The 144,179-nt window shown below is 39.0% G+C and overlaps 1 protein-coding gene and 1 long non-coding RNA gene across 5 annotated transcripts; one reads left to right on the forward strand and one right to left on the reverse strand.

Moving 5' to 3' along the window:
* Positions 1–14,746: 14,746 nt before the first annotated feature.
* On the reverse strand, positions 14,747–82,515 carry GPRIN3 (GPRIN family member 3). 3 transcript variants are annotated; one of them, XM_041758733.1, is made up of 2 exons: positions 82,310–82,515; positions 14,747–24,101 (listed from the first exon to the last, which is right to left on the reverse strand). In XM_041758733.1, the coding sequence occupies exon 2, from the start codon at positions 23,984–23,986 to the stop codon at positions 21,644–21,646; it is 2,343 nt and encodes a 780-aa protein (XP_041614667.1). In that variant the 5' UTR covers positions 23,987–24,101; positions 82,310–82,515; the 3' UTR covers positions 14,747–21,643. The 3 variants fall into 3 exon arrangements, with proteins under 3 accessions (XP_041614667.1, XP_041614668.1, XP_041614669.1); XM_041758734.1 differs by lacking the exon at positions 82,310–82,515 and adding an exon at positions 82,059–82,303; XM_041758735.1 differs by lacking the exon at positions 82,310–82,515 and adding an exon at positions 79,905–81,508.
* A 203-nt stretch (positions 82,516–82,718) lies between these two features.
* LOC121492484 lies at positions 82,719–88,118 on the forward strand. 2 transcript variants are annotated; one of them, XR_005988260.1, is made up of 3 exons: positions 82,719–85,520; positions 86,361–86,459; positions 87,145–88,118. It is a non-coding gene; the product is annotated as an uncharacterized LOC121492484 (long non-coding RNA). The 2 variants fall into 2 exon arrangements; XR_005988261.1 differs by having other exon boundaries at positions 82,719–83,329.
* Positions 88,119–144,179: the final 56,061 nt, after the last annotated feature.

Raw genomic sequence — 144,179 nt, forward strand, 5'->3', positions numbered from 1 at the left:
TTTCATTTTGAAGCCTCTCCAATATCCCAAGAGTGGAAATAAAGACTAAGAAAGAAAACCCAGGCCACCATAACCTTGTCTTTCTCAGTGACTCAAACGTATAAAACTCATGAGATAAGCATCAGAAGATAGACTTGCACAACACTTGACCATTTAGTTCAAGGTTAGAAAACAACTGTGATTTCTCTCAAGACTTGAAAGGACATGTTAGAGAGCTTTCAATTAATGGTATAATTTTTTATTTATTCCTATTGCTTCTTGAAAACTCATCTTGAGGGTCATCAACAGGCAAGACACAGACAGGAGCCTGTCATCTGCAAAGGCCACTAACATGCACTAGTGTCTTTTACTACATGAACACAGTCATTAAATTGCTCTTGCCTTAAATCTTCACATACCAAATTTCTGATGGCTATATGTGGACAGAAGGCATAAATGAAGAAGTCCTGTAATTCCTAGGACACATACTGAGCACCTTGGGGTAATATTATATTAAGGAACCCTAAAGGTGAGCACAATGGAAGTAAACATTCCTGTTTCACACCAATTTTGTGCTGACCCACAGGGCTTCTCCACTCAAGAACACCATGTGATTTATTCTTTCTGTATTAATAAATGTTGAACATTGGTAGGTCATTTTTTTGTAATCCTGCACTAACATCAGGCATTCTTTGTCATGCCTATGTTCCAGAGATCTCAAGCACAATAGGTAAAAGTGAAAGAAAACCATAGGGAAATAAAAGAGACTCTTAGATATTCTTTTGGGCCAGATGTGTCTTCCTTGACTACTGGCTCCAAACATGATCTAGGAGCTTTGCATAGTGCAGGTTCATCTATCTCTTTATATCATATCTCATCATATATAATTTCCTCATATTTTATATATATGCATATTTCATACAATATATAAAATACTGTTTTCCTTTTCAGTGTTCACACAATGATTTCCTATGCTACTATCATTTAAAACTATTACATCTCACCAATTAATGTGTGACAGAAAAAAGTACATTAAAATTTACCAATATGGTGACCCTATACATCTGGTGACAATCTGTGACATTTTAGTACATGATACTCTAAATACACAGTAGTGCAAATATTCACTCTAACATTCTGTGCACTGTGTTTTACTGTTTCTTTTTTTTTTTTAATCTTCTTGACTGAACACTATCAGCAGGGATTAGCAGTTCATTTTCTGAGCTCCTATAGTAACTGATAATTGCTTTTTTATGTGTGTTGGTTGTTGGTGGTGTTGTTTTTGATACTGTTGTGTTTTGTGGTTTACATATCTGGGAACCTCTGAAAGGTAAGATCCATGTGTCATTCATTTTTCTAACACCTGCATGTCACATATGTGCTTGGAATAGATGCTTAATTTATGTCTACTGAATGAAGGCACGGTTCTCTCTCTCTCCTTTTTTTTTGTAAAGATTTTATTTATTTATTTATGAGATACAGAGAGAGAGAGAGAGAGAGAGAGAGGCAGAGATACAGGCAGAGGGAAAAACAGGCTCCATGCAGGGAGCCTGATGTAGGACTCGATCCCGGGACTCCAATATCATGCCCTGAGCCATAGGAGACTCTCAACTGCTGAGCCACCCAGGCTTCCCAAGGCATGGTTCTTTTGATGTTATTTTGCTTAAATCTATTTTGGATTCTTAGATTAAGATTCTGTTTGACATTTAACTTAGTGTAGAAAAATTCTCCCAATTACAGGCAGACTTGGTATGCCTTGTAAAGTTCTCAGAAGTAGATATAATCTGTTTCTGCTTTTACAACATTGAGAATTTATCTGTGAAGTCATCTGTGTCTGTGCTATTTTTCTAGATTTCTATTATTTTCTCAGAGAGGAAGTATTAATAGATTGTGTCTGCACTTCCTTTCCTTCTTTAACCCACAAACATGTTGATGGTTTCTGTTTTATTACAATATAACTCCTCAGAAGATAAATCTAAAATCTTCTCAAAATTAAATGATTACATCACATATAAATTCATAATGACTTTAAATATCTCAGTCTGTACATTTGGCCAATGTTATAAGGATTAGTATCATTAGATGAGCATTTTACCTTAAAGGGGGAAAAAGTTAAACCAAGCTTTGATTCTTTCATGGAGGAAGCTACAATTAAACATTTATAACTTCCAAATAATTTTATTAATGATCTTGAAATATGCTCAAGGCTTAGTCATATATTTTAGGAGTTACATTTATTAAGTTCATAAAAGTTTATTAATTATTAAAGTACTTTTGAGGGTGGAAAGCAATCTCATTTCTACAAAAGATAAGAAATAACTTTCAGGGAAGTGAATTCAAGGTGGTGGTGTAGGAAGACTCTGTGCTCCTCCCACAGACACACTGAATCTATACCTCCATATGGAGCAGTTACTCCTAAGAAAGAACAAAAGCCTGGGTCAATAGCTCCTGCACAAAAAACAACAGAGAGCCCCAATGCAGCCTGTCTGGGGACCCCCTGACCTGTGCTCACTGCAGTTCCAGTTGCCTTGCCAAAGCTGCCAGGCACATGCATGCTATGCAGGGGATGAGCCTATAGAAGTCCACTCCTTCAAGACTGGTAGAGGTAGCTGTTCTGGCTAACTCATAGAAACAAATGCAGAAAGACAAAAACAATGAGGAGACAAAGGAATATGTTCCAAGCAGAAAACAAGATAAAACTCCAGAAAAAGACCACAATAAATGAAAAATATACTAGAGGAAATCAACAGAAGATTAGTTGAACAAAGGAATAAATCCATAATCTTGATGACAGAATAGTAAAAATCACCCAATTAGAACAGCAATGAGAAAAATAATAAAGTGAGGATAGTTTAAGGAACCTTTAGAACACCATTAAGTGTACTGACATTCTCGTTATAGAGGTCCCTGAAGGAGAATAGAGGGAGAAAGAAGCAGAAAACTTATTTGAACAAATAAAAGACTGAAAACTTTCCTAATCTGGAGAAGAAAATAGACATCCACATCCAGGAAGCACAAGGTTGCCAAACAAGATGATACCAAAACCAGATGAAGGTACTACAAAACCAGATGAGGTACCACAAAAAAAAAAAAAAAAAAAGGAACACTATAGGCTAATATTCCTGATGAACATAGTTGCTGAGTTGTTGAGAAATCCTCAACAAAATATTAGTGAACTCTATTCAAAACAAATTAAAAGGATCATTCACCATTATCAAGTATGATTTATTCCAAGGGTACAAGGATATTTCAGCATCTGCATATCAATCAGTGTGATACATCACATTAGCCAAACAAAGGATAAAGACAGGGATCCCACTCCTGCCACTTTTATTCAACACAGTATTGGAAGTCCTAGCCACAGAAACTGGGCAAGAAAAATAAAATGCATCCAAATTGAAATGAAAGAAGTAAAACTCTTGCTATTTGCAGATGACATGATACTATATTTAGAAAATCAAAAGATTCCACCAAGAAAGTGTTAAATCTAATAAATGAATTCAGTAAAGTTATAAGATGCAAAATTAATAAACAGAATTAATTGCATTTCTAGACACTAATTATAAGTTATCAGAAGAGAAATAAAGAGAAATCAAGAAAAAAATCCCATTTACAACTGCATAAAAAGAATAAAATACCTAGGAATAAATTTAACCAAGGAGGTGAAAGACCTATACTCTGAAAACTGTAAGACATTGATGAAAGAAATGAAATGACTCAAATAAATGGAAAGATACACCATGCTCATAGATGGGAAGAATTAATATTGTTAACATGTCCATACTACCCAATGCTTCTCTCTCCCTCTGCCCTGCCCTCTGCTTGTGGGCACTCTTTCTCAAGTCAATCAATCTTTTTTTTTTTTTTTTAAATCAATCTTTAAAAAAATAAAAGAAAAAAATCCTAAAATTTCTATGGAACCACAAAAATCCTTAAATAGCCAAAGTAATCTAGAGAAAAAACAAAACAAAAACAAATCAGGGTCCCTGAGTTCAGACAATACTACAAAACTATAGTAATCAAACCAGTATAGTACTGGTAGGAAAGCAGACACTTGGGTGAATGGAATAGAATAGAGAACCCAGAAATAAACCCATGTATAAATGGTTAAATAATCTATGACAAAGTAAGCTAGAATATATAATGGGAAAAAGATAGTATATTCAATAAATTGTGGTGAGAAAACTGGACAGTTACATGTAAAAGAACAAAACTGGATCACTATCTGACACCATACACAAAAATAAATTCAAAATGGATAAGGACTTGAATGTGAGATCTGAAACCATAAAAATTCTAGAAGAAAATAGGCAGTAATTCTGATAATATAGCTTTAACAATATATATTTTGGCTCAATCTCCTCAGGCAAGGGCAGCAAAAGCTAAAATAAATAAATGGGATTGTATGGAGTTTACTAAGTAAAAATCTTCTGAACAGTAATAGAAACCATCAACAAAATGAAAAGACAATCTATTGAATGGGAGAAGATATATTTGCAAATCATATATCCAATAAGGGGTTAATATTAAAAATATATAAAGACTTATACAATTTAAAATAAAAAAATTCAAACCTCATAAAAAATTGAAAAAATTTTTTTTAAAAATCCCTGAAACCCAATAAAAAGAAAACAAAATAATGAAAACAAAGGTTTTAATAGACATTTTCCCCAAAAACATGTACAGATGGCCTAGGCACATAAATTTTACTAATCATCCTGGAAATACAAATCAAAACCACAATGAGACATCACCTCACATTGATCAGACTGACTTTTATCAAAAAGACAAAAAATAATAGGTGTTGGCTAGAATGTTAAGGAAAGGGAACCATTGTACACCGTTGCTGGCAATGTCGTTGGTGCAGCCAGTATGGAGGTTTTCCCCAAAATTAAAACTAGAAATACCATATGATCCAGCAATTCCACTTATGAGTATTTATCTGAAGAAAATGAAAATAGTTCAAAGGGATATTTGCACCTTTATGTTTATTGCAGCATTATTTACAATAGCCAACATGTGGAAGCAACCTAAGTGTCCAAGGTAAAAGGATAAAGAAGATGTGGTGTATTTACAAGAGAATATTACTCAGCCCTAAAAGAGTGAAATCTTGTCACTTGTGACAACAGGAATGGACCTACAGGGTATTATGCTAAGTGAAATAAACCAGAGAAAGGCAAATACTCTATGATTTCACTTACATGTGGAATCTAAAAAACAAAACACACCAAATAAAAAAAAAAAAAGCAGACCCATAAACACAGAGAACAAACTAGTGGTTGCCAGAGGTTAGAAAGTGGTATGGGCAAAATGGGTAAAGGATAATGGGAGGTATAGGCTTCCAGTTACGGAATGTGTAAGTCATGGGGATGAGAAGTTCAGCATAGGGAATATAGCTATACTTGTGAACATAGCATAACTTATAGACTTGTAGAATTACTATGCTGTGCACCTGAAACTAATTCTGTGTGACCTATACTTTAAAAAATTAAAGTGATAAAGACATTATATATTGAGAAATTTAAAAATTCATTAAGATAAACTATTATAAGTGTATACGTAATAAAGCAGTCCAAAAAATGAAGAAAAATGATAAAATTGATAGACAATTCCATAGTAATATTTTAGAAACTTCAATAGTCCACTTTAAATAATGAATAGAAAAACTAGAGCAAAGATCAATAAGGAAACACAGGACTCCATAATAAAGTGGTAATTCTCACTTCCAGATTAGTATATATAATATAGCATATTATTATAAGTTTTGAACTTGAAAATATCAATTTCTAGTAAATCACAGGCTCATAACAAAGTAAGCAATATTAATTGTCTGGGACATATAATTCTGTTTATGGGTAAACATTTCTTCTTTATATGAACCTCACATTTTTCCTCTGTGAAATGGTTTAATAACATGTTGTAGATGTTGACAGATCCAATGAGTTAATTTGCAAAGTACTATCTTTATAACAAACAGTAAAATAAGTATATTATTATTAAAATAGTGGAAAGTGATGAAGCACTGCTGAGCATGCTGCAGAACTCAACAATAAAGAATATTAGCCAGTAAAACAAACAGTTCCTCCCAAATAAGAAATAGCTTTTAGTCAATTTGTGCAATAGTACTTTAGGTGACACATAAAATAATGCCTTAATACACTGAGATCTTTTTTTCTTGTCCCCTAAAAAGGGTAAGTAATTTTATAGTTTCAGTAAGTATTCTTATTTTTTTGCAGCTTTGGCATACAACTAATTGTTGTTATTGTGAATATGAGATTTTAATAGAATATGGTTATTTTGGGGTGCCTGGGTGGCTTAGTGGGTTAAGTGACTGCCTTCGGCTCAGGTCATGATCCTGCGGTCCTGGAATGACAGGCTCCCTGCTCAACGGGGAGCCTACTTCTCCTTCCCCCTCTTCCCCAGCTCATGCTCGCTCTCTCTTTCTCTCAAATAAATAAATAAAATCTTAAAAAAATGGATATTTTGATACCATAATTTGTTTTTTCTTCCTTCCTCCTATTATATACTATTTAGAGGAAATATTTTTGAGTAACCCTCATTTTCTTCTAGAAGTAATTGTTTCCCTTTTTTTATACTCTACCCTTGATTTGGAATATCTGTTACTTTATTAGTGATGCAGCAAGAAATATTCTAGTAGCAGAGTTAATAAAACTTCATAAGGGCTAATGGAAGAATGAAGAAGGTCATAATGAGAAAACCATTACATATTATTGAAGTCGCATCTGACATCCTGTCATTAGCATATCATGTACAGTAGCCATAGTGAACTAGTTAGGTAAATAGATGATGACACTAGGCTTGAGTGGGTTTCTATCATGCTGCCACAACTAGCTAGCTATATGTAATTAACCTCTCTGCATTTCAGCTTTCATTTGTAAAATGGGAAGGTAAATAATAATAATAATGCTAACATCATAGGGTTATTGTAAAGAGCAACAGATGATGTATATAAGAAACTTAGGGTAATGACTAGTATATAGGAAACAATATACTTTAGCTATTATTATTAGTAGTAACAGTCTAGAATACTGAGGTATAATTATTCATATACAAGTTTAATTGTAACAGGCAAATAATTCCAATTATCCCACTTTGTGAATGGGGAAATTGAGGTATATAATATCTTTAAATGTTTATCCTAAAAGGCTTGAAATAAGCACTAGTACCTGAAGACATCTTGTAACAACTTATTATAGCCTCTTTTATAGCAGAATGCATCTCCTTTACTGTATCTTCTAGCAAAGAAAATCTTATATGCATATGATCTACATTATTTACACCAAGAAATGTTTTTCAAATTACTACTATCTGTAAAGGTAGATGAGAATAACAAACCACTAATACTAGAAGCCAAAGGGGGCATAGCTGGAAGCAGCCAGCCAAAAGAGAGAAATTTATCTGAAATCTCATGTTTTATCATTTAAAAATGGTGAATGTGCCCTTTGACCTCTTTGTCAATCGGATTCTGGTAGGAAACACTTGCCATTTTCAAACTGGGTAATTGAGAAGAATTTTATAAAGAGATTGTGTATAAATAAAGGTGTTGGTGGGTTTTATAATTACAAAGTTGTAGTGTAGTATCACGGGTCTAGCGACAGGTTGGGGTCAGTCATAGCACTCCTAAGCCTGAGGAGTCCAGGAAAAGGAGGAGTAACCAGAACCCAGCCTCCTGGAAAGGTCTGCCTGGTAGGGGTTCTGGCTTTGCTGAACATGACACAGACAACACAAAACACCTGAACAGGGGTATCCAGGAAATAAATGTGCCAAACACTCCTCTGGACCACCCATCTCTAGCCTGCACCTCTGACAGTCTGAAAGCGATGGGTAGCGCCATGGTCAGGGGGCCTGTGGAGCCTATCTGTACAAGTCAGGCTGTAAGTGCACAGAGCAAGATGGTAAGGGTGAAGGCAGAGAGACAAGACCAAACGGAAGATATCCAGCACATCTACGTACATTTATGTTTGCTTCAACATTAAAATGACTTAAGCACTTACCCATTAAAACTACCATCTGACATTTCAGGAAAATGGATTCTTCAGGATGAAAGAGTTCGTGTGTCCTGGTTTGGGTAGCGTAGAAATAAATCTTGACTGCAAAATTGATCTTTGGCAATTTTTGAATCCCTAAGTCCTGTGTTAGTTTTCTACTGTTGTGTAACAAATTCCCAGAACTCAGTGAATTTCAGCAGTTCATATTTGTTATCTCACAATTTCTGTGTTCGGAAGTACTGGTGCGGCATTTCTGGATTCTCCAGAATCCAGACGTGGGTCTTGCCTGACAAATCAAGGTGTTGGTTAGGGGCTGCGGTTCTCACCTGAGTGTGGGGCTTCTCTTGAAGAAACCTCCCCCCTTGTAAGTAGGATCAGCCCTAATCCAGAGGCAGCCCATCCAGGTGCCTTCCTGAAATTTTAGCAACTAAAAGCATTCTGTTTACAATAAGAAAACCATTTCCCCCCACACCCTGATTGGAATGTCCCTGAATAGGTTCATGTTGACCCTCTGTGAAATCAATAACCTGAATGCTATGCGACTCCCGAGGTTCTTTTGTCTTTAAGCGGTTTTTTTTTCCTTTTGCCTTTAAAAGATGCCTGTAATTGCTAATCGGGGCTCTCTTCCTCTTCGGAGGCGGAGAGCCCGTTTGCGCAAACGTCCAATAAACCCTCTTGCTAATTGCATCTGCCTGTCTGGGGTCTGAGTCTCTGGGGCGTCCCCCGGGACACGTTGGCACCCGTGAGCCAGGGTCCAACACTCTATCCAAGCTCACTGGTTGTTGGCAGAATTTATTTCTTTGTAGTTGTAGAGTCAAGTAGCTATTTTTCTTCTGGTCATCAGCTGGAGAAGTCTCTCAGTTCCCAGAGTGTCTGCAGTTGCTTGCCATGTAGCACCCATTTGCAGTTTGCAACACAGAATGCTTGTTTTCTTACCGGCCTGTTGGAGTGTGTCTGATTTCCAGGGCCAGCTGGAGAAAACTCTCCGTTTAAAGGGCTCATGTGCTTCTGTCTGTTACATGCAGATTATCTACTTTAGGGTCAAGTGATTTGGGACCTGAATTACATTCATAATATCACCTCACAGAAGGGACTGATTGAATAACTGAGGGGAAAGTGTATGTACATCAGGGGCTGAGAATGTTGAGGACCATCCTAGGATGTTGCCTACCACAGTGGCCTGAATAAATCAAAGTGGAATCACCTGGGACCTTCCTGCCACACTCTCCACAAGATCTAAAATGTATGAGATTTGGGGATCTGCAAAGTAGCAAAAGCTGGAATGCAGATGCTTTCAGAGGCCAAAAAGACAGCATACCTCACACGAATTTCTAGGATTTTCTGTTCACACAAAGCTTCATGTCAGGTGGCAGCATCATTATTAGCAACATTATTTCAGTTTTGGGAGAGCCCCTAGATTCAGCAGATGCAGGTCGCTCAAAATTGTAAATGTAGTCTCAATTGAAATTTAAAATGCCCAGTACCATGTAATAATCCTTATTTTGCTTATAATTTAAAGTTCTCTCTCAATCAGCCCCACAGAGCCACATGAAGAAGGGGGTTGTGATTGGGATTCCTGTTTCTTTCCACCCCTTAGGGATTCTAATTTTGCCAAATCTGGTTGAAGACTAGGGAGAGGGAGAGAGAGAGAGAGAAAGAACAAGAGAAACAGCGGTTTGGGGAAAGTCATAATTTCCTTAGTGTTGCACACCCTGGGAAGTGTTTACATCTAACCTGAGCTCATGAGCTGTCCTAAGATTCTTTAGAGAACCCTCTCCCTCCGGTCTCTCCTCTTCCTTTAAATGTGCATGGGGGCTGCTCACAGGTTTGTGTGCAGGTTCACGTGCACACACGCTCCTTCCTTCCCTTCCTCACTCACATACACACCTCACCAGGGATCTTCGACTTAGTGCAGGTGAAGGACTATCTTCCAGCGCTTGGACATAAAGCTCCTAATTCAGCCCCTGTGAATTTTTAAGGTTCCTCTAACAACTTTCAGCTGTGGGCGATGGAGATTTGTTAGCACAATTGAGCATATTTTCACGTTTATGATGCTTGCTTATAGAGTTTGACAGATCTCTCTGTTGTATTGTTCATCTTTTTGTAACTGATTTGGAGATGTTCTTCCTATCTTTCTAGATTCCAATATTTCATGAGGTATATGACTTCTTTTTAAATTTGCATAAGGAATCTTAGTTATCTAAGTTTTTTTTTTTAAGGTTTTATTTATTTATTTGGCAGAGAGAGAGAGTGAGCACAAGGAAGATGAACTGCAGGCAGAGGGTGAGGGAGAAGCAGGCCCCCTGCACGGGGAGCCTGATACAGGGCTCCATCCCAGGACCTTGGGATCAGGACCTGAGCGGAAGGCAGAGGATTAACCAGCTGAGCCACCCAGGCGCCCCTAAGTTTTAAATTTTAGTGTAAATTTGCCAATTGTTTCCCTTTTCCCTCCTTTTTGGAATGGTAATATTTTTATTAGCATTTAACTTTATATTTTAAAAATCATATTTGATATGCAAAGTTAAAGTGAATCAGAAATCTTTTCCTAATTCTTAAATATCTGACAATGCTATATGTTTGAATGTATTATCATCATGCTTTAAACAAAAGGGAAATACATTTAAAGTCACAATGTAGGTATTTCATGTAATATTTAAAAACATTCTTAGTATTTATCTAGATCTATTTTAAAAATTTAGTAAATAGAAGAAAATGGCAAAATGCCAGACTTTTTACAATTGACTGATAAAGTTCAAGCAAAGAAGAAAGGGGAAGGAACTCACATTTGTTTTGCCTATGTTATTTGATCCACACAATTTCGCAAAGTATGTACTGCTATCCTCAATTTACAGATGGGTGCACTGAGCCTCAAAAAAGACTAAATGATTTGGCCAAGGAATTTAGGTTTAAAGCTGAAATTTGAAACCAGGTTTCCCTGGTTCTAAGCCTGGGTATTTACCACTATATCCCTTTGGATATCCAATTTATATGTCTCAAGTATCTACTCTGAAAAAAATTTGACTGTAAAACAGTGTGCATTTATATACAATGCCTCCCAAGAGTGAAAACATATGTGGAAATGCCCAGCAGAATGTTTGGCACATAGCTATTATTCTTTGTATTGACTTCGGGCAAAAAGAACGTAGATAACAGACAAATACTCTCCAGCCCTTTAAGAAATCTTATCTTGCTTCTAAACACCTGTAATATCTTTGACAATGACATTCTGCTTAGATTTTTTTTTTTTTTAATGGCAGGCCAAGGTGCCTGTTCAGTTTGATTGAGAGGTGTCAAGTGGCTCTACAAAAAAGATGTAGGGAAATAATCATCCCCGAGATGCCAGTACTCCCACCAGAAATCTTTCAGGCACTTTCAGCTTCCATCCTGACAATTTGAATTTCAACTATGTTAGTCCTCTATGATATATTTAGAAAAACTGGCTGTGGAACATTAAAATAGTTTTAAGGTCTAAAGATTTTAGAACCCTATACATTAGCTGACTAACAGTGCAGGATGGCATTGAGGAAAATTAAACAATGTTGGTAATCATTAAGAATGTAGTAAACTGAATGTGATCCTATGTGGTTTACAAAGCAGATTCTTCCCAGGAAACAAGAGGTATCTTAAGTTCACAATCAGTCCAACGAAGCCAGATTATGCTAAGAAGGCTGCTCTTGTGTTCACTACTCAGCATTAAAGATCTGGATGGGTGAGAACATTTGGCTGGAAATGGCATCTAATGAGACAAAACACCCGGTTGGTAGGACAGAAACAACTACAGGCATAAGACAAACTCTGCCCCCCCCCCCCCCCCCCCCCCCCCAGGACCTTTGTGTGGTCTAACTTTCCCACAGCGCTATTTACATCTTTGGAAATGCAAGAGGTTTAATTTTGGCAAGAATGAAGGTCTATGTATAAGAGTTAGATAATGGCCGCTCTATTTTAGGCCCAAATAGTGTGTATTTATACGCACAGAGTAGTTGGAGGTTTTGAAACAATCATTGTTTAAAGTTCATAGAAAATTCACTAAAGCATTTTCTGAGAGTTGGAGTTCATAAATCCTACACCTCTTCCTCTCTACAGTTCCTTGATGAAGACAGATCCAAGGAGGCACAGAGAGATTACTTAGTTTTATAATGATTAAGCTAGATTGGAGGACATGGCTGGGCTATCTTCTTCTAGGAACTTGGACTTCAGGACCCTAACCTAATTACCCAGGAATAAGCAGACGGGCTGCACCTACACAGCACACACCTGGATGGCTCTGGGCAAGAGGCCGCTAAGCCTAGATGTGAAATAATATCAGCTTGGATATAGGTGTTCCATGCTGCCAAAAGTGCAGATGTGCTCTGTACCCCCACCCACTCTTGTATTTCCATCAATGTCGAGCTCTCATCACTTTCACCTACAAAAGTATCTATACACACACACTCACATGTGTGCTATGTCAACAGCAGGAAAAATCAGATTCTGATGACTTGCATGTGTTTGTTGATTCTATTTTAATTAAAGAAAAAAAAAAGCCTTTCATTGTAAATACTTTCAGTTCCACCGCAGATTTTTAGCAGAAGTGTGTCACGTTGAAAATCAATTATTCTAAACATCTAAAGCTAAAAGAATATTTTCAACAGCAGTGGCAAAAACAATAAAAACCCCAAAGTCAGTAAATTTTAATCTATATAAGGTTTATTATGGAAAACGAAATGCAAAAAATCATACTTAAAATTTTTTGAGGGTAAAACTAAGTCATCCATTGAATTTCCTTCCTTCCTTCATTAAAAAATAAAGTCCAAAAATGAGAGTGGAACTGTATATAATTCCAAAATCTTGATCTAATATAAATTGTAACATTCCATCTTTTTTCTAGAAAATGAAAAAATTGGTAGGTCAATTTCTGGAGGATGGGGCTTTCTTGAATAAACCATTTTATGACTTTCATATATAGACATCATGAAAAGACATTTAGATTCTAATATTGGTACATTCATAAATAGAATCATTTTGAATATTACTGTTTCTTCAGAGATTTAACATTACACTACACTTTTGGTCTTTCTCAGCTGAGCATTTACACACATAAATAAATGATTTTCACATTGACAGCTATAGTTTTTCTGGCTGGCATTTAAATTAATAAACATCTTCCAAAGTAATTACATGAACTTATCTTTTAAGCAACTTAAGTAAATATTGACAAACATCATAATTCCAGGTATCCTGCTCTTAGAAACAATTATGTTTTTATTAGTTAAATAAACACAGCCAGCTATAGTTATAATTGTAGTGTTCTTATGATTGGTTAACCTTTTATTTTTATCTAAGACATAAAGATGGCACATTCATTCTCTAAAACATAAATATGTATTAAATATTATTAACTTTTTACTGAGAAGTGGTTATATTTTCACTTTGCCACACCAAATTCTCTATTAATGGGCACTCTCGCATTTCCATTTATATCTTCAACCTGATACTTAGCCAATATACTTTGCAGTGTCAGGGAGCCAGGGTCAAATTATAGTAGATTTTAGGAACCAGATCAGACTTTCTGATCACTAATAGAAAACATGAGAGAACCTCAAGCAACATCAGTTCAATGATTGGAATTGGGTTAAATTGACAAATGTTGTCCAGTGTCAACATTTGCTGGCTAATGTCTTCATCTTGTTATCTAGTTATCCACACAGCATTACCTTGTTATCAATAATAGTAATTACGTGGGCGCATTTTAAGGAGCTCCCGAATACTCATATCCCATTATCCTACCAAAATCAGTTGTTAATTTTTTTTTAATTTACTCTTTGACTTCTTTGGTGTTGCTAAACATTGTTTTGCCCATCTCAAGAGAATGCCTACAATCATTTTCCACTTTGATTATACACTATTTTGAAATCTAGAGATACATCTCTTAAAAAAGGTAAAGCTTTTATCAGCCTGTGCAAATAAACACACTAATAAATGTACAAGTGAAGCCTACAAAACATAATTGATTTTCCCCAGTGTTTGTCATTACCAGATATAAAATTAGGTGCTTAAACAACAGCATGAAACCTCTGAAGCTGCTCAGGTACCAGTCTATGCCTGAGTAAGACACTAACTAGATTTTCATAGTGAGGCTGGGCTTTCCTAAGCACCAAATCTGCTACCAAGGAGAATAACATCATTTAATGGGGAGCATTTGACTCAATATCAATGTATGTGAAACAGAACAGTCATGGAAAGATGCAGTTTTCAGTTAGTTGTTTTAATTTGTGACTTATTTAAATATTAACATGAATAAAATGCATTTGTGTGTGTGTATATATATACGTGAATAAGCTATTTACAGTTATGCCATGTATACATTTTTATGTGTAGAAAATGAAAATACTCATTGATTAGCCCTTTTGAGGCTTTTGAACAACTGTTTCTTCTTCCTGCTTTCCTACAACTTTTTGAGGATTTAGATAATTCATACAAGGTATGTACACAATCACACCCATAGTATGTACATCCTAGTCACACACTTAACACGGAGAGGATGTGTGAGGAATGTAAATCATCCTGGTGGTCAAAGAACTGACCTTACCTGTGACTAATGGCATGGTTAACTAACCTGGCATATTTAGTAAGATGCCAATGTACTGCCAATGTATCCAGCCTTTGTGATAATTAGTTATCTACTCTCATAGATGACTAAAAACAAAAACAAAAACAAAAACAAAAAACCCAGCCCTTTCTGACTTTCAAAAATTAAAAGGACAAATTCTGTTACTGAATACATATGCACACATCTGTTAGCTTTATTCATTTTGTACATGTGCCTACCTGATGACGGAACTTGGTTTTGAAATGGGACACAGCATGTTATTTTTTTTCTACACATAAAAATAGAAAACCAACCACTCACAGACTGTACACTTACAAAATGTATTGACATACCACAACCAGCTACAGTATTATGCACAACATATTGTTCACACATTAGTACAGCAGAGATAAATACATCTAGAAATTTAGTAATTATTATTTTATATTTCTTTCTTGAGCTTCAGGCCCTGTTAACCTTTCTCAGCTCAGGAAAAGCTATCTCCAGACGTCCTTAAAACAAAAATTAGTCTCTCCTCTAGGGATTGAGGAGCATGACTCTAATCCTGCAATCTTCTGATTTACCAACATTGTTTTAAGATGTGATGGAAAACATGAAAAATAATTTGCTCAAAGGTGTGGCCTAAAATAAATGCTAAAAAATCTCAAATCATTAAGAGAGTCTGATAAACATGGATAAGCCCCTTCTACCTATTTAACAGATTGCTCTATACATAGTCTTCACATATTAAAGCAAAGATATGAATCAGAAAAAGTTGTTTATCTGCTTAAAAGTTTTGTTAAAGAATAGACAATTTAATTTTCTAAACAAAGAGTAATGCTAGCTGCAATGTCAAAAAGCAAGCGATAATTTTTGCCCTGCAAATAAATGGGTGACATCTCCACATCATAAGACATTAGGAAAGAAGTTAGCATTTCTCTCCCAATTATTACTCCTAAACACAAATCACTAGGGTATTTCTCATCATAATTATCACCATGCTGGTTGGTTATCAGTATCTTTTTTGAAGTGTAAAGTATGTGACTTATTCCTACCGTTTTGCAGCCGATTCTGAACTTGAACTGAAAAAGGACTCGATGAAGGATCAGTGTTTAGAAACACCCATCTGGAATATAATTTTCTGTAAGGCATTATTTGAGGCCCCTTTTGAAATGAGTACTCATGTTTTAGTTATTTTATATTTGGAACCCATTTTTCATAGCTAAGGCTGGTAATCCTCTAGGCAGAGTTAACTGAATTGCTTTTCCACACGCAAGTGTCCGGGAAGAGTAATTACTGTATGTTTAACCCCTTCATTTCAACAAAGTTTCTGGTTGTAGCCATCTTGAATTCTAAGCTAGCAAGACTTTTTGACTCCTTTTTTTGTCTTGGCTATAATTAAGACAGAGATGTCAACCATATCCCTAACAACACTCACCGATGCTATACCTCTTTATAGAGCGCCTAAACAAGTTTTTCTAGCAAGAAAAATATGCCTTTGCTTATTTTATCCTGTGGGTTACAGTCTTCATGGAGCAAACCATATTATATAATGGTGTACCCATATAGATGCACTTGCTGGTATAACTGCCTCTTTGGGCACATTATTGCTTGGCTTTAATTTCATTTTCAACAGTCTTTATTCTCATGATGAGTATCTGAGATATCTGGGTCTTAAAAAAAAACAAACAAAAAACCAAACTTGTGAATAACATCTTGTTGCACCATTCTGGCCTCCATGGTCATTTCACCAAGGCCCACAGTTATTTAAATGTTCTTTATAATTATCATCACCTTGATTTAACTAATAGTCAACAGTAATTTTTCAGGATTTTTTCTCGTTTCTATCTACATATATATATATACAGATGTATTGGATCTACTTTGAGAGAGGTTATTTGGTTGTGGCAAGTGAGTAGTTTAGCTGGTGAGTGTTCACAGTTAAAAGTAGCTGTAATGACCTCTGACAGATGTCACTGATTACTTGTGAGACAGAATTTTTCCACCTCAATCCATCTTCATTATTGTCCTTGGTCATTGCAAATCAAGTTTATCTGATTTCTGTAGCCAAGGAGATTTTTTTCCCCCAAGAGTAGGATAAAGTTCATGGAAATGTTTCAGTATTTACAAGACTATTTTTCCCCTTTTGCAAAAATGTCTAAAATTTTGTAGACATCCTTAAGCCCATGTGTCTGCAGAGATGACGCTTATAATTACTCAGCCAGTTGCAGAATTTCATGAAGAAGGATATTGTTACAAGAATGGACAGGAGATTTAGCATATCACCTGTTACTTGCCAGGTGGCAGCAGCTGACCCACATTTGGAGAGATGCAACCAAAAGGGCCACACACGGCATCAAAGAACATCGCTAACAGAAAACAAAATGCTCAGATATCAATATAAAATAGCAAACACTGAAGCAGACATGGACAAGCCTTCTGATTCACTGTGTAGACAAAACAGGGGCGGGGACAAGATGGTCAGTTCATTTATCCAAGATACTGCTGAGTTCACCACGTTATTATCACAAAGGGAAATTCACAGGCCTCATTTCTCAAATACCATTTAGGACAAAGCAGGAGAGAGTAAACAGCGTCATCTCCATGGCAGCATTGTAGACAACGAGTAAATCAGACAGGTAGAGGCCTACACAAGGCTACAAGGGCCCAGTTTTCAGTAAAAACACATATACATATATGCAAACCTTACCCTAAGGTATTGTTTTTCTTTATAATGATTCTTAAAAGTAGACAGGGGATGTAGTGAATTATATGGTACTAGAAATGAACAAATTTTTTTAACACTTGCACAATATGTAGGAAGAATAGAAGATATTTTCTCACATTTTGGCAGCAAAACAGTAACAGCAGATACAGCAAGGCCAAACAATTTACATTAACAGCATACTCATATATATCCTCTGTAAACAAATTTTAAAGTCACATTATATTATATTCTTCATGTGGTATATATAAGTACTCCCAGAATGATAGGAACTCCCAGAAATGAGAGGAATAATATTAGAATAAGCTAGGAACAATAAAACCACAATACTCTGGGATGCAACCAAAAGTCATTTTCTTCTTCTGTTTTCTACTTTAAAATGGCAAGCTCCTATTGAGGATTTGGTTCTAAAATTCAACCTCTAGGGTATATGTTATACATGCTTATTTACTTCAGTCTATTTAAAATTTGATATGTAAGCTATAGCATGAAGAATACTGGTATCCAAAATAACAATTATCAGACAATTCTAAAGATTAAGAAATCATCAAAAATCAAACTATATTCAATATAGCTGAACTTGTCAAGGTAGGAAAACATACCAATATATTTTATAAATACTTCATTTTGGATGCAAACAAAAAGGTTTCTTTGATCTAATAAAATGTTTGACTTATGCCTTTGGTCCAAAACACAAATGTAAATAAGAATTTTACTGTATGTAAAGCAGTTGGTCTGTGGCATCAAAGCCAAAAATCTAGAAAGAGATAATTAGGAAAGCACTGAAGATAAACATGTGACAGCTGAAGCAATGACATTTTTCTTGTGGTCATTAAAATAGAAAAATCAATATTTAAATTCTAGTATTCACTTAGTAAGCTGTATAGCATCTGAACATTTTAAATGTCTCATTATCTTCCAGACACTGTGTTCTAATTCATCTCTCTCACACTACTGGGTTAAGAAACATTTTATGTGTGTTTACTCAATAAAATATTTCCTCCATATATTTCAATGACTAAACAGCATTTAAAAGGAACAAAACATCTAAAAGAAATTAAGGACAAAACCAACTTTCAACCTGGTATCTGTCATGCAGGGAAGCTAAGGAATTGCCAAACAAGTTCAAAGAGTCTGCCGCCCACTTTTATGTGTTGAATGAACCTCAGAAGTCATGAATCATGTATTGAATGTCAATGCTGTGTCACAGATTGAAGGGAAGGAGGGACGCCTGAGTGGCTCAGTGGTTGAGCATCTCTGCCTTTGGCTCAGGTCATGATGTGGGATTGAGTCCCACATCGGGCTCCCCACTGCTCCCCACAGGGAGCCTGCTTCTCCCTCTGCCTATGTCTCTGCTTCTCTGTCTCCCATGAGTAAATAAATAAAATCTTAAAAAAAAAATGGTGGGGGGGGGGAGGAAGGAAAATTTCAAATCAATTTTTTATGGTGGGAGTACTTAGGGTATCATAAAGCAAATGCATGGCTGGTCTTTAATGGGCTCTTTCTTTATCTGTTTGAAGATCTATTTCATACCTGTTCTGAAAAGCTGTCCCTTCTTTAAGGTTCAATAAACAACCAAACAAGAAAGGTTTTGTACTATTTTGTGACAATTTCTGGAGTGTGGTAGGAGTAAAGATGAAGTACAAAACAATTAAAGATTAAGAAGGAAAAAAAAAAAAAAAAAAGAAGGAAAGGCCAGTTCCAGTACCAAAGAAAACAAGTTAAAGTTCCTCCATCAAACACGAAGTTTTACATTGAAGGGCACAACCACAGCACTAAATTTAGTTTTAAGTAATTCAATGTAATTTTCTTAATTTGTTTATTTAATGTGCAACAAATGACGACAACTCTCTTAGGCCTCTGCTTCATTTTTAACTTGAACTACTTATAATTTATGAATTTTATAACTTACAAATTTATAGCTACAAATTTGTAATTTAACTTCAGCTCTTTATCATTCACGTGGTTACTCCAGACTCATGAAGATAAATATTATTACCAGATGCTAAATTATTCTTTCTTCCCCTCTTTTAATGCAGTAACAGCCTATTCCAGTAACTTCACAGCAGAGGATTACCTGGGGCCCACCCATCTGGAGCGGATACTGTTGCCAGCTGCTACTGTGTACACAGGGTGTTCTCTGTGTATACACAGCGTGTGTGCCAATGTGTGAGGGAGTCAGGCAGTGAGGCAAGGGTAGGAGTGAGATTACATCCTGGCAAAGACATCTCCAACAAAAGCTACATGAACACTCCTACAAATGGGTATTCAAGGCCAAAAGAGAATTTTAGACAAAATTTCTAACCATTAATAGTAATTTGATTGCTAATTTCATGGCAATTTCTACTTCAGGTAGTATTCTTAATAGAGTCCAATTGGTAAGAAACAGAAAAACGCACCTCATTACAAAATTCATTACAGATTCCAAGTATAACAACTGCAATTTTACCATTCTCAGGCTCTGAGAGTACTATGACTGGAGTCTATTTATGAGATCTTCATATATAGTCCAATTGCTTTGAAAGAAACCAGTGGCTATATACTAATTTAGGCTGTGCCTTGTTTAGCATCTGGTATTAAAGTTTAGGTATGATTTTCCCCTATATTTTCAGAATCTGCAAAAGAGAATTAAAAAAAAAAAAAAGCCAAAACGGAAATTGTCAACTTACTGCACAAATGACATTTATGAGTCTCCAGAGAGAGAGAGAGAGAGAGAGAGAGAGAGAGAGAATAATAGCCAGACACCCTTTTCTGGCTCGCCAAGGAGAACAATCTCAGAGAAGGCAACCAGCGAGCACCCCACCCACCATGTTTAACAATCTGATTTTCTAAATGCAAAGTGGAAACAGTGATCTCCCTACAATGAATCTAGCGAGGGGGACACTTTTCTAGTGTCCTATCTCATTTCCATCTTCCAGACTCCCCCCAAATCTCAAGCCAATGCTCATCATCCCAGCTCAGTGCCCTGCAATACACTCACGGGTACGAAGGACACACTCCTTTTCCGGAGACAGGTGAGTGCTGAGCTCAAACAGGTGTCTATGTTCTCAAAAACTATAGCCCACCTGAAGCTCAAACCATGTTTTAGTAAAGGCCTCTTTTATTGGGTTTGAAGTATGAGATATGATGGTATTTCTCTTAAAGTCAGTAAGTCTACACAGGCTACCTTTTTACTACAGATTAGAAACTTAAGCAATTAGATGATATTAGTCTACATACAAAAACTGTGAGGAGGCTTCTGTTCTATTTGGTGTTGACTACATTTTCTATTGGAAGCTACTGGACAAGCAAGTCAAAAGAAAAATATAAACTATCTCATTTACAGGAATCAAAATTAAATATATTGCTTTTGTTACTTCTTTTTCTTCAACACAGAAAAGAGAGTGTTTGGTAAACTGGCTATTTATAATTCCTTACCAAAATCTTAACACTCTCAGTTGAATGTTTTTGGAGAACACCTGTACAACACAAACCTTAGTATTATTAATAATTCGATGACTCCTTCTAAGAATTCAGTTGCATTGTAGGGAGATCACTGTTTCCACTTTTGCACTTTCTCCAGAGTAAAGAAATACGAATTTAGTCAGAAGCATAGTGTTGTTCCTCCCTTCTAGTGCAGGGAAATCCATCTATATAAATTCATGTTTTATGTGGGCACTATTCATATTCAATAGCTTAGTTAACTTTCCTAACATAACTTTCTTAATATTTGATAATGGTGTAACAAGGTTTACAGAAACAATGGCCTGCTGATGTTTACAAATATTAATTCATGTTTGGTATTTTATGCTTTTAAATGCTTTTACTTAATGTCACCTGGCCTAAGAGTGAGTCAAATCTGTTTTCACATTTTTATTATAGTTCTTATCACCTGTTTAAATTTTGTGTGGTCATAGCATTCTCATTGCAATATGACTAGAACGACCTAACAGTGTTTTTGCTAGTAGTGGTTTTGCTATTTTTAATATTAAGCGGGGATTTTATTGGCAATACCACAGGGTGATAAATTGAGGCAGTCATACAGAACGACCTACATGTAACAATAATGCTAGTTCCAGAAGCAACATCGTAATAACAATAATAATAATAATAAACCCAGTGAATATTATCTCCTCTTAATTAAGGTCGTTAACCTTCATTGAAGCTTTCTCCTTTCCTCCTGTTCTTTCTTTCAACTATTTCTATTTATGGAGCCCCAATCAAAGGACCCAACAGTTCTTAAGAGCAACTTCCGGCCGTTAATACTTGCTTCCTCTTTCTGGTCTCTCGGAAAAAGAAAACGAAAGAGAAGCCTCGGTCAGCCTGGACCCCCGAGCCCCCGGGAGTACCACGGACGCGCAGACTAGGCCGGACGCGCTCGCCTCAGTCCAGCACGGAAGAGGGGGCGGGGCGGACGCAGCAGTTGGGGCGGCGGAAGGTCTGCAGCACCGACTGCAACACGCTGTGCTGCCTTCCTTTGAGCTTCTTATTTGAAGAAGTATCTGAGGAAATGGATCTCCGGGCCTGGCTGCTTTGCGCCTTGATTAATTTCTCGTGTTCCCTGATCTGTCTCTGCAGGTGGTTCTGGATGGCGATGCCCAGGGACTCCGGGTCCAGGGAGGCCCCGTACACTTCCCAGGTCATGCCCTGCTCATCCCACACCACGTCCCTGACGCGCTTGGACTGCTTCAGCTGCAGCTTGGAGTCGGGGCCGAGCTGCTTCTTCTTCTCTCCCGGGGTGAGCCCCACCTGCGCGGCGGCCGCCGTCACGTTGAGCTTTTGCTCCCTGAGGAACTCGCTGACGCGGCTGGCGCGGCGCGGGCTGGCTTTGGCCAAGCGAGAGGGGGTCCTCTTGCCGGAACCCGGACTGGAGTCGCCCACGGCGGCGTCGCACGGCAGGCTCAGGCTGGCGGCGGCCTTGGGCGGGCGGCTTTCCTCCGACGCCGCCTCCTGGCTCCGCCTCACGGGGGACGGCGTAGCACCGGCAGCGGGCGCGGGGCCTCCACCTTCCCGAGACTTCGGGTTGAGCAGCAGCGTTTTGGCGTCCGCCCGCGCCCCGCCGTCCAGGCTCTCGGTGCCCCGACGCGCTGGCCGGTTTCCCGCCTGAGGAGAGGCAGCCTGCTGGTCCCCCGCGGCTCCTCCTCCGTCAGCCGGGCCCCAGCTCTCAGGGCCGCACGAGTCCGGGAGCCGGCAGTCTGCGTCTGTTCGGGGACCGTCTGCGCTTTTCACCGCGACCTCAGCCGGCTTGGTTTCAGAGCCCCCCAACTGGTGGCTTGTTTCAGGGTGACTTCCCGCGCTGACAGAAATCTGGTCGGTGGCGCTGGCTTTTGGGGAGCCAGACTTCACACTCGAGGGCTGTTTGCAGCTGGGCGCCTCCCTAGTTGGGGTCATTCCTGCTGACCTCCCGGCTTCCCGACACATACTCTGAGCATTACCCGCTGCCGCCGCGGCCGGTGACACGGTAAGGACCTCCCCTGGTAGCCTCACCAAGTTACCTTCTCCTTGGAAAGCCGTGGAAACGGCAGTAGGCGCCTGGCCGCGCGCCTCCGGTGTGATGCCTGGGCACTGACCTGGCTCCTGGGGGCCCAGGAGCTTGTCAGACAGCTCCACGGTGTGGCTCCCACTGCCACCCCCATGGCAGACGACACGAAGCTGCTCCTGTGGTTCCAAACGCTCAGGAACGGGCATTTCCTTTAAGAATGCTGTGAGGATGCTGGGGCTGGTGGAGACGGATCTGCTCTCGACACTTGCCACTGCCTGCACCTCGGCGTCTTGCTGAGCCCTGCTGGGAACTTCCCTGACCTCACCCGCAGCTTGGTTGGTCATTGTACTTGCTTCTTTGAACCTTAACACCTGGTGCTGCGCTGGCAGCGGCACCTTTCCCAGATCCGGAGGAAACGTGGAGCCTTGACTAGTGAGGTGGGATAGTTGAGTTGTCACGGGGGTCACACTCTGGCTGTCCGAGGTGGTGGCAGGGGGCTGTTTGTTCCCAGAGCATCCATCTTCTCTTGCTGGAGGTTCACAGGACCTTGTCCGGGGGTCACACATAGCTCCTGGCCTTTCCGCTTCAGGTCCGCCTACAGGAGAGGAGGTGTGAATGAACACCCTGGCTGCCATATTTGCAGTTTGTACCATTTCCTGGATTGTTTCTGGAGAAGGAAAATCACAGGGCACTTGAGCTTCGCTGTTGCCCCGGGTGCTGCCCGCCGGACAGCTTGACGTTTCAGCTTGCTCTCCTTCTGAGGAAGTTCTCTGTGTTTTCAGCAGTGTATCTTCAGGTCCTGATGAGGGGCTGGCCTTGAGCTGGGCACCTGGGATGGCCTGGTAGGCATGCTGACTGGCTGGCATGGTCAATGCTTCGTCTAGATCCTTTCCTGCTGTAGAACACGGGGCTGGTGCTGTGGGCTCGCAGCTTCCTGGCAGCTGGGTACGGCCAGGAGAGTTGCACGCGGAAGACACTTTTTCCACCTCATTGAAGATACCAGGAGAAGACATGTCCGGCTGGGTGGTCTCATGCTCATAGGCCTGCATCAGGGCCTCAGCAGCTGCCCTGGGGCTGAGGACTGGCTCTTCAGGAGGTCCAGAGAGGCCATTGGTGTTCTTACACAGGAGGGCTGGTGGAGGCCGAGGTGAGGCAGGCGGCACTTCTCCTAGATCCTCCTCTTTTCCAGCAGCTGTGATCAAGGAAGTTTTAGCAGATCTCAAAGGGTCAGGTACAGTCCCCATGGAATTTTTCTTAAGAAAAATCTCAGAGCTCTCTGGTGCAGTGCTCCCTCAGGGAAGCAGTCTTAGCTCAGTGTGAAGACTCAGTCAGGGATGATGACCTTTCTGAAGGGTCAATCTGCGAATAAAGGAGACGGTATCATTAATACACTACAGCATTTAAGGACTGAAAATACACCAAACTGTCATTTGTAGATCTTATGAGCAGGGCGCCTGGGTGGCTCAGTTAATTAAGCATCTGCCTTCAGCTCAGGTCGTGACCCCACGATCCTGAGATCCAGCCCCACATTGGGCTCCCTGCTCAGTGAGGAGCCTGCTTCTCTCTCTCCTGGGGCCCTTCCCCCTTGGGCTCTCTTTTGCTCTCTGTCTCTCAAATAAATAAATGAATAAATAAATAAAATCTTAAAAAAAAAAAACTTACAAGCACATTAAACCTTTTTCTCCTACATCTGTTGCTATAAAAATAGATCTTAGGAAGAAAGATTTTGAAGAAAATAGTTTAATTATACAAGTATTATTTTGGTATAGTAGCCTCTGCTTGCATCCCGCTGCTGTCTAGTAAATACGTTTTAAATGTATTTTACCTGAGCAGATGATAACTACCCAAAAGTCATTTGTGTAGTCTGATTTACCAGATATCAGAAAATCCTATAAAGCTACTATAATCAAATCAGTAAGTTGAAATAGGCCTAAACAAATATGTGAAATAGAGTATCTAGAAATAGATCCAGATATAAATGAAGATTTAATATATGACAAGGGAGGCAGTTCAATTTAGGGGCAAAATGATGGATTACTTAATATATGGAGCTGGCAAACTGTTAATACATCTGGAAGAAAATTAGATCTTTATCTTACACCAACTCCAAAAATAAATCCTAGATGGATTTATATGGATTAAAGGTTAAAATGTAAAATAAATAAATAAAAAAAAATCCTGTAAGAAAACCTAGGAAACATAAATATAATCCAGGGGCAGAAAGAATAGGCTTCTTTTGGCAAGGGAGAAAATACAGAAACTATAAGAAAAACTAAATATAAGTGATCAAATAAAACCCAAAAGTTTTGTATGGCAAAAGATACTATAAAAAATACAAGTGATTTGAAAAACAAATGTTTAAAACTGTAGAGAACAGGTAAAAATATCTACACTATAGCAGATTTTTTTTTTAATTTTATTTATTTGTCCATCAGAGAGAGAGAGAGAGAGAGAGGCAGAAACATAGGCAGAGGGAGAAGCAGGCTCCATGTAGGGAGCCTGACGTGGGACTCGATCCTGAATCTCCAGGATCAGGCTCTGGGTTGAAGGCAGTGCTAAACTGCTGAGCCACCCGGGCTGCCCCTATAGCAGAAGATCTTAAAAGTTTATAGGAGTTGAGGCACCTGGGTGGCTCAGTTAGTTAAGCATCTGTGTCTTGATTTTAACTCAGGTCATGATCTCCAGGTCATGAGACTGAACCCCATGTGGGCTCACACCTAGTGTGGAACCTGCTTAAGATTCTCTCAGTCTCCCTCTGTCCCTTCCCCCGCCCCTGCTTGGTGCATGGGCTCTCTCTCTCTCTCTCAAAAAAAAATAAATTTATAGGGAGACAAAGTTCATTGGAAAAATGGACACAGAACACAAAAATGCAACTTAAAAGATAGGAAACCCAACAAGCTCGTGGAAAGAAGATCAAATTCATTTGTAGTCAAAGAAGTGCAAGTAAAGTAACTGAGATTTTACATCAATAGCACTTGCAAAATCTTAAAAAAAAAAAAAAAAAGAGCATTATGACCTGGCAGTTTTTTCATTAATTGTAGGTACAAACTGTGTACTCTTAACAGTTTTCTTTAGGAAGCAGTTTAGTTTTTTTTTTTTTTTTTTTAGATTTTATTTATTTATTCATGAGAGACACAGAGAGAGAGAGAGAGCACGGCAGAGACATAGGCAGAGGGAGAAGCATGCTCCATGCAGGGAGCCCAACGTGGGCCTCAATCCCAGGTCTCTGGGATCACACCCTGGGCTGTAGGCGGCGCTAAACCGCTGAGCCACCCAGGCTGCCCATCAGTTTAGTTTTTAAAAGGAAAAACACACATGTCCTTGACCCAGAGACCCCAACTCTATCAACAGAAATAAAATACCAGCATATCTAGATAGAGATACCAGTATGCTTATTGAGGTACTATTTGTAGGAGCAAAAAAACTGGAAGCCAACTGATCTCCATGAATAGGAGGAATACGGGAACAGATCACAAAATATATCTGTACTGTGGAGTGTTATGCAACCATTAAAAGAACCAGCTAATTGGGCTGTAAGTGTTCACTTGGGAGGGATTTCCCCAAGGTATGGCTGAGAGAGAAAAGCAAGGTAAGGAAAAGAATATATACATTTTCATTTTTGTGAAACAATGACCTCAAACACTACACTAAAACACACACTGACCTAAATCATGCCCTGTGGGTGTGTGTGCAGACATGGTTGTATGTGATTACATAAATTCTAAAGATATTTAGAATGAGACATGTTACGTCTTAATGGAGGGAGTGTGATGAGTTGAAGACAGAAAATGAGAGATGGAGAGACTGAAAGGTGGGAAAAGACTAGATTCTGAAAAGTATATCTGAATTTTAATGTATATTCAGTTTATTTTCTCCTCCAAACCAGCTCTTACAAGTAACGTCATCACTCATATTGATGGGTTGAATATTTTCCCATCCTTGGTCTGTCTTGACTACTCTCTGCTCACTCAAACCCTTTCCATGTCTTCCTTATTGGAGATTTCTGTTGCAATGGCTGGGCCCCAACCCCCTCTTACCTTCTCTCCTCACCTGCCTTTATTGTGCCTTTCCTCCCGCTCTCTGCTATCCTCCTCAGAAAGCCTACCTGTTCTTCAAGGCTCCACTTAAATCTCATTTTCTTTCTGAAGGCCTCTGATGCTTTCAAGTCATAAAGTCTCCTCTTAAAATCATACAGCTATAGTTATCTGGGTCCTTCTTATGCACTGTTTTTGTACCGTTGTACTTGTATAAATGTTGTATTTCTCCAAAGGTACTTCAAGTTCCAGGAGGGAAGAAGACAAGCTTATTGATTTTTTTCTGTTCACTCCACAGGAGACAGTGCCAAGTCTTGTGCATAAAAAGGTGTTAATTGATCCCATTTCCCTCCAAAATGGCCATTATTAAAGCCCTGCCAAACTTCAAAATAATAGGAAATTTCAACCCATGATGTATTAATCAAAACGCAATTTAAAAAAAGAGTGCTATTTTTGAAAGAAAATGGTTGTATCTTATTTATGAAACTTTATCTGTAATTCCATGTTAGACAATTAAAAACAAGTCCAGTGGACATCTGCTACAAAAGCTGGAAGGTTTCATAAAGCCAGAAGGACAGAACATCGCCTATGTTATATAGCGGGAGCAAAGAAACCTGGTTTGCTAAAGAGAACTGTGAAATATAAACAGCTCAAGGTTCAGCAACTGAAGTTCGAAGACTCAGAAAAACATGATGGATTTCAGAAAAACTCTCAGAATTCACTACATTAACTTCCATTTTTTACAGATAGCTAGCTGCTGATACTAGATTAACTGTGAAAGGGTGTTTTGTTTATTTATTAATAGAGGTAAAACTATTCATCAACTTAAGAATCAAAAAGAAATACCAGATTGCTTGGCTAATACCTGTAATTTGAAATCTTTTGATTCATGGGGAGATAAGAAATCAACACTTCTCTCAAACATGTCTGCTAAAGTAATTGTCACAGCATCTTCATGCACCCAGAAAAAAACCATCTCCCCTTTCCAACCAAAAGCAGAAATCTATAGTCTCTAATAGGTTAGACAAATAGGACATTTTAAAAGTGTAATTACTTGGTGGCTTAGAGTGAGGAGTGCATATCTTTTAAACCAAGCCGAGTCCATTAATGTAAGATTTAATAACCTCTAAAAATGAAATTACAAACAGGTAGCCTGCAGCTGAATGAATCTCTGCTGCAGGTGTGTATGTGTGTGTGTGTGAGAGAGCGAGAGAACGCAAATGCACATGGTACAAGGGCAGGAGGCAGGGTGTATATACTGCATGGTTTCCCCTTTTCTTCCCTTTCTTCCCACCTTCTGTCTCTTTTCCCCTCTCCCCTTCTCTTTCTCTCCCCCCCCCCCCCATTGAAGAGATCTTTCATAAAAGATTTCTTGAGGCACCTGGGTGGCTCAGTGTTGAGTGTCTGCTTTTGGCTCAGGTTATGATCCCGGGGTCCTGGTATGGAGTCCCACATCGGGCTCCTTGCAGGGAATCTGCTTCTCCCTCTGCCTATGTCTCTGTCTCTCTCTTTGTGTCTCTCATGAATAAATAAATAAAATCTTTTTAAAAAAAGTCAGATTCTGGGATCCCTGGGTGGCGCAGCGGTTTGGCGCCTGCCTTTGGCCCAGGGCACGATCCTGGAGACCCGGGATTGAATCCCACATCAGGCTCCCGGTGCATGGAGCCTGCTTCTCCCTCCGCCTGTGTCTCTGCCTCTCTCTCTCTCTGTGACTATCATAAATAAATAAAAAAATTAAAAAAAAAAAAAAAAAAGTCAGATTCTCTTTTCGCTAGTCTTTAAAAACTCAGAAGGTATACATTTCTAGACAGCAACCACTAGGTGGTGACAATGAGGACTGGTCACCTTGACCAGCATGGACCTTCCAGGTGGTGTATTCCCCACAGGCCTTGCTTTCCTAGTTGATAGTACTTACCCTGGACTTGTGAGGGCAGCTAAATTTGAGAACTTTGTTCTAAGAACACTGACAGAGTCGCCTTCCCAACCTAAGTTTTAGTCCTTGGGGGGCAGTTTGGTATTCTGTTTAAGAATATGAACCCTGGGGCCAGAACTCCTGGATTAGAGTATCAGTTCCACTAGCTAGCTCCAGCTCTGAGTGTTTGGGCAAGTAAGTTAACCTCTGGAGGAACTCCTTTAATCTGTAAATTAAGGATAATAATAATAGTACTGACTGGGACAGTTGTGAGGAATAGATTTTGGCATTTAGAGCAAACAGCATCTTGGCACATATTAAACACCTATTGAGCATCAGCTTCTTTGGAAAACCACGATATTTAGGCTTTGATCTGTGTTAAAGAAAAAAATTGTTCTGACACTTGTGAAGATGGTAAGGAGGACTTTATTCAGGACTACTGGGCTAGGTGTCAAGATCATTGCATAAGGAGAGACAGATCAAGTTCAACTCCAAATACGATGGCAAAGCTAAGTAGGATTTATAACTAAGAAGCAGATAAGGAGGGTGGCAGCGGATGCAAAATTACTAAAAGGAGACATTAAAGGTAGGGAGATTCTTGCTGAATGCAGACCAGGTGATCAGCTCAGGGATGGTAGGAGGATGAGAAATTTGATCTGTTATTGAGGATATCAGATATCCTCAATAGACAGATTCTCTCTAAAGAGAATCTCTAGAGATCCCTAGAAGGATTCTCTCTAAACTGGCTTAGCAGGATTCTTGCTAAAACTGGGTGCTTTAAGGACAGGCATGAAAGCCCAAGACGGAGGCCTAGTCAAGAAGAGGGCTCAGAGGAGGCTGACTACAGTTTATTCAAGTGGGAGTCCTTGTCATCTTTGTCATCTGCACTGGTGAATATGGATTTTCTTATGAGACACTTTGCAGCAAAATGAATTCCTTCCGAATTGGCCACACATCACACAGGAGCTAATGGCCCCTCTGAGTTTGTCTTTAAGTTTGATGGGTACTAAACTATTAACAGCATGTCCCTTTGGTCCTTCTGCCCTTAAAATCATGAGCAAGGATTTAAGGCCTCATTGCAACAATGGAGTAAGCCTGCAAGGTACTATTCACCTTATACAGGGAGGGAAACTGAGATCCAGAGGTTAAGTAACTCACTCAAAGCTGAATACCTGTAATTTCTATTGAACTGAATTTTACCGATGCAAATGCCTGAGCTCCTGTACTGCTGCCGTATTATCTGTAACTCTGGAAAGAAAATGGAAAGAAAGGGAAAAAAAAAAATATATATATATAATCTCCAGAGGAGAGAGAGACTTCTGTTTTTGCAAGTGGCTTGCAACTCAGGGGCAGCCTGGATGGCATTAACACAGACTACAATGACATTCCTAACTGGTCACTTTATGAAATACCCACTCTGTTGAAGGCTGCCACTGCCACCATTCATCCTGAAAATAGTGGGTTCCACTACTATGCCACGCTGCCTATTTTCATAACAGACACCCACGCTTAATAAGACAAACAGCAGGGAAACTCAGTCCTTTGTGATTTGCTCCAAAATTGCTCTGGTGGAAAGAGCATTAGAGAACCAGAGGGAGGGTTGGCAGTCTCAGACCAGCAGGATGCTGATATGCTGCAGGTCACGGTGATAATCCTGTGGGCGGCAGTTACCCTTGCCCGCTTCAGAACTGCCACATTGCTAGAACAAGGGCTTCAGGATGTCATCGCATCTCTTTAGCGACATTTTGAGGCAAGTGTTACAGGGATCTTGGTGATCCCTCTATCCCCAGATAACTGACAGCAGCTTTTGGCCTTCATGTGGATATGCAAAGACCTTTGAAGAACAAGTGAGGTTAAGAGGTAAGGGACTATTAATCCTTAAGAAAAGGATTAAAAAAAATGTCATCTGGCATCCTATTCAACCCGATTTTTTTTCTCCCTTTTATTGAGAACCTTTGCCTAGATATTTGCATTCTGAGCCTAGCAGATCCTGTCGGTGCGCAGTTTGAAGGAGACGTGATTCAATCCCAAGAAACACCCACAAGCTAGGAAAAGCAGCTAGTTTTTTCTTTAAAAATTCATACCTTCACACTAACAGCTGCCTCAAATGCACTTCAAAGATCTAGCTGAAAAACTGGTTCTTCCCTTGGAACCGCGTCTAAAGCAAATCAGAACGGCTGAAGAGACAAGAAGGTCGCTTTGCTGAGTGCCTCTCACAGTGCCAGGCAGACCCTCAGCCCTACTGGGTACTTTAATGAAGGCACAGGACAAACAAGTTACATCCCTCTCCCTGTTTGGCTCTTTTGTTCAACCCTCTTCTAGGAAAACAAACGCATAGCTTATTATTATCTCATTGAATTCCACTGTAAGCAGGGCTAGATGAAGACTAAGAAGGAAAAAAAAGGGCTTTAAGAAGCATGAAGACCCCACATATATCCCCGCTGTTTTGTCAAACACAAAACCTGAACAGGAGGCTTCTAAATTCACAACAGAATCACAGAGCCTGGCAGGTGCTTCCTTATTTGCTCTCTTATTTGTATTCCTGACACTGTTCTCTAGAAGAAGGTGTTTCATCCTCAGAATAACTCTCTGAGGATGGACCTACTCTGAGTTCCACTTTGCAAGTGAGTAAGGGATAGGCAGGGCTACGCAGGGAGAGATAGGTAGGGGGCTTTGTGATCAGACTCACGGAAATCCCCAAAATGCTGAGGTATAAGGAAACCAGAGAGAAGGGAACAAACCTGATCACCTTGCCCTAGATGTGTGTGTGTGGGGGGGGGGGGGGGGGGGGTGGGGGGATGGGTGTGGTGGTGGTGGTGGTATCTTTTTTATGACAGTCACCTGTGACCAACAAAGAATAACCAGACCTAAGAAAGAAGCCCTTAAAGATGTTATCACCACCAGTCCTTACTCAAGCCAAAACATCACAAGAGTGATAAGGCCACAAGCTCCCTAGTCAGTTCTAAATTAAAGACTGTCAGTGGAAGCCCAGGTTAGCAACCCTGTCCAGACTCTTCACTCCTAAGACCTCTCTCTGTATCCTCAGTTAATAAAACTCTATCACTGTACTTGCTCTCCTGTGTGTCCGGGAGATTCCTTCTTCCACTCTGTGAGACAGAACCTAGGTCTTCCACTTCACAGATCTGGAAACTGAAGCAGGACAACACAAGCGATAAATGTTGGAGACCAGATTTAAATCCAGACCCTCTGCCTCCAGAGTCTGTGTTGTTAACCAGTTTCACACAGCAGGGAATAGGGCACTTTTCATGGAGGCAAGCTCTAGGAGCCAGGAAGGAAGCATCATCAGACAATAAAGGGAGCAATAGAAAATTCAGAAAACATAGCCTTGAAACTGATGAGGGAGCAGAAGACAAGCTGAAGACAAGTACAAACTGACGCCCTGTAATCGCCCCTTCCAGGTGGGATGTGTGTGACATTCCTCAGGCATCCCTGGCTGCCCTAAAGCTAAGGGGAGGAAAAACAAGTGGCCACTTGACAGAGATCACAATCCTGCATGACAAGATTCTCCCTCAGTCTACAAATGTTTTAGTGATTTACAAGAAAAAAAGGTTATTGATAAGAATGACCTAACTTCCAGGAGGAAATGTAGATAAAATTAAAGGTCCTTATAATCTGCAGCCAATTGACAAATACTTGAGGCAGCAGAGTATAATGTTCCTCCAGGAAGCTCCCAGTGTCTTCATGTTAATATGCTTTGCTAGAGGGAAAAACAACCTTAACTTGACATTGGCAAGGCCTCCAGTATCTTGTAGGTCCTATTTAGCAAAAGAAAGTTCTTTGACACCTGGGTGGCTCAGAGGTTGGGCATCTGCCTTCCGCTCAGCGTGTGATCCCATGGTCCTCAGATGGAGTCCCACATCAGGCTCCCTGCATGGAACCTGCTTCTCCCTCTGCCTATGTCTCTGCCTGCCTCTCTCTCTCTGTCTCTCATGAATAAATAAATAAAATCTTAAAAAAAAAAAAAAAGAAAAAAGTTCTTTGAAAACCTTCCTTTTTCCTTACCTCCCCCAACTCCCAAGTATATCATCAGCCACCCCTTATAACCCTGGGGCAGCAGCTCTTCCTGCCCCCGGGTCCTTTCCCCAGGTTTTAATAAAACCACCATTTTGCACCAAAGACATCTCAAGAATTCCTTCTTGGCCTTAGGCTCTGGACCTCACCTACATTCAAAACTACATCATTCTCACTCCTGAGAGCTTTTTCTGTATTCTCACTTAATAAAACTCTACTGCGGTACTCACTTTCCTTTGTCGGAGAGGTTCATTCTTCGATTCTGTGAGACAAGAACCTTGCTCTCCTGCTTCAAAACCCTCCTACTAATTCAAACAAATAGAAGTAAACTGGACAACACAAAAATTCCTGCTCTTCGTAATGATTAACCCAATTTGGACATTTTAAGGGCCACAGGCTTTTCGAGAAGCTGATGAAAATAGGACCCCTCTAGAAAAAAAGATGTGCACACACACACATTTGCAGATAATTTTAAAGGGTTCATCCCTGGAAACCTTCCCCAGACTATCCATTAATATCCTTTTATTTAAGGAAAATTTGATGAAATTAGTTTACCTGCCTCACATTGCTGTTGTGGCATTTAAAGGAAATAAATACTAAGCATAGTTTTGGGAAGATAACAGATGCATAATCATGAATTTTTATTATTTTTAAAAGTTATTATCTTGGCATCATTTACCTAAGAAGGCAGGAACTGTGCAATATATTTTATAGTCTGTTTTAAATGGTCCAGTGGAAATGTTTACTTTTTATATTCTCCCAAGCCCCTGTCTAAAGACTATCATTTGAAGAGGACACTTTTAGCTAATTCAAAAATAAACACAATAACGAGGTCTATTCTTTTTAGATCATGTGTGAGACATGAACTTTTGGGTTCTTTCTCAACAAAATCAAGACTCAGGTTTTAATAACCTGAGTTCTTAAAAAATTAGCTCAATAGCTCCATTTTCCTACCTGTGGAGATAAGTCAGAGCTAAGTATCAAAGCTGCTGTTTAAAAATGCCTAAATAAGTTTTTTTTCCCCCATTGGAAAAATGATTAGAATATTTGTGTTGTTATTGTCTCCCTTCTCTAATCAAGCTGGCTCTTCTCATTTACTTGGTCTGCCTGATAGATATTCAAATCTGTTTCCCTCTTCTTTTGCAGCTCCAGCTTTGAAGGACTTCAATTGCGAGCCTATTTTAATTGCAAAGAGAATGCCATAGGATCTCGGGGCTAACGGTTAAACAACAGGCTATTAGCAATAAACTAAGCAGCTCTGCATTTGCATTTTAAAATCCTGCGTGAGATATGATCAAAGCTGCCCTGCATCCCAATTTTCTCAGGATATATTTAGCACCACACAGCCTTACAAACAAGTATTGTTGTCCTTGCTTCGTTCCTCCCCGACCTTGCCTTTTTCCTTGGCTGCTGCACCCCCCCCCCCCACACACACCGTGGCGATCTCATCCGACCCGGCCTCGGTCCCCCTGCTTCCCCCTGGCAAAGGCAGCTCCGGTGCGCGGAGTGGGAGCCTGGGCGGGGGCCTCCTTACCCAGCTGCGGGCCGAAAGCTTATTAGTGATTTCTGCTTTTAGCTGCGGTCAGACCACGGCCAGGAGTCTCTCCTCCCACACTCGGGTCTTTAATCATGTTGAACGATGGGGAACATGCCTGGTGGCCCTACTTGCGGTGAAGGAAATAGATGTGAAAAAAGCTGGGCACGGAGCTGGTCAGCTGGGGTTCCTGTGCTCCTGTAGACAGAGAAACCAGGGAGAGGGCAACGTGTGAAGTGGGCAGATTCCTCGGGGCTTCAAGTCTGGTGGACCTTCTGCGGTGGGTGCTGCCTTTTTAGTGTTTGCAAGGACCTGAGTTGTGGAGTGAGAGTGTTCTGCTCTTGAGAATGAGCAGTTTCTTTGCTGAGGTCAGAATCTTCTTTGGGTTTGGTCTGTGAGATGTGATTAAAAAGAATAGGAAGAAGAAGAGGAAGAGGGAAGAAGAGGAGGAAGAGGAAGAAGAAGAATCATCAAACAACCTGTCACTCTCCTGCTTTCCAGTCTATGAAAGGTTATGTTCGGCACCCTGAGGTCCGTACAAGTTTTGAGTTTTGCCCTTAAGGACATCTCAATCCACTGAGGAGATAAGACAAATTCAGTCAGAAGTTATAAATGAACAAGATGGGATATAATTAAGTGACTAACGCTGTGGTAATAAACTCGACAGTAGTTCAAATCAGGGGAAAGGCCACTACTTTTGATTCAATTGACATTTCCTGGTACAATGTTTTCGTAGGCTAGAAAAAATTGCCTCTGTAGTCTACAGAAAAATGGGTGGGTGAAATTAAAAGAAAGGTGAAGCAAGTGATAGTAACAAAGAACAGTCTTTGATTAATAAGAAAATAATCCCTTAAATCACAGGGGGACAAACAGGAAGTACTGTTAAATCCAGTCATTCTCTTAATAAGCCAAGTGCCTTCTTTGTGCCAGATATTCAGGATACAAATATAAATAAGATATATTCACATTTTTGAGGAGCCTAAAGTTCCTACACATCATTAATTTCAATACAATATAAATGTTGTAACAGAAACAAAAAAAATTTTAAAAAGGTACCATGGAAGCACTTCATTTTATTTGGCATATATCTTAGATTAGAGAGAGAGTGAAGAATCCTAAGGTTGAAAAGATGTATTTAATGTGATGGAGAGGAGGCAGATGTTTATCTAGCTCAGAGTTTCTCATGTCTGCACCACTGACATTTTGGACCAGGTACCTTTGTGAGGAGGGAAAGAGGGATAGACTGTCTAGTGTGCTGTAAGTGTTTCACAGCATCTCTGGCCTCTACCCACAAGATGCCAGCAGCATCACCACCCTCCCATTTGTGACAATCAAACGTGTCTCTAGACATTGCCAAATGGCTACTGGGAGGCAAAACTGTTGGCAGGTGAGAACCACTGATTTAGAATGTGAGTGTATTCACCTTTGATAATAAGGAACATCCTTAGAATAAAGACCTGTGAGTTGATGTAAGAGACTCTGAACTTACTCCAGCTAGGTAGGAATTAATGATACAACTTTCTTCTCTCCCGTTAAAGATAGTGTTCTTTGTAGTCCACCTGTGAGAATGCAAATTAGCACAACTTCTAGAGAGAACAATGTGCTAATACTTGTCAAAAAGACAAGGTCACATACACATTGACTCAGCGATTCCACATTAGGCGCTAACCTTAGGAGTAAAATAAATAAATTTACTTATTGATATACATACAAGGTTATTCATTGCATGAAATAAAAGATTAGAAGCAGTCTAAAAGTCCATTAATAGGGAGAGGGTCAGTTATAAAAATTATGGTGCTTCCATATAATGGTATACTAAGCACCTATATTTAATAAGGAAAAACTCTTTGGGTACTGATACAAAACAATCTCCAAGATATATTAGGTAAAACAGCAATTAAACAACAAAAACTTAGTGATTACTAAAAAAACACAAAAAAACCTTAAGATACAGAGCAGTATGTTTAATATGCATTTGTATAAAAGGGGAAAAAGAATATCTTTTACTTGTATATACATCAAATATCTCTGTAAGGGTAAATAAGAAATTGCTGTCAGAGGAGGGAAACTGGGTACCTGGGGGACAGGATGCATGGAAGACTTTTCACTCTATAGCCCTTTGTACCTTTTGAATTTTAAACTATATACATGTATTGCCTATTCAAAAATAATAAAAAAAATTAAAATTTGGTCCTCCTCAACTAGGCAACACTGAACATTCACATGTGCTAAAGCTTTTCTATCAGCGATGATGGATTTATACTGGTCTGTCCTTCCCTGCTCTTTCCATCTGCTCTTTGCTATGCAAGCAGGTTAGCCTGGCCATGAAACTGGTTAAAGGAAACAATAATTTCCTTATCTATCCTGGTTATCTACAAGCTCCAAGCTAGGCAATGTAATTATTTTTCAAAGTAAACAGCTGAAAAATGCTTTTTTAAAGTGATGCCTGTCCGGCCACTGAAAAAAAAAAAGTTTACTTAAGTTTCTTTTCCCAGACTCTCTGACTCCTGTATATCAGTTGATTTCTTTTTCTCCCTCTTTCCTATTGCTAGTAGCTCTAGCAGCTGGTTCTCAAATTATACATATCCTTCAAACAATAAATCCAAGAATGGCCTAAAGCCAAATTCTATGAAATTGGGTAAAAAGATCAATGAAAATGATTAATTTACTTATTTTGTCTCTCTATATATATTTTAAAAATACTTTGTCTATATAATGAGATCTGACTAGATAGAAAGATATAAAATTTAGAATACATACTTTAATTGCCACTTATCAAGTCCACCTCTTTAAACGCTACCAGGTTTTCCTGAATGGATTGTATCTCAGCATAATGCAGTAACATGCTACTTTACCTGCTCTTGATTCATCAGTTCCAAAAACTTACCCTCCACTTGATGCTAATGTTATCTTTCTAAAACAAACAGATATGACACTTATCAGTGCAAAACAATTTAATGGTTCCCCATTACCTATAAATAAGATACAGTCTCCTTAGCACAGTTTAAAAAACTGTCCTTCAGTATCTGATTCATTTCCCTTTCAAGACTGGTGTCTCCTCTCATTATTGCTTGCCAGACCTCGTATGTTACTCTGCTTACGACAAACTTCAAAGAGGTTTATCTTCATTTTTACAGAGGAGAAAACTGAGGCTCAGAAAAATCCAGCTCACCCAAGTTGTATGTTTAAGAAATGGAAGAGTCAGAATTTAAAACCAAGTGAGTCGGATTCCCAAATTCTACTGCCTCCAAGAGAATGGGAACAAGAGGTCAAAATGAACTCATGATATATGCAGATAAAAGAAAAGATAGCAAGTGAGTACATCTGAAAAGCATTTTTGAAAGATAATTCCCCCACCCCCGCCCGAGACCTTCCCTGCCAACATCAACCAAAAGCAACTGTCCAGTCTCTCATCTCCTGTAGCAGCTTGTTTATTGTTTTACCGACCTCATGGCCTCATTCTTGGTTCTCTAGGTAGAAGGCACAGCCCATGAAAAGGCAGAAGCTGTGGGGAAGCGTGAAGAGTGTAACCTGACAGCTGGAGCTGTGTAGGAGGGGAGGTTAGAGAACTAGGTTGGAGGGATCACACAGGGCTTCCTTACGTCTTTCCACACCTGTCACTCTCTCACGAAAGTCCTCCTAGCTGAAGCTACTGTTAAATCTCAAGTCTTCTTCTTCTTTTTTTTAAACAATATTTTATTTATTTATTTATGAGAGACACACAGAGAGAGGGAGAGACATAGAGGGAGAAGCAGGCTCCCCTTGGGAGCCCGATGTGGGACTCCCATCCCAGGACCCCGGGATCATGACCTGAGCCAAGGCAGACGCTCAACACTGAGCCACTCAGGTGCCCCAATCACAAGTCTTTTGACTTCCACTCTCTCTCACTTTGAAAGTTCTACTATATTTACTTACCGCCTTTTTTTTCTCCATAGTACTAATCACTTTTTAAAACACTGAAACATTTACCCACTTATTGTATCATATATTGACTGTCTTCCCCTGCTAGAATGCAAGCTGTAAGAGGATAGCACTTTTATCTACTGTTGCTTATTTATATTCCCCAAGTGCTTTGTGAAATGAATGGCCCATAATAAGCTCTCAAACATGTGTTGAATGAGTTGAATATTGCCTTTTGCATTTTAGCCTAACTTCATCGTATGCCATAGTTTCTACGATTTTCATTTAGTTTCTACTAGCATTTGAAGATAGATTTTAACTGGAAGACATACATATACAGCCAAGGTAACCATATATTCTTGATGTTTTGGGGGATGAGTGTAGTTAAAAATACTGAGTTCTATTGCCACCGTTACATACTTTACAAGTATGTACATACTTTACATACTTTTAAAGTACATACTTTACCATATTTAAGATGTGGTCTTAACAAAAAGGGACACACACACACACACACACAATATGTATATATATATATATATATACATATCTTCTGTTCTTTTTTCCTGTTGGCTAATTTAGACAACAAATTCTATTCCTCCAAAGACATCTACTGTGTATGGAGATGGGCATCTTCTTATTTCATCTCTAGATGGGGTATGTCTTATTTGGGAGATTGTAAGTAACCGATTACAATGTCTCTTTTTGCTTAAAATATCAAGGAGAGCATGTAATGTATAAATAAATTCATAGAAAAATACTAAGCATTAAACATAATTGTTTCCAACCTAGGGAATACTTATATTTGCTCTTCAGATCTTTTTTGGAACATTTAAAACATTTTAAAACTTTGTGATGAATTCACTAAGGTCATAGTGGCTAGAAACATATGCTAACACCAAAATCCCAGATTACTATGATTTGGTACAAATTTAAATGTTAAAATGTTGTTTGATTTCCAGTAACATTTCAGCTGATGCTTATTTACTATACTCTCGTTGGACCAACCTTCCTTCTTTCCCTTTTTCCCTCCTCTTCTCCCCTCCCACTTTTTTTTTTAAGTTGGTATAAGTCTAATATAATTTATTTGCCAATACTTTATAGTACATTATAAAGCAATAAAATAAATTAATATGCTGCTTTTTATTAAAATAAATTAATAAGATGCTTTTATAACCATATTATACACTCTGTAGCCAAAATTATAAGACAGGAAATTTTTTTGAAGATTTTGTTTATTTATTCATGAGAGACACACAGAGAGAGGCAGAGACACAGGCAGAGAGAGAAGCAGGCTCCTCCATGCAGGGAGGCCTATGTGGGACTTGATCCCAGTATTCTAGGATCATGCCCTGGGCTGAAGGCAGATGTGCAATGGCTGAGCCACCCAGGCATCCCAAGATAGGAAAATTTTTAAGAAGGTGAAGCTGACAAGTCTACAGAGTCAAGAACTACCATATTATATCATAACATCTTCAGGTATATCAACACAAAACACCATATTTGCTTAATTGGCAAAGATTAAAAATAATGTTCAATATTTGCAAGCGTGGGGTGAGAATGACATTTTCGGACATGTTTAGGTGCACAAATTGATGGAGAACATTGCAAATACCTATACTCTTTGAACCAATAAGTCTACCAGGAATTGAGCCTAAGAAAAGCTAACAAAATAACTGGTAAGGGTTTATGACCAGTGGGTTTCATTGTAGGGTAGTACGTAGAAGCTCTCTAAATAACCTCCACCTAGTTGATGAGCTTTCTACACCCAGTGTAAGATTTATGGATGGAGTCCATGACTCATGGAACCTTGGCAGCTAGTGAACCTGCCTTGTTCTGCTCCTATTACTCATGCTGTATGAAAACCAAGAGTTAGTGGCTCTTCTTGAACTGTTCATACCAGTTGTTTTTGTTGTCACCATATAATTTGAATATATTATATATAAAAAGATGAAACTAGAGTACAAAAGTGTTTTTGTTTCTTTGAAACTAAGTTGAATACTTGGATAAAAACCTGGCAAAGGTAGGTTCCTAAAAAAATGTAGTTATTGAATTAGGACTGAGACAGCTGTAAGAGAGGAAAATAAGTATAAACACTTAATAGTCTTATTAATTAAGAATATTTTGCTTAAAAAAAATAAAAAATAAAATAAAATGAAAGAATATTTTGCTTCACTGTAACAAAACTGAACAGAGAAATATTGAGGAGCCAGCATGTATTTAATTATGAAAGAGGATACAAAACTCCAACCAGTGGTTCCATTCTCAAAGAAAACATCTGCCCTGTGTCCAAAGGCTAGTGAATAATGCAAATTCAAATGTTGTAAGTTGGAATAAAAATCTTAAGAATATATGTATTATTTTTATAATTCCACATTTTCTCTAATTGTTGATCACTTGCATCAACAAAGTATGATGCTCTAGGCTGCAAGAAGTATACATCTAATATAATATGTAGAAAATACATATGTAGAAAAAATATTAGAAGGAAATATACTAAAATATATGGGGTCAATTTATGGTGGGATTATGGGTGATCTTAAAACTTTATTCTTTAATTAGGTGTATTTTTAAAACCTTGTAAACATAGCCTTATTTCAAGTGTAAAATGTAGCAAAAAATGTAAAGAGTAAGAATGGAGAAACAAGATTCCTGGCCAAAATGGTTTCCCATTTTATAATCCTATTAAATCTCTGAGCTTCCCCTTGCTAAGAATATTCACAGTGCAAAAAGTGGGAAGATTGTTCCTCCTTGAAGCTCCACTTCTAGATCTTATTTTATCTCAATGCTCTCTTTCTCAGTTTTCAGATATTACACCAGCTCTTTGCTTAAACCAAGGGAGTCCCAAGCACATAATCAGACTCCACTAGGTATGTGGGAAGAAATCTGGAGTTAAGCTTGCTCGATTGAGGTAGTCCTACATGTTGCTGCTTTAGAGTACTCACTCACCCAGCATTAGAAGGTCAACAATCACCCTGACCTAGAGGCACGTGATGGCTCTGATTCAAGAGCATTAACAAGCCTTTGCTGGGAGTTGCTTATCACTGCTTCTCATTGGTCCTTGACATTCTTTCCTATCGGGCCCCAGTCAGTCTCTGGCATCTGGTTTAAGGCATTTAGATGCCACAGTTATTTCTTTTCTACTTCTGGCTTTAAGAAGTATTATCTTCTTTTTCTGCTTTTAATGTCTATAAGTGATACATGCTTTCACCTTGAATGGGAATATTTGAGCTGCACAGGAGGAAGGAAAACTCACAAGGAGAAAGTTGCAGATATGGGGAGAATATACCATTCATTCAGGGAAGGGTGGGTTGTCCTGGAAGTTTAAACACTGTACTCATAAGCAGGGGTATCACTGAAAATATTTATCAGCTAGTACACACCTGGATGAGCCTGACTTATCAGTTTGGATGCTATTCATAAAACAACTGATACTGGTACGTAGTTACATAACAGTGGCTACTCAGAACTAAAAGTTGCGATGCTAGACTGGCTGAGACCAGAAAGCCTTGATGGCATTGTTAACAAATTTGGGCTTTTCAGTAGGCAGTAGGAAACTACTACGTGATTTCCAACAGGCCAGTGAAGCAATTAGAAGTTTATAAAGGGAGCAGGTTTTAATTTGTATCGACTAGCAGGGAAGAGTCCACAGGTAGGGAGATCAATTATGAGGCTATTACTACATAAGAGGTCAGGAGGAATCCATTGACATTGCTCCAATAAAGTATTAAAGAAAAAAGGTATATGAAAACTATGGCTGAGGTGGCACTGGAGTGTCTAATGAAGCAAGGCTGGGGAAAAAAAAAATCAAGGATGATTCCAAGATTTCAAATCAGAGTGATTAGGAGAATGTCGAGGGAGGCTGCCAAGATGACTTAAAACAGGAAAGAAAGCTGGACTACATTCCTAATGGGTAGCTGTGCCCACAGTGGATGAATGGCATGCAAGGGGAGCTTCAGCCATTCTCTATCTCCAACTCACTCCTAATAAACATATAATCCAATAACGATAGTTCACTTAATATGCAGCCTCCATTTCCTGTTATGTTGGTCCTGCAATTCCCTTTTATATAAAAATTCTGGAGCCATTACTAAGATGCATGAGCAGTGAAGGATGGATATTGTAGGCTTATAGCCAAAGTGTGCTGGAGCTGGCTCACACAACTAGTTGTATTCATCTCTTCCCTACTCTGTCATCAGGAACATCATATAGGTAGCCTGAAATTGGCCATGGCGGGAATATTTACACCACAGCAGTTGGCCAACTCTGCAAATCTGGATATTTTTCTCCCAGAGGGCCTGATGTTGAATATTTATACCTCTCTTGAGCAATCAGCTATGAAAAAAATTTTTTAAAGGTTTTATTTATTCATGAGACACAGAGAGAGAGAGAGAGAGAGAGAGAGAGAGAGGCATAGGCAGAGGGGAGAAGCAGGCTCCACGCGGGGAGCCCGATGTGGGACTTGATCCCGGATCCCAGGATCATGCCCTGAGCCGAAGGCAGACACTCAACCGCTGAGCCACCCAGGTGTCCCTGAAAATTTTTTAAAAAGTGAAATTTTATAAAAGTTCTTGAATGATCATAAGGCAATCCTTAAAATACCAGTTGGAAGGAGAAGAAGGAGCAGCACATATGATTTTGAGGTCAGGTATAGCCATCTTGCTATACACGGCTATCAAGGTTCATGAAAGGTGGGATGGTGGGATTTACTGTCACCCAGAGGGATCTCTGAACATTTCTAAGTTAGAAATGGTTCCCTGAGGAAAAAAATTCTTCTGACTATTCAAACCATATTTAATACTTTGGCATAAATTATGTTTTTCAAGGATGACCACTGTGGGTGGTTCCTGCTCTCGTGCTCCCTATTGCAATGATCTTACTGGATTTCCTCTACAAATTTGGTTAACAATTCAACTGAGCAATAATGAATTTTTTCAGCAGGCAAGCATGCTGAATATGTGAAACAGTTATTAAAGAGCAAATCACCTCAATACTGTATACCACTAAACTTTTTCAGGGTGCCTTTCTGGAACTAGGTCTATGTTAAAATGTCTACCCCACCCCAATACAATCTCATTTGCTTGATCTTCTCCTCCCACCTCCAAAAGGCTATTGTAGGTCGTATTCACTCTTATTACAACAAATCGTTTCTAAGGCCTAAACCCTCAGCTGTGAAATTTATTATAGAAATTGTTAACTAGAGCAGGAGGGATACAAGAGGTGATTATGCCTGGATGACCTTTTGGTTGGATTAAGGTTAAGATACGCATTATTTAGAACTATATTCTCCTACACAGGGCTAAATGCAGTTCTTCAAGCATACTGAAGTATTTGAAAAAAACAATAGATTGTGCAAGGGATTCCCATTTATTCTCAAGGAAATTATTAGGTGCTACAAAAGAATCCAGTCTCTTGCTAAGTGACTTCATACAAAACTGGGGCTCAAAAATGTTTCTGAAAATAAAGGAATATTTTTCTGTAGCAGTAGGGTTCCACTGCACTAAGCTTTAAACAAATATTTAAGGAACCAAGGGAATAAACATCCCTTTCACCTGAAGTAGTATTTTAGAACTGTCAGATAAATTTAATCAATAGCATGGAAATCTTGAGCATTTGTTCATTCTCTTAGTCATCTTGAGTATCTTTATTTCTCATTTGAGGAGAAAGTATTTCACAAGATTGGCTGATTAATTATCATTTTAAAATTACCAAAATAGAACAGATAGTGACATTAAAAAGTATAAAGGAAGGGAAGGAGGGTAGGTGGTAAATTTATTCACCATAAAAAGGACAAAGGAGTGGGAGAAAAGGGATAAAAGGGCTTCTCTTTATCTGGTGGTGATAGTATAGCTTGCTTCCCAGGGATGAAGAAGGTGTATTAACACTGATGACTTCTGAGATCTATATAAAATCTGGTAACTAGATAAGCCTCCCTGTGATTTGCTTTTATACTAAGGAAACAAGGGTGAGTTAACTAAAATCAAATAACTTACCAAAATTACCAGACAAATGTGGTAACTCACTGACTTTAGAAATACAAATGGGGGATCCCTGGGTGGCACAGCGGTTTGGCGCCTGCCTTTGGCCCAGGGCGCAATCCTGGAGACAAGGGATGGAATCTCACGTCGGGCTCCCAGTGCATGGAGCCTGCTTCTCCCTCTGCCTGTGTCTTTGCCTCTCTCTCTCTCTCTCTCTCTGTATAACTATCATAAATAAATTTTAAAAAAGAAAATAAAAGAAAAGAGAAGAAAAGAAATACAAATGGTTGGGCAGCCCAGGTGGCTCCATGGTTTAGTGCCTGCCTTCGGCCCAGGGCCTGGTCCTGGAGACCTGGGATCGAGTCCCATATCGGGCTCCCTGCATGGAGCCTGCTTCTCCCTCTGCCTGTGTCTCTGCCTCTCTCTCTCTCTGTCTCTCATGAATGAATAAATAAAATCTTAAAAAAAAAAAAAGAAATACAAACGGTTTATCTATTCCTATTCTTGTAAACACTTTGTTTTTCCTGTATGTTTCTCATCATATTTGGCATTTTAAATGTTTGCTTACCATGGCAATCCCCCTACAAATCTCATGCACAATGATACACATAGGAGAAATAATAACTAATCACATATATTACTAATGGCCAAATGAATGGAACAAAACATGAAGTATGATGCAGAAGGTGGAGGTAGGTGCAGCTGAGAAAGATGTGTGCATTGGCAATGGAGGGAGAAACATTTCAGAGGTGCAATGCTCAGGGTTAGGTATTGTGGTCAGTCTGTGAATAAGAGGATTTTATTAATATGTATTGTATACTTATACAATATTGTATATTTATACAATATATCAGAGTAAGGCAGGTTGAAATATTGTCTTGAAGAGTATATACTCCATTATATAGATTAGTGTTGTGTTATGATGTGGAAACATATTTTATTGAGCACTTACTATGCTCCAGGTTTTCTCATGTCCTAAAGACTTCATAAGCATTATCTCATTTAAAACTTACAATAATATTATGAGGTAGTACTCATTTAATGCACATTTTATAGTTGATGAAGCTCAGGAAATTTAATTAACTTACCCAAGGTCAATAGCTAGTAAGCAATACCACCAACTTCAGAGTTCAAATTCTCTCAGCTTATGGAAATGAATAAGAAAGATAAGAAATGAAACACACAGGATAAGAATGGCAGCATGAAGGCTAAGAAATGAAACACACAGATTAAGAATGGCAGCATGAAGACCAGTTGGCAGTACAGGGGAAACATGGGATATTTTAGGGGCTATGAGTAAAGATAATGGACAAGTGGTTAAAACAATGGTCTGGGCAAACAGTGAGAACAGAAGTGGAAAGAGAAAAACATGGATGCAGCATATCTTCTGAAGGAAGAATTACTAGGAGTTGAACTCTTACTGGCTAGGGAGGATCATGGAGAAAACAAGGACCTGGAGTCTGGACCTCGATATTGTTGGGAAGGCTGTAGAAATAGTTTTTAAATAGACTGCAGGAAGTGGATGGAAAGGGGAAGGCAGCAGAGTCACAAAATAGCAATTGCTGGTGTTGGGTGTTGAGATGGGTCATGCTATACCACACCACATACATCTCTGCTAGCCCCATAAGGAATTTTTTTTTTTTCAGTTTTTATGGTCAGCCATACCATTATGGTCATGATAATGATAGCATTAAAATTTTAAGATTTACAAACATGAAATGTTCTTTTCACATTCTCAATTGTTTCTGGGGTACTTAACTCAAACTTTCATTTCTCCTGATTTTGTTTGGTACTTTTCTGATGGCATGTTTCTAATTATTTAAAAATGATTGTAGTTAATGGGAATTTTGCTTCAATGGAATATTTAGGATATCACAAACTTTTTTGTTTTTTCTGTAAATATATCAGCTATACCAGTGGATTTCAAACTTTTTGGACACAATCCAATATATAAAAAATTATATCACAACCCAGTACACACATTAATATCCAAATGCTTAGTCTACTAAAATAAAATGTTACTAAAAACAGTACTTACCTTCTGATATTTTCTATTCAGTTTCATTCCATTTAACAATGCCGACTAAAACCTACCAAACTGATATCCATAGTGAGCCACAGACAGAAAAGCAGGGAGCTTAACTCAGAGCTCCATATAAGAGATAGCCATGTGTTTCATTTGGGCCTCTGGTGCCTAGCACAGAATCTAACACATAGAGCTTTTGAAATGATGAAAACAAGAAAGAGGGAGGGAATCACAATTTTGGGGGGTAGGTCATTTATTTTTCTTAATTTAAAAAAGATTTGGTAAATCCATTATATGGCAATTTTACTCAGTTTACTTCATCTGCAAATTTAGTAAGTTTGTTCCCAAGTCCTACACTCAAGTTAATGGATAATCCCAATTATAGCATCAGTCTGAAAGTTACCACAAATTGAGATTTAAATCTTGAGAAGGTCATGGACAGGCATGGGAGCTACGGATGTGGCTATAGGAGCTATAGCCTCTTGGGTAAGCACTATGTCCTGGTGACTTCTACATTTCCCAGTAGTGTGTGTGTGTGTGTGTGTGTGTGTATGTGTGTGTGTACACGCCTGTGCATGTGTGTGTGCATGCCCACACATGGAGCTACAGGGGTAGGGGTAGAAGGCAACTAATCTAAGAGCCATTGTCTAAGAAGAGAGCTTGAATACAAGATAGGGTTGGTCCTCTGATTTAAGTAATAGAACAGAAGCTGAATACCTAATTTTACATTTTTACCAATGATGTCTACATTTTACTGTTCAAGATATTATAATTAATAACAAAATAATAACATCCTGCCTAAAGCCAGCAGCTGCTTAACGCTAGAGGGAATTAGCACATTCTTTGACCTTTGGTTGTATTTGAGTATCTTGGAATCAGTAGAAAAAAGGACTCAAAACAGAGATAAAAGGCTAAAGGATAACTTTCCTCTTCCTTCTTCAGAACAGGTTCCCTGACAGTTGGATATGATTTGCTCTAGCAGTTTTCTGCCTCAGCCAACATGATAAGAATTGCATCCATTTTTGGAGGCGGAGCAGAAGGCAGCCCTCCTTCCGCCTCACTCCTTTTGGTATCAGCTCTGCAAACAGAAGAAATGACTATGCGACCCCTTCATTGCTTGTTATTTATATCTTGCTTAATTAAATAGACCTTTGTTTGCCTCCTTGTCCACGTCACCAGTAATGACGAACTGTAACACCATCACTGTAATGCAATCTGGGATCCTAATCAGACTGGTTAATATTTGCAGATACATTTCGCCAATAAACAAGAAAAACAACCCCAATCTATCTAACTGATCTTAACAGTGGGCCAGTTCTATGTAGAGCTCAGTTCCATAATGAATAATGTCTACAATTAACCTAGGCCTGGCAGACAATTTCAAGGGAAAGTTCTGTGAGCCTTACCTGCCTCAGGAGAATTGAATTCCAGGAAATTCTTGCTTAAATTAGTAGAACAGGGATAAACAGTGTAACCTGTCTTGATGCCTAGAACTATCATCTTCCTGGGCCACACAGAAAATAACATAGAGTATTTTTTGATACTTGAAAATACATAGAGTATTTTTTGAACACACCAATCATTCTTTCACAAATATTTACTGGTCACCTAATTATGAATCAGGTATGATCATGTATAGTTATAGGTTATACAACTTTTACTCTTATTTATTCTATGCATTGTCTATACTCTGATCTTTAGATCTCTTTTGAAATATTTATTTTAATTCCATTATTATAGTTTTTGCTAATGGTAATCTGATTCATATTTTAATGCAATCTTTCATAATTGTAGATCTCCTTCATTAATTACTATTGCACTAGGGATGCCTGGGTGGCTCAGTGGTTGAGCATCTGCCTTTGGCTAAGGTCGTGTTCCCGGGGTCCTGGAATTGAGTCCCACATCAGGCTTCTTGCAGGGAGCCTGCTTCTCGCTCTGCCTATGTCTCTGCCTCTCTCTCTCTCTCTGTGTGTGTCCCTCATGAATAAATAATAAAATACTAAAAAAAAAAAAAAAAACCAAAATCTTAAAAAAATTACTATTGCACCAGCCACTTGTATTATTACGTAGAATTTGGATTTTCCTTCTCCCTATTATTTATGTTTGGAAAGAGACTAGATAAAAAAGATGCCATCAGCAGTTAGTTCCTTTTTAAACATATTTTACAAAGAAGTAAATATATTTGATATGATATCCATTTTCCAAAAATGGAAAGATGGGCCATAGGGACCCATGAGGAAAGGGACAGAAGTGAGATAGAAGGATAAGGAGAAATTATTTAATTAACTAAACAAAGAGGGATCTTTATAAGGCAGAGCTTATAAACTGAGTTAAAAAATATGATTATTTACAACCATCAGCAATTTGAGGGGAAGGTGTAGAGATTTCCCATATACGCCTGCCCTACATATGCACTGCCTCCCCCACTATCAACATTCCCCACCAGAGTGGTACATTTGTTACAACTGATGAACCTAAATTGACACATCATAATTACTCAATGAGAATAGTTAACATTAGGGTTCATTCTTGGTATTGTACATTTTATGGGTTTGGACAAATATATAACGACATACATCCATCATCGTGGCACATACAGGGTATCTTTACTGCCCTAAAAATCTTCCATGCTATACCTATTCATCCCTTTCTTCACCTCTCCCCTGCCTACCAACTCCTGGAGAATAATCGATCTTTTTACTGCCTTCCATTATTTTATTTTTCCAAAATGTCAGATAGCCAGCATCCTGTAATATGTAGCCTTTTCAAACTGGCTTCTTTCACTTAGTAATATGTATTTAAAATTCCTCTGACTTTTCATGGGATTTCATTTCTTCTTAGCTCCAAATAATACTCTATTGTCGGATGTACTATAGTTTATTCATTTACCTACTGAAAGACATCTTGGCTTCTTCCAAGTTTTGGTAATTATGAATAAAACTTCTATAAACACCCATGTGCAGGTTTTTGTGTGAATATATATTTTCAGCTCCTTTGGGTAAATACTGAACAGTGCAACTGCTGGATTGTATGCTAAAATCTGCCAAATGGTCTTTCAATGCGGCTGTATCACTTTGCATTCCCAGCAGCAATGAATAAGTTCCCATTCCTCCATATTCTTGTCAGTATTTAGTGTTGTCATTGTTTTGGATTTTAGCCATTCTAATTAGTGTATGGTGGAATCTCATTTTTGTTTAAACTTGCATTTTCCTGATGGCATACAATGTGAAGCATCTTCTCATAAGCTGGACCTATCTGTAGGTCTTCTTTGTCCATTAAGCTCTTTGGCCCATTTTTCTGGTTGTTTGTTTTCTTATTGTTGAGTTTTAAGAGTTCTTGGTATATTTTGAATAACTATTTTATCAGATGTATCTTTGCAAATATTTGCAATAATGTCTCTTAACAAATGTCAGTCTGTGTCTTGTCTTCTAATTTCTTTGACATTATCTTTTGCATAGCAGAAGTTTTTTATTTTAATGAGTTTCAGCTTATCAATTCTTTCATGGATGATGCCTTTGGTATTGTATCTAAAATGTCATTGTTATACCCAAGATCATCTAGGTTTTCTTCTAGGAATATTGTAGTTTTGCATTTAGCATTTAGGTCTATGACTTATTTTGAGTTAATTTTTGTAAAGGGTGTGGGGTCTGTGTATGGGTTCATTTTCCTTTCTTTTCTTCTTTTTTTAAAATTTTTGCACATGGACATCCAGTTGTTCCAGCACCATTTGTTGAAAGGATTATTTTTGCTCCATTGTATTGCCTTTGTTCTTTTGTCAAAGATCAGCTGACTACATTTATGTGAGCCTATTGCTAGACTCTGACAACATAACTATATTTCATTGGTCTATTTGTCTATTTTTTTTTCCACCAATATCAGACTATCTTACTGTAGCTTTATAGTAAGTAAGTCTTGAATTTGAGTAGAGTTAGTCCTCCAACTTTGTTCTCTTTCCTCTCCATATAAACTCTGGAATCAGTTTATCAATATACATAAAATAACTTGCTGGGATTTTGACTGGGATGGCATTGAATCTATCGATCAATTGAGAACTGTATCTTGACAATGTTGAGTCTCCCTATCCATGAGTACGGAATATCTTTCCATTTACTTGGTTCTTTGATTTTGTTCACCAAGTTGTTAGTTTTCCACATATAGATCTGGTACATATTTTGTTAGATTTACAGCTAAATATTTCACTTATTTAGGGTGCTAATACAAATGGCAGTAATTTCTTTTAAAAAGCTAGATATCGGGATCCCTGGGTGGTGCAGCAGTTTGGCACCTGCCTTTGGCCCAGGGCGCGATCCTGGAGACCCGGGATCGAATCCCACGTCGGGCTCCCGGTGCATGGAGCCTGCTTCTCCCTCTGCCTATGTCTCTGCCTCTCTCTCTCTCTCTCTCTGTGTGACTATCATAAATAAATAAATAAAAAATAAAAAAATAAATAAAAAGCTAGATATCTCTCTCTTGTTCCTCTATAGAAATCACAGTAATCTGTTAACACGAGAAATATATCCTCCCTTCACCCATCCTAAAGCCTTTAAGGATAAAAGTAAAGAAACATAAATGCATTAAAAGATAATGTGAATGCACTGCCAAGTGTAAAGACATGAAGAAACAAGGTATAGATTATTATTGTCAAGCATATTGACATAGTGCAGTGTTTTCCAGCCTCTTCCCTGTTGCTCTCATGATGGGAGTTCAAAAATGAAGGTATCATTTTTCCTACCCTCATTTGTGGAGTGGGTATGTTGTTTGGATAGAGCTCCGCTTGCTGAAAATCCAGCAGAGAAGATGGGCTCCTGCAGCTCTAGATGGAACCCATAACTAATATTCTTTGGTGGAAGTGTTTGGGTGGCTTAGTTGGTTAAGCATCTAACTCCTGACTTTGGCTCCGGTCAGTCTTGGGGCCATGGGATCGAGCCCTGTGTTGGCCTCCATAATGAGTGTGGAGCTTCCTTAGAATTTTCTCTCTCAGGATCCCTGGGTGGCGCAGCGGTTTGGCGCCTGCCTTTGGCCCGGGGCACGATCCTGGAGACCCGGGATCGAATCCCATGTCAGGCTCCCTGCATGGAGCCTGCTTCTCCCTCTGCCTGTGTCTCTGCCTCTCTGTCTCTAAAAAAAAAAAAAAAAAAAAGAATTCTCTCTCTCTCTCTCTCTCTCTCTGCCCCTTCTTCATCCCACCCCCACTGTGTACCTACGCACATGTGCGTTCTCTCTCTCAAATAAAGAGAACCTCCCATGGTGGGGGGGTGGGAGAATATGTTTATGAAATGATAGCTCATAAGGATATGTGTCAAGTATTCTTGTTTAGATGAACCAAAATATAAATTTTTTCCATTGTTACATTTTTAAGGTCTTTTTGTTGTTCAACAATTCATTCTGATACATAAGCTTCTCACATATCTGGAGAGGGGACTTCAGCTCAAAGAAAGAAAAATTTTTCTCCTAGAACCATTAAACTTAGTGTGGTTTTGCAGTCTCAGAAGAGTCCCTTCTCCTTTACAGTGGCTTTTCAGGCCAAAGCTGGGTTCTCAGAATGGGTCAGGAATTTTAGATCCCAGCCCAAATGGTGACTAAGGTGGCCAGTGTTCCCTTTGTGTGTGTGTGTGTGTGTGTGTGTGTGTGTGTGTGTGTGTCTGTGAGCTAACCCCCTAGGAGAAGCAGCAGATTCTGTGCTTATGGGGCCTATGTCTGGGTGAGGGATTGTCTCTTAGGATGATCCTAAGGGAAGGCAGGTGAGACATGCAAGAGCAGAACACCCATCACCATGGGTAAGTCTACAGTCTACAAACTGAAAACGCCAGGGGAGAGACCAGGACTCACAGAAAAAGCAGTACTGGACTCTTTCCTGCCTCAGAAACTTTTATGCTTTCCTTATGCTGACCCGGCTGTCACTCCATGTGGCTGCCTACCTAATATCACTCCCACAATCAGATCTATAGTTTAGCTATGCCCCCTTATCATGAAACCTTGTAGAGGTGGTCAACAATCTCTTGTCTGCAAAAAAATTGCCATGTCTGCTCAGTCCACTGACTCCCAGGCCACCTAACATAGACATCTTGGTCATTCCAAATTCCTTTTTTCCACTGCCTGCCCTTGAGTATATCATTTTGTCACCAGTTGCCCATTATTTGAGTCACCCAATCTTCATACTGGATTCCTCCCAGCATTGCACACTGTGACCATTGGTAATCTTGATGTGAATGGATCCAAAAGACATTCTGCTTTTATCTTAGTTGACTTCTTGGCCATATTCAACATATGCCTCCTTTCTTCTTTGAAATACATGCCTTTCATGGTTTCCATAACCCACAGCCTATTTGGTTTTTTTTTCTTTCTGTGTTGTCTATCTTGGGTAGCTTTTTGTCTTCACTCTGAATGCCCGAGTTTGGCACATTTATTCCTTGGCCTTTTTCACTACCCTCTTTCCTCCCTGGATGATCATACCTAATCCCATAGCTTTATAATCCACCTCATCAGTTACCTGTTGCTGCAATATTGCTATGTAACAAACTACTCTGAAACTCAGCGTCAGAGAGCAGTGAGTATTTTCAGAGTGAGAAAATTGAGGCTTGATTAGCTTCGGGACAGAAGTGACACAGGCCTCTAAACCTGATTCCCAGGTTACTGAATTTTCTACTGTCTTAAGAGAACTTAGAAAGAAGGGAGCCATCATAGTCACCTCATTTCTCTCAACAGCCATTGTGGAGCAATCACATTTCAAAATAATTTCTCAAAACTCTCCTATATTTTAGTTCTCCAAAATTCCGTACAAGCATGCCTTTAGTGTCTCTTGTTAATCATCTGTATTTGATTCTTAAATGAGAACTTTCATCTATTTGTCACTATAATATATTCAAATTTTCCTTCTCTCTTCAAACTGATAAATGGCCAATCTCTATGGAATTATTTATTAGATCTACATTTTCAAGTTTGGTATAATAAAATATACTTTATATATAAACTCATTTGGAATAAAGGAGGTATCCATTAGGATTCTTTAGTGGCACATAGCAGCAAATGATCCTGGCTAACTCTAGAGAAGAGAACTTTGTTGTAATAGTAATAACAAATACCTGTCTCATTTACTCTGCTTATCCCCTGTTCTAAGCACTGGGCTCGTTAATTCCTAGAAAACCCTATACATAGCCACTACTCCACTTTACAGATGTGGATACTAAGACACAGAGAAATTAAGTAACTTGTTCTACATCACGCAGTTAGGATGTGGCCAAACCTGGATGTGAATCCAAGCTGTGTGGCTCCAGACTCTTAAGATACTACAGTCTATCCAAGACTATGAGGAAGTCATAGAACTGAAGGAAAGGCTACAAAAGCAGGTTCAGAAGAGGCTAGGAACCAGGGTATAACCCTCATCAGGGATAAATGAACTCTAATTCCCCCCAAACACCTGTGTCAGTTAAAGGCTCAAAAGTCCTGGGAGAGAGGCCTGATTCATCCTTACATAGGAGAGAGCAGGGCACCTTAGATGTCAGTTCTACTAAGGCTGTATGAAAAGGAGAAGAATCAATTCTCCAAGAGGAAATGAGAGTGTTGTTATAAACAGAAGGGGATTTGGAAGGAGTGGCAGCAAAAAATGCCCATTACATGGGCATGAAGGAAAGAAGATTTTTATTCATATCAACAAAAAGTTCACAGTGGCATCTGTGTGAGAGATCACTCAATTCCTTTAAGAACATGTCCTCAGAAGACAACTTTATTTGGAAGAGCTATCTGTACTCCTTTGCTGCTACTACCCCTGCTCCAAGCCCACTCTGTAGATCCATGTTTTCCCACTTGAGCTGGATCACAACATGCTTGAGTATCTATCATCACTGAAACACTCTTCCCTAACTGCAGGCAGTTATTGATTCCTATACAATTCCTATATAGCTCTGCTTCCCTCACAGTCCAACTTCTTGAAAAGACAGTCTACAGCCCCTATATTCCCCTTCCTGGACAGTTCCTCCTCAATCTACCATCATCATGATTCATTCTCGATGGCAGAACAAATAAACACAATATTCTTCTTATCTTGACTTCTCTGCACACAGCATTTGACATTCTGAGCACTCTGTTCTTGTAGAAGCTCTCTTATCTGTGATATGCTCACTTGCTTTTCCTCTTTTCTCTCCAGAAGTCCTTCTTCATGCTGCTCTTTGGTTCTTTTTTCCTCAGTTCATTTCCTAATGTTGGCATTTCCTAGATCTTCTGTTCTTCTCACTTTATACAGTCAGCCTGGGGGACACAGCTACTTATATATTCATCAATCTTAAATTCATCTCCAGCCAGAACTAGAGACCTCACCAAATTTCCACAAAAGCAGCTCTCCACTTAGAAGTGTTATTGATACCTCAAATTAGGTATGTCCAAAAACCCATCCACTCTTCTCTCTAAGCATATTCCTTCTTAATTATCTCAGCCAATGTTACCTCCATCTTCTCACTTGAGCCAGGAACTTCAAAACCACTCTTGCCTTTCTCTTCTCCTTTCTCACATCTCACTCATCACCAAGTATTATAGATCCTTCTTTTTAAATATCTCCTCTATCTACCATCTCTTCTCTAGTTCCTTACTGCTGGTATAATGTAGGCACTTATCATTTCTTGCCAGAATTGTTTCAAGGACTTCCTATATAATCTCTCTGCCTTCAATCTCTACCTTCTTCAGTTTTCCACACTGCTGCCAGAGAGATTTTCCTAAAATGCAAATATGATTATGGAGCTTCCAGTACTAAGGTCGTTCAATGATAGCCACATATTCCATGAGGATGTTCAAATACCTGAGTTTAGCATATAGGTTCTTTGTGATGAGACTCCTAATACCTCTTAAGATTCATAACTTGGTATGATCCAGAGTGTTTCAATACAACCATTAAGAAGAATCTATGGTTGCCCAAATATGTCAAAGTCTCCCCACCTTCATCCACATGGCTTCCTTTTTCTTGACTACCTTTTCTACTGGGTTGAATACTGTCTCCTAAAGCTTAGGTCCACCTGGAACCTGTGAATGTGATCTGACCTATAAATAGAGTCTTTGTCTGTATCAGCCAGTGAAGAGGAAGTCCTCCTTGGTTAGGGTCGGTGACTGCTGTCACAAGAAAGAGGAAATGTGGACACAGACACACAGGGGATAAGGTCCTATGAAAACGCAAGCAGAGGCTGGAGTGATAGATCTACAAATCAAGGAACACTGAGGATTGTTAAAAACCATCAGAAGGAAAGGGAGGGACGTGGAGCAGTTTCTCCCTCAGAACCATTAGGAAAAGCCAACCTTGCTGACATCTTGATCTCAGCCATCTAGCTTACAAAGCAGTGAGAGAACAAACTCCTGTTGTTTTAGGCCACATTGTTTGTGGTATTTCACTATGGTGGCCTTGGGAGACTAACACACCTGCCCTACTCTTTCTCCTTTGCTGACCTCAACTCAGCTTAGCATCTCTCTGGCAAGCCTTCCTTGTGCTTTCTCACCCGTGAGCCTTGGATGCGTTTCTTCGGTTTTCCCATTGCATCTGTGAGTATCTCTGTTACAATGCATTGCAATGCTGTCATCGTTAGGTTTTTGTGTTTTGTGGGTTTTTTTTTTTTTTTTTTTGTTAGGTGATAAGCTCCAAGAGAGGTGAAAGGCTGCCCACCTGGCGGCCCCAGGATCCTGCAGGGTACTGGCAAGAAAAAAAAGAGGTGTGCTGTTAACATCTAGTGAATGTTAACATGCCTTAAAAGAAGTATGATTTTATTTCCTTCCAATGGAATATTACAAATCATCAAGGAGAGAGGATATAAGCAAATGGGAAAAATAAGATCTCACATTAGGCCAACAATGTGCAATGCATTGATGATGAAATTACTTTAACCTGACAGAAGAACTGTTTGTACTGCTGAAGTTAATTTTCTTCACTAGTATTGATGAGAATTGTGTCCTTGCTATCTCAAAATATGTTTTGCTTTGCATTTTTTTCTAGAAGTTTTGACTAGCAGTAAATAAATAGCATCTGAGTGTCTAAGTATAACTATCCTTCATGAACAATAAAATAACTGGAAGTCAGGAAACCTTACATTATGCCTGACGATAGGGCAGCTGTGAGATCTCTCACTTGCTTCAGTGGTGTGCAGTCTTTATTGGGTAAACCCATAGGGGTACAGGAGCTCTTTAGGGAAGGATCCATCCAAAGTGTGTAGGATGTTAGGTTGAGACTCACTTATCAGAAGTGTCGGCACTTTATTCACTACAAATGACCTCTTCATGGCCTGAAATGGCTTAGTGGGCTTTTTTGCCAGTTCATTATTACAGGAATTATAATTCAGTCTCAGCATTTATGTTAAAGACTTCACAAATATGTGGAAATTTGCCTAATAAAGATATGAAAAGCTGGAATCGTTTACTTTTAAGAATTCATTAATCTATTATTTGCCATACATACAATTATATTTCCCTCAGGCGGTAATGCAGGTCATTTTTTTCTAAAAGCGATAAGAACATCAGCCACATCTATTCTGGTCTCAGAAGACCACCTGTTATTAAAATTAACAAAGGTTGCCAAGAGCTTTAGTATTTTGATTGCAGAAGATCTTGCCTAACTGAGGGCTATCCGATGAGATTAAAAGCAGGGCCTTCACAATAATTATTTTTCTTATTCACTCAACTGTTATGCAACTAAACAGAGAGCCCAAAGCACCATGAAACACGTTATGTATTTTGATTCTACCAAATTGTTTAACATAGGCGACTGTTGGGCCTACTGGTGTGGTAGGCACCTGAGAGCCACAAAGATGAGCAAGACCCAATCCCCTGCCCTCAGGGGCGGGCATCTGCTGGGGGAAAAGGCAATTTCAGTGCCAGAGATCTCAACAGTAACGTAAGAAGAGAATGACTCCTTCCACCTTGTGCAGTCACGGAACACTTTCAGGGGAGCCTGGGGAGATCTGTGCCAATACTGAGAAGGAAAAAGCACCCGAAACAGTGCAAATAATCCCACTGTCACAGGACACGCAAGATGGACTTTGAGAGCAGCTGCAAGCTTAATTAAGAGTGAGGAGGAGGGAGAAATAGTAAGGCTCGGGCCTGAAAGGTGGAAATAATGTTATTTAGATGTATTTATACATGTGATGCTTAAACACGTATACTAACTCACTAACTCACTCATCAAACATTTATTGAGTAGTTGCAGTGTCCCAGGCCCTGAGGATATAATGCTAACTATACCAGTTTTCCCTTTCAGGAAGTTCTCATCTAGTGGGGGAGGCAGAAATATAAAGGACTGATTGGAAACAAGGTAGTGAGCCCCTTGAAGGGGGTGGGAGAAGGGTGTTATGAGAGCACAGCGTTAGTGCATCTGATGAAGGAGCCACCCAGGGCCTCGGAGTGTAAACGACAGCAAAGCTGCCTTGCAAGTCCAGCAGGCATCTGCCAAGCAGGAAGGACAAGGCATTTCAGGTGCACATGAACAGCAATGTGTGAGCAGATGTACAGAAGCAAGAGACGGCCTGTCGGGAGGAGTGGCAGAGGGTGAGGTGGGGTTGGAACAATAAGTAAGTGAACATTGCTAGAGCTCCAGATGCAAGGCTGATGGCATAAAGCAGCCATCTGGCAAGAGATGGGGCCAAGGGCAGCAACCACGTGAGGCTATGCTGGGCGGGTATGTCTTTACCCAGGTCACAGGCAGCCACTAAGGGCTTGATGGGGCAGGTACATAAGGACCAGAGGGAGAGGGACGTGTGGGAAGGCTACTGCATGGAGGTACTGGGAGAACGAGGGCAGTGATCACAGGAATAGAGAGGAAGGGATGGATCTAGAAATACCGAGAAGGTCAAATCACCTGTGCACTGTGAGTTACTGAACGTGAAGGAGGAGACAGTGCAAATATCCATGGCTTCAAGATGAGGCAAGAAGGTAACAGGATGCTATCTATGGTCAGTTGCAATAGATGTACTCACAGAGTACCCCTCATAAGTCTGTGAGGGAAGGGGCCCAGTCTACCTTGAAGAGAGTTCTGGAAAGCTTTACTGAGCAAAATGATCTGAGATCTGAAGGATGTAGAATAATCCATGAGAAGGAGGGTTGATGAAAGGAGGCTGCCCAAGGCAAAGGAAACAGCCAAGAGCAGAGGGAGTTGATGGAATAAAACAATTCATTAGAGGATGGTCAGCAGTTCTGAAGTCCTATGTCCCTTGCCTTCTGGAAACATTCTCTGTGTGAGAGGCTGTATTGACAGGGTGGTTAAGAGTGTGCTTCTAGGATCAGATGGTTTGGATTCGCACTTAGCTTGCCACTTACCAGCTGTGTGGCCTTGGGGAAACTCCTTAACTCCCCAGTGACTAAGGCTTGGAACACTTGCAACACAGAAAACAGCATCTACTTCCTAGGCTTGTCGTATGCTCTCAGAAGAAAGCTTGTGCTCAGTGTCTTCTGGCAGGCAGCAGCAGTGTTGGTGAGAGTGGCAGCAGAATTACTTGGGTTTTCTTACCAATACAAACTTACTACCAGGTCTACCTTGCAAGTCTACTGTCCCTGCTTTACCCTTTTCATCCAAATCACTCCATAGCCATGGAATAACCAAAGGATCATGGCCCGTAACTTGAAATTTTAACTTAAAAAAAAATGTGTTGGAAACCTCGGGCTGCATGGCAAAACTCTCAATTCTCTACTCTCATACAATTCCTTTTATTTTTCTCAGATCTTACTACTCCTTTCTCCATAGATGTTCCTAAAGCAAATCACTCGATTGTCCTGTGTGCAAACTGAAATTGACACTGATGGGAAAGAGGCAGCTTAAGTGCGTCGGTGTACCCCAGAGGAGCAATGCAGGACTGGGTGTTTGGGCGGGTGTCGTTACAGACAAGCAGCTTGTCAGCATGTCCACTCCTTGCCTATGCCTGCAACTCTGCTGTCTCCACTGCTTAGTCTATCTTCAGTGGAAGAAGAAGCAGTAGACTAGTTTTTCACTTACTCATTTTCTAACTTGATTTCATCAGTTGCTCATCCTCCCTCTCTCCCTTTTTCTTTTGCAGAACATATTTTTTTCCCTTTTTTACATTTTCCTTTTCCTAGAGGTTGCTCAACCCCACTAATCTTTTCTCAGATATAAGGAGTATGTTTTCCTTGTGCACATAGACATAAAAATTGAGAGAACACGATGCTTGAGGAATTGTATTCTCTGAAGCTTTTAACAAGAGCAATAAGAGGAAGGAGAAGTTAGGCAGAACTCTAATTTGCAAAATATAAAAATGTTCACTTTGCAAACCCAACCTGCTGCAACCAAACTATGGTCTTTGCTTCTTGTTGGAGTTGTACAGATGATAGTGTCAGGTGGGTTATGCTCATTATTATCATTATTTTTTTAAAGATTTATTTATTAACTTTAGAGACAGAAAGAGAGCACAGTCGAGGGGGGGACGGGGCTTGGGCAGAGGGAGAGAGAGAATCCTGAAGCAGACTCCTTGCTGAGCCTCGGGGCTTGATCCCAGGACACTGAAATCAGGAGTCAGACGCTCAACGGACTAAGCCACCCAGGCGCCTCAGGTGATGCTCATTATAACCACTGTATAATAATAATCCCCCAAATCATGTACTCGACTTTATTTCTTATTCTCTGTCTGCAGCTTGCTTCAGAACAGCTTTGCTATTTCCTTTTCAGCCAAATTCACCTTTCAGAGATGCTTTCCTATATTCTGTTTTTATCACATCAGATATGCTTTGTTTTCATCTGAGAATCGACCTCATATTCAGAAAGCTTACTTTAAAAATACTATAGTTCTTTTGTCTTTTTTTGTGTGTTTTTAAAGTGTGACTCCAATTTCAATTTATTTCCATCTCCTATGTACATCTTCTCTTATACATTAATTTCCTGTCTTTCTTGTATTTTTTGTCATTGGTTCCAGAAGCTTCTTAACTTTCAGGATGATTTGAAAATAAAAATCTCAAAGAAGAAAAGTCACCAAGAAGTGACAGGAAAACTATGTGTTTTCTCTCATTATATTACATCTAATAAATACCTTAGATACAATAAAGACAGTAAAAAAAATCCAACTGTTAACTTTACAAGGATTTGGAAGGTGGTAGCATACAAATGCATTTAAAGCAAATTATTTAAGAAATCTCTTACTCCAGCCTCAAATTCTTAAAGAATTCAATACTGAACCCAATGGACAATTGAACTGAATTCAATAAACATTTATTGAGGATTCCCATGTACTGGGCATTGTGCTAATTTTTTTTTCATTGTGCTAATTTTTGTGGGGGCTATGCAAATATATATATAAAAGTGTATAAAAGCTGCCCGATATGTTTCAAAGTTGAATATTTTAGAGATGCCCCTTAAGAATAACTTGTATTAAATATAAAGTGCTGTGGGGATGCTGGATTCAATTAACACCAGAGTGAACATAAAAGGATTTTTGTAGGTGTTGGTAAGGACTTTTTAAGATATATACATATACTTTTATTTCCTTAAGCCATTGAAATTTGGGGTTTATATGTCATTAGAAATTATGTTACTGTCGTTACTACAGTAAAGTCCAATCAAACTGGACTGTGTACTGTTTCCTAGCCCAGGGTAAAGATTTGAGTTAGGTCTTAAAAACCGAGCATTTGGGATCCCTGGGTGGCTCAGTGGTTTAGCGCCTGCCTTCCACCCAGGGTGTGATCCTGGAGTCCTGGGGCCGAGTCTCACATTGGGCTCCCCGCATGAAGCCTGCTTCTTCCTCTGCCTGTGTATCTGCCCCCCCATATGTCTCTAATAAATAAATATATTTTAAAAGAAAACAAAAACGAGCATTCGGGGCGGAGGGGAAGAGCCCAAGCAAAGATTCAGAGACAGGAAATCATAGGCTTACTGTGGTCCATTGTGGTGGGCCACGATCATTATGCCTGGAGCTTATGGGCATATGGAGGAGGAAAGCTGAGAAGGGGTGTAAGTGAGGTTTGTATTGAGATACTCTTCGGGAAACATAGCTCTAGGCCCAAGTCTATGATGTACAGACTTCAATACCAGGTTAGGAAATTTAATTTTATTTGAGAAATTGTTTCAAAGTTCTATTCAAAGTTCTAAATGAGTGAAAAATGAACGATTCCATTAACTAGAATGTAGAATCAAAGAGGAAGAAGAAATGTGTGTTTAGAAGTGTTTTGGAATATTAGGAAAATCATAATAAGGCCTGAAGTTAAGGAAGATTTGATAGGTTGATTCCTGCTACTTTTCCTTCTTAGTAATTACTGCAAATATAGAAGAAAATCTGCTCTGGTTGCAGTGTTGGACCAGCAAACATGCCAACTGATGGGGGGGGGGGAAGTTTTATCAATTTCCTTGGGAATTCACACACTTTTGATTAATGATTTGAACATGTGGAATGACATGCCATCGAATTGCAGAGCCATACTGATCCTTAAGACAGAATCCTGCTCGTTGCCTTGGATAGGTTTCCCCAGAGTAACAGCAATGGTGCCTGGCCTTTCCTGCTTTCTCACTTGTGTGTCCCTAACTGCATACATTTTCAAGGGAGCTGATGTGAGGTGAGACACATGGTGTGATTCTGGAAGGGTTTTTTTCCTCTCTCTCTCTCTCTTTTTTTTTTTTTTTTACAAAGCAAACTGGTTCTTACATGAATCAAAGCACAGAAGGTCAGCCTCTTAAATAAAAAAAAATTAAAAATAACACAGAGTTGATAACTGTTCTATGCTGTCTTGGTCTCTTATTCCTAAGATAATGTAAAAGTGTGTCTATCAAACCAATACTTTTTCCCCCTTCCTTAAAGATTTTCTGGGCCAACAAGGTTTTCAGTGCCACGTTCATGACTGAAATTTAGCATTAATTCCATACAAAAGATACATTCCTCATTAGGAAAGAAAGAAGCAGATGAACAAGTTCTTCTTACCCTGTGTAACTTGCTATTATTCAGCATTGGCCTGGATCAGAGAATTTTGTTTTTCCATGCAGGGCACCCTAATGAGAGTTACTGAGAAACAATATGCTCTTGTCAGAACGGTATGGAGCTCTTCTAAAACTGGGATGGAGCTACGTTTTACCCTTTAAAGGTCAAGAGATGTTATTATGCAGCAAATTTAGCCTATGATTTATCTTTTAGAAAGGCAACATCCCACACATTCAAAACCCACAAGGTTTGGGTTACATTTTTAAAAATTCCTAAAGGATATTGAAAATGAGAATGAATTTCCATAAGAGTACTAATAATAGCTCCAATTTTTAAGCCTACTATTGATAAGATATTAGACGAAGTAATGCCCCTTATTTACTCTCCACAATGCACCACCAGCACAGAGGGTATTATTTTCTCCATTTTAAGATGAGGAAGCTCAATTTTATTTCTCATCCCCCTTGAACTCTGGCTTTGTTTCCACCACTGATCCCCTTTTCCTGACACTCTCCTTTCTTTTCCTGCCCTTGGGAATCTTTTTCACACTTGGGATATCTAATGGTGCTGATCTAATAGCTGTAATTCCTGGCATTACCGTCTCCGCTATGTTCCCATCCTCCTCCACTTTAATACCTGCAGGCCTGATATCTGACATGCATGTTGTGCCAGGTTCCCAAACAAGGTCCCACCCAGGATTCGAGATCACTCTGCCAAAATGAACTTTTCCTCCTGACATCTCTATTTCTGTTAATGGCACCAACGTTCTCCCAGTCAGGTCTGGCTTAGAATCCTGGAGTCATTTTGACAGCTCTGACTCCCTCACCCCTGATGTTTATGCATCCCAATTCCTATTACATCTCTGCTAGAAATATTTGCAACTTTCTTTCCAATAACTGGGGCTCAAAGAACATACTTCTCACATTATAGAGCTTTTGAAAATATCCAGAAACTTCTGTGATTTGCCCCACAGTTTAGAAGCGGAGTCAGGACGCGGTCCCAGGGCTTCTGACTCCTGTTTTCCAGGTGGATATTGCAACAACTGCCTTCTCCAAGTCCTGCTTGAGCTGGTACCAGTGCCTCAGGCACGGTCTCTCTCCTTGGCTCCGATACAGCTTATACAATCACTAATAGTCACTGTCTCATAATCACTGACAAATGACCTCATTTAAAAACAGAGATCTGATCACCTCCTGCTCAGCTCAAAATCCTTCAGTGCCTTCCTCTGCTGAAAAATGTTCCAATTGCTTAACCTGGCACCACAGAGGGCTCCGGTCTGATTTCAGCACGGTTCTGGAACACAGCTTCCCACAACCCCCTACACCCTGCCCAGTGGAACTCCTCTCAGGGTCTTGCCTGCATCCCTCTGCTCAGGCTATGGTCTTGGAACGGGTTCTTGGCCTTTGAAAATGCTGCCTCTTCTTTCTTTCATGAATTCTGAAAACACTGAGGGATCAACAGTGTAACAGGGATGCTGCTAGGCATGGGGGTAACTGGTGAATAAGACGAAGGATCCATTTCTCAGGGATCTTAGAATCTACTGAGTTCTATATATTTCTTTAGAAAAGATTTTTATTTATTTATTGGACAGAAAGAGAACACAAGCAGGGGGAACATGAGAGAGAGAGAGGGAAAAGCAGATTCCCCTGTGAATGGAGGGCCAGATGTAGAGCTTGACCCCAGGACCCTGAGATCATGACCTAAGCCCAAAAGACGCTTAAACTACAGAGCCATCCAGGTGCCCCATACCAGGTCCTGAAAGTTCAGGACAAATGCCACACTCTTTGCAAACTAAGTCCTTCCTGGTAACCTGTGGCAGGAAGTGATGACTTCTCCTACCAACAGCCCTAGTACAGTGAGAAAACCCAATGCAGGATTTATCATAATCTGATTGAATCAAGTTACTGAGTCTTATCTGTCAACCTAGGTTATAAACTCCATTTTTAATGGAGACTCTAAGTAGCTTGATATTTAGCCCTCATAGCACTCTGAATAGAATAAAACTTCAATAAATGATATTGGGATAAATAATTTCTTTCAAGAGTCTGTGAATATGAGATTGGGGGAGAGAGCAGCACACTGCATTCATGCACGGTCAGTAGGGGACACAGAAAACTCACACTCCTGTCGCACACCCTCACCAGATGGTTAACATAACATTATTTTAGGCAACAGAACTGTCAGCTGATATCCAGGGTCCCATGATACTTGCCGTCCTCCATTTAAAGAGAGATTTGAGACCGAAACTAACCCAAGATCTCTGGACATCCGAGCACAGATCTGTTCAGTCTGCACATTTTTCTGTGTCAATAAGCAGGAAATAGGATTAGCATCTTCTCCATATGGTCTGTTTTTCTGACTCCAGAATAAGGAGGATGCTAAACTCTGGGCCACGATTCTAGGCTGAATTTGATTTGTAAGAATTACAAATAATCACGTGCACTTATATTTACTCCTTTTGGTTTACAGTTCTATAAGTTTTACAAATGCATGGTTGTATGACCACCACCACAATCAAGATACAGAACAGTCCCATCACCCCCTTGAGAAACGCCCCTTGACTATTCCTTTGTAGTGAGCGCTCCTCCTCTCTTAACCACTCATCTCTTCTCCACTCCTACAGTTTTGCCTTCTACAGAATGTCATATAAATATAAAAGTACATAATTGTTTCAGTCTAGCTTCCTTGATTAGCATAACATATTAGCAATTCATCCGTGTTGTTGTCAGTATCAATAGTCTGTTCTTTTTATTGCTGAGTAGTATTCCATTGCACAAATCTGCCACCGTTTGCTTATTCATTCCCTAACTGAGGGACATTTGGGTGATCTTCTGATTTTGGTGATTATGAATAATCACGAAGAAGTTACCATAGGTTTTTTGAGTTATGATAGGTTTTCACATCACTTAGGTAAGTAGGAGTGAAATTGCCAGGTCGCATGGTTAAGTGAATGTTTACTTTTATAAGAAACTGACAAAATACTGTATGAGTGAGAGTTCTAGTCACTTCACATCCTTGCCAGTGCGTGGTATTGCCAAGGCTTTGTTGTTGTTGTTTTGTTCTGTTTTTGTTTTTGTTTTTGCCTTTCTGGTTCTGTAATGTGAGACAGAATTTTAAGACTTCATCTTTTTTGGAACCATGATATTTCCATTTCCACATTGAGGCCACACTCAATACTTCTCCTCCCTTTACTTGGACTTTGTATTGTCCCTCTCATTAGATTACGGATTCCTTCGTGGATAAAGAACAAGTTTTAGCCACCTTTGTACGTAGGATGTGCTGCAATACCACCCCAAGTGTATAGATTTGCAATAGTAGGAAATAACACATGCTACTTAAATAAATGCTTCTATATGATCAGATTAGAGGAACACATAATGACATGATTAATGTACCCAAAACATAATCTCATTTGCTCAATTTTATCACTTGTTTTATAACCCAGAAATTTTAATAAAACTAAGCACTTTTCTCCCTTTTCAGGGATATTAGATATTTTCATTTGTTTTTGTGAATACTTATCTAAATGATAGATTTCTGTTTTCGTGCTTTATTAAGGTGTAAATTAGAAAAAACAAGATTTTTTTTTTACTAGTTCCTAAGAGATTATGATCAGTTTATTTTACAAATTATATCACTTGCTTGTATTTTTCAAAAAATGGGCTATAATGTGTCATTATAATCATTTCAGATGTACAACATAATGATTTGATATCTGTATGTATCCCTAGGACCAATTTATTTCATAACTGGAAGTTTGTGCCTTTTGGCCCCCCCTTCACTCATTTTCCTCCTCCTCCCACCTATGGCAACTACAGTCTGTTCTCTGTACCAATGGGCTCATTTTTGCTGTTATTATTCTTTTGTTTTGTTTTATTAGATTCCACATATAAGTGAGATCTTGTGGCATTTGTCTTTGTCAGACTTATTTCACTTAACATAACGCCCTCAAGGTCTATCCATGTTGTTGCAAATGACAAGATTTCTTTTTTAATGGCTGAATAATATCCCTCTGTGTGTGTGTGTGTGTGTGTGTGTAATCACATTTTCTTTATGCCATCCATCAATGACACTTAAGTTGCTTAACTTGACTACTGCAAATAATGCTGTAGTGAAGACAGCAGCACAGATATCTTTTCAAGTTAGTGTTTTCATTTCCTTCAGATAAATACCCAGAAGTAGAATTGTTGGATCATATGATTCTTCTATTTTTAATTTAATTTTTTGAGGAACCTCCATACTGTTTCCCACAGTGGCTGCACCAGTTTGCATTCACACCAATGCTGCATGAAGGGTTTCCTTTTCTCTATATCCTCTCCAATGTTTGTTATTTCTTGTCTTTCTTGAGAATAGCCATTTTAACAGGTGTGAGGTGATCTCGTTGTGGTTTTGAATTTGTATTTCCTTGATGATTAGTGATGTTGAGTACCTGTTAGTCATCTGTATGCCTTCTTTGGAAAAATGCCTATTCAGATCCTCTGCCCATTTTTCAAAAATTGGGTTGATTGTTTTTTTTTTTTTTTTTGGTGAGAGAGAAAAAGTTAGAATTAGAGGGGGGATCCTGTCTGTAAATATCATTTATCTAGTGAGTTGGAGCAAGAAAAGAGGTCGAGAGTCACTGATAGAGACTCAAAGAATCTCAAAAATGGATGTGTCTTGGAAGTGCCATAGGCTAATCTCTCAGTATTTACAGGAATCCTGACTACAGCATCTGATCGAACAGTTCCATCATTGGTATGCTCACCTCTTCATATGGCACCACTGCATACATCCTTACAGCCAAGAGTTTCAAAACAAAACAAAAAAATAAACACTGGGAAGGCAGCTTCTGTTTTTCTGTAACATTATATTACATTAACCGTCTGTAGCACCTATGGAAATCTAAAAATGGAGTTTGGAGTCTATTGTGGCAGAAAAGATGTTCATCCTTGCATCATCCAGCCACGAGCAGAGTTAATTTCATTAACTTTAACATTGTAAAATGATACATATTTTGAGGAGATGAGCTCAGTTGCTTAAATGACATGAATCTTGGAACTTTCTTTTTTATAGATAACTCTTTCTGAAATTTTAGTTTTTGAATGGGAGTAAACTAACAACTTAGAGTTGTACCCAGAAGAAAATTTGTATAAGTTTTTAGAAGAAAATGTCTTAAATATAATCTACAAGCAGACCGGACTCTGAGTCCTTTAGTGGAAAGGATTCTTGCAGAACTTGAAAACAAGGGACTTTCTAACCTTAGACAATTCTCTTTCTTTGTTGTTGAAAAACATTTTATTTATCTATTCATGAGAGACACAGAAAGAAGGCAGAGACACAGGCAGAGGAAGAAGCAGGCTGCCCGCAGGGAGCCCAATGTGGGATTCAATCCCAGGATCTGGGATCATGCCCTGAACCGAAGGCAGACGCTTAACCACTGAGCCACCTCAGCGTCCCAACATTTCTCTTTCTACTGGCTAGTTTCTGGGGTGGTTTTGTACTCAGTGTCCACTTAGCTGGGATGAAAATCCATTCCCAGGATTCTCTTCCCTAAATAGTTCTTTAAGATAGCTGGCTACAAGGGAAAATTATGTGTGATTTGGAGGCGGAAGTAGGGCAGCAGCATTATTATGCTTGGAAGGACGGTGTGGTGCAACAGGCGGCTGCACCCTCATCTTCCAGCTCACCTTGGTGACATCAGGCAACAGCCAGGCTGCAGGTCCTAGCGTTCCACCACATGCTCTTTCTTAGCCTTTGCCCTGGGGGTCCATGAACAGCCCTACGGTGAAAAGGGCCAGCTCCTTCTATGGTTCCCCCAGGTCGCTGAGGTTGGAAGAGAGAGGAGTCCAACACTGATTCTGTTTTGTTTTCATGTGTCCCAGTCCCAGCGCTTTGTAGGTTTCAGTTTGTCCTTACTGGGCTCCACTTCATATCCAGCTTTTTTTTTTTTTTTTTTTTTTTTACCACTCCCAGCACTGCTAACCTATGATGACTTCAGAACCAATACCAGATGCTTCCCACAGATTAAAAAAACTTTTTTTTTTTTTTTAAGAATTTCTTTATTTGAGAGAGAGAGCAAGAGAGCACAAGCAGGGGAAGTAGCAGAAGGAGAGGGAGAAGCAGGCTCCCCGCTGAGCAAAAGCCCAACGTGGGGCTCGATCCCACTCGGATCATGATCTGAGCCAAGGCAGATGCTTAACCAACTAAGTCATCCGGGTGCCCCCCCACAGACTTTTTTTTATAAGCTCCCATGATTGTGTAAGATCTAAAATTCATAATAAATCCATGATTCCACATCCACTATAGTGGTCCTGCTTTCCTACTGATATGGCTTCCATTAAGTTGTTTCTATTTCGAATAGGTACTTGGTTACAAATATATTTATTTTTTTAAAAGATTTTATTTAAAATAAAAATAAAAAATAAAAGATTTTATTTATTTATTCATGAGGCATCCTGACATCCTGGTTACAAATATTCTTTTTGTGTATGGCTTTCTTTTTAAGAAAAAGTATGGTAGTATCAAATGCAATAGTACTGATTTATTTAGCCTAAGCATGTCATTTGATTCTACTTTGTTTTTAAGAGACTGTGAATATGCTCTTTGCTCAATTCTCCTCAAAACTACTGGGCTGGGGAACTGGGAGTCTTGTCCATGAGCAGAGAACAGAGGAAAACTAACAAACTAATTTGAGTTGCAGTTACTAGAGTTAAAAACCACCTGGCTAACTAACTGTTTCTTCAAAACTAACTTGTTTTACTCACGATAAAACATAAACATTAAAAATTTGAAAACAGGGACGCCTGGGTGGCTCAGTGGTTGAGGATCTGTCTTCAGCTCAGGCGTGATCCTGTGGTCCTGGGATCCAGTTCTGCACTGGGCTCCCTGTGGGGAGTCGCTTCTTTCTCCCTTTGCCTATGTCTCTGCCTCTCTCTCTGTGTGTCTCTCATGAATAAATAAAATCTTTAAAAAAAAATTGAAAACAATTCCAAGTAACCAATTTTTATCACAATGTATGTACATTGAGAGTACATATGTACCATCACTGGTACTTTAATCTCTTTAATATTTCTTAATATTAAGATTTTATGGTCTGTAAAGATAGAGAAGCATCTCTTCATCCTTACATCCTTACATATTAGCACATAGACAAGACTGTATTAAACATCGATTGATCTAAGTAAAGAGCAAATTTCAGCTTCCTGTTTTTTACAAAAAAGAAAAGAGCAGCAGTGCATGAGCAAACAACCACAACCAACTGCATCCTCTGATGCTTTTCTCACTATTATGTAGAAACTCCAGCAGGAAACCACAGCTATATCCTTTTCACCAGTATAGAAAAATCTTATGAATTGCTGGGAAGCATAAAACAGCTCTATTGATATTACATAGATAGTTGTGACAATTTATATTCACCACATCCAGGTGCTTTACAGTTTCACAATGTTTCTCAAGGACAAATTCCTCAGAAAAAGTCATAGTAATACTTATGCCATAACCACTTGTTTGGGGGTAAACTACATAGAAAAATAATGCCACTGAAACTCAACTCCTCTCTCAATGTAGTTTATTTTTTTAAAAAAACTGATAAATGCTAAACTTTCGCATTTCACTCCAACTTGTAAAAATTTCTAATTGACCGAAGATACATTATTTTGTACTCAAAAATCATGACAGTACTAATTGTCACCTTTGTATTCAAAATAGCCCAAGAATTAGACCTTTTTATGTATGAGATGTACAAACCCCTTTCTTTTCTCATGCATAATCTCATTCAGGATTTGCACTGCACATGTTTTTAAACTTGTAATATGAGCCTTGACAATGTGTTTTATCAATGAAGGGTCTTTCCAATGAAGATCTCTTAGTCGTTTAGGAAGTACAAAGAAAAGATTATGGCAGAAGTCCAGGGCTTCAACAACTTTAATGGGAATCACAGACATGTAGACTCATTTCACACAGAAGTCAAAGAGTACAGACCTTGAGCTCTCTAGCATGTCTACAACACCAACTACAGAAATTCTCCGCAGGCTGTTTGTTCCATGAATGTGCATGAAAATAAATGAATGCATAAATTCTTGGCGGTGATGGAGTGGGAGGATAACAAGGGCACCTCCAAGTTCCAGAAAAGGCTAAGGAGACCTCAAATTCAGAAAACAGGCCCAAGATAGAAAAAAAAAAAAAAAAGAAAGATCATTTCTTTTTTTGGACATAAAAACTCGAATTTTTCTTAACAATTTCTGGACCAAACTGTTCATTTCTAGGAAGAACCTGATGTGCCTTGGGCAATGACATGACTTCAAGTACCACTTTCACAGATTGTGACATTTGTGTGCCACTTTCAAGGTTTTTGCCTATGGTGCTTTTTATTGAAACTATTTTTTACTTAAATTTTGTATTCAAGGGCAGCCTTAGTGGCTCAGCGGTTTAGCGCCGCCTTCAGGCCAGGGCCTGATCCTGGAGAACCAGGATCGAGTCCCACGTCAGGCTCCCTACATAGGGCCTGCTTCTCCCTCTGCCTGTGTCTCTGCCTCTCTCTCTCTCTCTGTGTCTCTCATGAATAAATAAAATCTTTAAAAAAAATTTGTATTCAATTGACTTTAACTGGTCCACTGGTTGAAAATATTTGCCTAGTCTTAAGAAGTGGTAAAACCACATGTTTCATGTGCTAGTAATATATTTTTAAAATAGCACATAGTATATTTATATAAGACATATTTTTAAAATATAGCATATTTTAAAAATATACTTCTAAATTTATTCTTAATATATTTACATTAAAACAAATTCAATAACTATTAAAATAAAAAGTAAATCTGTATACCATCTAAGATCATCTTACAGGACACTGGTCAAAATCTCTTGCGTTTTGAAATTAGTGCCCTTTACCATGCCATCCCCCTGGAACAAAGCATTCAGATTTTGAAACCACACAAAGTGGTAAAGACATTCCAGACTGATGACAAGAATCCAGTAATAAGAGCAATGCCTGTAGGTGACTTCTGCCTGTTTTTTTTTTTTTTAACTAGAAAAAAATCAACTGCCTATTAAGGAACTAAAAATAAATGAAGGCAGAAGTCATGGCTTTAAAAACAATTAGTGGATTTTCATTTTCAAAATGACAGAGATAACATATATTCATCCTCCCACCAACTCTCATTAATTATTAGAAATATAGTTCTAAGAAAGACCTTGTCTCAAATGAGCCTTCTGTACATAAACTGCCTTTTTCTCAGCCTTTAATTTGCAACTGGAACACTTAGTGCAAGCTATAATGAGGAATTGCTCAACTTTCATAAGTAAATGAGTATCTGTGATTAAAACATCAATCACGGAAACACTAGTTCTATAAATAGTGTCTGAGTCCAAAGTCCATAGGTAGGGCTAAACACAGGCACATGCTTTGCTTTTCTTGTTAGATGTGTGTATGCGCACGTGTGTATGCACGTGACTATCTGATGTGTATTTGGTTCTTTTGAGAAGCAAAGAAGCTCTGTTTGCTGAACATATGTGTCACCTGGATATTTTGATAAAAATTTTTGTTTTCCAATTTAAACCACCTATATGATGATTTGTAAAGTTTTAACCTAAAGTGTTTGTCCTTGAACTCACTCTGCTTAAAACCCGACTTATCTCTGATTTAGAGGCTTTCAATTTGGCTTTTCAGCAACACAAAATGAAACCTGACATAGGAGAAATCAGTCTATAAAATACAACCTATTCTTTTTATTTTGACCCAGTGGTAATAATAATTAATAATGTTGACACACTGCAGTGTGGCGCAGTTGCAAAGCCTGTGACCTTTGAAGCTGGATGACTGAATGTGCACACAGCTCAGTTATTATCTGAGGGACCATGGGCTAGTTTAAGTTTTTAATCTGTTTCCTCATCTCTAAAATGTGGGGAAGCCCAAGGCAGCTGCTTAACTGACTGAGCCACCCAGGTGCTCCTATACTTCATCTCCTAAATAAATTCCTATTTCCAGTTTGAGGAATGCTTTTATTTCATTTGCATTGTACAAACCTCATAGATTGGTCTAAATGAGAAATGGGTTTCGCATGTCACTAACAGAAAAGCCTAAAGAATGCAGTTCTATACAGATCTGTAGTCTCTCCATCTCCTGTTTCCTTATAGTGGGAAGTAGGTGGATGAAGAGAAATGAATTAGGATTCTCTTATGTCCTAGGACCAAGATGGCAAAAGTGCCCTGAGTGGTTCCCTTAGGCTCTTGCTCCCCCTTTACCCTGCTTTATTTCTTTTTCCTTATGTGTTTGGCTGGGCTTTCATTCTCGTCTACTTATCATCATTGGTTCTAAAGTCTAGGTACTGTCCTCTTCTCTTATTTCCCCTGTGTCATTACCTTCTAGGGGAAGGCAAGAAAGGTCTCTTCTCAGCAGGGGTGAATACACGAGATGGAATCACTCACCAGGCATTCCAGAGACATAAAATTACCACTTGAACTTCCAGGGTCTTCACCCTGGAGAAGACGACTAGGGAAGAGGGGAAAAAAGCATAGCAAAGGACATGGGGTTTTTCATGGAGCAACTATGAAAACACCCAAGTGTTTTCAGTACCTCAAAAGGGGCACATTACCCAATAATGGTCTGATTCCAGATCATCTTCCAAAGTGATGGATTAAGGAGGCGATCCTTGAGAGTCTAGGCAATAATCCAAAACAGTGGCCTTTAACTTGTCTTCAAATACAGTAGTGTATTACAAATCATTTATGGTAAAGTACCACTGAAAGCAAGTGATCTATTAAAAGACTAACTTAGAGCAGTTTTCTCTAATGTCATTTACACTAATCTCAATGATAAAATAATTTCTGTAATAATGTTACTCTCATTTATCTCACTTGCATTTGTAGATGTTTTCTTGAATAGAAGAAAAAGGGAAGGAATGAAGTTATATTGAGGTTCTGGTATACTCATGGAGATTTCCTATAGCATATAAACTAGCTGCCAGTAGAAACTTAGATGATTTCTTAATCTGACACCTGCCCCATATTGGTCACATCTGCTACCCTCTGTTTCTTAGTTGTTTTTAGCAGAATGAAGTTGAAAATACACATGTCGACATTTTTATTTTTGCTGACATTAAGGAAGTATAGTGTGGGAAAGGCTTCCCTCTCGTTTTCACATTGGTCTGGCTGGGAAGAAAGGAACCCAGGTGTGGTGAGCAGGTGGTGGAGCTGAGAGGGGGAATGGAAAGTTAGTGAACTGCCAGGGCCTAAAGGAAGAAAGAGAGGGGTTCAGGGGTGTCTGTTTGGGACAGAAAAAGAATCCTGGTTGTTAGGCTGCCAAGGGAATTCCCAAGGATCCTCACCAGGAAAAGAGCCCACTCTAACTCTGCTGAGCCATATTTATTAAAATGTTTCTGTAGGCCAGAAGTCTGGGAATTATTTGACAGTTCAGAGTATGTTTTATTCATTTTTGAAGGCCGAGCACATAGTGCAAGGCCTAACATATACATCAAGTACTTGATACAAATGTATTAAGTGATCCAAGCACCATCTTCCTTAAATCAGAGCTTCGGCCAGCCCCTATACTTCATCTCTTTTCTTTAAAAAAAAAAAAAAAAAAAAAAAAGATTTTACTTATTTGAGAGAGAGAGAAAGCACACACTCACAAGTGGTGGGCCAGGGAGGGGGGCGAGAGGGGCAGAGGGAGAGGGAGAAGCAGACTCCCCGCTGAGCAGGGAGCCTGATGCAGAGCTGCATCCCAAGACCCTGGGATCATGACCTGAGCCCAAGGCAGCTGCTTAACTGACTGAGCCACCCAGGTGCTCCTATACTTCATCTCCTAAATAAATTCCTATTTCCAATTTGAGGAATGCTTTTATTTCATTTGCAAAGCAGAAGTAACTGAAACAGCCCCAATCCATCAAGTTCACATTATTAACTTTTATCATCCCTCCCCGAGAGTTAGACTCACTACTCAAAAGCCACAAACCCCAGAGGGATGATCTTTAAAAACTCATCATTACAATTTTAAACATTGAAATAACCACCAGGGGAAATAGGAGGAGAGTTCTTCCTAAGAGCATGGACGTTCTGGTGTGACTAAATTTACGTTATTTAAAAATCGCTAAGAAAAATTATCTTTAACCCTAAAGGATTGTAACACCTATGGTATTTTATATAGTATCAATAGATTTGAGGTGATATGAGGCCTAATACTTACAGACTTGGACATCAGCCTACAAGGACACGCACTCTGCCCGAGGAAAGCATAGAGTCGAGGTAGCACTGTGTCCTCTGTTGGCTTCTACGCTGCTATTCCCAGCACTGTCTCCTTGGAGCGAAGCTGCCAAAGTGCCGGTGCTCTGGGATTAATAATTTGAAGTGAGGATGTTTTTAGAAGCGAGGTAGGAGGCACGATGTGGGGGTGGTATGCACCGAAGTGTGCCCGAGGTAGGAAAGGAGCAGCAGTAGTTGAGGAAGAATGAGATTTCAGAGAGCTATTAGTGAAGAGCTTTCTCTCCTTTTGAGATCTGCCGAGTGTTTCCTCTTAGTATCTCCAAAGGGCATCTGTCTTTATTTCCAAAATGAATAGATCAACTCCACCCGTCAGCTCACTGCTGGCCATAGGAACGGACCAGTCCCACAGGAGCCAGTGGCCAGACTGGGCTGGGATCTGAGCGATGGGTGGACAGCACGGCCACTGCCATGGTCCGATGAGCATTTCTCGGCTGTACAGACAGAGCCACAAACTGGGATAGGAGTTCATACTCCTTCTGACAGTTTGTTCTCAACAGAGTGCACCACGACTTGAAGGACTGAGATAGGCTTTGGGCTTCCGGGAGGCTATGTGAATCTGGTAGATATCTAAAGACTTGTACATAACATAAAGATATGGGGCATTTGGAAATACCTAAAGCCATCTGATGTAAAACTGTAGTTATTGGTTAAGTTAAAGAGTAAATACATTGTTGTTTAGATGGTTTATTTTGTTTGCTTGTTGCCAAATGTGGAATAGTGAAAAACAAACAAGCAAGCAAACAATTCACTATTCTCTTACTAAGAGACAAAGTCAACTCAGTTTGTACTCATTAACTTTTCACAGAATCTACGTATTTTCATGATGAAAACTTTATAGACTCTCATTAGGGTTTACTGGGAGTTCGCTACCTTCATACGACGATCTCTCTACTTTGTAGAGTCGTGTCAATTTCATGAGGACTCGATGATACTTAGAAAACACCTAGTCCAAACTTCCCAGACTCGATTCCTATTAAACACAGTTGTTGAGTACAAGCGACTTATATGAAGCCTCAGTGTCAGAGAAACAGTAGGGAGTAGTGGGGGCTAGCGTGAAATAAAGAGACAGCACATACTGTTATTTAGCTCCTACCCAGAGAATAACCATCAGTGTTTCATTTTGTATAATAGATCTCTTGATTTTTAAATATTGGCTTACTTAAAAAAGAAATACCTGCAAGCCAAATAAAACATGATCTTCCTGCTGGACCCAGAAACTGCCAGTTTTTAATTTTTAATCTGGTGCATACATCTTCGAACCTGAGGTCGGGACAGGTCAAGTGAAGTGCACCAGGTGTCTCAGATGCTTGCCGCCAAGGATTCTTCTGCTCTGAGAATCTATATGTATAGACATGAAATCATCCCCACATGAAAGGAGATTGCATAGGCATTTCCATTCACTTAATGAGAGCTCAGCCCCTGACCCTGACATAGACAGATTTCTGTTCTCTGACAGCTTTCAGAACATGCTCAACATGAAAACAAGACCAAATCTCCACACCCATTTGTCATAAGCAATTTTTACTCATTCAAGGATGCAAGGGGAAATGTACATCCATTTATTAACCTTTGAGCTGATTAAAATTCTTATTAGCATTAAAATTCTAGTTGCTTCATTTTTACCTGAATTTTTTAAGGAGAAATAATTTGTAGGATTCAAAGAAAGCCATGCTTAGGAAACAAAGTAACTAAGTATAAATTAAAAATTCATGCTATGTAGAAGAAAATAGTTAGGGACAGGGCATAAGAATCATGGAGGGTTTTCTGAAATAACTGATCTTTAAATCATTATTTTGAGGGGCTTGAGAAGCTAATTTAGGATGAGGGACCGAGCCTTCCAAAATGATGTAATGGCAAAGGCAATGCCAAAGTCCAATGAAGTGGAATCCACGATGAATCAAATATCTTTTGCATTTTTGAACAACAGATTTTAAAAAGTGTATCAGGAGAAAGCAAATTCATATCACAGTAAAAAAGAAGAAAAACAATTAAAAATTTCTAGCTTGTATTCAGCGCCCCTGTCCTACACAGCCATAATTCAGAATAAAAATCTGGAGCTGATGCAAAATTCTGAATCCTGATGATATCTGCCATATTGTACTTATTAAGGCAGATGCATAGGCACAGACTATCACATTTTAGATAAACTGTCAACAGGAATTGAAGCAAAAAAGATGCTCTGATGACTGAGAATATAGGGAACACAAATGCTTAACTCCCTCAAGCGTTTAATTTACCCAAAGTTGTACATTATAAAGAAAGAGAAGAGTCTCCCATAGACATAATATGGTTGTTTTAATTTTAGGTTATTTAGGAATCAAGATCCTAAAAAAACCACCAAGAGTCTATTCCCATAAAACATCTTGATTGTCCCCCCTAAACCAGATCTCCCACTTTGCTGGACCATTTGCAATTCAGGCTTAAAAAAGGATCCTCTGCAACTCCTTTTCTCCAGAAAATTAGTAGATGCAAATGTGATTTTTTTAAAGGAGCTCTGGAGCTCTCTGTCCAGCTGTTACTGAATTAGCCAGAGCTCCAAGGTCCCTGGAGGTGCCTGTGACTTTGGGACTTTTTACTCTCTAGCCTTGAGTTTTTTTCAGGGTTTGCTTGGTTCTTCGGCAAGTATCACAAGCTGTGACTATTGACTAAAGCAATCTTCCCAGGGCTGGCTTGGGTATCCATTGGGTTTAAGACACAAGAATTAACATTTTTAAATTGAATCTGGTGTGTAAGGCCAAGAAAGCACCGTGCCTCAGATCACACAGCTGGTGCCCACAATTTTTCTGCCACATCAGTCCCCTGGGACAGAGATCACTGCACTGTCACTTAGAAAGGCTCACTGCATTGACACTCAATTTGGGAGGAAGGGCTGCAGGAATAATTAAATTCCCTTCCCCCCACCACTCTGGAGCCATTCAAATCCTCTCTTCAGACCCTATTCTATTCCTTCTCCCCCTAGCAGAGAATCAGTAAAGAATTAGAGAGCAGAGATCTAGATTTTAGCCCCAGCTCCAACAATGATTAGGACCAGCTACTCACTCGTTTGGGACTCACCTGGAATCTTTTTATTTCCCGGTATGTATTAAATGCAGGACCAAGCAGTGGTGTTCAAACCTGACTACTGAAATCACTTTAGGACCATCACAAAATAATAGGTTTCTAAGCCCTGCCTCCAGATTCAGATTCAGATTCAATGGGTCATATTTAACCTTCCAGTTAAGGGTAAGTTATTACTGCCTAGTAATAATAATTCAGCCCCCCAATTATGCTGCTAGCTTTAAAATAAAACCGACAAGCTAATTACAGACATGAAAAATTAGAAATCTGTTATTGTGTTGCCAACTCCAATAAGCCCAGATAAAAAGCTGTGAACATTTTTCTTACTGGCATTCAAGACAGTAAGTAATCTAAATTGTAAGTGCATTTACATCCACCCCCCCATGAAATTCAATAATGTCTTTTCAATTCAAATGCAGCCTCTAAATGTTTTTACTATTCCAGACTTGAGTCTCGGGCAAAAAAAAAAAAAAAAAAAAAAAAAACACAGGTACAGAGGTGATCACTAATCTGAACATTCTGATGTGGCAAGAAGGAGATGAAAAGAATCCAAGACATCTTTCTAAAAAAGTGGATCTCCATATTGGACCGAACTCCAAATCATCTCAAGGCACCTGAGTATTTCAACTGATGCTGTTCTTCTGGTTAAAGGTATAATTTTATTCAAATAAAACAGAACAGATCACTGTTTCATTCCGTGGGAAAGAGCAAGAGCTGAAAGAAGCTCACCAAACATTTTAAAAAATACAAGTGAAGACTTTCTCATTGGATTTTATCTCCTCAAGATAGCCATCAGGATGCAGCAAAACACACAGAGGTTAATGTCTCAAAATGAATACAAACCTATTTAAATATTTAACCAAAGTGATGAACAAGTCATAGAGCAACTGAAGAATAAAATCTGGCAGGTTCTGGCCTTCCTTTTGGGGTTGTGAGCACCAAGTGGTCTGTTTCATCTTCATGAAGCTGCGGGTTTCCAGAAAGCATGGGGCTTTCTACCCATGAGGCACACAGGAAAGGAGACTTAGAGAAGAGAAAGGTTTGCTGGACTTGTGACAGTCACTTGATCACCCCTGTCCCTCTGTGCCAGTGATTGTCCTTGTGTTCTGAGAAATCAAATGCTCATACTACAATGTGGTGTATCATGTGATTTCAATTGTTTATTAAATTCGATCGAAACAAGGCCTAGCCAGTAAATTGTTGCAAAAGAGACTTTCGTAAAGGCAGGAAATGACAGATTTATGATGTTATGGCCATTTTGCCTAGAGTTTAAGAAACCAGTAGTATTAGGAAAAGAAATCTTAGGTATAAAATAAATAGCAACTTGCGAGTGGGATTTTAGTCTAAACAGAAATTCTGCTACAATTCTCTCCCCCAACTCAATGTTCATTTTTTTTCTTTCCTAAATGATTCTTAAAAAAAATCTCACATTACCCACCTCATTCTTTGCTTCCTCCCTCTATAACATTGTCCCTTTCTCACTGCCCATCCAGATCCATTCATCTTTCTTAGACTAGCTCACCTTCCACCTCCTCCTTGAAGCCTTTCCAGATTAATGCAGTCTGCAAGGTCTCCTCACATGACTACACTGCTGTGAATCAATGGCAAGTCATGATGTCTTGCCGTTCTCAGGGCAGCTTGGCTATTCAGAATACTGTGTAAATGCTTATGTATCAGATCTCCCCAACTGCCTCTTGGGATCTTGCAAACTGGAAGCATCTCTTCTTTGTCACTTAAAACAGTAGCTTCTGGACTTTTTGGAACATGATGCATAGTAAGATATACATTCTACATCATAGTCCTATGTGTATATATACCTACGAATATATATTTGATTAAAAAGTTCCATGAACTATACTTACTTATCCTTTTATTCTGTTTTACTCTATTTTATTTTTAAAAAAAATAAAAATAAAAATGCCATCGGACCCAGTAAACTGACTTCACAATGGGTTGTGACCATTCTAGAGGGGCATTTACTGATTACTATGGGACTACTGTACATATTTCTCTCACTTAAAACATAATGTAAAAATTGTATGAGACCTTTTGGTTCTCTTTAGCACGTGTTTCTGAGTACTTTTTTTTTTTTTCATTCTGTTTTTCAGACCATCATACCTGTGCCTCTTGGAGTCATCTGGGACAGTTAAATCCTTACATAGACAGTCTTTTCTGTCTTTTTGCCCTGAGCACTGTTACCATACAAATAAGATTATCTGCGCTTCTATAAAACTCCCATTTGCTCATTCCCTTTCATTTTCACCATACGCAAAGTAGGTAGTAGACATTTTGTGGATGAAGAAATTGAGGCACAGAGAATTATGACTTTCTCAAGGGCATGTCTCCGTTTTAATCAGGTTATTACAGGTTCATAAATAGAGTTTCTAGACATTTGAAGATTATAAAGTTGGGTGACACGAACAACATAGTGCCTCCATATAAATGACGTCCCTATTTACCCAGGGAACCAGTTTCCGGACCAGAGGAGTTAGCGGCTCTATGGGATTTCAGTTCGAGGCTAGATTCGCTTCCTTTCAACCTCCTCTTTCCATCTTTGTCTACTCACAGTGTTTCACCCACCTAGAGCTACTTGTTATTCCTGGGCCTCTTCATTCCTTGGTCCTTGTACCAGGACGGCTCCTCTCTCTTCTCTTTACCAGACGAGTTCCTCTGGTCCTCCAGGTCTCTGGGCACCTCCTTGTCCTCTCTACCTCCACAACCTGGATTCCCAGCTCCCTGTGCAGGCCCTGTCACAGCACTTAACCAGCTGGTACTTCCTGACTCCCAAGTTTGGCCCGCAGAGGCTGTGTCTCACTCACTCTTCTATTCCACAGTCTAGGGCCATGGTGAGTTCCGGGTAGACAAATATTGAATGCATGAATGAATCAATGAATGAATACATCGAGGGCAGAAACTGTTACCACTGAAGAAACTCAGGTGTGAGCTAGGGCTGGAATTGTGTGTCTTGAATCTCTGAGGCCAGTCTTTTAGGATTTTGGATTCTGTGACTGCTATCTTAATGCTTCCCCATAAGCTGTAGAGTTTCTGACTGAAAATTCTTCTAGTGAAGGAGAGCTGTATCTAATATATTCCTTTACATATATTTGAGGCACAATCAAGAAAATTTCGCAGGGTCAAATAATTAAGGCAAGTGTACTGAGGCGATTAAAAAAACACTCAAATTTCAAAACACCTTGTTGGACCCCACCCGGACCTCCAACTGAGATTGATCTGATTCAGGTCATGCTTCAGGACTCGACCTCCCATACCAAGCTCAGCGCTTATGATTTTGTCCTCATCATTTCCATAAAAGTCCAGTTAGTGACGAGGTGAAGCTTCACTACCACACAACATACTCTGCACGGATTTCCATGACTTCCTCTGCTCTGTTTCCAAAATAAATCCCAGTGATATAACATCTAGACTCGCAGGGGCTATTACTACCTTTTTTTTCTGTTTATGAATCAACAACCGATTTCCTCCCCTGCCCCTCACCAACACATAAAAACTTGGAAAGTGCCCTTTGTGATTCTATTTAAAAAACATTCTCTAATAAAACTGTCGTTCACAGATAGCGAGACAGAGCAGATTTTCTTCTTTATGCTGTGACTCATGTGTCTTTATACCCAGACTTAGGGCAGGCCAATGGTGAACACAATGGAAAAGAAAGAATAGTTTATAACTAGAAAATAAGCACATTCGAGAGAAGTACACTCAAAGCATTATCGAAGTAAAATATGCAGCAGTGCCAACAAGAGCAAACAAAAGCCCACGCAAGAGATGTGTAAATATTTCATGAAGCTAAGCCTTAATCAACTCTCTCTCCAAATCTTGCTGGTGTTGTAAACACTTCAGTTTCTTTCAGTCCCATCATGACCCAGATTCCTCGCAAAAATAAAATGAAAACATGGTTCTTTAACAAACGTGTCGTGAAAAATATTCAGGTGGGTCATACCCAGGTATTGCTTTAACAGGAAGGAGATACCTTAATGAAAGGCAGTTGCTCCTTGGTGACTCTGAGCTGCTTTCTCCCTTCCTCCTCCCTTGCCTTTTCCCCCACAGCCTCTGCTGCTTTCTGGGCATTCACATCATCTTAACCTTGAACTGCCTACACCCCAAGCAGAGATCTCTCCCAGTGCTTTTTCTGGAGGCCCTTTAAATCCGACAGTGGTTTGCCGCCTTCCCACCACCCAAAATTCACTTCCCAGTGTCCAAGTACCTCCCTTCCCCTGCAACCCCCCCTTTCATTGTCCATTGTTGCGTCTGAAATTTTGCGTATAACCCTTTAGATCTGCCTGGATAGGATGAAAATCTGTTGTGTGTATTAGCCGGCACTGTTCTTCAGATGTTTTCTAAAATCCATCTCCCAAGAACCATTTATAGCCCTTAGTCTCTACCTTGATTTAATGTGGTTCCAAAGTTCACCTCTAGATACTGAACAGGTCCCTACAATGCTTTCCCTTTATCAACCTCTGCCGGCCCTCCTTCTCTCTCCACCTATTTCAAGAAAAAAAACAATATATATATGTACATGTGTGCGTGTATTAATGCATATACACACACAACTATAGTGTTTCGACTCTAAAGAGAATAAGCATGGGAAAACGAGAAAAATGCAAGTATAGTATTACCACGCGCGCGCACACACACACCTCCGTGGACTGCACAGTGTGCAGACCCGATTGATTTTACCCCCGCCCGAGAACGAGGACACCAGGCACCTCTTCCCTTTACCTTCGAAGCCAGAGTCTCAGGGAGCAATGACCTTGCAGAGAAATTCATCACCTGCGAGAAAGACTGGCCCCTCCTGGGGCGCAGGATGGGATGGGGACGAGAGCAACAGGCAAGGGGTCACCGGGCACAAGCTGGGGCCCAGTCCACCCGCGGCAGTCCCGGGCACCCCGCAGAGCTGCGGCGGCGCGGGCGGGACGCGGGGCAGGGGCGCGGGGGGCGGTCCCCCCCCCCCCCGGCCGCCGCTCGCCTACCTGCTCTCCCCGGCTCTGCCCGGCTCTGCCCGGCTCTCCCCGGCTCTGCCCGGCGCCGCGGGGCCGCTGCCTGCGCTGCGGCGGGGATTCCCCGTCGCATATCCCAAGCACGGCTCTCGGCGCCTCGCGGGTGGCCCCGGCGGGCTCCGGGGCGCGGTCCCGTTTAGACCCGTTCCGGGAGCGAGCCGGGCGCTCGCAGGAGCTGGAATCACTGTGCAGGGAGCAGAGGCGGCGCGCAGCAGCGGGCGGGGCCGCGGGGCCGCGGGGCCGCGGGGCCGCCCCCACCGCGGGGCCGGGGCCGCAGCCGCCGCCGGGCGCCGAGCCAGCGGGAGGCGCGAGTGCACGCGCCCGACCGCGCCTCCGTCAGGCCCGGGGCGCCCACCCGGCCGGGCGGCGGGGGCGCTGCGGCTTCGCGGCGGGGGCGGCGGCGGCGAGGGCGGCGGGACGCCGAGCTCCGCCCCCGCCGCGCCCCGGCCCAGCCTGCCAGGTCCCGGGAAGGGTTCGCCGCGGGGCAGGCTGCGCCCCCGGGCCCGGGCCGGTGGTAGCGGGTGCGGGCAGGGGGGCGAGGGCTGCTCTGCAGGGCGACCGGGAAGTTAGGAAGGAGCCGGAGGTGCAGGAGAGGGGCGGAGGGCGCTCAGCAGGCGGTCCGGCCCTTGCTCCTCCCGCAGGTCACCGGCCTCCATGTCTGTGTCCAGACTCCAGCAGGCGGGTTCTGATGGAGCCACGCGCGGTGCAGATCTGAAAGCAAGGACCCCCCCCCCCCCCCGCCCCACCGCCACCACCGCCACCACCGCCGACGTTTAGTATGTGTTGCAAAACGTACGGAATCCTGCGCATTTGGAGCTGGCGCTGCGGACAGTGTTCCTGTCTTTCCCCACTCCCCCGCCCCCATCCGTGGGCGTGGATGGCTTTGAAAAGCGTCCCTGCCGAGCGGCTTCAGTGATGCTAAGTGGACATGTAGTACGGTGAGCGGCTGACCGCGGAGGGTGCAAACGGTACAGTGCAAAGAACTATTATTAAGTGAGTATTGTTGGCAGGCGCTGTGCAAAAAATGCTTCCTGTGTGCCTTCTCTGATTCCCACAACTCGGTGAGGTGGGTATTGTTCTCCACTGTTCTGGCAAGAAAACAGGTTTCCATGATTTAGACAACCGGAGGTGTGCTTGAGGTCACACCGCAGTAACCTGCACCAGTGGGATGCAAACCACTCCAGAGTATGTCCTCTCAACCGGTGCACAAGGACTCACCCAAGGATCTTGTTGAAATGATTGGTTCTGATTCAGTAGGTCTGGTGTGGGCCTGGGGATCTGCATTCCTAAAGGGCTCATGGTTTTGTCCATGCTGCTGGCCAAAGGACCAAACTTTCTAAACTAGTAGGCCAGGGTTTTGAAGTAAACTATTTCATGCCAGCTCTAGTTGATTGAGGCAACTTTCTGAAGTTGGGTTAAGAAGGACACTAAGGCTGTGTCTTAGCTCTGGGTCAAACAATGCAGTAATCAATTCATCATGTTCACTTTGGCTGATGGAGAGAAGGTTATCACACATGTGCTGGGTGGCCCTCCCTGTGGTCAGCCCCTTTCAAAACAACAAGGGCAGTTACGTTTTTACGGTGGTTATGTTTTTGTTTTTTTTCTTCATTTAAGGCATCGGTGCACCAACCTCAGATGTCTTTCTTCTAGTTCTCACCTTCATTAAGAAAAGCTCGGGCGAAGTTTTACGCCTAAAGTTTGTGTAGAATGAAACACTTTACAAAGTGCTCACATAAATGATTTTCTCTGTCTTCATAACAACACTGTAAGGCAGCAATAATTCCATGTTACAGGAAAGAAGAACTGAGGTGGAGTGATTTTTCTTGAGACTAACAATTAATATGCAGGCAGTAGGGGCTAGACTGTGACAGGTTTCTATTTCAGGGGTTGTTTTTACTAAACTACTGTATTAGTTCCTGCTGCCACTGTAACAAATTACTACAAATGTAGTGGCTTAATACAACACGAATGTATTATCTTACAGTTCTGGAAGTCTAAAGCCTGAAAATAAGTCTTATAGGGCTAAAATCAAAGGATCAGCAGGGCTATGCATTCCTTTTGGAGGCTCTGAGGGGATAATCTTTTCCTTCCTTATTGTTCCTACCTAGCTTCTAGTGACAGGCTACATTCCTTGGCTTGTGACTACATCACTCAGATCAGATTTCTATTGCCTTATCTCCTTTTATTCCAATATTCCTGCACCCCTTTAAAGATTTTACTTATTTATTCATGAGAGAAGCAGAAAGAGAGGCAGAGACATAGGCAGATAGAGAAGCAAGCTCCCTGTGGGGAGCCCGATAGGGGAATTGGTCCAGGGACCCCGGTTACAGCCTGAGCCCAAGGCAGACGCTCAACGACTGGGCCACCCAGGCGTCCCTCCTGCAGCCCTTTAATAAACATCATTGTGATTACTTTGGGTCAACCCAGATAATTCAGAATAATCTCTCCCATCTCAAGATCCTTAATTTACACATCTACAAAGACCCTTTTGTCATGTCTGGTAACATATTCATAGGTCCCAGGGATTAAGATGTAGAGATATTTTTGGAGGATCATTATTATGCCTCCCTAAACCTCACTTAGTACTTATCCTATAGTACTTATACTATACCTTACTCATCCCTCTCTTCTGCTTGATTTCTGACTGCTGGGACGGTCTTTCAATGGAAAAATTCACTTGAAAGTCATGCAAGAGACTATAACAAATGTGCAGTGGCAAGAAACACCCCAAGAACATCAAAAGGCCATGAAGATCTGTAAGAATATGGTCGTGAAAAGGACATAAGGGATTAGAGGCTGCCTGTTGGTCTGAATGACACTAAGATAAACCTTAGGGGAAGTCCTAACCACCATTAAAGGCCGCCTTTAGCTATCAGAATGTTTCAAAATTCTGCTTCTCAAAGAGTACACTGTTCCAGGATAAATAATGCAAGTCAAAACTCATGCAAAAAGAATATAACATCAAATTCCAAACCGAGTGATGGTTTTCAAAGTGATGAGAAACATTAAACCAGCATGTCAAATGAAATCAATACAAATTATTGAACATCTTTTATGCTCAAGGCATTTATAGAAACATTCTGCTATAGAGAAGTTTATCATTTCGTTGGCACACAGAATTTACGAAAAATGGAATAATAAAGGATTTCAACAGAAGAAATGATTGGAGAAGCAACAGGAGATGGTACGTGATTCATCACCAAGTGAATTAGATAAATTGGGAAGTTAGGTTTATACAGGAGAGTGGATATAAAACTGGAAAGGTAGGTTGGAAGGTTACGTTGCTCACGATCTTAAATGTCAAACTAAGGAGTTCAGACTCCCCTGCAATAAGAACAACGATAATAACATCTTATGCTTTATATCGCCCGATTATTTACCAAGCACTTCTTACATATTTTCAGTCATTTGACTTCCACCCCTAAGCCCCCAGAAAAGCAGGCCTGAGCATGCATGTGCCTCCCTCCCCCTACACAGACGCACGCGTGCAAACACACACAGAGAAGGAAATGAAAGCCTCTTGTCAAAGAGGTGTTCTAGACCGTTCTATGTAAAAATTCAGCTCCCACCCCGCTTATCCGCTTTTCTTTTTTCCTTCTCACCCTGCCAGCTTTATGTTTTTCCACGGGGCTTACTACTGCATCTTGATAGAGTTTATTGATATCTATTACCTATGAGGGCAGGGACTTTGTCTCTAGTTTGTTTCTATATCCTTATCACCTAAAATAGTTTCCAACACTTAGTAAGTGCTCAGGAAATATCTGTTGAATGGATCATCATCTCCAGTTTACAAACCAGGAATCCAAATCATCATGAACTCACCTTCATGATGTCTGACAGCTAAAAGTACCTTTCCCAAGACGGAGTCCCGATGTCTAGCCCCTGCTTATCTGATAGTATATTTTCTATCTGAGTGAAAGCTGTTAGTAGTGCTTAACCAGGGGCCGCAATGTATTTGAAAAAGATAAGAATTTGAGAGTGGAATCTTCTCTAAATGTCACATCTTTCCTAAAAACTTCTTCAGCTTAGCTGGATTGGCAAGAAGCATTGGCAGGAGGAGTTACCAACAGTAGATCCTGGAGGGCTGCCATCACTCCTACGTTAGTTGGCACTGAGGAATACTGTAAGTTGCTTTGTAATTGTTCCCTGGTAATGCACGTGGGCATGTCTTGACACTCGCGGTTATAGGCTTTTTGGTCTCAGGGACCATAACTACTATGTCCTTTATATCCCCACATTCAGCCCAGTACTGGCCTCTAAACAGACTTATCACTGCGTGGCTACAAGAAGGCTGCCATCACTACAAAAATTCTATCATTACAAACTACATTCAAAACAATGTAGGGGATCCGAATGTGCCACCGCAAAATATGCCGCTTTGGCAATAAGCATTATTTTGAGCTGGAGGCAAATGGGAACCAACAGATGCAGAACAAAGCCTTCTTGGAGCTTTCCTTATCTGACAAAAAAACAAACTTTTGAGAAATGAGGATGGCCATAAACCCCCTTTCCTGGGGAAGTTTTATGGCCATGAAGAAGACAGAGTCCATCCCAAGATCGATCTCCAAACAGATCTTACTAAAATAGCCCTTGTCTTTCATTCATTAGGTTCCCCTCATATATTTACCTTCCCACAGTTTGCTGTCCCTAAAAGCGTGTACCTTTCTACAAACATTCTTTGTTAAGATCAGCCCACTGGTTTGAGTTATGCACCACTGAGTTTCCACTGCATCTAGGCAGGGTGCGTGTGTAAATCAACTCTGTTTCCTTTTCCCTCCTTAATTTATCTTTGTCTGTCTAATTTGTAGGGCCTCAGCTGGAGAAGCTAGGAGGATAGAGGGAAAAGATTTCTGTGCTCCTCTCCAACAGGAAGAAAAGAATTCCTGTGGAAAAAGAAACCTCTAATTTTTTTTCATGCAAGAAAAATTATTTTCCAGAACCCACTCTCCTAGTCTCAAGTATTTGGTCAGAATTCAGTCACCACCACGTCACCCAGGGAGGCTCTGAAAATGAGCACCTAGCAAGGAGGAGTGGACTTGCCTAGATTTTTTTTTTAAGCTAGACATCCTGGTGCCCCAGTCAAAACTGAGGTTCTGTCAGTAAGGGAGAAGGAAGGTCAGCTTCTTCTGGGATCTTAGCTGCATCTTTCACAGAGAATCAGTATAGAAACACCGAAGATTCACATTCAGGCCCGTTTTGATGTTACCTGAGTGCATTTGGTTTTCTGGAAGACCATAGCAAGCCATATAGGACAGGTTCCTACTTATTTTCCTCCTCCCCTCCCTCTTTCCTCTCTTCCTCTATCCCTCCCTCCCTTCCTGCCCAACCACCTCTTCCTGTCCCTTCTCTTCTGATACAAAATAGCCTTCTGCAGCGTCATTTTTTGTATACTTACTTTTCCATTGTATAATCAATTTCCTATTTAATGATTAGATTATCTCTATCTGGAATATTCTTAAACTAGTCTTATTCAATTAATCAGATAAAGAGAAACTCAAATCACTGGCATCATCTCTTGCTGCTCCCTAACTCACATTTTCTATTCCTGTGATAGTTTTTAGAACATGTTAGTATATTGTTCTACAACACGAGGACTTTGCTTTTATTTGTTCCCCCCCTCCCCTCCCCCTGAAATGCCCTTTCTTCATAGCCACTTACCAAATTCCTAGTTGCCTTTCAAAATTCGATTTAGCTTTCACCGCCTCCAGGAACACTTGCCAAAACCACCCATTCTCATATTTAATTACTTCCTCCTCTGGGATATGCCTGAATCAAGTATCAGTCTTTGTTGTAGTTAATAAAATACTGTACTCTAATTTGTATTTTTTCTGTCTCCTTAATGAACTCAGTGTTCCATGAGGACCAAGCCCTTGAATTATACTATTTTCTTTTTTTAATGTTTGTTTGTTTATTTATTTATTTTTAGCAATCTCTACCCTCAATGTGGAGCTCAAACTCACTACCCTGAGATCGAGGTAGTATTGCACTTTCTCCGACTGAGCCAGCCAGGCGCCCCTGCGTTATGCCATTGTCTATTATCAAACTTAGCCTATTGATTGTTCACATTTGTGGAATTTAAGGCAAACCATTTTTTATTTTTATTTTTTTAAAGACTTTATTTATTTACTCATGAGAGAGAGAGAGAGAGAGAGAGGCAGAGACACACACAGGCAGAGGGAGAAGCAGGTTCCATGCAGGGAGCCGGATGCAGGAGCCGATCCTGCGACCCCTGGGCCAAAGGCGGGTACTCAACCGCTGAGCCACCCAGGCATCCCAGGCAAACAATTTTTTAAAGAACTGATTATGCTCCAGCTGTTGTGCTAGGCATTTTTAAATCAATTACTCTAATTACAGTGAGAGAAGACAGTAATCATTTCATAACAAAAGGTTTCTAGCTAAACTCTAAGACAAAGGAGTCCTACATGGCTTTAGGTTCTGAAAACCGGGGTTGTGTCTACACTGTTGTCATGAGTATGCAATGTGGAAGCATTTGGTTTTTACCTTTGGGCATTTTAGCCATTTATACTTGCAGATAACCATCACTTTCTACTTAAAAACTGCCTGTCATACATGTGAACCTATATTTCATACAGGACCACTTTTCAAATGATGATTTTTGCTAGGTACTTTTAAGGCTACAAGGAGCAGAAATCATGCTCAGTTCCCCTCAACTGCTGAACACTTGTTTAAAGGGAAATAAGGGTGTCCTGAGAACTGTCTAGGGAAGACACCTGCTGCTTCCATCCTCTCAGCTTCCATTCTCCCCTTGCCAACCACTGCATCTCAGTTTTCCATTGAAGAGCCACATACCTCAGTCCATGTGATTAGGTGGAGCTGACCCTGACCCAGGGGGAAAAATATAATGTAGGATAGAGCAAGAGGAGAACCACCTGTCCCTGGCCACAGTGATTGGTTCATGGATGGGTGCAAGACCCAAACCATGGCTGGAACTCTTGGGAAAGATGGGGTCCCCTGGCTAGTAAAGTGTAAAACTGGAGCTGCTAACAGGGACCATTTGCAGACAGGCTGTGTAAAGGAAACAGGAAGACAAAGGAAAGAAAAGCGGGGCTGGGAGATGGAGTGAAAGTGAAACAGTTCTTTTTCTGGTGATATGATTTTAAACCATTACATTCAGTCATCCTTGAATTTATGGTCTGCCACTGAATTTTACACTGGTTAATCATTTTCAAATTGTATTTGTCTCCCACAACTGAAGAGTTCTTATAGGCTCTTATAATAGCTGCATGGAAAAACTTAATGTATTTCTCAGGATACAGTAGCAGACCCATGATGGACTGTGATACTTATGGTCCAGTGAGAAATTCTCTGGTGACTTGGTCACACTGTTCCTTTAGAAGCAGCCATCTGCTGTTGCTTCTTCTTTTCTGAACAATCTTCTAGATACTTTTTTTTCTGCTTCTCTCTTTATACTACTACCTAAACCTTTCTTTTTTTCTGTGCAGATTGCATTCAAACTTTCCAGGAAAGAGAATCTGATTGACTGCTTGATACATTCTATTGAGTGCTTCATATACCTTAAATGTATTGAGTGCTTTCTTGCAAGTTGTTCCCTCTGGCATGATTTACCACTCCATATCTACCCCCTCATCACTTCATTTGGCTCATACCTGTTTAACTTTCAAGTCTCAGGTAAAGCCATTTCCTCTGCAAAGGCTATTTGAGTCTGTGGGATTGAGTTAAGTATTTCTACTTTGTGTTCATAAAGCACCTATCTGTTCATCACTGGGTATTTCATTGCTTATTTACTCATTTGCCTCTTTACCATCACCCTTAGACTGTAATTTCTTTGTGGATAGGAATTTTTTCGCTGGTTTATGTTTAGCACCTGGCACAGTGCCTAACATACAGTAGATACAAAAAAACAATATTAGTTAAGTGCTGAATAAAATATTTGCCAATATCCTAAGTCTCTGTTAAAAATTTCTTTGACCAGGGGCTCCTGGGTGACTCAGTTGGTTAAGTATCTACTTTCTGCTCAGGTTTCTGGGATAGAGCCCCGCGTCAGGCTCCCTGCTTATGGGGAGCCTGCTTCTTCTTCTCCTCCCTGTTTGTGTTTTCTCTCTCTCTCTCATAAACAAAATCTTAAAAAAATAAAAATAAAAATTTCATTGACCAAAATATCAATGGGTCTCCAGAGTCAATTCTCTTAATCTAACTGGAGTGTAGCATCAGGAAAAGAGATTAGAGTATAACTGATGCAATGAAAGCCCTAGAGTGCCAAAAGTTCATACACACATTTAGCTAATGTCAATATAAATGCATAATATTGGGGAGAGGTAGTGGGAGAAATACAGAAATAACAATGCATAGAGTATGCATCTGGCATTACATTTCACCATTTTGCATTTGACCTGGGAGCCAAAAGCCTGCTATTCCCCAGGGGTGGGGGTGGGGGCTCTCATAATGGGGTCTTTTTAGCAGGCTGGGGATGATTCTGGTATTTAAAGGAATTTTTTTTTCATACAATATGACCCCTAATCACAAAAGAACCGTTTCATTTGGTATTAGATCAAAGGCTCACAAATCTGTTCTAATGCTGGAAGAAAGTGTCCAAAGGAGGAGTTAGAACTTTCTTCTAATGAAAAAAAAAACAAAACAAAACCCCAAAAAAACTCAGATGTTAGATAGACGGACAGATAAGCTAGTATCAGATATATATTTTGGCTGGAGAGGTTTGGATGTCCTTGCCTTTCTCTTGCTCTGTGTTACCTCAGGATTTTCCCTACCTGTCCTCAAGCTTTTGAGTCCCAAACCCAGCTCTGACCAAGGCAGGCAGTAGACTCACAGCATGCAGCTGGTGGCCTATGGAAATCATCTCATTGAATTTCCATATTTGACATGGAATGACTGAGATGGGCCACAAGCCACCATATCTGCGATGATGATCCATCTTTCCTCTCTGTTCTCCACTGTATTCTCTTGGCTCATATGGTCCTAATTCTGCTTGCTACCTCAGTAAAGCTTCATTTGCTGGTACTCCAACGTGTTTGTCTGAGACCCTAACCCTTCTTAGCTCATTTTTCTCCAATGGCAGTGGGCTAATGGTACCTAGGTACAACCTTTTCTGGTAATTTGGTGGAGTTCAGCTCTAAACTGGATGAACCTCCTGAAAAGAGAATGCAACTAGCATGTGACTTCAGATATAACCACTATCTGGAGACTGACTTCCCTGCCTCATTCACTTTGAAGTCTACTCTACCCTTTTCCTATCTTAAAGATGTTAGCTCTATGTAATAAAATTTGCCCATTCTTTCAAACACTATTACTTTTTTTCTGAGTCAGGCTCTTAAATTGAGTTAGTTTCTCTAGTCCAATTTTTCCCCCTTCTCCATCTGCTGAGATCACCAACATTCTCTAATAAAAACATAATTATTTAATGGTACTCATCAGCTGATGAATGGATCTATATAGTGTGGTATATCCATACCATGTAATATTACTTGTCAATAAAAATCTTTTATATGTTCCATTCAAAAAACAGGAAAAAGATCTGAATAGACATTTCTCCAAAGAAATACAAATGGTCAATAGGCACATGAAAAGATGTTCAAGGGATGCCTGGGTGGCTCAGTGGTTGAGCATCTGGCTTCCACTCAGGGTGCCACCCCAGGGTCCTGGGATCAAGTCCCACATTGGGCTCCCCAAAGGGAGCCTGTTTCTCCCTCTGCCTATGTCTCTGTCTTTCTTTGTGTGTCTCTCTGATAAATAAATAAACAAAATCTTTTAAAAAGAGAAAAGACATTCAGTATCATTAGCCATAAGGGAAATGCAAATTAAAACCACAATGAGATACTACCTCATATCCATTTAGATGTCTACTGTCATACAACAGAATATAACAAATCCTGGCAAGTATGTGGAGAGATCAGAATGTTCATAGTTGTGAAAGGGAATTAAAGATGGTGCAGCTCTGTTGGAAAGTAGTTTGGCATGTTCCCAAAAGGTTAAACATAGAGTTACCATATGACCTGGCAATTACATCCTCAGTATATATCCAAGAGAAATTAAAATACATGTTCACACAAAGACTTGTATTCAGATGTTTATAATAGTATTATTCATATCAGCTTAAAAGGAGAAACAACCCAAATACCCATCAACTATAGTACCTATATCCATAAAATAGAATATTATTTGGAAATAAAAAAAATATTAATACAGGCTACAGCATGATAAGCTCTGAAAACATGCAAAATGAAAGAAGTCAGCCACAAAAATCACGTATTAAAAGATCCCACTGATAGCCAATCTATCCAGAATACACAAATCTATAGAGTTGGAGAGCAGATTAGTGGTTTCCTAGGGATGTACAGCAGGGGAAAGGAGAAAATGGGGAGTGACTGCTAATGGGTATGGGTTTTCTTTTTGGGGTGATGAAAATGTTCTAAAATTAGATAGGAGTGATGATTGCATAACACTGTGAATATACCAAAAATATTGTACAATTTAAAAGGGTGAATTGTACACTATGTGAATTATATCTTTAAAAAGCTATTTAAAATATCATTCTAATAGCTAGTTTAGCCCAATAGAATACTTTTTAAAATTTCTTAACTTCTCTTATCCTAAGGTTGAGCTCACAACCTTTTCATCTCTAACTCAGTTTCCTTAGTGCATTATTCTGATCATTGATACATATCCTGCCAAATATATCAACCTACACAAATAAATTCATACTTTGGTTTGCCTATCCATGTCTTGTTGAGTTTTTTTAGTCCAAATACTTTCTCCAGAGTTTGATCACACTTGGGGTGAACAGAGAGAATTGATTTTAGCAAACTGCAAAGCTAAACTCCTGGCCTGTATTAGCCTCAGACAGGTACTAGAGCCCCAGGAGACCCTGTCTAAAATAGCCAATCAGTCAGCCAGCTGGTCTCTTGCTCTTTCTTTTTGACAGCTCTAACCTACAATATATTGGATGGAATATTATTTTTCAATATAGAACCACAAGGATTCCTGATGGAAATGTGCAGTATTGCATCACAAAAGAAAAATAAAACAAATAAATTCAAAATAAGATATAGTCCCTGATTTTGTTTTCTATATTGGATATGAAGCCCTTGCAAGAATAAACAGTCACTTGGTATTTAGCATCACCACTACATCAGTCGTTAACAAGGACTGAATTAACGAATGAATAAATTCGAGTTATAATCACATTGTTTGTGGATCTTAAGTTGATCTAGTAATGAAATTGCACAACTCAAGGAATATAACTTGTATTCTATATAAATGATGCCTTCTGGATTTGTGCAGAATGGAAAATCTGATGTACCTAACAGCTCTTCTAGAACGGCAGTGGAACCTGGAAACTCGAAGGCAAAATGGGTCTTCATATCCTGTCTTTCCGCATACCTTACCTAAAGGTAGAATTGTAACAGGTATCTCACTTTATTTCCTGAAACCTGAAGTCACTACAATACTCATTAGTGACAATGCAATTGGGTTGATACCTATTCAAGATCCCAGAGAAATTTAGGCTATACTTGGCTCTTATGAATTTATAGACTCATATTCATTGATTAATGAGTTTAACATTGTAATACCCAGTTGCCTTAATTTTCTATGGCTGGTATTCATCATGATGTAGTAGCTTAGACATTACTAATTTTTTGATGAGGATCTAAATAGAATCCATTTTATAGCTTCACATCCAGTTCGGTTGCTATGTCTTTAACCTGCTCTTTTGGCATGGATAAATGTAGAACCAACATCTAATCAGTCTGTAAGTGCAAATAATATGGTGGAACAGAACTTCTAAAAGTCATGATTCCCTTTCCTAGGAGACATGGTTATTGACCACGGTAAATATGAAGAGAGTTTATACACATATCCAGAGTTATTTTATATATATATATACAGTGTTATATATACTGTATGTGTGTAGATATGAATATATGTATATATCACAGAAAATATATACATATATATGTATGTTCCATAAAGCCTAGATATATAAATAGTTTTATTTTTTATAGATTGAAAATATGTCTGATAAGATTACATCCTTCTAAATGTTACCAGAAATTTTGGAATCTTTTTATACACATGAAAGACAAATGCAGGGGATCCCTGGGTGGCTCAGTGGTTTAGCACCTGCCTTCAGCCCAGGACGTGACCCTGGAGCCCTGATTGAGTCCCACATCCGGCTTCATGCATGGAGCCTGTATCTCCCCTGCCTGTGTCTCTGCCTCTCTCTCTCTCTCTGTGTGTCTCTCATGAATAAACAAAATCTTAAAAAAAAAAAAAGACAAATGTTAAAAGGACTTCTCTATTTTAGAAAAATATTTGATTTTCTAATCACTGAATGGTTTATTGTTTCTTTATGTAATTTCCAGGATGGCTTATCTCCCTAATTATTCATTTACTATAAGGAATCTCTCTGTATCTCGCTATATAAGACAGTTCGAGAAATTATATCAGATAGTATATTAGTAATGGTATAGTATATTAGTATATTAGAAGTGGATCTTTTTTCCTTATAGCAATGATGCTACTATTAGGCCTGATTTCTCTGATCATGAATTGAACAACAAAATGATTCAAAGTAAAAAACTAACAAATACTAAAATCTCTATAATCATTTAGAATAAGATTATGTTCTAAATTCTATAAAATGACATAAATAGGATGTGGGGTACATGAACCCTGATGTTTATAGCTGTATTGTCAACAATAGCCAAAATACAGAAAATAAATAATCCAGCTCTAATAACCATTGCAATAATTATACACGATTCAAGGAATAATTTCGTTTGTGTTCTTACAGTTCTGAAGGAGTTGGGAGGAATAATGTTTTGGCAAATTCTTACTAAAACTGCTTAGGGAAGTTTGAGTGGATATTCTCTTTTTCTTTAGGTAAGTTTTCCTGAAGCAAGAAGTCTTCCAAATCATTGGACAGTCTTGACAAGCAGATATTCGCTGATTCTACCATATGCCAGACACTATACTAAGCAATGAGGACACACAGTTGAATAATACACAGCCCAGGCCAGGAGAAATTCACAGTCCTGTGGGGAGACAGATGCATAAACAGTTGATTTCCATACAGGCATGAGCTACACAGGAGGCACTATGGAACACGGGACAGCTGGCGTTTTGAGAAAAGAGAAGATCCCTGAAATGAGTCTTAAATTCAAGATGGAGAGCAGGTAGTGGGATGAGAAAGTGGAATGTATGAGAGATATTTAAGAAACAGGGTATCCTGGCCTGTGCTCAGAAAGGGCCAGTAGAAGATAGAGCCCCTGCAGTGTTTACATATTTGAAGTCCTTTTTAAGAAACAGTTCATTCAATAAAATGCATACTTGGTGTTTTATTATGCATTGGGCAATGTTCTAGATGCTCCAAATACAGCAATGAACAAAACAGACAAAGTCTCTGACTTTTTAGGAGCTTACACGCTCATGGAGGAAACAGATAAAAATTGAATAAACAAATATATGTTATAATGTCAGATAGTGATGATAGTGATGAATGTCCTCAAGGGGGAAAACCCAGTAAGAGACTGGAGTGACAGGATGCTTGTTTAGATGGGTGGAGGTGGTCAGGGAAATCCTCCTGAGACGTGGTTTTGAGCAGAGTGAAGTTAGGGAGCACACTGTGTGCATATCTAGTGAATAGTTAGATAGCTTTTCAGATACAAAGGCTCTGAGGCAGGACTTTGGCTGGGTATATTTGAAGATCAGCAAGAAGGCCAAAATGGTTGGAACACACTAAACAAAGGAAAGAATAACAGGAAATGAGTTGGTGGCAGTAGCCAGAGGCCAGCCTATATAGAGCCTCTATCTTTATCAAATCTGTTTTGTCCACCTCCCAGTTACATAGCTGTCCTGTGTACCCCAGAATTCCTTGCAGTTAGAAGCATGTAGCCATATGAAAGAGCTCTGACTCCTGGCTTATGGTGGAAGTGCTCTCTACTGCTTCCAGACTTAACGTAAATGTTCTGCATGCTTTTCTCTCTTCTATTGATCTCATGGAAGACTACAAGGCCCTGGGAAGTCCTGGGTCTCTGATTAACCACACAGAAGACTGACCACTGATTAGGAACATTTATTTTGGATTTTTTTTATATGTTAACACAAAATTCAGTTAACTATGCTAAGCCACCAAGATTTGGGAGTTTGTTACAGCAGCCATTGACTCTCACTAACAATGCTTTGTGGCTGGTGGGGTTTGAGAAAAAGGCAACTATTGAATTTGATATTTGAGTTCATTTCTTCATTCTTTATCTTATATCCACTACCTCTCAAATTAGAAAAGTTTAAAGAAGCAAAGTGGCCATAGAAGATCAGTCTGATGGGGCTTTAAAAAAAAAAGATTTTATGATCTATGAGAGAAAGTGACAGAGAGCACAAACCAGGTGGTGGGAGTAGGGGAGGTGCAGAGGGAGAGGGAAAAGCAAACTCTCCACTGAGCAGGGAGCCTCCCCACACCAAGGGGCTCCATCCAAGGACCCTGAGATCATGATCTGATCCAAAGGCAGACACTTAACCAAGTGAGCCACCAGGTGCCCCCAGAGGCTTTTGTTTTTAGGAGAGGGGAGATAGGCCCCCTTCTTTGCCATAGTAATGCTGAGGGATGTGGACATGAACTTGAAGGCTTGTAGGAATCATCAGGTTCAGACTTCTCACATCAACCCCTAAATGATTCCTGAATTTTTTCCCTGTTCAGTTACAAGAGGAATAGCAGAAGTGATCAGAAGTATAGACAAAGAAAAACATAGTTATTTATTTAAAAAACTGAAGTTTAGACCCCCTCACTTGTAACTAACAAAAGAATATATGAGAAAAGGACTGTGTATTGGGGAATTTGACTCAATAATTAATTTACCTTTAAATTTATATAATAATTCTTCTGCATCTTCACCTTTCAGGTGTAAACATGTGGCTAAGACATCGCTATTTTTATAGTTCCCAATAGCATTTAAGTTTTTTTTTTTTCTCCCTGTAGGAACATTCCTCTAGTTTTTAAACTCTCCTATCTTTCTGAAGTATCATGATACTACTATGACATTTATTGTTTCTCTGTTTTTGAATTGAGCATATACTCTGCTTCTGGCATTCCAGGGGCTAGGAATATAAAATTTCTCTCCTGGAGTTTGGGGGAAAAAATAAAATTTGATCACAGTATAACTTAGGTTGGTTTTACTTCTTGTATTAATTAGTTTCTATAGTTTTTATGTTAAGAAATTCTCACAAATTTAACTTAAAACCACACAAATTTATCTTATAGTTTAGGAACTTAGAATTCTAAAATGAGACTTAGAGGGCTAAAATCAAGGCACTGGCAAGGCTAGTTCCTTCAGGGCCCTGGGAGAGAATCTGTTCCTTGTCTTTTCAGCTTCTGGAGGTTGCTAGCATTCCTAGTTTGGCTGCCAAATCATCCCAACTTCTGTTTCTGTCATCACAGCACCTTATTCTAGTTATGACCTCCCCAGGTCCCTCTTAGAAGGACCCTTGTTATTTTATTGGGCCTACCAGGATTATCTCACCATCATAAGATCATTAATTTAATCACATCAGAAAGTTCCATTGCCATGCAAGAATCCATAGGCTCTAGGGATTAGGGTGTGGATATCTTTGAGAGGGGGCATACTTTTCAGACTACAACACTTTCTCAGTATTTAAAACCAAAGAACTTATTTCCTTTGTCATTGTGCACTAGCAACTTTTCCAGCTTGCCCTTCTCAGCCCAGCTCACTGAACCATGAGTGTATTTGTAAACTGTGATTTGAATGAGGCACTTTATTGAGCTCACATATATGGCTTGCTTATTTCAGGACACAATACTTCCCTAAAGCTGTGATTCCATGTCATGATTATCCATTGTATGATAGACGGTGAGTTCCTTGAGAGCAGAGCTCATATTTTATCCATTTACTTATACCTTATGCCTAATATTACACAGTAAGTGTTTGGGAAATATTTGTCATATTAAATCAAATATTTATTAATGCCAAAGTCTTTTTTTTTTCCCATGAAACCCACATTTCTTTCTATTTCTTTCTCTATTAATTGTATCACTCTCTAAACACATATCCAAGTTTGAAACCGTGATAATTTATATCAGGGGTCAACAAACTATGGCCCTTAGGCCAAGTCTAGTTGATGCCTGTTCCTGAAGCTTAATTGGAACATTGCTGAGTTGAATAGTTGTGACAAAGACTATTGGATGGCAAAGCCTAAAATATTTACTAGTGTGCCCTTCACAAAAAATGTTTGCTAACTGTTGAGTTTCATGATAATTAATGCACAACAAGTTATCACCCGGGTTGGGAAAAATTTTTATACACATCACTTTCTTAAGTATGACCTCTTCTCACTGATTCTTCCCCAACTCATCCTCAATCCTCACTTATACTAACTGCCACCTTGTTGTTGACCTGCTCATAAGTCAAGAGTAATAGCTGTGATCTTGGGAGGGCAGGAATTATAGTTGTCTTTCTTCCTTAGCTGTACTCAGTAACTGTTGGTTATGTGCAGTGTGTTCTTCTCCAAGTATCTGACTTATTGTTTATGATCTTCTTTGGCTTTCTTTTTTTTTTAAGATTTTATTTATTTATTCATGAGAGACACATAGAGAGAGGCAGACACACAGGCAGAGGGAGAAGCAGGCTCCCTCGGGGGAGCCCAATGCGGGACCTGATCCCAGGATCCCAGGACCATGATCTGAGGTGAAGGCAGAAGCTAAACCACTGAGCCACCCAGGCATCTCTTCTCTAGGCTTTCTTATAGGTATTTCATGTAGAGAGTGAAGTTCTTTGGACAATACTTACCTGCATCTTACTGTAGCTTCTGCACAAATAGATGTTTCAGGGCTCATTAAAGGAGAGCCTCCAAATGGGCAAAAAGCCCCAGTATGGCATTGTGGAAAAACAGAGAAAATTATGCAAAGGGGTAAGAATAAAATGTTTACTGATTTTCTATTGTGCTTTTAGTGATTTTAAAGTGTATTGCCTAACAACAAAATAATCAATGATAAGAAAAAGAAAGCTGGGACATCAAAATGGCTCAGTCAGTTAAGCTCTGCTTTCAGCTCAGGTCATGATCTCAGGGTCCTGGGAGTTGGGCTTCCCTGCTCAGTGAGAACTCTGTTTCTCCCTCTACCTCTGCCTCTCCCTGCCCGCCCCCCATGCTCTTGCCCATGTGCACGGGCTTTCTCTCTTTCTCCCCTCAAACAAGTAAAATCTTAAAAAAGAAAAAAAAAAAAGGAAAGGAAAATCTATGTAGCATAAAGTGCATAAAGTGGTACCTTATGTTTCATCTTGTATCTAAAATATAAAAAATATGTATAAACCGCAAATATAACAATGAGAACAGCAAACCTTGCTTGGTAATGGTAAGAAAGACATGTCTTATTCTGGACTCATTGAGTGTATTACTAACCACAGAGGTCAAGATGAATGAGATTAAAGTGTTTAACATGTTTCTCTTTTTGAAGCTTCCCCAGATTCTAACTGGAAGGGTTAGTCTTCTCATCTTCTATATTGTCATTGGAGGAAGACAGAAAACCGATGAACCTATTTCCTCAGATATTCTACTGACCTGATGACAAAACAATCTAAGCTTTCACAGGACTTCCTGAAGTGGAAAGACAACTCTTGATGTTTAATTTTAGAACTTTATGTGGGCAAAAAACCTTGGCACACATTTCTGTCACCCACTGGCAAAAAAAAAAAACAGCATTAAAAACTATCAGATGCATCTAGAAAAATGAGCTGCTCCCAAACCTGAGCTAATAACCACATGAGGGGTGAGAAGACAACAAAAGTTACCTCAAGGTGGGAATGGTCTGTTGGGGAGACAGGAGGCAAAGGTAATAGTTTTCGTGGGGCTTTTGGAAAAGGGTTATTTTTTCTCTGATTGTAGCAACACAGATTAATTTTGTAACTTTAAGATGTTTTAATACCACCTGCCCCAAAGATCACAAATAGTCATATATGAGCCTGGGAATAGGTATTTAAAAATTCTGAAGTCTAGAAATATTTCAGTTAACCAAAATTTGAAAAAAATGATAGAGTATACATGCATCACACTGAGATACTTAAAGACACATGCATATGTTTGCCCACATCTATCAATATTCTCTATCTAGATATTGATCATCTACTTACCTACCTATGTATTGTTCTATAGCAAATGGCCAGAGCAGTTGTTGCCAAAAATGCATAGTTTTTAACATACAATTACAATAATAATGATGTCTGTAAAAGATAGGGTGAATAGTAATGATATTTTCTCTTAAATGTCGCTTCATAGCTGAGTCCTGGAAAACAGAAATACTGCATTTTTTACTTACAGATCACAATTTATAGACTCCTCATATTTTTTTTTTTCCCATCATGACCCACTACAGCCTTTGAGTATAAATGTGCCACTCTGACTAGGGTTAAGATGAGTGTTTAGTTTGTCACTATAATAGGAAAAAGATACTGGATTCGGAAGACTATTTTTACACAAATTTCATATACACGCCAACTCAATCAATAGTCTTACCCAAAACATAAAGCCTAATTCCTTTTGGGTGATATTTCAATGTTACAAGATTGTCGAACAATCATGGACAAGATTTAACTTCCATGTTAATATGAAGGATAGGTCACTTTTTATTGCTGAAAGAGTCAACATAATTACGTAATATTTTATAGAAGTTAAGAAACAGTGACAAATCTCTGATCTTTTAAGTCTCTGTCTATACCTTGTTTTAACCTAGAAACTATTCCTCTGACAGCTCATGTTTAAATCTTATTAGGTATACACTTAAAATTATGCCAAAACTCCACCCCTGCCAACCACACTATCACCCTCATCACCTCCTACATTCCTTCTATCTTACTTAGTATTTCTAAAATCTTTTTAATCTTATTGTTTCCTTCTCCCACTCTATCCCATAGTTAGTACTTATTTTTGCTCCACTTTTTGGATTTGAATATTATTCTGATTAAGAAGTGTCAAGATTCAATCTCCAAATTTTCCTTTGCTCAAACATCTCCTTAAACCCACTCAAATGCTTATCTCACCAGGGTCCCCAAATGCCCTGTTGAGTTTGAGAGTCTAGTAATGTGGATTTCACTATTTTTCTTATTGAAAATGTAGACTATAGGTTAAGTAAAAAGCAAAACTAAAAACAAGTCTCACCTTGACCTTCTCCAATTCTTCTTTATTATTGAGGCTCTAACAATGGGAAGTGAGCAAACCATCTCCACTGTCAGAGCAGGGGCAGTACAGCCTCTCTGAGGTTTGGCATTATTTCCAAACCTCATTTAGATGTATTATAGTAAGAGGATGGGGTTGTAAAGTGGAGTAGGATCAGAGTAGAAGAGGAATCTGTGGAGATCACCTGGCTCTGTTGAAAGGCAAGGGGAAGCAATCTCTGTCCTTAACTTACCTGTTAAGTTACCTGTTGTTGACTTACTTATTTAACTGACCTGTTAGGCAATTTCTGAGCTTCTCAGACTCATCATCTGTAAAGGGAGCTCATGAGATCCATCTTGTATGACACTGGGCATAATGTATTTAAGGCACATAGCACAGTACTTAACACACAAGTGAAACTTATTTAATGGCAGTTTGTGTTAATTTGTTTTTACTTCAAAGAAATCAGATCCCAGGTTATAAATGAATTAAGAAAGAGTTAAATTTTTCAGAGATGCTGTGGCAAACACATCTTTATCCTGGAGCATCAAGTGAATGTGAGGGGGAGTTTTAAGGGTTTGGCTGTGACAAGATTTGTTTTCAGCACACAGTTGGAAAGCCATCACCATCACACCCACTCAATGCTTTTCTCACCAACGTCTCCAAATGCCCTCACATCTGAGAGTCTACTAATACAGATTTCACAGTTCTTTCTATTGAAAACGTAGAGTTCATGTACCTTAGTTTGGGTTGCTACAATAAATACCAGAGACTAGGTGCCTTAAACAACAAACATTTGTTTCTTACAGTTCTGGAGGCTGGGAAATCCAAGATCAAGATGCCAGGTGATTCAATGTCTGATGAGGGCTTGTTTCCTGGTTCCCAGACAGCTATCTTCCTGCTGTATCCTGACACAGTGGAGAAGGCAAGAAAATTCTTAGGGGTCCCTTGTATAAGGGCGTTAATCCCATTTGCAAGATGCCTGCATGACCCAATTGTCTTCCAAGGGTACCATCTCTTAATACCATTATATTGGGGGTGTGATTTCAGTATTTGAATTTTAGGGGAAACAAACATTCAGTCCATTCCAAATAGGTTAAATAAAAAGTACAACTAAAAGCAATGGTTCATTTCTCTTGATCCATTAAGCACTGCTTGCTTCTCCCCTAGGACATATTTTCTTTTTTAGCTAAAAAAAGAAATATTAGAGCTATGTGCCAATGGCACCTGATAACCTCTATTTTCAGTAGGAGTATCTAGAATGTAATTATGACATTCAACCACAAATTAAGGCAGAATATGGCTCTGTTCCTTATGTACCACAAGAAGGGAGAAGTGAGAGTTAGGTTAGTGTGTTTTCTCTAAAAGGCCAATTATTTATTTGGCTATTATTTACTCAAGGAATTTAGGAATGTCTTGAGGATCTTCATTTTGAAATAGTTATACACACTACATTTGGAGAAAGTTATTTACATAGAACTCATCTGTGAGAAACAAAGAGATAAAAGAGCCATAGAGCTCCTGGTTGGCCTTACTTCCCCATGTCCTATTACAGACAGCCTGTTGACTTCTGATGACAGTGGGGGTGAGGGAGCAACACCACTGGGTTCTGCTTTTCCTCTGACAATGCATATGACCCCAGACAATTCAAAATCTCTCTGGGTCTCATATTTTTCATCTAGAAAATATGGGAGTTGGACTAGATGACTACATTCCTTCTAGCCCTAACATTAGATCTACATCATTATTTGAATTTTTGTTCTGACCCTTCACATCCTCCAGGGACTCTGGGTGCAGGAAATGAAAACTGGACAGGAAGTTAGGAGTCCTGCTTGCTTACCCGATAGTGAAGTGATAATGGTCACCACTCTCTGGACCTCAACTTTCTTTTCTGAAATGGGGTCCAGTGGAGAGCAAAGCAGGCATCTTTCTTGCCCACAGAACAGGGCTGAAGGGTGTGGGGAAGGGAGTAAAGAGCAGATGATGTCAAGATTCTTTACATCTCTTAAATTCTTTGAGGTATCTTAGACATTTTGTCTATCATTACTTAAGCAAAGCTAACATGAGAGGATTTTATGGAATCTCAACTCCTGTTTTTTGTTATGTTAGTTTTTTTTTTTTTTTAAAGATTGACTAGTAAGAAGAACACAATTCCTAAAAATATTTTAAAAATCCAGTATCCTGATAATATGGATTTCTTATAAACCTAGGAATCAAAGTGGATTATAGGAAAACAGGATTTAGCCACAAAATTATTTTCTTTTTCAACTGTATTGAGTGTGCGAGTTTAATGAGCAACACTTAGTTAATATTACTTCAAATCCTTGCCCTTACTTATTAAGAACAATAAAGGACAGAAAAATGCACATTGTGTTACTGTATATTATTAATTTTACAGATTGCTATTTCTGAGAATTGCAAAGAAAAATTAATCTTAATGATTCAGGAAAAGCAGTGCATTGCTCTTTACCATGGAGTAATTTGTATGAGTGCAATTAACTGTCCTTCCCAACACAGAAAATCCTAGAGGTTAGAAAGGACATGCCATTGTTTTCTGTTTAGTAGATGCAGATTGGTAAATTAAGCAGCAAGGAAGATAAACAAATAAAACTAAATATAGCTTTATACAAAACAAAACAAAAAAACAACCACTTTCCAATTGCCTTCTTTAAAATTTCCCAAGCTCAAAGTACTGTAAGAAATATGAACTGGAATGCTTTCTTCCAAATTGTGTATCAAGAGGTCACTAGCCCTCATTTTATAGATTATCTGGGATCAGCTCAACTGAGTCATTAATGGACAAAGACATATCTATACATGAGTAAATAAACAAAAGAATACATGCATAAAATCTCTAGGCTATGACCTTTTAAAATATGGTATTTATTCATTATGAGTTCCTTACGATTCATCAGCATATAGCAAGCACTGGCCTAATGAATTCTTGTTGCTATCACCATTGTTAATTTCTCTGTTGTTTTGTTCTTGGCCCATTAACATCAAAGTCCAAATAGCTAGAAGTGTCTTTAAGTAGGGTCCTAATATTTTTAAAAAATTAAATGAATTATTCAAAATTCTTAGGATTTTTCAAATACAGCATAGTTTTCATATAACATAACCATTCATTTTAGGAGTACATTACAAAAAGGGAACAAAATAAAATCGTGATTTACCTAAGAGAGAAAGCTGACTTGGATGCTTTAGCATTAAAAGCTATTTTTCTTGAATGAAGAAAATATTGCTTAAGGTCTCCACTTTAAAAACTTTGTGTCTGGGATCCCTGGGTGGCACAGCGGTTTGGCGCCTGCCTTTGGCCCAGGGCGCGATCCTGGAGACCCGGGATCAAGTCCCACATCAGGCTCCCGGTGCATGGAGCCTGCTTCTCCCTCCGCCTGTGTCTCTGCCTCTCTCTCTCACTCTCTCTGTGACTATCATAAATAAATTAAAAAAACAAAACAAAACAAAAAAACTTTGTGTCTTTTTTGCCAGTACTTTCTTCAGAGATTTAGAACTAAATAACACCCTGATAAATTCTCTACAGAAGACATCTGAAGCCAGGTAAACTAAGAGCAGAGAAACATCCTGTCAGAAGTGGCTAGGTCTTCTCATTGTGTCAACTCAGCACAAATGTGTCATAAGCTGGAAAGCTGCCTGTCTTGACCTTGTAGCATAAAACCATTATTAACAGAGCCTTGAATGATGGACCTTGAGAGGTCCTCCCAAGACGTCATCCTGAAGGCAAGGGTATCATTGAAAAACAAAAAGGGCATGAGCTCATTTAGATTATTCTGAGAAGATTCTGTAAATATAAACTAGTGTGTGTGTAAACCCATATACAGCTGGGCTGGGGGGTTTGGAGGACACTGAGGACTTATATAATAATTTCAGTTATTATTCCTTGATTTCACTGCTCCTCTTCAGAATTCTCAGTGGAACTCTGACTCTCTCCTTTCTTTCCACCCTGACTTAAGGGTTCTGAGGATTTCATGTTCTTCCCTAGTGGCTGCTATAACTTTGCTGCTACAGAAGCCCAGATCATTCTAGAGCCTGTCAGTGTTACTGCTCCTGTGGTTCTCATTCAGCATTTCTATTGCTTTCCCTTCCTGTCACCACTCTCCCTTGCTGTCAGAACCTCCGCCATGTGTACTAACAATGATGGAGAGAAGTTTCTCCATCATGGATTATTGCTTCCTAGGTCTCCAAGGCTCAACCTTGTTGCTTTTTCCTTACTAATGCTGAATTAGGAATTTTGAACATGATTGCCAGAGCCCAAGGGTAGCACAGCAAATGTGCTCCATATCAATGATGGTTTAGTGACACAAAATGAGGCACATGTTTTATCAGCCTGGTATCTCTGCCTTCTCTTATGCTGTATTTCTCTCCTCCTATCCTCCCTCTTTGTGTGGGTGTGCTAATATAATTACCCTGAAGATGAGGCCCACAGTTTCCTCTCCTAATGTCCAGGGGATCCTGCTAATAGAACTTTTGGTGGTATGGTCTGATTCCCAGATTCTCCAAGGCAAATAAGAGTGATCGAATCTGTATTAGTCCTATTGCTGTTGTAACAAATTACCACAAATGTAGTGACTTAAGACAACACAAATTTATTACCTTATAGCTCATAGGTCAGGAGTCTGGAATGGATATTTATCAAGGTGCCAGCAGGTTAAATTTCTTTTCGGAGGCTCTCAGGGAGAACATGTTTTCTATTCAGACTGTCGGCAGAACACAGTTCCTTGTAGTGGGAGGGATGAGTTTCATCTTTTCTTGCTTCCTGCTGTGGATCATTTCTAGCTTCTAGATGGCACCACATTTTTTAGATCAAAGCCTATTACATCCATGTTCCAAGCTAATAACAGATGTGACTCTTCTTCATGCTTAGAATCTTTCCTCATTCTTCTTCCATTCCATTTCATGACCTCTTTGCCTCCCTTTTCTACTTTTAAGGACTTATGTGATTAGACGGGGCCTTCTAATCTGAAAGTCTTTATCCTTAATCACATCTGCAAGAATCTTTCTTTCATGTAAAATAACATATTCTCAGGTTCTAGGGATTAAAATGTGCACATCTTTGGGGGAGGTCATTATTGTGACCACCACAGAATCTTCTCAGTGATTCTCATTGTCTTGTTGTTTCCAAAACCTTGATTAGTGTCTCATAGAAAGTTATAGACTCATATTATGCTCTGTACGAGAAGCCTTTTTGGTTGAATTAAAAAACTGAGATAAATGGAAAGAAAGATACTCATTAGATTATTAAATGGAGTAGGCCAAATGGCTTCAGATACAGATAGATCCAGCGATTGGCTTTTCTTCATCATGTGATACATCATTCCTCTGCTAGTTACAAATTCAGGCAAGTTGTTTCTTTGTCTCTAAGCTTTTGCTCTATCATTCTACCAATGTAGTAGAAAGGAAAGTTCTCAAGAGTTCCGACAAAACTTTGGGAGATAATTTTCATTCACTCTATTTGGTCATATGACCAGTCCAAGATTGGAACCAGTTACACTATAGTCAGGATGATGCAGTGCTTTATTGGCTAAGTATGGGGTCAGGCCCACTGTAATCCCATGGACTGAGAATGGATGAAGGTACTAACGCTCAAAGGGCATGTGAATGCTGGGCAGGCAAAAACAACAGATGTCTACCATTTTTTTCTAGGAATTTTGGGGAAATACTACATAGAGATTTAAAATCTAAAGATTAAAATAGAAGTTGCAGGAGAAAGAAACAACAGAGTAGGTGGTCTTTTTTTTTTTTTAGTAGATGGTCTTTATATGATGTACATTATAGAATATTCATGTGAATAAATCAGAAGCTTAACTTTCATGTAAATATTGCATATTTATGTGCACCCTTCCATATATCATCTGTGTGATTCTATACAAATTACTCAATCTCCTTTCTCATATGTAAAATAAATAAATAGTTTCCCCCTTTCAGCCTGCGAAAGACCCACCACAGTGTCCGGCATCTTGTTGATGTTCAATGAATGGCAGATATCCCTACTGTCATCATCATTTTAATAAACCTCAGCCTTTCTCACTGTCAGAAGAACGGTTTAAGTTACAGCACTTCTACATTTAAGTCTTCCTTGAGGGCAAGTCAGCTACTTGCAATGCTCTGCTTTAAATGTCAGACTTTAAATGAAATTTTGTTCAATTTGTTCTGAAGCCATTAGACCTTCTTATTGATTCAGCTCTGAGGAAAACCCCAATAGTTTTAAATATATTGATGCTAGTTGAAGTAAATTTTAATTTAACATAAACCAAAGGCAAAGTTAGGTCAGACTAGTGATTTTGTCAACATGAAGTTTGCACCCTTCTAAGATTCCTTTCACTGCTTCTCTACATTAAATCACGTTTCATTTTATTAGCCAGGATGGATAGGATCCTGAACCTGCATGACTCTCTTCCCAAACCCTTTTTTTCTTACAGAGGGACATTTCCTACTGATAAATAGGATTGTCTGTAAGTTTTTTTAACGGCATGAGGTATTTCTCATTCTCTGTTTTGGCACTGTTTTGCAGTCCAGTGCTGAGTCTACAATTATCTGCTAAGAATTTTTGGATACTGGTTTAGAAGTAAGGTTGTGGAATATACACATATGTGTTTGTATGTGGTTTGATTACAAAGTTGGGGTAAGTATAACTGAATTGGAGTGGGAGAAAAATGAAGAAAAAAGTAGAGAATGATAATAAAAAGGAAAACAATTTTAAATTAACAATTAGAGATCAACTTGGAGTCCAAAGCCAGATTCAGGGGTGCTGTTGAACCTTCTGACATCCTCTGCAAAATTTCAAGCATATGTTTGTATGCGTGTCTTCTGGCAGAGGATTTTCATAAGCAGATAAGCTATCCAGGACATCTTTTCTTCTTTTTTTTTCTTTTCTTTTTAAATTTATCCAGTGTTATTGGGCAGGGTGCAAGGATCTTATGTCATAGAATCATCTTAGCAAATGCACTTCAAATGATTTATATTGTTTTTCAGATTTTTTTTTAAAGGCTTGAAGGACAGAGGAAATTCTCCTGCACACCAACAACCCTCCTCCTCCTAGAGGATTCCTAAAGTGATAGATAAATCCATTGTTCCCTAAGGCTTGTTGAGATGTCCTAGCACTTGCTATAATAAAAAAATGTGATGAGGTCAAGAGTTTGCACTTCGCCAGTCAAATCCTTAGCTCAAAGGTTTTAAATTTGGGAATTCATATCACTTCTGTTGTCTGGGGCTAGCCTTGTTAATGAGGAGCTGGAGAAGCATGCTACCTAAATAAATGTGATGTGTGGGTGGCCAGTGTGAACACAGGTGTTGAAAAGATAGAAACTGGGCCTGGCCTCGCTGAGTCAGAATCTAATGAGGGTAGAGAGTGAGAGAACTACTAACCTGATCCTATATGCTGCACCTAGGAGGAGGAGTTTGCTGGTGAGAGATACTCCACATGGACATAAGGAGGGGTGGGTAAGTAAGAGGAAACATTTTAAGGGGCGGGTAATAATAACAGCTAACATTTGGTGCAAGCTTATTACGTGTTGTACGCAGTTGTAAACATTTTATATGTATTTTCTCATTTAATCCTTCCAAATCTTTGTCAGGTAGATTCTATAATACCCCTATATTTTGCAGTCAGGAAGCTGAGGCCAGAGAGATTAAATAACTTGCTCAAAGTCTCACAGTGAGTAAGCAGCATAGTAGAGTTTGAAGCCAGGCAGAGGGGCTCCATTGCCTGCCCTCATCACCACTACACAATATACTTCCTTATCCACCCAGTCCTCTTCTAGCCCTTTCTTTTGACCAGCACAAACTGGCCAAGCACTAAAAGCTTCAGCCCCTCTTGAGCTCCATGTCAATGAAAACAGCACTGAAAGTTCAAGGGGACACTTCTTTCTTTCATGTACTTGAAATCTTACAAAGTTTCCTGCCCACTCAATCCCCCTCCCCTGGGTCACATTGGAAGAACTGAGTTTACCTGGGTTCCCAGGTAAGCATAGGGCTGCAGCCTCACCTTGCTCCAGGTCCTATTGTAGATGGTGTCCCTGCTGCTTCCTCTTTTGCCTTTGTTCTTTGCTGTCCTGGACTCTTTCCCCATTAACTGGGGCCCTAAAACTCTCAACTTCTCTTCATTTAGCTTTTTAAAGCTTCCTTACCCTAGGAAGTGATAACTGCTGACGGTGTTAACTTGTGTAGAATTGAAACAAAACTGCCCAAGACCTCACCGCACTGCTGGATAGAAGTCTCTGCCAATGTTCTGGGTTAGATTGAGCTGGCTCAAGTCCCAGCTGTGTAATGTTAGGCAAAGTAATTATGTTCCTGAATCCTCAGTTTCCTCATTTGTAAAATGAGGCTAAGAAAATACCCCTCATTGACATTGCCGTGAAATTTAAATAAGATGATACAGGTAAAGTTCCTTGCTTAAATTGAGCACCCAAAGAAATGTTAGCTATTAATTATGTCCTTCCTCCAGACCAAACCGTGAGAAGTTCAACTTTGTGGCTTGTGATGTTGAATCTTTCCTAAAAGGATTTAGCTTCTTGGTTCATCTTCATTCAGAGCCTACTTTACGCCAGTACGGGGCCCTCCTTTGCAGTGTGCTTTGTGGCTAGGTTTACACAACTTATGGCGGTCGTGGTTCTGGAAGCTGGGGGCCTTGGTCAAGGTAGGACCAATGAAGGTCAAGATAGCTCAGTGTTTACAAGAGGGCCATGTGGCTTAGGGGAGGAAGAAGGAGTGGGTGGGCAGTGCTGTGGATCTAAAGACTATAAAATCACAGGGTTTCTCTCCAGTGAGCCTTTTAATGAGTCACAGTGGGGGCACGATTTAATTCATGTTCCAGCAGAGAGTGGAACTGAGAGTCTTCGTACTTTTCCTGGCCTTTATATGTCGTTTTCAGGACCAGGAAAGGGGTCAGGCTTGCAGGGGGATCTTGCGGCATACGAGTATTAGTTTTCTATTACTGCTGTAACAAATTGCCACAAATTTATAGCTGAAAACAGGATAAATTTATTAGTTTACAGTTCAGGAGGTCAGAAGTCTAAAATAAGTCTGCAGGGCTGTGTTCCTTTCAAGCGCTTTATGTGAAAATCCATCTCTGCCATTTCCAACTGTGTTCTTGGGCTTGTAGCTTCTCCCTCCATTTTCAAAGTTCATGATGTAGTATTTTCAAGTCTCTGTCTCTCTCTCTGACCTCTGTTTTCCTGGTCATATCTCTTAGTCTCCTGCCTCCCTCTTTCACTTGTGATCACATCAGACTACCTGATAATCCAGGCTAATTTCCCTCTCTCAAGATTCTTAATCACCTCTACAAAGTTCCTTTTACCATGTTCAATAACATATTCACAGGTCCCGGGGATGAGGATGTGGGCCCCTTTGGGAGGGCATTCCTCCGTGCTTTGTGGAGCAGGACAAGCTCATGCAAGGGAAATACAGCAGGCTCTGGCCTTGTAGTTTCTTTTTTCCAGTGACAATCTTCATTGTTGCCATGTAGAACCACGGTCCTACTAACTGTGCTTAAGTTATAACTTTCTACTAGATAAGGAGACGTTGTGTTATGCAAAAGCTTGCAAAATATGGGATTTAGGATGTTTAAAATATGTGCCCATTCTCAAATGCTGACAACTCTTTTTGCCTATAAAATGAAGTGTTGATATTTTACATAAAACACACAATACCATACATTTTTTTTAACAAATTGAAGAAAACCCACATCAAATATAGGTTCAGAAATTTACTTCAAAGATAAAGATATTAAATTCCCAGAAAGGAAAAAGGATGATACTTTCATAGAAATAGTCACTAGTCCCTGGGATCCACAGTGTGTGTTTAAGATACCTAAAAGCAGCAGACACCCAATATAGGTCCTATTGCAACATCAGTTTTTAGGACATTTTCTTCCCTTAAAATGGCTCACCAGTGCCCAGAGGGATTGGTAGATATGAGAAAAAAATTTGGTAGAGATGGTAGGTAGAGGTATGAAACTATTTTCAAAAACTTTTGTGAATATCATGGTCATCTATAAGCATAAAGGGTGCCCTCTAGTCTATCCAGACCCTAGTGGGGGTTGTGTTAGTTTGCTGGTGCTGCCACACTGGGTGGCTTAAGCAACAAAAATTTATTTTCTTACAGGTAGGGTTAATTTTTTCTTTTTCTTTTTTTAAAATTTTATTTATTTATTCATGAGAGACACAGAGAGAGAGGCAGAGACATAGGCAGAGGAGAAGCAGGCTCCCTGCAGGGTGCCTGATGTGGGACTCTATCCCAGGACCTTGGGATCATGATCTGAGCCTAAGCCTGATCCAGCTGGAGGCTCAACCACTGAGCCACCCAGGCATCCCAGGGTTAATTTTTTCTGAGGCCTCTCTCCTTGGCTCACAGACAGCTGACTTATCACTGTGTCCTCACATGGTCTTCCCTCTATGGTTTCCTGTCAATCTCCTCTTTTTATAAGAACACCAGCCATATTGAATTAGGACCTACTCCTATGTCCTCATTTTAACCTAATTACCTATTTAAAAGCTCCATCTCCAAATACAGTGACCTTCTGATATACTGGTGGTTAGGACCTCAAACTATAAATTTTGGAGGAATACAAGTAGGCCCATAATAGGGACTGACTGAATTTATTCTTTTACATTATTTTTTGGTGGTGTAATTTGTTCCAGCTGTGTCCATCACCCTTCCGGGTGAAAGAAGGGTAAATTTAGAAATAACAGGCCTTGCCAGTCACTAAGTGGTATTTTCAACCAGGATCAACCTACCAGTTAGCATCACACTGAAACCAAGACAAGATAAACCCATTCTGGGTCCATGTCTCTGTCAGAATTATTCAAAACCATGGGGACTTAGAGGTTACCACAGAAAGTTATTTAAAGCTATCCAAGCTATTATGTGTTGCTTATTTTAGCATTTCATATTAACTCACAATCCTTTTAGGACATGGGGTTAAATTCTTTGGCTTTTCTCTATTTCAGTCATTTTCTTCTCTTACATCCTAGGGTTTATATTTAAAGTCACTGCTTAGAAATGCAGAAATGTAATTTCATTTTCTGTGATGGAACTCTACTTGCCCATGAGCTTCCCAGTCTGGTCGGGAAATGAGACTTTAAGTTGTCCCTTCTTGTTTTCTTAGCCTCTTTCACTTCAAATTTTCCTCTTTCCTAGGGTAAGTCAGTGTCACTTCTCCCTTTTCTGCCCCTAGATGGGATCTAGATCCCCAGGGAAGGCCACTGGTTCCTGCTTTGATATCCTGTATCCCTTGGTGTTGCTTGAGGCATTGGATTTATCATACAGTGTTCATGAAGCTTGAACTTTAGGGTTTCTCATTTGCAGAGCTTCTTCTGAGCCCTTGGAAGAGGATACAGGGATAGATTTGCATGGTCATCGATTTTGTAACATTTGCAGAAGTAAAATGTTTTAATAGCACTTAAGTCCACTGTTGCTTGCCACTTGATTTCCACTCCACCAAACTTTCCCTCTGATAAAGTAGCTTTGGAGTGGCTATAGGAACTTTGTGAATCTGACCAAGGGAAAGCTGAGATGAGGGTACATTTGGTTTGTATTTCGTGTAATATATTCATGTGGTTTACAGTCACTTCCATGAATAGTTAAATTATATGCTGGTCAATCTTGGGTAGAAACGGCTTCTAGAAATATTCCTATCATCTGCTGTACCAGCTCAAAATCACTCAGGGCTGAGGTGGTATCATGCAGTACCCAGCACTAGAATTGTATGGGGAGTGGAGGAAAAAAAGACTTGGGAAAAAGCCTATGGAAGATTCTTCTGGTAACTGAAGGGGTAAAATTGTAAGCGGAGGATTTAATTCTCTTTGACAACTCGACATAGAAATTTTCCAGTTCAGAAATACACACTGTAATGCAGCATATACAATGATAAATATGACATATATATATATTTTGTTTTATTATGAAAATAATGCAAACTAGAACTTAGAATTCCTGTGTTTGTAAGGTACAGGCACAAACAGGAGGCACAACTGTGTGTGAGGCCACAGGATTTATGCTTTCCCACTATCACTTATTAAAAAAATTCAATTGACTATCCTTGATGAAAGCCTGAATTGTCTCTCTTTTCATTTTCTCTAATAGAAAATATTGTAAAATAATTATCATATGCAGAAGTGACCAAAGAGTATGCACCACATAATTTATGTGAAATATCTTGCTGAGGTATTAACAAATAATTTTTAAAAATTGTTATATCAAGATTTTATGATACTTGTATTTGTTTGCTTTCATACACTTGTTTTGTTTCCCAAATACTTAAAAAAATCTTTGCTTTCATTCTTAGCATTGTATTTATTGTCTTGGATTGTTTTCCCTCATAGGCCCCCCAAATCCGATAAGCTTCAGGGTTCCCTATAAATCTCATCTGACTGTCCTTATGTTCCTTGAGTGGTAAACATTAAATGCTGTATGCCGACATGATGGGAACCCAGGACTGCAACTCTGTATTCTGCTTGCCTAGACCCCAGCTCTTTCCAGAACAGTGTTCCTTGAGTATGTATATTTCAATGCATCTCCTCCCATTTCTGAATTTCAGGAACACCTGACATGAATGGGAATTTAGGATGTGGGAAGCAGAGGTGCCCTGCATGCTACTACAATCCATCCTTCCTTCCTTTCTCCCTTCCCTTCCCTTCCCTTCCCTTCCCTTCCCTTCCCTTCCCTTCTTCCCTTTCCTTTCCTTCCCTTCCCTTCCCAAAAGTTTTATTTCTGAGGTTTGTATAATTTCAAGTTACTTACCCAAAATATTAAGTATAATAAGGGATAGACCATGATTCTAGCTGACATTTTGCTTCCAAAAACGTACTCTTTCCAATCATTGCTCTTGACGCTCCATCCCCTGTTCCCTAAAATTTAATTCTCTGAAATGAAAACATGACTAGAAAAGAACATTTTTATGTAAAGAATAGGTCTCTATCATCAGCAGATGCTTGTCAATTGTGGGTAACATCTTCAAGAAATCTATCTATCTGCAAACTTGACATCTATTATGAAAGTATATCTCAGTGTGATTGTGCATTCAATTCTAATTGACTCACCTCTCCCAGTAAATTCTGCCAATACATTGATTCTATTTTAAAAATTCAAGCTGTCCTTGTGGAAAAACCTCATTCCATCTCCCTCAATTATTTGTCACTTGGACTCTAAGCATCATCTTTATTCTTGTGACAAATTCCTCAGAAAAACTCTCCATCCCATTCCCAAAATGAATTGTACGGATCATGTCTAAGGTCGTGACAATAAAATTTTGCTCTTACTTCAAAGTAGGAATAGAGAGATCAAATATGTGAACTCATCACTCTGGCTAACATTTAAAATTAACACCAAACAGGGATCCCTGGGTGGCGCAGCGGTTTAGCGCCTGCTTTTTGGCCCAGGGCGCGATCCTGGAGACCTGGGATCCAGTCCCACGTCGGGCTCCCAGTGTATGGGGCCTGCTTCTCCCTCTGCCTGTGTCTCTGCCTCTCTCTCTCTCTCTCTCTGTGACTATCATAAATAAATAAATAAAAATTAAAGAAAATAAAATTAGCACCAAACAATATGCCTTTTGTGTTTCAAGCTTGATCTCAGGTGAAATCATGAGAAAGACAAAATTTGTTTTATATAATCTGCTCTCTCCTTTCTCGGCACCTGCCGCCTTGCCTTTGTATCTCATTCACAACACTATATCTAATGTTCCCATTCATTTTTCGCTTCTGTCTCTCAGGATCTGGTTTCATACTCATTTCATACGAACATTACCAGACCATACTTTCCCCCCGTACCTTCCTTCTCAGTTTCCCATATGGAGATTCATGAAAATGCTTGTTTCCTTCCTACCTTCCATTCTTTCCTTAGGGTTATTTGTCTTCTGGTTTTCAATTTAAGTTATAAGTGAGTTAGGAACTGTTTAAATTATTTCCATTTTGCCACATGGAAGGGCTTAAAAATAGATAATTCTGCCCACAATCACATTATCATCTAACAATGTTCTGTAAGTTCTGGTTATTGTAATAAGATTGAACTAGAAATAAATTGGACATACATTTTGGAAAAGTGAAGGGAACATAATTGTTTGCATATGTGAAGATATACCTAGAAAATGTATGTGGCTAGACTCAAAAAAGTATTGCAAATGTTAAAAAGTTCAGTAAAAAGGCACATATGAAAAACATTTAACAATAACTGTGATGTTCAGCAATTCTCATTTTGGAAATATAATGAAAGAAATTTTCATTAATGGTATTAGCAAAATATACAAACTAAGTTAGAAATACCCTTATCAAGAACTGCAGGGATTATGTGAAGTAAACTATTTTTTTTAAATAAACAGATAGATAATATGCCTTTGGAATATTTGGAGACACATGCCTTACTCTAATTATAAGGGGATTGAGTATCATGATGATATTTTCTTTCAATTACAAATGCAAAAATAATTCTAATGAAAATTCAAATGAGATTGAAAAATCAACAACTTTACAAATGTTTTCAAGGTTTTTGTTTTATTTTGTTTTGACTGAAATATAGTTAACACATATATTTTCAAGGTTTTTCTGGAAAAATTGACAAAACGAACTACACTTATTGCTAATGAAACTTAGTTGGATTATTAAAACTTTAAATAAAATATTGTATACAAAGATTTTGGGATTCATTAGAATTTCGATAAATTACAGTTTTATACATGAGCATTTATTGCTTATGTGTTCTAGAATTCCCACAGATCTCACCAGCATGTGAAAATGAAGTCTTAATTTCCAAATTACAATGACTTAGGCTCTATCTTTGATACTGAAGGATGTCTTCAGGTCCCTGTCAAAGTCACCCCTATTTATTTTTGGAATGTCAGGGTATGTTGTATCCAGGAGAAAGTGGCTCAAGTTCTTCATGAAACACATTACCACAATCTCTGCTGCCTATGTTTTCTGTGAGAAAGTCCCAAGGTTGTTCCTCTGAGCCCTCAGGCTGCCTGCTCCTCAGTGGTCCATGGCAAAGTTGGGGAGAAATGTTAACCTAGACCTAGAGTGGTAACATTTGTGCCCATGACCTCAAGTGGCCTTTATACACACATCTTCTAAACTGTCTGTCCTTAATCCCTCTCATCAGCAGGACTAAAACCCTGAGCTCAATCCAGAAAGAGGTAGATCTAAGCCATCCCTTGTCATACCCAGCCCTGTTCTCCTCATCTTTCTTCTTAGGCCTTCAAACTTCTCTATTCTATCTCAACCCCAAAGAAGAGCCCTGTGCATTATCAAATTATATGAATAGACTAGACAATCAGGTCATCAAACAGCCAGATTCTGAGTACAAGTCCATGCTCAGCAGAGACATTCTGCTGTATAGGAATCCCCCTAACTCTATTATAAGTCATTCATTAACAGTGATTTATTATGGTGTGTTAGGTACCAAGCATAGCACATAGTTAAAAAGTCATGGTTTCTGTCCTCAGAGAAACTTGCTGTCTGGACACAGCTCCTATTCATTGGGGTATCATGAGAGAGCTTACCAAATGCATTTCTAAAATATATAAACTACATTTTCCTACTTACCAAAGCTAAGTAGGCTACAAAAGAGCAATTGAATTTAGTGTCATGACTTGTTCTCAGTTAATTGATACTGACTCTTAGGATTCTTTATCCTATTTTAAAAGTGTTTTTAAAATCCATTTGATGATATTTCTGGGAATCCAATAAAATTCACCAGAATGTAGGGAAAAATCAAAAGAACATTAACCTACTGCCAGTATTTCAGCAGCTTTCTGTAGATGTGCAATACAGATTCACTGTCCTTCACATTCAGTTAGTTCCTCTCCATTCTAAAACAGAATGTCTGAACTCTATAAATAATCATGTGGTTTCTCACAGTAACTCTACGCACATTATAGATTGACATGACATAATTATTAAGTTAACATTTATTGAACGTAAACTCTTAACTGTCAGCTGTGTTAGGTATAGAGAAAAAAATGGCAAACAAAACATGATCTTGTTCAAAGATGCTCCTTGTTCAGTGAAGAAGACAAGTTTATAAAGAAATGATAATGGTAATAATGCTGATGATAATGAGGAGAAGGATTTTTTTTTTTTAAAGTAGTGCTGGGTTAGTGGTTATCTAATTGACCATGTCACAACATACTAAAAAAAAAATCAATTCCAGATGGATTGTAGTTTTAAATGTGAAAATTAAAGCAGTGACTTCTAGAAAACAACATAGAGAATATTTTCATTAACTTGGGTAGAAAAGAATTTTATAAACCAGATGACAAAAGCATTAGCCAAAAAGGAGAAGATTGATATATTGGATTTCACTAAAATTAAGAACATCTGTTCACTAAAAGATACCAGAAAGGGAGCAAACCACAGAGCAGGAGAATATATTTATAATACATATATCTGGCAAAGAATTATATTCACAGTATTTATATCAATAAGAAAAATACTCCAGAAAACATGATTATAAATGGGCAAAACACATGAATAGGCATTTCACAAAAAAGGTAACATTGATAAATGTAATCACCATTTCTATGGTGACTACCATGGAAATGCATATTCAAATAACAGTAAGATACCTACACAAGAAAACTAAAGCAAAAACTGAAATACCAAGTGTTAGTGAAGACATAGTTTGGAAAATTGGCAGTTGCTAAAGCTGATCATACAATCCCCAATGCCCCTGCAATTCTACTTCTAGCAAGAGAAATATATATATATATACATATATATATATGTATATATATATATATTTACCAAAAAACTATATATATATATATATATTTACCAAAAAACTTGTACAAGAATGTTAATCTTAATACTCTTTATAATCACCACTATCAAAAAAACAAAAAAAACCCCAAACAGCCAAAAAACAAGCAAACAACAACAACAACAAAAATATCCAAACCAGAAACAACAGCTAGATATGAGCCAACTGTCAACTAACAGTAGTAGAATGAAGAACTCAACAGGGGCAAAGGATGTTCTCTTCAACAAATGGTGCTTGGAAAACTGGATGTCCACATGGAAAAGAATGAAACTGGGCCATATCTAAAAGCAACTCAAAATGAATTAAAGACTTAAATGTAAGCTTTAAGCTAAAAAAAAAAAAAAAAGACTTAAATGTAAGACCTGTAAAAGTAAGAAATTGTAAACTTACCAGAAGAAAATATAGGAGAAAAGGTTCATAAAACTGGATTTGGCAATGATTTCCTGGATATGACTCCAAAAGTATAAGCAACAAAAGTAAAAATGAACTAAAAAGTTTTGCACAGAAAAAAAGAAATAACCAAAAATGAGAAGGTGACATACAGAATAAAAGAAAATAGTTGCAAATTACCTATCTAATGATAAAGGGTTGATACAATATATAAGGAAAACAAACAAATAACCCAATTAAAAAGTGAACAAAAGAACCTAAATAGATGTCTTTCCATAGAAGACTTACAAATAGACAGCAAGTATATGAAAAGGTGCTTAGTGTCACTAATCATTAGGAAATGCAAATCAAAACTACAATGAGATATCACCTCATGCTTGTTAGGATGACCATTATTAAAAACAAACAAAAAGTTGTTAGTGTTGGCAAAGATTTAGAGAAATTAAAACTCTTGTGCATTGTTGTTGAGAATAGAAAATGGCCACTGTGAAAAACAGTAGGAAGTTTCCTCACAAAAATTAAGAAATAGAACACAATCCGTGTGCTCCAGAAGTCCCACTTCTGGGTATTTCTCCAATGCTTATTGCACTGCCATGTTTATTGCAGCACTATTCACACACAATAGGCTAGATGTGAAAGCAACCTAAGAGTCCATCAATAGATGAATGGATAAAGAAAATGTGGTATATACACATAAGGGAATATTGCTATTCTTAAAAAAAGAAGGAAATCCTGTCATATGTGACAATATGGATGAATCTTAAGGACATTAGGCTAAAAGAAATCGGTCACAGAAAGACAATACTGCATGATTCCATTTATAGGAGATATCTGAAATAGTCAATCTCATAGAAACAAAAAGTAAATGGTGGTTGCCAGGGACTGAGGTTTGAGGGAAGGGGAAATTGCTGTCCAATGTGTACAGATTTAAGTTGTACGAAATAAAAAAGTTCTAGAGATCTGCTATACAATAGTGTGCTTAAGTCAACAATAATATATACTTAAAAATCTGTTAAGATGGTAGATCTCATGTTATGTGTTTTGCTTTGTTACTGCACACACACACACACAACTCTATTGAATAAATGATAAGGTTGAAGGTGTATTCAGATAACAGAATATCACACATTGGTCTACAGTAATGAAAATGAATGGATTATTGCTACCTGGTATGTATCAAGATCATACAAGTACACAATGTTGAGTGAATTAAGCCAGACACAGAATTACATATTATATCATACTGTTTGTATGGGGAAAATGAAACAAAACGAACCCATGCTGGTTGAAGTCAGAATTGTGGTGATCTTGAAGGGATGGGTAATGACCGAGGGGCCACAAAGGAGGTTTTTATTTTTAATATTTTAAAGATTTTATTTATTTATTCATAAGAGACACACACAGAGAGGCAGAGACATAGGCAGAGGGAGAAGCAGGCTCCCTCTGGGGAGCCTGATGTGGGACTCGATCCCAGGATCCTGGAATCACACCCTGAGCCAAAGGCAGACCCTCAACCACTGAACGACCCAGATGCTCCCACAAAGGAGGTTTTCAGAGTGCTGGTGAAGTCTGTTTCTTACTTTTTATCTGAGTGGATATACAGGTGTGTTTAACTGTGAGAAAATTTATCAAGTTGTACACTTAAGAATTGTATACTTCATGCCTATTATGTCTCAATATAAAGTATACTTAGTAATAATAATAGACATCATTTATTGAACATATTAGGTATCAGGCACTTTCCATGTATTGGCTCATTTAACCTTCCCAACTATTTTCTGCAATAGGTATTGTATTATCCTTGTTTCCTAAGTGAGGAAACTGGGACAAAAAGCAGTTAGGTAACTTGCCCAGGGTCATCCAGCTTACACAGTGAGTGGTAACTAGGAATTCTATTGCAAGCAGTTTGGTTTTCCAGCTGGCTTCTGAACTACTGTGCACAATGTAGTACATCAGGAGTGAGCCAAGACCTATGCTTTCAGTGATTAAATTTTTCCAGGCAGACAAATTCATAGACATCTTCCAGGGATAGCTAATGCTTAACCAACCTTGAAAGGGAGACGAGGTGTCTCCCAGGTACAAAAGGAGAAGAAATATCTCAGGTAAGATGAATAGCATGTGCAGAAGTAGGAAGCACTGAACTTTCAAATTCCAGTAGTTTGGTGTGGCTTGTAAAAAGTGTGAGTGAAGGATCCTCAAGAGCCTGTGCATCGACAGATCTGACTTTTATGCCTGATGAGGATGAAACTATTTTAGGAAGGATAATTATATGATTAAATTTACATTTTAGAAATAGCATCCTGTTGGCAATCTGGAAGATAGACCTGAGGGGAGAAATCAGAGTCAGTATGACCAACTGGGAGATGAGGCACCAGTAACCATGAGGATAGAAGACACTGGGACAATGTATATTTCAAACAGTACATTCTTGGATATCGCCGCTAAATCCTTGTTTGGAAGGAAAAATATTCCTCTCTCCTTAGGATTATAAAGGAAAAAAATTCTTCCTTCAAATCTATTCAATCACTATTTACTTAAGTACCTTCTCTGTGTGAGGCACTGTGTAGAACATTCTTACAGGTAGGCTACCCTCAGGCCTACTTGCCTGCCTGCAAGTGGAGTAGGACAGAAAATTGTGTAATTTTGGTCACTAAAATTCTGCAAGAGGCGTAGACACTTGTTTTTAAAGAGAGAATTAAGGGGCACCTGGGTGGCTCAGTGGTTGAGCATCTGTCTTTGACTCAGGAAGTCATCCCGGTGTCCTGGGATTGAGTCCCACATAAGGGTCCCTGACAGGAGCCTGCTTCTCCCTCTCCCTCTGCCTGTGTCTCTGGCTCTCTCTCTGTGTCTCTCATGAATAAATAAAGTCTTAAACAAACAAACAAATAAATAAAAAGAGAATTAGCTTTCAAATGGTGAAACTGGAGTAAACATGCAGATAATTTTATTCAAATTCCTATTAAAAACATGTATGACTATTACAGTAACAATAATTTAAATGATTTTAATAGTTATGGCTCACCTAGTTCTATCCCATCTCTTTGTACCCTCAGGACAAAGAGGTTGGATGGCCTGGGAACATAAAGAAAACTATTCTATTTATACCTAGAAAGTGAAGCAGCCAGGTTGGAAAGTATGTATAAAAAAATGGGTCTATGAATCATTCTCAGTGCTACCATTGAATCAGTAGCCTGGGTTTATTCTTCAAGTATGGCAATTCCAGACCATCAGCACTGGATATTCTAACTTCCTTTCTCTGATGAAGGTATCAAGTTTAGGGGTGAAGAAGTGAAGCGATGGGCAAGGACAGTTCCTTCTCTCCAGGCAAGGCTGAGCTGTCAACTCAGATATGTAAGAGGCCCCCAGTAGATACAGTAGGGATGGTAGCTTCTCTGAGCCCCATCCTACCCCACTTCTCAGGTCCTATGCTTTTTTGGCTGTGGGCAACAAATTTTCTGTTTGTACCAGCTCCTTTTTAAAATTTGGTGGGGGGTGCTTGGATCCTTGACCCGACTGCTATTAAGATATGCTCTTGCCTTGTCTGCCCCACAGGTAAGGATAATATGCCACAGTTTGGCCTGGCTATCTGCCATGGGTATCCAGGAAACTTGCCAAACTTCTCTTGATGCCATATGCTCAGGCAATATTCTTTTAGATCATATCTCATGAGAGAGTGTGGAATTCTGCAGTGAATATGTTCAGCCCTCTATTTTTAGGGGGAGAGCAGAAAGCCAGGTTGAATTTCTTGCCACCACAGTTGTGGAATGAAATGGGTACAGTTTTAGAGGCAAGTAGTCTGTTACTGTATGTGCAAATTTTTGGATCTCCCCTCATTTATAGAAAGATCAGAGAAGTCAGCTTAAGTATTATCTGAGGATGAACCAGGGGGAATTGGGATACTCATTATCCACTGTAGCTTTTTTCGTATGTTGCTGAAAGAAAGATGCTTGACGGGATGAGCGCTGGGTGTTTTTCTGTATGTTGGTAAATTGAACACCAATAAAAATTAATTAAAAAAAAAAAAAGAAAGATGCAAAAACCAGAATCAAAGACTTGTAACCATGAGAAACAGGACTTGTGATGATTCAAGGAAGAGAAGCAAGAGCTTAATGGGCTCTGAAGACTATAATTACAGATGTGAAGAGAATCAGGACAAGGATTGAAGTATGGAAGGCATGGGGGCAGGTTAGGAAACTGAGTCATTGACTAAATGTGGTGCTTTAATGTGATGCCCTGCTAAAGCTTTGGGTCAAGCTGAACCCAAGCACTGATCATATATCCTTTATGTTCATACATTCTGTCTCTTTCTTTTAAAGGAGCATCAGAAAATTTTCGTCAGAGATGCAATTGTAGTCAAGGGTCCAGTTGTTTTCTGTACCTTCACCTGATTCCTGCTATTTTTCTCTAATGATGAGCTGGGTTGGTCACCCTAATGAATCATTAACTCTTTTCTTTTTTACTCAAAATGATTAGTGAATCAAAGTGATCTGTAGGCCACTTGAATCTGAATCATCTCAAGTAATTTTTATACAGCAAGCTCCTGGTTCCACTCAAATCCCCTGAATCAGTATTTCTTAGGAATAAGTTCTAGGAATCTGTATTTTAAACAAGCACTCTTGGTGATCCTTAAGAATTATAAACTAGTAGAGAACTCTAAATGTCCTTTCTCAGTACTTCTTTTCTTCTGGGCCTGGACCTTGTTTCTTTGTGCCTCTAGAGCTAAAGATACAGCACCAATAGGAAAAACAAAACAAAACAAAACAACTAATATGATCTTCTTCAAAATGTCACACAGTGTTGCTTTCCTGCTTTCAAATGTTCAGTGGCTTTCCAATGAACTGGGAATACAATAGTTCCATGGCTGTGTGCCCTTCCTTTCTGATCTCATCCCCTACTACTCATTTCTCCTGGCTTGCTATCTTCTGGTGGTGTTGGCATAAGATCTGGTCTCTGAACCTGCCAAGATTATTTCTGTCTGGGAGACTTTGAAATTACTCTCTCTCTTTCTCTGCCTGCAAAACATTTTCAATATCTTTGCACCCCTGAGTTCATCTTATCATTCAGGTAGATCTCCGCTCTTACCTTTCCCTCCTCAAGAAGCTCTCTCAACTTCCCTTTCTAATACATGCATGCTCTCTACCTGTCATTCTTTAGCAAATGAGCCTATTCCACTCAAAACTCACTTTCTGGCCTTTGTCTCCATTTGAAATCAGCCAATTAACCAATCTTTCTATTCTTCCTTATTTTGACTTATCTGTATTCCTCCCCTCTGTCCCAATGGAGTGGAAGAAGAATCTTCATTTGTGTTATTCATTGCTATATTTCCAGTGTCTAAAACTTGGTTGGCACACAGTGACTATTCAAGAAGTTTTTAGTGAATGTTGGATTAAAAACATCAAAAATCCAAGCTATGAAGAATTTTAAAGCCCTCAGATCAACCCTTCAAATCCACAGTGTCCCCAATTTTTTCGATTTTATAATTGCTCCTTCTACCCAAGGAATATCTCTGGCATTGTGATATTTGTCCTAATTGTGTGTAAGAAGAATAAAGAACAACAGAGACCTAGATGATGTAATTTGTAATTCTTACAGCTAAATGGCAAATCATTTCAGTTTCAATCTCTACATATAAATTTAAAATATTGACCTTTAATTAATGAATTAACTAAATCATTCAACAAGAATTTATTGCTAACCAATTCAGGCCTACACTGGACACTTGGGGGTGCATCAGTAAGCGAAAGAGTGATTCCTTCCCTTATGGAGCTTACTTACATTCCTATCTGCTCTTAGGTCATTTGGTTCAATCAGGAGAATCTTCAAGTTCTGGAGAGTTTGCCTTCATCCTGAATTATCTTCTTTAAAAATATTAGTGGTAGACTTAAAAACTCAGTTCTTCTTAAATATGCAAATAAGCTGTTGTGAAACACACATTCCTAATCATCTCCAAGAATATACATTATAAATTGACTATATAGCAATTAAAAAAACAGGAAGTTCCCTGTTTAATAATCAAGCTAAAAATGTAGACGAATTCAGAGGGAAGAGCAGACAACAGAGATTATTCAAATAGGAAACCACAAACATCTCTTCCTGTAAAAAGTGATGCGATTCACTTACTAGTTCATCATTCTATTTTCTTTGATGATATCAACATGCTCAATAGTAACGTAAGGAAAAAAATTACTTGAGCAAAACTCATAATTTTACTTCTACTCCAAAGAGAGGTATTTGTGTATATAAATGACCTTTTGAAAATTTGTCTTAATTCTATATTATTCATATATCTGAGGAGTTGGTAAAAAATGAAATAATTCAAGATTAAAAATTCATTAAACAATTCTATCAATATATCCAAACAGAAATAAAATCAGTCATTTAAAACAAACCAAAGCACATATCTTTATGCACTAGAAAGACAGGATAAAGTTATCTTTATCTCTCTATTTAGAAGAAAGGCCCACCCTCCTCTTGTCAACCTGGGTGCTCTCAGGAGACTGATAAATATTAAGTCTTCATTCCATTACAAAGAATAGTATGAAAATGTGAACAGGCCTAAGGTATAGAACAGTGGGAAATATCAGTGCTGCTTTTCCTAGGCACCAGTGGCTTAATGGTTTTGCAGTTGTGCTATTTTCTAAACAACCCAAAAGCTGAGAAGAGGGGTGGACAGGCCTGGTATCATTCTTTTAAGTAGTATAAATCATGGCCTGACTTTTATTGTGTGAGCAGCCTGTGCAGATCATGTTGTATTTAGGAAACTGCTTTTCTTTCTAAATACCGACCTAGACTTCACTCTCTATAGGAATGAATGCTTGTCTTTGAAAGAGCTGTGTCTCATTAAACTGATGCTCCTACAAGTCCAGGGAGAACCCTGATTCCTCACATTACACTCAAATGCACCAAAGCCCTCTGGCCTGTCTGAGAACCTCCTCTTCTCAGCCCAGAGGTTAGTCTGGACTAAATAATCACAGTGTTGGGAAATGTATTGTTGGGGGACACCTATTTTCCCCCATGAATCATCTGATGATAGGAGCATATTTTAAAACAAAACCAAACTTGGGATAGGGACTGAATTTCATGACTGTGGATGGGAGACTTGCATGTTATCTGACATTTCTTTGATGCCTATCTTTGGTCTACTAAAGAAAAAATAAATTCACATGTATTGTTTAAAAAGCTTTCCTTTTCTATATTCAAATTGGTAAATTCTGATATACCATAAAATTCTGATGGTGATGTGGGGAACAAAGAGGTGTGTCAGTAACTAAAAAAGAGGCACATCTCATATTTACCTCTTTACTGATATCCAGCCAGAAAATCCAAATGATACCTCAGAATTCAAAGCAGGCCAATCAGTGAATGATCTATGGCCCCAAAGACCTAAAAGAGGTAAACAGAGCATATGAAATGGATGAGAAGCTGGTTGGCAGAAAGATGGCTCAGGAGCAAATGGTTCAGAACACAACTCTTCTTTCTTCAGTTGAAGTAGAACAAGGTAACAACGGAAGAAAGAGACTGCTCATAGTCCAATGGAGGGAAAGAAATAATCCTCAAAATAATATCTTTTAAATCTAATACATTTTTTAGCTTTTCCAAAATCTGTGACTTTTTAGGATTTGCTATCTTATCACCATTTATACTTTAGTCAAGACTAGCAGTAAGTATTCCATCACATTAAGAGTGTTGAGTTAGGAAAAGGATCAATATTGATACTCTGTAACAAAAGAAGCAAGTAAGGTAGTACTTACTGTCACTCTGAATGAAGTATGGCTGTGGAGTAGTCAATAAAAGAAAAGAATACCAAAATAACAATTGACAGGGTGTCTTAACTCAATAACATGTAGTCTATTCAAAGGAATATTTATTACAAGTACAGTGAGCAAATTAGTAACAATCGTGCATGGCCAGTTCATTCTGAATTTTGTTAGAACCTATTAAATGACAGGCTTTAAGTGATTTGATAACACACTGATTTAATCTGGAATATATCCCTGCTCCCAAAACGGCAGACATAATACAGAAGAGATGGGGAAAAAAAATGTGATTTGGAATCTGGGAACCACAGAGGACAATAGTTAAAAAAGCACATCCTAGAGCCAGACTGCTGGATTTGAATTCCAACTTCACCTAATCTCTCTACACTTAGTGTTCATGTCTATAAACTGGGAATACAATTACAAGAGGTTATCATGATGAATATGTGAGATAATTTATGTACTGCACTTGGTATACGGCAAGGAAAGTTTAGTGCTTATGGATATTGCCATGCAAGACATTTATTTGCCCAGGTAACTATATCCAAGGAAAGAAAAGTAAAAAGTGAGGTCCCAGGGCCAAATCAAACTGAACCTCACTGCTTCATTATAATTCTCCCACATACTGTTCTTCCGCTAATCTGCTAAACTCATGTCTGCACAGGCAAAGCCGAATGAAATCCTAAGTGCATCTATTAGCTTGATACTTTGCTAGGGCTGCCATAACAAAATACCACAGACTGGATGATTTAAACAATAGAAATTAATTTTATCACAGCTCTGGAGGCTAGAGGTCCAAGGTCAAGGTGTCAGCAGAGCTGGTTTCTTCTAAGGCTTCTCTCCTGGGCTTGTTGGTGGCTGCCTTCTTACTGTGACCTTAGATGGTCTTTCCTCTGTGCATGCTCCTACTTCCTGTCTCTTTGTCTAGTGATAAAACCACCAGTCCCATTGGATTAGAACCCCACCCTAATGAACTCATTTTAACTTGATCACTCCTTATAGACCTTATCACCAAATAAGGTTACATTCTGAGGTACTGAGGGTTGGGACTTTGAAACATAAATTTAGGAGGACACAGTTCAGTCCATAATCCAGGCATTTGTTTATTACATATAAACAACACATGACATTTATATTTTGAACATTTCATAATTTTTATTTAGAAAGTATTTCAGTCATACATTTATTAATCTATTTAATTTATTTTAAAGATTTTATTTATTTATTCATGAGACACACAGAGGCAGAGACATAGGCAGAGGGAGAAGTAGGGTCCCTGCAGGGAGCCCCATGTGAGACTCCATCTCAGGACCTCGGACCCTGGGATCACACCCTGAGCGAAAGGCAGACACTCAACGACAGAGCCACCCAGGTGCCCCAGCAAAATCATACATTTGTATTTAAAAAAAAAAAAAAAAAGCGCAGAGAGTAAAATGTTCAAGATCCTTTTACTATTTGCCCTTTCACTCCTCTCAATCAGGCACCTTTGGTGGCTGTAGTTTAGTATGTTTCTCTGAAGAACTTTCATAGGTTTACATGTGTGTGTAAAATATTATAAGATGTATATTAAAAAAGTAGCAGATGTATATATATCACTATGTCATGACTATACTATATACAATTATACCACTTTTATAATTGAATTTTGTTTTTTTTAAGTTAATAGAATTAACCTAAATAAATTGTTCTTTGATGTGCTGTTTTCACTACTTGATTTTTCTTGACAACCTTTCCATTTCAGTACACATGTACATGGCTTATTATTTTTATATATAATGTGTAGTTTTATAGGTAATTTAATACATATATAATGTATTTGCACTATCTAATCTGTCTCACCATTTCCCTATCAATGGGTATTTTGTTTTTTATTTTTTTATTATTTTTATTGTTTTTATTTTTATTTTTTCGATGGGTATTTTGGAGACTTACTTCAATTTTTCTTTATTTCAAACCGTAATGTATATATAGCTTTGCATTTATGTGGGAAAACTGTTCTTGAATTACACAAGATACGTACAGTTTTAGTTTGAAAGACTCTGCTAAATTGATACCCAGTTTTCGGGTCCCACAATTGATATAGGGGAGTATTTCTCCACACTCTGGCCAGCAGTGCTTGTGATGAGCAGTTTAAATCCTTTTAATCTAATGGTGTTTTATTTTGGAGCATTTTCTCATATTGTTTTAGGCCTTCTCTATGTCTTTTTCCATGAATTACTCCTTCATAAGCTTCATTGTTCTTATTATGCCATCTTTTTCTTTCAGAGTTGAAACCCTTTATATTCTGAATATTAATCCTTTTTAAAGGATCAATGTAAAAGATACACGCTGCTAATATTTTCTCCCAGTGCTTATTTGTTTTTTAATTGTGTTGGTGGTACCATTTGCTTTTATGACTTGAGGATATTATGTTTTATTTAGGAAATCCTAGCCAACTCAATATTCTAAATCAGCTCTTATATTCTATTCTGGTATTATAAGCAGAGGAGTGAGGTGCTCAATAAAAGGTTCAGTTTAAATCTTGGCTCTGCCATTTATTAGCTGTGTGACTTTGGAAAAACCACTCAAACTGTTCAGATTATTAATAGTTTTATAATATATCACACCTACCATTATTTAGATTTATTTGCAAGTTTCATTGATTCATCTGTTCACCATTTATTTTTATTCATTTATTTATTTATTTATTTTTAAAAGATTTTATTTATTTATTCATAAGAGACACACAGAGAGAGAGAGAATGGCAGAGGAATAGGCAGAGTGAGAAGTAGGATCCCCATGAGGAGCCTGATGTGGGACTTGATCCTGGACCCAGGGATCATGCCCTGGGCCAGAGACAGACACTCAACCACTGAGCCACTCAGGCATCCCTCACCATTTGTTTTTTATTTATTTTTATTTATTTAATTTATTTATTTTTATTTTTTTTTACCATTTGGTTTAAAAATACATTTATTATTTGTTGAATTAATTGTAAAATATTTGACTAATGAATCATGTTAAACATATGAAAATATGGACAAATATTAAAAATAAACTTGGATGACTGAACACCAGTTTTATCAAATGTTATTTTATTATATTTTCTACCCAATGAACAAAAAAGTTGCAGAATTGAAGCCTTCTGTGTGCCTCACCCTTTACCTTCTTTACTACTGCCATTTCCATATTATGCCATGCATTATTTCCATGCAATTTCAAATATTTTGAATATACACACTCATACAGGTAAATATGTTTTGTGTCTTTTTACACTCAAAGCAAGTAATATCATGCCATACATACAACTTTGTAGCTTGCTTTTGTTTGAGATTTGTTAATCTTGATACAAGTAGCTCTGATTTATTTTTATACTTATTATATAGCATTTCATTGATTATACCAAAATTTATGAATACACCACAGTTTATTTATTTTCCTATTTTTTTAAAAAAGATTTTATTTATTTATTCACAAGAGACACAGAGAGAGAGGGGGCAGAGACACAGGTAGAGGGCGAAGCAGGCTCCATGCAGGAAGCCCGATGTGGGACCCGATCCCGGGACTCCAGGATCACGCCCTGGACTGAAGGCGGCGCTAAATCTCTGAGCCACCCAGGGACCCCCTATTTATTTTCCTATTATTATTTTTTTAAAGATTATTTATTTATTCATAGAGACACAGAGAGAGAGAGAGAGAGGCAGAGACACAGGCAGAGGGAGAAGCAGGCTCCACGCAGAGAGCCCGACATGGGACTCCATCCTCGGTCACCAGGATCACGCCCTGGGCTGCAGGCGGCGCTAAACCGCTGCGCCACCGGGGCTGCCCTTTTTTCCTCAATTGATGTTTCATTTTCAAGTTTCATTTCATTTCATTTTTATTTTTTTATTTTTTGCTACTTCAATCATCCTATGATATCTTTTGAGAATATGTATTGTTTTTTCTAAAGTAAATACCTATTTCTGGGTTTTAGACTCTGCACACTTTCAACTTCAATAGTTATTAATGACTATAAATAGATATAGCCAGATTGCTCTCCAAAGTGGTAAAGCCAGTTCCACTCAAATTATGAATGAATGGATCTTCCATTTTTTAAATATCCTCACTAACACATATTTTCAAATTATTTTTACAAATTTTAAGTTTTGATTTTCACACGAGTCTTTAATTTTCATGGGAATGATTTCATCTTTGAAAGAAGTAAGACAGGGATCCTATTCCCATATTGCTAATCAGTACTCCCAGCACTGATAAGTCCATTTTGGCTCCTTTGACTGTTACTACTTTAGATGTATACTAACTTTTTCTAAAGGCATCTCCCCGTTTCTGGGCTTTCTGCTAGGTTGCATAGCACTGTCTTTCCCTGACCTAGACCACACTGTCTATTCACTCTGGCTTGTTATGTCCTGCTTTCTGAGAAGGCAAACCCTCTGATTTTATCTACCTAATTGGCCTACCTTTACTTTTTTTTTCCACATTTTGCGATCAGCCTGACTTTTTAACCAGATTTGTTGGGGCCACTCAAACTATAAACTAGAGTATTTTTTGAAGAATAGGGTATTTTAACATATTTTTAAAATTTCTCCCTATTTCCTCTTCTCTCTGTACTTTCTGTGCTTCTGCACAGAAGCACTTGGTCGGTGGATGCTGGAATTCGTAGATCTACACACCATGCCTTTTCCCCTACTCTTCTTTCATACTTTTGATCATTTAGCTTTTATTTCTTTCCTTATTTGCATGACATTCTGAGGCAATACGTAGAATTGATTTTTCAGCTGCGTTTCATTTTCTATTCATCCTGCTTATTGATTGTTTTAGTAATTTCTTTCTCCTCGTAGCCTCATTCTTAATGGATGAGTTATCTTTTTGAATCTTTTAGAAGTTACCAGTTGTGCTTATTTTTAAATGCTCCTTGGTTGCTTGGGGCATTTGTTTCTTTTGTTTATAGATTTTATTGGCTTTTCTTTGTGTTGTTGATTTTCCTTAAATGGTTGCTTAAAATTCATTGTCTATTGTATCTATAGTTGTTATTTTAGATTGCTGTTGACAGCAGGAGAATATTTCAGCGTTCAAATGAAAGTTTGTGTTGTCTTGGCAGTGAATATAGATACAGATGATGCAAACTCACTCCTGTGTATATGCGTGTGCAAGTAGCAAAAATGTGGCTAGGTTGGGTTTCTTTTAGGGAATGTTTATTGTATATCTTTTTTAAAAAATGTTATTTATTTGAGAGAGAGAGAGAGAGAGAGAGAAAGTGTGAGTATATAAGTGAGCTGGGGGAGGGGCAGAGAGAGAGAGGGAGAGAGAGAATCTCAAGCTCAGTGCAGAGCCCAATGCAGGGCTCCAATCTCACCACACTGAGATAAAGATTTGAGCAGAAACCAAGAATCAGATGCTTAACTGACTGAGCCACTCAGGGCCTCCACTTCTGTATCTTCTGTATGCAGAGTTTTGTGTCCTTAATGGCTGTAACAGGTCACCTAGAGCTCTGTCCTGCTTCTGTATGCTCTGGATCCCGTTTTTGAAGGGCTTCATCTGTGGAAGGCGGTTGCTCAGAGTTAGTTTCTTACACAGGAGACTGGTATAGCCAACAAGGCATAGCTCACTTTTTCTAGGCCCCATTCCCTCTGAACTTAGTATTACTCCATGATTCAGCTGTGTTGCACTTTTCCATCAGTTTACTCTCATCAGAAACACTTTTCTGTTTTGGTGTGCTGATGACATTTCCTGGCTTGACAGGATTGCTGAGGATTTGTTTTTATGTTATTTCAATGGGATTTTTTGAAGTAAGAAAGATAAAGCCAGGCATCTTGAACCAGAAGTGTTGAGTCAAGAATTTGGAATGGAGCAATACATATTTTACATTGTGTTATGTGCTATGATTAGAAGCAAAGGAGATAACAAGGTCTCTGCACTGAAAAACCATGTTATATACTTGACTTTATTTTCCATAGGACTCAGAACAGTAAGTATTTTTACAATTGAATGACTAAAAACACCTTTTATCAAAATCAGGTTTATTCCTCTGAAGTATGTAGGTAAATGTTCCAAAAATTTCCACATACTGTTGTAAGTTTACTGATAGTGCAATTTTTTTTTTTTTGCTTCACCTTCTAGATATCCTCTTTATTTCCCAGACTAAACTGAGAAAATATTTTCAGCTTTTAATTTTAATGAAGTATTTTTGCTACCCTCTTTCTAACTTCTAATGTCCATGTGTTAGACCAAATGTTTTGGACTGAATGTATCTCAACCAAATTCATATGATGAAACCCTAATCCCCAATATGATAGTATTAGGAGGTAGAATCTTGGGGAAGTAATTAGTTTAGATAAGGTCATGAGCCTAGAGGCCCCATAATGGGATTAGTGTCTTTATAAGAGGAGGAAAAGATAACAGAACTTCCTCTTTCCACTTGAGCACACAGCAAGAAGGCAGCTGCCTATAAGCCAAGAAAAGAACCCTCAGAATGAAACCAACCTTGCTAGCACCTTGCCCTTGGACTTCACCAGCCTTGGGAACTGTGAGAAATATATTTCTGTTGTTTAAACCACACAGTTTATGGTATTTTGTTATGGCAACCTGAGTTGACTATGACACCGATAACACTGAGAATCTCTGGAATAGGATACACAGAGAAGCACCTCAAGTAGAGGGCTTCGAATGGAGACTTGAGTGTGATTAATTCCATTTTCAGCCTGTCTTCAACACATTCTCTTCTGTTTCATTTATAGTTTTGTGCTCCTATAGGACAACATAGATGTCTTGATTCTAGAATTTCTCATTTCTCTTAAATTTAGACTTGTGAGTACCTTAAGGATGCTTATATTTTTATCCTTAAAACTGTTAAGTAGAACAATTTCTGAGAAATAGCCATCATTCAATAATGTTCTCTAAACAAATGAAACATATTTCTCTGCTGCATCAAGTATAAATGGCTCACACAAAAATAAATTTTGATTTAAAAAAATCATTTTTATTCCAAACAAAAATGTAAACAGATCTAGTAGCTTAGTATTCACACAAAAAGAATCTCTATTATTGAAAATTAAAGGTCTTGCCTCTAAGCTTGTGGTTAGCTAATTAACTTGACCTAATCACATTATTGAATTGTGTTTTCAGAACAGAGATCTGAGACTATTTTAACATGTTACTTTAGAGTTTGATGTGTGTACTGAGCTTTAAGAAAATACATAGATTCTTTCATTGCATTTTGAATCAAAATAATAAAAAGCAATTAAAATTTATGGTTGTGGGGGATAGAGCACTGAGTCTCTTTATTACATATTTTCTTCCTAATTATAAATCACTATAATTGCTTTTGAAATAAACACAAATATGACTCAGCAGTCTTATCAGTTATCGTTCCAGATTTACTGTGTGGCCCTATGAGAATCACAAGTAGCTAAGGAACTCACTTAGGAAATGACGACAACAAAATAACCTTTTGTGTCCCAGTCACCTGGGCCTGGCTGTGTATTACTAGAAAGCTGTGATGACTACTGCAGCCTGTGCTGCTGTTGGATAATAAGAGTGCTTCACTTATGTTCAGCATTGTTTCTGTGGGATAAATCACCTTGAATTACTAAGATTTAATTTTGTTTCAAATGTACTAATCAAATAATTGATTAGAGTGGCTTAGCTGATTTGGGTAGGAGTGACATCACAATTATTTCATGGTGGCTATTAAAAGCAGTATTGAGAGGGGTGTCTCTAGTAGGGAAATGATTCTCTCCTGAAAGCACTTAAAAAAATCAGAATCAGTAAATAACCAGTGGTACTTTTGTTTGAAATGAAAAGATCCCTAGGATATGATTCATGAATCAACGTTGTTCTAAGTGTAAACTTTGTGGATGGCTTTTTACATGTTTTATTTCTATCCCCCATCCATAAGGCACTGTGCACTTTTTGCACCACACGATTGTTTATATGTTCAATTGCAAGTGCATTGTAGTGAAGCAGATTTGAGTCCCTTCCCAACTAAATGGGAACTGAAACATGTAGAGAAAGCTCACCGATGATTTGTGTTTTCTTCTTTTTGTTGTTAAAGATTTTATTTATTTATTTGAAAGAGAGAGAGAGAGCAAGAGCACAAGCAGGAGGAGGCAGAGGGAGAAGCAGGCTTCCCACCAAGCAGGGAGCCAGACTTGGGGCTCCATTCCAGAACCCTGGGATCATGAGTTGAGCCGAAGGCAGACGCTTAACTAAATGAGCCACCTAGGCACCTGATTTGTGTTTATAATGTAATGGAGCAAAATGTGCTACCCCAAAATGTGTCTCTTTGGCATGTGAATTATTTTAGGCAGATTATTTTTAAGAAACAAAAGGTTCAGGAGGTTTTCTTTTTTGTCTCCTTACTGACTGACTAAAAGAATTTAGATAGAGAACTTGCTTCAGGAAGGGAGCTATCATCATAGATAATTATTGTATAATATGAACTAGGTATGGTAGACAAGGAGGAACCTACAAGGCCTGTTCGATCAAAGTCCTCTATGTCCTATTGTTTCTGAATGGTCTAGCAAACATTTTTTACTCTTTTTCATCTTCCTGTGAGTTGCTTTCCTTGCTTCTGAAGTCCTAGGCCTCAATCCTCTTCTTCTTAGTTTAGGAAGGCATAGATACCTGTCTTTGGAATCTCTTCTGATTATGTGGATTCTTCACATGTCCATAATTAAATTCGGTTTTCTCTTGTTAATTTGTCTCATGCCAATTTCATTCTTAGATCAGTCAGAAGAATCATGAAGCATAGAGGACACAATTTTCTCCCAACATAGCTAGTCTTACATGTTAAAACTTCCTAGTAACGTAATACCTATTTCTATAGTTTACTTTCCAGCAAGCACCACATGGTTACGTAAGCTGTACTTCATCCATGAGTTAAAATGTGGATGTAGACTAAGAATGTATCCTAGATTCATTATATTCCTACAATGCACAATTTACTCCATTTCAAGATAATTAGGACATTCATCATTTTTATTCTGTTATTCTGGTTTGTGTTAGAGGAAATCTCATCATTTCTCAGAACATCTTGATTTTATTTTTTTGCCAAGTGACAGGTTTACTTTCAAGATCCTCCAGATATGCCCTCTTAAAATTGGTAAATTAAAATTTCTTATCATTCTTTCCTGAGACTTTATCTTTTGGTGAGCCCTTGAAATTAGGAAGTCAGTAAACCAAGCTCTATTGTTTTCCAGGCAAAGAATTCTTATGACGTGTAGTAGATCTGCAGACACAGATTCTAATTCCAGCCCCGCTTAGTACTTGCTAAGCCATGCTTGTAAGTCATTAAACTACAGGGTAGCTTCATTTATTAAATGGATTACTTCCTGACCTCAATGTGTTCTCTCTAAAATAAACCTGGAGTACTTTGTGCTTTGTTAAGTACCTCATAACATGTTTAGCAAATAAAACAGCACAGTGCAAGAGAACTCCATTAAAATTGTATTACTAGAGGCTAATAATCAAACTTTTATAACCGTAGGAATAGAAAAGTACTAAAAAAAATGGTATTATTTATACTAAATGCTAATGGTTTAAAAACAAATGTGATGAACATCAAAACAAAAAAGCACCAGGGTTCCATTTGTACTTTTTAATAACATAGCCCAGGTATACTCAGAGATGTTATCTGTATATCTAGTTTTACAGAAGCATAAATTCATAAGATTGGAAGGGAAATCTGAAATTATTTAATCCAATTTCCATCTCACTCTCATTGGATACTTGAATGCTTTCCCTGTTACCATTAACAAGAGATTAATTAGCTTCAACTGAAATACCTCTAATGATACACACATTTCACTAACTACATTTAGCTGCTTGAGAATTCTTCCAATGTCTTAGCATTAACTGCTAACTATTATCTATTTGTACATGTCCTTCTGGAAGTCTGGTGTCAGATTAACTGAGATTCCAGGAATGATGAGAGCAGTCTGGATTTGAACAGAATTAGCTAATATCTTCCAGCTTCTACTATATTGTGAACTAATAGGACTCCACCTGCCAAGACATAAGACAAAAGTACTATTCTCTCTTTTGTGTCTCTCAGATCCCCCAAACGGATAATGTCTTCATTCATTTATTCATTTACTCAAGAAATACCTTTTGAGCACATACTAATTTTTAAACATTTTCCTGTGTATTGGAGATCAATAATGGATAAGATGGAGGTGACATTTGCTTTATGGAATTTATAGTTTAGAAGAAGAGAGAGAGAAAAATGTTATAGTTTGGGGCATGCTAAGTAAAAAGTTTGGGGCTAAAGGAAGGAATATAAATTAAGCTTTCATTGTATTTCCAGTGATTTCTTTTTTAGTAATTCCTGCATTTCTCTTGCACTGGTCTCTTTCACCCTGAGTTCATAGACCAAGCATACTGTTCTATATCTATTCTTTAGTAGTGGAGGGGGTTGAATTTTTATTGCACAGGCCTCCTGAATCCCACACAAATTTTGAATTCTTTAGAAATTAAAGAATTTGGGGAGCCTGAGTGGCTGAATTGGTTAAATGTCTGACTCTTTGTTTCAGCTCAGGTCATGATCTCAGGGTTGTGAGACGGAGTCCCATGTTGGGCTCCGTGCTAGGCCTGCTTGGGATTCTCTCTCTTCCTCTACTCCCCCATCAAAAACAAACAAATACATAAATAAAAAATAAATTAAGGAGGTTTGTTTTCCAAGAGAAGTTAGTGGAGATCTGAGCAAAGTGGTGTCAGTTCTGGCCCAGTAAAGATACTTTGTTATACCAATAACACCAAGAATCTCTCCTCTCCCCACAAGGATGAAGACTTGAGAGTGATCCAAAAGATGGGACACATCAAGATTCTGCCCTGGAGCCATCTGTCCTCTCTGCTGAATTTGGTAACAGACTGGAGAACTTAGCTGGTAAGGCTGTACAACTTTCAGAAGCACATATACAAAGAGAAATGGCAGAGTGAAATATTGAGTTAAGGGCTCAACTAGATATTGAATTAAGTGAAGTAGAAGGAAAAATGATTTCTTAATCAAAACCACATTTTTATAACCCTTTAAGTTATGATATGAATTTATGTGTTTATGGGCATACATATACGTTTCTGTGTGTGTGTGTGCATATGTGAAATTTGTGGTAGAGGCAAGTTTTTTGATTAATGGAAAGATAAATTACAGAGTTGACCAGCAATAAATCAAGAGGTTCAACTCTAGCCCTATTTATACTTTTGCTTACTAAGCAAATTTCCTATTCTGTTTTACATCATTAGCTATAAGATGCACATTTTAGTGTCTCTAAAATCAGGGTGTGTCTTAATGTGATGGCGTCTTCCAATTATGGTTGATTGTTGGCCTGGGAGCAGTTAGGACAACATTGTCATTACCTTAAATACAAGAATCTGGAAATAGCTTTATATATTCTCATGGCCACTTCATTTGAGTTATATACATTATTGGGATCACACATAATGCTTTTAATTGCTGTTTAACATCTTTCCAAAAATAATACAATACGCTTTAGTATTTCAATGAAAATTTATTGCATATACAGAAAAGTAAAAACACCTTGAAAACATTTATGTCTAAATATTGCTGAAAGGACCCTTTCAAAAATTGCAAAACAAAATTTCTACATGGTAAGAAACCTATGGGTCATAGTTTACTTGGGAACATTTTTTGTTAGTGGTACACAACATAATGGTGCATCTTCAATAAATGACATATTCGAGTCAAAGAAATGCAGTAATTTATTCCCTCAAGTAGAGTGAAACATGAGCTATTCAAAATCCAGTCTTCTATAACTTCCTGACTTCCAGACTAATTCTATACTTTCTGTAACTAGGGAAAAAATCTCTCCTGTAGTTACTAAACAGCAACAGAGGACCCAGGAAAGTGACACTATTTGAGAAAATCTAAAAATAACTTTATGAATCCCATTACTAGTATTTTGGTCCAAGCCACCATTGTCTCCCACTGGAACCATTGCCATAGCATCCTTCCTCGGTGGCCTCCCTGCAAACCCTCCAGCAGCTTACCATTATGTTTAGAAGAAAATCTAGATTCTCCAGCAGTGCTTGCAAGGCTCCACCTTCTTCAACTGTACTGGCCTTGCCAACTTGCCTTTGTGTTACTCTGCCTTGCCAGGTGTCTTCCCAATTTATTGCTGGCAGAATGGATCTTCTCATATCCTGCAATACCCTCCTCCCAGTTCTTCTGACTTACTGCTTCTTCTTCTTCCTTTTTTTTTTTTTAAGATTTATTTATTTCAGAGAGAGTGTACAAGAACATGCACACAAGCTAGAGGGGGAGAGGGAGAGGGAGAGAGAATCTCAAGCAGACTCCTCATTGCTCATGCCGCCTGATGTGGGGCTCAGTCCCACAACCATGAGATCTCAACCTGAGCAGGAACCAAGAGTCGGTCACTTATCCAACTGTACCACCCAGATACCTCTGACTTACTCTTGTCTTCAGTTCAAAAGTAACTATCTCAGAGACCTTCCTTATCTAGTCAATATAAAATAGCCCGTTAGTTGTTAACATATCACAATTTATTTTGTTTTTATAGCATGTATCACTCTCTGAAGTGATCTTATTTGTTCACTTCTTAGCCATCTGCCTTTCTCTCTAACATACAACTGCACCAGAGGTAGGGACAGTGGGGCTTATATGTCTGATCCTGACTGTTTCCTAACACTATCACATTACTATTTATGGAATAAGGGAATAAATAAACTGTAATTGGACAGTTTTGTATGAAGGAAAAAGTACTTTAATGGGCTGGGACGTCTAGAAAAGCCTGTTTATATAAATACATATAAATATAAAAATATAAATATATAAAAGTCTGTTGATGTTAAAATTGAAAACCACTTCAGGAGAAATCAGAAGCTTAAGAAATAGAGAATGAAGAACATAGAGAGAAGACAGAAGTCTGCCATGATGGTAGTGATCTGGCACAGATTAGAATGGGCCTTGCTGATGGTGTGTAACCAACGCAGATTAAGTAGAGGAGAGACAGACGGCAGAGCAGCTTGGAGGTCTTGAGATGGGGGGAGCGCACCTGTTCCACCACAGAGCCCTTGCGGGCACTAATGTGTTCCGCTCCAGGCTGCCAGACAGCGGAGCCCAGTGGTCTCTGGTGAGGCGGTGGCATTCACTATGTAGAGTAATGTGGTATTAATAAAGTTTTACATTTCTAAAGTACTCCGAGCAAGGGCAAATGCTTATCAGGATCAGGGCAAGTGATGTGAATGGGAGAAGTAGGCTGGGTGAGGCAAACTCATGCCTCACCTAAAAAAACCAGCTGCTGCTTACCTCCAACTCTTGCTGCTTTATGGGAATGTGGGTCCAGAATTATGAGATAGTCTGACTTTCCTAGTAGGCCAGATGTCTGGATTTTTATATAAAATTTCCCTACATTTCAATGCTGGCAACAGAATAATGTGCAAAAATGCATAATGGACCAAACCAAAACAGATCTGTAGTTCAAATCTAACTCACGGGTAGCAGTTGGGAACTCCCAGTTGATAAGCACTTTCTCAGTATTATCCTTTTAGAAATGTGTAAGAACCTTATAAAAGAAAGAAATGGAAATTTAAGATTTTTGATTATGGAACGAGCACACTCTTCTTTTAAAATAGTTTGAAAGTACAGAAAAGCATACAAGTTCGGAAACAAAGACTATTGTATCCCTACACTTAGATAATATTCTGGTGGATTTTTTCTATAGTTAAGACCAATGATCTTGGTAAAATGCACATATATATTCATATACAGACCTACCTATGATAGGTAGCTAAGTAGCTTTACGTCCTGCTTTATGTCCTGCTGTCTCTTTTAACATCCGATTATAATATTAAAGCATCTCCTTGTGTACTCTCTTCGGCAGCACATATACTAAAGCATCTCCTTGTTATATAAATTTCTCATGAATATTATTTTAAAGGCTATACACTACTCCATTGTAACTATAAGTGATTATTTACTTAAAGTTTTCTTTATTTTGGACGTTGAGATTGCTAAATTTTTTTTATTACAAATAATAAGAGCATCTTTATGCCTAAATATTGGCTAGTATTTCACATTATTTCATTGGATATGATTGCTAGAAGTAGAATTATTAAGTGAAATGCTGATGAATTAAATAAAATTATTTTAAAAATTTGGTGCCAAATCCATTTCCAAGAAGAGTTTTGAGAATACATAACATATTCCTTTCCATCATTAAAAATTACAGAAAGAAACATGATTTCCACTTGATGTAGGTTTATTTGTTTATTTAATAACTAGTAAGAGTAATTATATTTTATGTGACAATTGGCTAGCTACTACATGTATTTTTTTAAGTTACCTCATTTTCTACTTTGGTCATTCTTTTAAATTTGAGAGTCTACTAAATATATTACTCTTATTTTTCTTGTGTAGGAAATGGGAGATGATTTTTCTGTTGATGTTTTATTTCTGGTGTATTTGGGTGACAGAAGTAGTGGGCTGAGAGTGACCTTTGGTGAAAACAGAGCTGCTCAGGGGGCTGCAGGTCATACGATGCCCTAGCGATATGGAGGGGTCTCCTAGTGGGGCAATTATGGTAAGAACCCCAGAGAGTGCTGCAGATTAGGGGGGCTCCAAAAGGTTTTGGTTAGTAGTCTGAGAATGGGAAATTGGAGCGTTACACTCACTTGAATATGACCAGCAAGCTAGAGACGGAAGAAAGCAACTGAGAAAGACAATGCAGAATGACAGAAAGAGTATGAGTATTTCTTCATCATACTCAATGTTTCAAATAAGTAGGCTGAGGTCAGCCTGATTTTTATGTCTTGGTAGGTACACATTTTTCCACCTTGGTTAGATGGTTAACTTTTTTTCTTTATCCTTGTAATTATAAATGCCACAATATATCTCTTTTAAAATTACTTTTTCATGAACTACAGTGATACTTTTCATAGTACCTTCTCACGATTTTGTTTGATTCAGCAAAATTTCTATTTATTATTGTTAACATTTCCATTTGTTCAAATTTGTTCTTCAGTGACACCCAGACTTTGTAGATTGGCTCTTCATATCTCTAGTTTTCCCTCTTATCATCTTATCTTCTCTATTAAGTTGGTTTTTAGCCTCATTCATTCAATTAGCCACATGTGTCATTATTTTCTGATTGCCACCGGTGCAGATTTTAAATTTCCTGTTGTATTTGGCGATTTAAAAAAATTAGTTTCTCATTTTAATTTAGTTCCTTTTCACCATTGTCTTCATGTTGTGTCTTTTTCTCACTATGGATTCCTTCTTCCTTCCATGAGAGCTCCTGCCTTCTCACATGGCCCTAAATGCATCAAACTTCTGTTATCTAAAAGCTATTGGATGTCATTGTACCTCTGGTTTTGTGCTTCTGTCCTGTTAGTGTGTGTAATTATGACAAGGAGGCTGGAATACTGGTGTTGAAGACAGGGCATGTGGGCTTTTCACCACGAGGCCACATTTCTGCTCAGGGGAAACATGATTTTCTTTCTTTTTCACTTTTTTATTTCCTGCTTTTAGAAGAACCTCATCAGTTTCTGTGCCAGTTCAGCTCCTTTGGGAAGCAGATGCCAAGATAGAGGTAGGAATACGAAGATTTGTCAGAGGTAATGCCTGTGTGAGGTTAAGAGGAGAGAGGGCAGGAGTGATTGTTTTGGATGGCAAGACAAGTCCAAATGCTGTGACAGGAGAGGACTGGGCAGAAAGAGGTTCTGAAGCAGGTGCCAGTCCAAGCGTGTCTCTGCCAGCCCAGTGGAGGTTGCTGTGAGAGGACTTGCACAGGGGGTAGAAACTTCCAAGCCCAAGTGCTCCCAGTGTGCATGGCATTGACAGTGACCTGGGTAGAGGAGATCTCTGCAGCGGACCCCGAAGGCACGGAAGCAGGGGAGAAACCCGCAGCAGGCTCTCTTGAAAGTAGATTCAAGAAAACATCACCATGACTGCTGCAGAGGGGGAACAAGAAAATCAATACTTTTCACTTAGACAGTCCAGTCGGAACCCAAGTTATCAATCATAATTACTAAAGATATTTTTCTAAGTCTCTTCTGGAGGTGTCATTTTTCCCCACATAAAGTAGCAAGAGTAACGGTCTGTAGGCTTGACAGGGCTCAGCAGGCCCTATCATGTTGCTAATCCATCATCTTTCCCGAGGGCTACAAGTTCTTGCATACACATGTCTATTCTCTAGTACTGTTCTTTCACTCGACCTGTTTCAGATAATCCTTGAATCCTTTCTACTCTTATTCCATACACCTGCCTGCTCCCCATTTTAATTTCCTCTCCTTTCAAAGCCTAGGTCAACCTGAAACAGAGCTGACTATTGATTTTGTCTTCCTTTTGCGTTGTCTTCCTCTGGAAAGTTTAATAATTTTGAATCACATCAGCTTACTCGTGGTTTGATGCCCTCCAATGACGTTCCACTGCATTTAAGGTAACCCTCTAACTTTTTACAAGAGCCTATGAGATCTGCTTCTGCCAACCTTCTGACCTCATCTCCTTGACTGATTGCCCTTGCAGCTCCAAGATGTCAAGAGCTTTCTTAGATTCATAAATTACTGTATGGCTGACCCTAGAATAGTGCCTGGCACATAGTAAGCATTTAAATAAATATGTGTTCAGTAAAGGAGTGAGTGAATAAATGAATGGAATTCCTTCTGTGAAGGTTCTATATTTTATATTCACAGTATAACTTCTCAAATCTTAACTATGTGCATGATGACTGTATTAGTCAGAGTTCTCCAGAGCAGCAGAACCACTAGGATATATATAGATAAATAGGTATAAGAGATTTATTATAAGAATTGACTCATGTGGTTACAGAGACCAACTTCCATATTCTTCTGTCTGCAAGCTGGACAAGTAGGAAAGCCAGTGGTGTGATTCAGTCCAAGTCCAAAGGCCTGAGAACTGGGGTTGGGGGTGGAGGAGAAAGGGGACTGGTGATATAAGTAAGCCCTGTTCTTATAGTGGAAGCAAGAGAACCAGGAGCACAGGAGTCCAGGGGCAGAAGTGGATGGATACCCTGGCTTTTTATTCTTTTTAGGACCTCAATAGATTAAATGTTGCCCACAGACATTGGTGAGGGCAATCTTGACTCTGTGTATGGATTCAAATGTTGATATGTTCTGATGACAGCCTCATAGACACAGCCAGAAATAACATTTTATCAGCTATTGGGCATACCTTTGCCCAATTGGTTGACACAAAATTAACCATCTCAGTGACCATAATAACTGACAGATAGAGCCAAGGAAAAATATTATAGAAGGTCTTTTGAGGTGAGAAATATCAGAATACAAACGACCAAGTGAGGACTATCACCAACATCATTTTGTACTAGGGAATATAGATTGGGCAGTCTGTCAAATAGCCAATTATAGCTAGTCACCCTGCAACCAAAGTTGCTGCAGATTTAAAGGCTGATCCTCCAGAGCTACTTATTTTCATTTCCCTTCTTGACTCTGCTAGTCCCTCCTTCCTTTTCATCCTCACTATCTGACCTTTGGAGGAACAAACTTCTTCCTCTTATTGGGACTCTGTTCTACTTTCTGTCTCCTGACAAAAGTGTCAGTTGAACTGCAGGTCATAATATACCATCTATTTTTCTATCCAATACAAATCCAAAATTTTAAGACAACTTCCATAGGGTTTATTCTTTAGTTTGATACTGAGAACTTCTCAGAATCAAAAGAATCAAAATGCAATTGACATTGGATAAATTCTTTTCCTCAGCACCACCACTTCTAATGTGCACCTCACATCTGCATTGAGAGAGAAGCCACCCCAGCCATTTGTTTCTTATGAATTTTCCTCAATG

This window comes from Vulpes lagopus, chromosome 6 (assembly GCF_018345385.1).
Source record: "Vulpes lagopus strain Blue_001 chromosome 6, ASM1834538v1, whole genome shotgun sequence".
NCBI classification, from domain to species: Eukaryota; Metazoa; Chordata; class Mammalia; order Carnivora; family Canidae; genus Vulpes; species Vulpes lagopus.

Excerpts from the sequence above, each read along its gene's own strand:
- GPRIN3 (XM_041758733.1), bottom strand. The coding sequence starts at position 23,986 with ATGGGGACTGTACCTGACCCTTTGAGATCTGCTAAAACTTCCTTGATC.